This window comes from Cavia porcellus, unplaced genomic scaffold, assembly GCF_034190915.1.
Source record: "Cavia porcellus strain 051 isolate PalLab524CR breed Dunkin Hartley unplaced genomic scaffold, mCavPor4.1 scaffold_17, whole genome shotgun sequence".
In the NCBI taxonomy this organism is placed as follows: Eukaryota; Metazoa; Chordata; class Mammalia; order Rodentia; family Caviidae; genus Cavia; species Cavia porcellus.
The window spans coordinates 32737343-32881521 of NW_026947500.1; the positions used below are offsets into that span (position 1 = coordinate 32737343).

At 43.2% G+C, this 144179-nt stretch overlaps 2 protein-coding genes and 1 long non-coding RNA gene across 5 annotated transcripts; 2 read left to right on the plus strand and 1 right to left on the minus strand.

Moving 5' to 3' along the window:
• Window positions 1–4541: 4541 nt before the first annotated feature.
• On the plus strand, window positions 4542–51699 carry Cat (catalase; the record flags this gene model as incomplete). Its single annotated transcript, NM_001172925.1, is given in 15 exon segments — window positions 4542–4648; window positions 16305–16476; window positions 17531–17641; window positions 18559–18689; window positions 19293–19397; window positions 19951–20076; window positions 20596–20787; window positions 21160–21312; window positions 24976–25114; window positions 28021–28151; window positions 35955–36062; window positions 40737–40820; window positions 41190–41880; window positions 44500–44519; window positions 51676–51699. Coding segments are annotated over 13 exon segments (1584 nt in total). The 5' UTR covers window positions 4542–4582.
• Window positions 44404–82159, minus strand: Elf5 (E74 like ETS transcription factor 5). 3 transcript variants are annotated; one of them, XM_063227761.1, is made up of 7 exons: window positions 81731–82159; window positions 65039–65163; window positions 56158–56391; window positions 53048–53098; window positions 47322–47390; window positions 46225–46420; window positions 44404–45755 (listed from the first exon to the last, which is right to left on the minus strand). In XM_063227761.1, exons 1-7 carry the CDS (start codon window positions 81784–81786, stop codon window positions 45659–45661), a joined length of 828 nt encoding a protein of 275 aa, XP_063083831.1. In that variant the 5' UTR covers window positions 81787–82159; the 3' UTR covers window positions 44404–45658. The 3 variants fall into 3 exon arrangements, with proteins under 3 accessions (XP_063083831.1, XP_013001412.1, XP_013001413.1); XM_013145958.3 differs by lacking the exon at window positions 81731–82159 and adding an exon at window positions 71276–71388; XM_013145959.2 differs by lacking the exon at window positions 81731–82159 and adding an exon at window positions 69114–69352.
• A 34192-nt stretch (window positions 82160–116351) lies between these two features.
• LOC134470933 (uncharacterized) lies at window positions 116352–124733 on the plus strand. Its single transcript, XR_010040199.1, has 3 exons — window positions 116352–116746; window positions 117792–118056; window positions 119454–124733. It is a non-coding gene; the product is annotated as an uncharacterized LOC134470933 (long non-coding RNA).
• Window positions 124734–144179: the final 19446 nt, after the last annotated feature.

Consider the following 144179-nt stretch of genomic DNA (forward strand, 5'->3'; position numbering starts at 1 on the left):
TTACAGCAGCTTAGGTTATAACGCAACAGAAATTGTTGCTATCTCTGTTTTATAAAAGAGAAAGGGAAGCTTAGACTAAGTGACAGAGGGCACAGTTTCTAAAAGCCCCTGGTGGGATTCAACCCAAGGCACTCTGATGCCAGCACTGGGACTTTTAACCTTGAGGTGTGCTGTTTTGTTTCTTAAAGCTCCACTGGTCTGTGATCTGGGTTAATGTGAAAAAGGAGAGGAGAGAGACATTCCTGTCCCACCCCTCCTAGATGACCGTCTTCAGCTGTGACTTGCAAGCATATATATTTTATTGCTATTCACTTCTCCATGGATGCCCAGCTATGGGCCATATGGAATGTGTTGGTTTGCCTAGAAGGTTTTGGTCATCTTGGGGGTTTTCAGGAGTAAAAGAACCTTTCTGCACCCAGGATCAAACACAGGTGCAATACTTACTACCACACACAAGGGAGACATCAAAATCATCCGAAACAGAAATACTGTCAAGCCAGATGCAAGATCTCTCCTTAAACATGACCAGTTTACACTGACCTTGTAAGATGCAAGCCAAGCAGAGAGAAAATTGGTAAACAGCAAGAGTCAAGGCCAAAGTCAAATACAAAGACCAAAGTACCTGGGCAAACTTTCAAATGGTTTCACCCCAGTTGTAAACACTTGTTTGCTATTCCAGTTCAACTTAAGCCACCTTCATTAACAAAGTTGGACTTTCAAGGAAAAATGGAAGAAATCTCTTCAGAGCTCTGTGCTCAAGGGTGGATCATATAATACTTCTTCCTGGCACGGTACCCAATACCTGTCCACTGTTTACAATTCACTTGGCTGGCCTTTTCCTCCAGGAAGTCTGCCGCTGCTCTCAAGTTTAGGCTAGGTGACTTTCAAAGGTGTCATGAGAGCCATTGTACGTCCCTCTCTTAGGACTCTTCATGCAGTGACATTGTTCTACTGCATGCCTGCTTCTGTCTTTCACTTCTGTATGCCAAGAGGGAGGCAGACAGGGAACTAGGACATGGAAGATGATCAGATGAACCCTGTGAGGCTGAGTGAAGGCTGACCCTGAGCGATGGTCTCCATTCTGAAGAATCAAAAGACACACGCAGCTTATCAAATCTAACTACTCACATATCTTTCAAATCCCAGTGACAGTGCAAGAGGCTTCTTGTGCTGCAGGGAACATCTGACAGTGGGTCACAAGAGCCTTAATGAGTTCAAATAATTTGAACCAAAACTGCTCTTGGCAACAGATCTTAAAGAAATACATATGAACACAGAGGAAGCATAACACTATGCACTACTGTTTTGAGTGTTTTCAGTAAAGAAATAAATAATTAAAGAAAGAGACATTGGATTGCAAATTGTACAGCCATGGGGGGGGGATCACATTTTTGGATGAATACTTAATGAACTGGAAAAATTCTATCCTATAGTGTTAAGAGAAAAAAGCAATACACAAGATTATATAATCAATAGGCTCCATTATAAATCTCTTTTCTACCTTCCCACATATATGTAAGACAAAAAATATTGGTAAGAAAGATACCCATTGCCATCTATGAATAACTATGTGATAAATTTCTGTGAAATCTCTATTAAAGTACACATTACTTTTAAAATTAAAAAAAGGAAGTGAGGATTAAAGTACATTGCAGTTCTTGTTTTTGTGTTTCCTTTTTTTAAGCTCTCAAATTAGTAGCGTGGTAAATGGGGTTGTGGGATAAAAGTGCAATGTGTTTAGTTTGTTTGGTTTCTTCCTTCTCTTTAGGATTGTTCCAGCTGTGGCTATAACCAGATACCATGGGACTCTGGGCTGGCTCCTTCTTAGTAATTAAATATTCTAAGGCAGGGATGATATTGTAAAGCAAAACAGGCAGAACAGAGGGCAAAGGTCAGTTTCATGTAGAAAAGGAGCCATTTTTAAATGTAATCCTCACTTTCTTCTCTTGCCTACCCCAGTTGGGTGGACATGGGGTTGCAACACACAGGGTGTCTCCTTCTTCCTTCAAAGTAATGGCTCCTCCTGAGTTGTAATAAATCTCTTTTTACGGCCTTTTTTTTTCCCTCCCTTCTGCTTACCCCTGCATTCACAAGGTCATATTGAAGAGAATTCAACTGAAATATGTAGAAGGTTCTCAGTCTACCAGAGAGCAGGTGAAATAAAAATATAAGTAAATAATATTGAATGCTTGCTATATGCATCATTCACCAAAAGCTGTAGTTAGTTCACTCCTCCATCCTTTCTTCCAGGACTAATGAAAGAAAATTGATCTTTCCAGCATTTTCTCTTGAACATTTCAGTTTGGTTTTAGAGTTGGTGATATCAGGATTGCATCACTATGTTTTTGTGCCAGACATTTTATCTGGTTAAGCTCCAAACAACCAGAAAGTAGTTTTTCTAAGTAATAACTTTATTTAGTAGCAACAACATATTTTTTTGAACAAAATATTAAAACTTGGTACCAAATTTGTTTACAGAACTAATCACTTGGAATTATCTCTAGGAGTCAAATAAATCAGGTTTCAAGCATTTTAAAACTAGGGCTGATTTTTAGCAAGGTTTTAACTTAAAGAATATTTAAATTATAACCATAAAACTAATGAATAGAAGTTCTACCTATGTCACTAGTAAAAGTTCTTAGTCATTGCTTGTAAATACACATTTTATTTTAAAATTCAAGATACAATAAGATCAGAGCCCAATTTTGTTTCTCCATTTTTGTTTCTCTGAGAGTAATTCTTCACGAATCCAATCCAATAGTAACAGAAACAGAAGGAAGAAGGAGAAGGAGGAGGAAAAGGAGAAGGAGAAGGAGAAGGAGAAGGAGAAGGGTGGCAGGGAAGAAGAGGAAAAAGAGTCACTGGAACAAATAAAATAGTACAAGGTTCACACAAAGAATAAAGTTTAGTGTGTGATTTGAGTTTTTTTAAAACGACTTTGTTAATATTTATCCTAGCTGAGGAAGTAATGATTTGTTTGATTCTTGCAGCATTTACTTATTTAACAAGCCCTGAACTCTGGACATGGACATGTACAAATAGGGCTAGAATTTTGGCTTTATCCTTTAAAATTGTGTAAATTTGGGCAAGTCATTTATATAACTTCCCTGTACGTGTTTGCTCAGCTGAAAATGGAAGATAATATTATTATTTAACTTACCATGTTAGATAAGCAAATTTTTTCAAAACAATTTCAAATTGTCCCTGACATGTAAGTGTTCAATAAATTCTAGAGGCAGCAGCCTGCTCTTTATGGATTTTACAGATTAGAGGCCATATGGATGGAGTGAGTAGCAAAAGACATCCATTAAAATTATACAGGTCACAACTTTACAACTGTTCCAAGTGTAACACAGGAAAAATGTAGAATGGTAATAAATAGCATTCTGTGGGCTGGTTTCCCACAGAATTGCACAAGTTAAGCTTTCACTATTGAGATTGTTGTACACTTTTGTAAGATCAAGAACACCTGAAATTTTTATTGTATGTGATTGGACAGAAAAGAAATCAAATGTAAAAGCTCAGAACGCTTAATACGAAGATGATGGTACACTCCTATACATCAAGGCGTTTGGAGATTAAATCCTAGTTCCTCAGTAGGAGAAAACATTCCATTGTTTGATTAAAATGACAAGCAAGTCGGGAACTACCTGAAGATTACATATAGTATCAAATATTTTATTTTGCAACGTGGATTTTTAGAGACACCAGTTTTTCTGAATTTCTACTTGTGTGTGAGAAAAATTGGGGGAAGCACATCCCTGCCTGCTTTAAAGAAGCTGATTTTGGCATAGAAAGTGGACCACATTTTTCCATGCATGTTTCTCCATGTAAGATATTTCTTTCAATAAAAGGGGAAATCCACATGTATCTATAGTAAGATAAAATTTCAAAGTGCTTATGTTAAATAATTGGTAAAGAGCTCGATAAATGATAATCCATGAATTATAAAAAGAGAAAAAAAGGAAAGAAAAAAGAAAGCATCTGTTCATCTTTCAGTAGCAAATACTTGTAAGTTAGATAAAGCACAATTTAATTTTGAAAAGATGTAAAAAGAATTAAGATGTGTTGTGCACATTCACCAACTAACTTCCTATAATGAATGTAATTATTATGTACTGCAACTATGTACTGATAAAAATTTAAAAATAAACTAAAAGGCGTACAAAGTTAGAACGACTAACTGAGCAAGTCAAGCTGAAAGCCTAAAGTGAGTAATGTAATAAAAATCGAGCACAGAGAATTTGCGTCGAGCAATTCACCAGGACCCCTCAAATGCTGAGGGAGTGCAGGGGCAGGCGCCCACTTGTTAGGTGGCCCTTGTCACTCCCCTCCCTATCCTTCTCCCCATTCCTGGGGTCCGCCTTTCCCGCTCCTCGCCCTCCAATCCCATTTCGCCTAGCCCTCGGTCGACCAATCAGAAGGCAGCTTTACCCAGGAGGGCCGGGCGGAGGGCGGTGCTGATTGGCAGAGTTTGAAGTCGCCTACTTCAGGCACTGGGCCCTAGTCGCGGTTGTCCGCGGAGGGTGGAGAAGCGCGAGCCGAGGTCCCCTGTCACGTTCTGAGGCTATTGTCGGACACCATGGCGGACAGCCGAGATCCAGCCAGCGACCAGATGAAGCACTGGAAGGAGGAGCGGGCCGCGCAGGTATAGTGCGTGCCCGCGCAGGAAGTCGGACTGCGGCGAGTAACGGCTCCGGGTCCTGACGCCCCGGGCTCCGGGCGGTACCACCGGTGGCAGGCGCGCGGGGGGGGGGTGGTTTGTGTGGCGTTTTAGGTCGCAGTGGCGATGGACGGTCGCATTCGCGGGGAGGGGGTTCTGGGCGTGGCGCGGCGGGGCTGCAGGATTCGTCGCTGGATGGTGCCCTAGGGAGGCTGGCTCCCTGTTTTGCATTTGTGCCAGCTGGGACAGAGGTCACACCTTGGGCACGAATGAGCTAAGAAGCCCAGAGAGGCGGCTAAAGAGAGGAAGTGAAGGGGGAGAGGAACCAAGTCAGACCTTTAACTTGCCTGTTTTCGTGCTTGTGGGTTCCTGGGGTGTTTAATTAATCTTGACCCAAGCAAAGATCAGCGGTGACACTTGTAGTAGTACAACATTAAACGACTGAATAAAAAGAATTTTTAAATCTGTTGTTCTATTCTATACGTCAGGCCTAGCATGTCAGAGCTTGCAGCGATTGACAGTAGGGATTGATTATTGGACAGATCCGCAGCGTTCTCTGAGTGCCAGCATGTGCCAGGAGCCGCTGGCCCGGTTCATAATTGCAACAAGACGAGAGCCACGCTGTGAGGAGTTCGATTAGCCTGGGACACGAGTTACATAAACAGATGATTATCAGTCCTGCGCGAGGCTCAAAAACAGATAACCTCTGTAGGGTAAAGGGCGCCCCCGAGTTGGCGGCCAGGCTCCCCAAAGCAAGTCGCATCCGAATCTTTAAAGATGTGGGAGTCGCAATCCCAGGTGGCATGGAAGGCATTCCTGGCCGGTGCCCAAGGGGCGAAGTCTCAAAGGGCATCTTTGAGGAGGTGGGGTTAAACGAGCCTGCATCTGATTGGCGTCTCCTTTGGGCAGATTGGACCAGAATGTCGTGCCTGGTTCCTATGCAAAGAGAGGACTAGCCAGGCTTTGCCTGGTCCTACCTAGTTCTGTTTTCTCAAAACTAGGACAGGGTGGGGTGGGGGATCCATGGCAAGTGTTCAAGTCTTGTCTCTATCCTTTGTTTTAGAGCACTTTTTCCTAAGTTCTTACTGTGAACCCAAGACACTTAGAGCCTTAGAGCAGAGTTTAAGATTAGAACTGTGTTACTTGAGGCCGAGACTGGCAGCCTGTCTGGTGCCTGCTAAATCCTGACTCAAACTCAAGTTTTCATATACTTGTTGAATTGGGAAAAATAGGGGCCTCGTAGTGATATTTTTATAAAATAAGAAGTGTATTTGTTTCTAGAACACTCACCTTTATTCTGAGACAAGCTTGCCTCTTGTTTGGGACAGTTGTTAACTGCTGAATCATGACATCCCTGCTGTTGATTTCCCTGAGGTCATTGCCCTTATGAGAAAGAGCTGGCCCAGAAAGCACATCTATAATTGGGGGAAATACTGGCATCCCCTTTGCCCATGATGTCCAGTGCGCTCTGTGTAGTATCCTGATTGGCAGGTACATCGATGTCTTGTTCTTCAACTTTTACTATTCTGAATGAAAATTGCTTTTTTGGGGGGTAGGGGAGATGATCCCTTTACCCTTAAAAAGGAATTTTGCTCATAACACATAGCCTATGTAATTGTCAAATATTTTATTGTGAAAATATTCAAACATTAAGAAAAGTCAAAATATTGTTCAGTGTACACCTATATATACATATCATCTAGATTCTGTCTTTGTGTCTTTAATAACTATTAGCTTTTTAAATTAATAGGATCTCAGGGTAAATTGCACAGATTAGTATACTTTATAAACAGTGAGCATGCAAATTAAGAGATCACCGTGCATTTATGTTTTTAAGATGATATTTCTATATAGTGAAATTTACAAATATTAGGTGCACTACTCCATGGATTTTAATAAATATGTAGACTATTAAGTTATAAACCCTTACCAAGATAAGGAAGATAATTACCCTGGAAAGTTCCTTCATAATGTATTTTAGTCATTCCCTGCAAATTCCTGCAGTCTTTCCCCACAAACTATTGTTTTGAAATTTTAAAACCATTAATATATGCATTTTTTTGCAAAAGAAAATTTATTTATTTATTTATTTATCTATTTATCTATTTATTTATTTATCTATTTATTTCTTTCATTCAGCAAAAATATTTTAAGATTCATTCATGCTGCATGTATCAGGGGTTAGTTCTTTTTATTGCTGAGTAGTATTATATGAATATAATTCCATTTGTTTGTCTTGTTGATGAATAGCAGTGATTTCTAGTTTTTGGCTATTATGAATAAAATTGTTAAGAATATTATTCCAATCTTTTTATGTTTTCCTGCTTTCAATTTGCCTGGCAAATGCTGAGCAGTGGATTTTTTGGGTCACAGGGTAAATGAGAAGCTGCCTAGCTTGTCCCCAAGCAATGATGCCATTTTATGCTGCCATCAACAGTGGATAGGTGTTCTAGTTGCTGCATAGCCTGTCAGCTTTTGGTGTTGTCAGTCTCTTAGCTGTGCCTGTGGTTAGGAGGACATAGCTCCCTGTAGTTGTAATCTGCATTGCTCTGATGACTAAGAATGCTGGGCATCTTTTCACATACTTTATTGATCCTTGGTACATATTCCTCAGAAGCAGCTGTTAGGGTATCTTTTAAAAATCGGATTGTCTTTCTTTTTGCTGTTGATCCATAGCCATGTTTTAAGTTGAAACACTGGTGGAGTAAGTATTGTGATAATGGCGCTCAACATGTAATGATGTGAACAAAATACTTGCGTTGTGGCCCAGAGTGGTCTGAGGTTGAGCCATGGTGGTTGAGTACTTCCCTCCCCACAGTTTTTGAGGGTACCAGACTTCCTTTGGTCAATGGATGGCTTTTAAGATGCTAGAAGCGTTTATCTGCTGCCTCAGAAGGGCTGAGTGCACGAAGGAGATATTCTGGAGGTGTAGGAACCAGGTCACTTCTCACATTCCCTTGGCTAGAACTCCCTTACAGGCCACACCTAATTATAAGGGGACTGGGAGATGCCATCTGCCTGTGTCCAGGAAGCCAGCTCTACCACACTGTCTAAAGCGTACATTTCACATTGATGAAAATCTGTCCAGCCATTTTCTTATGATGTGACAATGGTCTGACAGATGCGATTGCCTTTAAAATAATGTGTCCTTTTTATATTCCATCATTCAGATAGTTTTTATTGTGATCTTTTACAGGATTTGGAGAGATTTAAATTTGGACCCTGTAGGAATACACTCTGTTGACTCCTCTTTGCTGAGCCCAATGCAGGATGCCAACCTGAGTGGATCCTTCTTTAGCACTAGGGTGTCTGAAAGTGAAAACAGTCTGCTTAGTGGGCGTTTGTCCCTGTGGACATACGGTACTTCTGATAAGTGGACTCGGAGCTCTAAACTTCAGTAGTTAGCATTGAATCATATGTTTTCATAGGCATGACCTGGATCCACCTAAAAACCTTCATCTGTCTTCATCTTGGAGGAAGAAAAGAGTCCTGCAGGTGTCCGCAGGCTCTTTGAAGAGAATTTAAATGGAAACTTCGGTGCTTACTGCTTAGAATGCATGGGCTCTTCATCTGGGACAGGTCACTATAACAAGTGGCCCCGATCCTGTCTGATTGCATCTGAGATTTTCACACCTTACCATTTATACAGTTAGTACTTAGAAGAAAAGAGAGTGAGTCTCTGCCAGTCAAAAGACCTTTAAAATACAAAGTCAGTGCATTGTCTGTGTATTCTAGCTCAGGAGGGTCTGCAGTTTATAGGGTAACAATGATAAAGGTGTTGATGTTACCCTGCCAGCATTTGAGACCCAGTAACTTAACTCTGTGTGCTTATGTTTTTATTTCTTATAGGAAATACCCTGGAGCAGAGTGGCTAATTCAAGAGCGTGAGAGCAGGGGAGACATTATAAAAGAGGAATCAAAGTCCTTTCATTTCTGCTTCTTGGCTAATATCTAAACTGTTCCATATATTTTTCCCCCCCTGGCAAAAAAAGGAGAGGCTGATTACAAAATGTAAAATAAGCAAATATTAACTCATGCTATTGTCTCCATTTTACTCTTAATTTTTTTAAGTACTGTGACTTAGAGCTCCTAATGCAAAGAGAAAAGGAGTCTTTTTCGTACATGTGGCAAGTATTCTTCATATTTGGAGTTGATCTCTGTAAATTCTCTCTCTATTCTCTGAAAGATAAGTATTAGGGTTACCACCCTTACTTAAGACAGTTTCAAAATGGAGAAAAAAACTCTCCTGCAATAGCTGTTATACTTTTTAAAGATCTTATTTTCCATAGGATTATTTTAACTTCTGAATTACTGAAAACTAGTAGCAATGTTTTGATTATTGATGGTTAGAGACATTGTAGTAGTAAAGTGACCGACTTGCAATTCACCAAGAAGCAATGAAAACCAATTAGCAACTATTGTAACATGTTTACTTTAGTATGAAATGATAGGACAGGACCTTGCTCAGAAAAGGAACATTTCTGCCTTGGATGAGGGGCAGGAGATATATTTAATTAGTCTATGTTTAAGGGCCTAGCTGTGCGAACTTCGAGTTTGACAGCTGTTCTCTTCCTTGTAAAACTGTTACTTTAATTTTCCTGGAATTAAAATTACTTACTGGTTCTCTTCACAGGAACCCCTGAAGTCACTTTTCATCATCTTCTGTCCCCAGACGGTTTTCTTTCCCTGTCCCCATATGGTTTAACACTTAAGGACAGGCAGTTGTTTGCTCGAGTGTTAGAAATTTTGTTTTTTGGTCTTGCCGTGTATGTCAGTGTTAGGGTGTTAGCCTAGGGCTGGTGAGAGTTGTCAAAACTGAACTGGAGTCTGTTATGGCTGTGCCTAGGTGTCCATACAGAGCCTCATGGAGTCATAGCTGGGACTTTTCAGAGATGGTTGGATCTAGAATGTGTAATGCTGGGATGGATTCATGGTATAATGCTAGGATCAAGGGCAAGAGGATTTAAAGTCTGAGTGCTACCCATCCTAAGTAGCCTGGATAAGATATAAACAAAAAAAAGAGCTGTGGTTGTCCCTTGCTTGCTTTGTCACCTTCCGCTGCCATGAACGGTTTCTCCTCTGTGATACCTGTCTGCCATGTCTTGCTGTCTTGGGGCCAGATGCTTATGGACTGAAACCTCTACAAACTGTGAGCTAAATGAACCTTTTCTCCTTTAACTTTGAGTGTTGAATATTTTGTCTCAGCAACAAGAGCAAAGTAACTAAGACAGAATTGCTTGTGTCAAGTACAACAGCATCACCAGTGACAAGTAATAAAGCTGAAGTTTGCAAACAGGACATCTTGTATGTGAAAACAAAGGTATTCACAAAGACTAACAAGTCATAACCTTGGTACAAAGGCCACTGCGACCTTATGCAAAGATTACTACAAGGACATCTGTCAGTGATCTGTCTTTTTTACCCTTGGACTGAGTGATGAAGTCTTAGCTATGGCCCAGAAAGCATAGCTTTCTATGTTGAAGGCAATCAGAATAATTTTCTAGCATCGTGAATCCATTTATTTACTCTGTGCTTGAGAAACCCCGCAGAGTGGCATGAGGGACTTTCTGATGCTTCAAGACTGAAAAAGGGCACAGAAGATTGAATCCAGCATTTCAGATGAAACAGCCTACATGGAAGGTCGGGTTTCCCTCCTTTTCTAGTGATAGTGACCCCTCTCAGCAAGAGCCAGTGTCAATGCCCACGTCCCTTGCCTAGAGTGTGTTTTATGTACAGCACTGATCTTCCGCTCTTGTCTTGATTCAGCGCATTAACAAAGGAAAAGCAGAACAGCTGGTCAGAGCTAACAATTCATGTTTAAGTATTATTGAAACAGCCCTGTATTTCTTCTCTTCCGTGCTTCACGCTCTCATATATATCTTTCATTAGACATTTCTTTTGATTCTTTACCAAAAGCCCTCAAAGCCCTATATGATGGAAAATTCCAGCCCGTCCTGAAGTAGAGAGGTAAATATGAGGAGGCTCCTGTATCTGTCCTCAGCCTGAGCCGTGATCTCGTTTCACTGCTTTTCCATCTACTTTCCTGCATCATTTCATCTGTCAATATTTCACTTTATGAGACAGCAAGAATCTCATAAAGATAAGGACTCCTTAGTAATATCCTTGTCATACCTAAGAAAATGAACAGCTAACCAGCCAGGGTGTTCAGTCTCCCCAGCTGTCTCTGTGCAGAAGTGGGTGACAGTAGCAGGCCTGAGACTGCTGTCCTGGAGAGGCCTGGTTTGCAATGCTGGCCCTTGGCTAGTGCTTGGAAGTTGATTTCTAGGAAGGTTCCCACTAGCCCGATAGTTGCATTTAAACTGTGCCAACAACGTAATTTCCAGCTTTCCTGCTGGGACTCTGAGTGTGCCTGCATGACCTGCCCGTGGTGAAGTGCCTGGGCACTGAATCGTCAATAAACTTCTGAGTTAGAAATCATCTCACATGAGTGGCCGTAACTCATGGCTGAGGGACTTAGGTCCTGGGACACCTCGCTGGGAGAGGACCCTTGGGAGCTCACACCTGGTTGCCTTCCATCTGCACTTTATGTGCTTTTTCCTCTTTGCTCATTTTGCTTTGTGTTTTCTTTGCTATAATAAATTATCGCTATGACTTTTACTAGAGAGTGGGTCTTGGAGGTCCTAGGGAAGGCTTGAACTCGGGGGGTGGACTTGGGGACCCCTCACACAGACAGTCTCTGTCTCTGTCTCTCTATCTCAGCACTGTGTTCAAATCCAGACTTCATTTGTCGATGTGCCTCTGTCGATGTGTCTGTCTTCCTTGTGGAGGTTATAAGCAAACTGCAAAGTCATTTCATAATCCAGTGAATCAGTGAAGAGTCAGGTTTTAGGATTAGACAAGGTTTAGATCATGGCTTGACCACGTGGTCAAGTTTTTTCCCTACGTTTTGCTTTCCTACGTTGACACTGAAATAATAGCTGTCCTAAACTCAAAGGACTGCTCTGAGGACTCGTATGTGATACTTGTGTGTCAATTACAGTACGTCTTAATTAAAGTGTTACTACAGGAAAAACATGCTATCCAGCACATAAAATGTGTGCAGGAGATATTAGCTGGGTTTTTCAAAGAATGAGTATAGTGTTATGCTTAATAGTTTGGGCTAGATTTCTTGGGTTCAAATTCTGACTGCTTCTTTCTAGGTATTCCACCTTCTGGAGGAAGCTGGATAATCTCTCTGTGCCTCAGTTTCCTTTTCTTGTTTTAAAGTGAAGATAATAATAGCACTTACTTAAGGGATGTGTTGAGTGCATTAAATGTCATTACCTGTGGAAGGGTTTAGAACAGCATCTCCAATTCACATTAGTATTGTTGTTTTTAATGGGTCTAATATGTGACACCCCTCCTCCTAGCCCCCATATTCAAGCTGAGAGAAAAACAGAATCAAAATACTACCTTCATTGCAGGTAGAGGGTTGATTGGAGAATGTGGCTTGACAGTTTCAGCCCAGAGGGCTCTCTGAGATTGCACCCCTGAGTTGAGTTTAACCCCTACATTTAGGCAGCTCTGGGGGTGAGGAGCACCTCCCCCCCAACCCACTTCCAGATGTAGAGAATAGTGCTGTCTGCAGTTGCTGGCTTCCAGAGGGAGCTGGGCCCCTCACATACCTGGGTCCTTTTCCTAGACTGCTGAGTCAGAGAAGGCTATGTCTCTTTCCCTGGGAGCAAGGTGAGCAGGCAGGTGTCCTGGCCCTGTGGGGGACACTCCTCCCAAACCCTTTCTTTCTAGAAAAAATATAAACATGCAAGTAACTTCCTCTGAACCCAACAAATATTCTTTTTCTCATTTGTGTTTTTTTTTCCTCATTATTTTCTTATAGACTTAAGAAATTTGGGGCTCAGGACAGTGGTTTCCTGTGCACATAGCAAGCATCTGAATTGTTATTCAGCCAATGTAGTGTTAGGCCAGAGAGTGTTGGGTACATTCTGTGGTAATCACTGAGACAGAGGGTGATGTGTCATTATAACTCCTTTGGGACTGATAGCGAGGGAAATTTTGCATTATCAATCCTTTAATTAAAGACTGGGAAAGCAGGCATAAAGTCTGGAAACTTCTGTATGCAAAGGGAATTGATTCATGGAGAAACTGTTAATAAAGTATTTCAACAGAGAAAGCCAGCCCTGTTCCTCCTACGAAAATTTCTTCATTGTTGGATAAACTCCAGCTAAAAGAAGATTATAAAATGGAATTTTATTTATAATTTACTTCTGATCATAGTGCCAGCTCTTAGCCAAGCCAACTGCTATAGCAGTTTTCATAACAACTTTGTCTAAACATGATCAGAATTTGAAGTCATAAATTTAGAAAGTGCTCTTCTGGTTTTTGTGGGACAGAGGCTAGGGAGAAACAGGGTGTTGTTGCTTCCACTGCCTCCTTAGAAAGAATCTTTCTTGGCCATTTCCTGATGACCCGTAGTTCACGTTATTCACACATTAAATCCACAAAGCATTTGTTGTACATTTTGTTGATGTTTTTGCGCATTGTGTTAGGTATCAGGGATATAAATGTAAAACAAGTACTCTGTCTAGAGAGGACAAAACAGTGAAATAAGCAGTTGTAATATTTTGTTCTATGGGGCGCAGAAAGACCCTGGAAGATGGGTTAGGGCGGGGCAGGGAGTGGCTGGGGAGAGGGAGGTGGGATGTCATGAGCCGCTAGCAGCCAAGAAGATGTTAGCACGTTCACGCACACCAGTGCTGCTTTTCTTGAGAAAGCTTCTTAAAACTTCCCAGCAATAGAAAAGTTTTTCTATTTTTTTAAAGTTCTAATTGTAAAGTGATCTTTTGGCTGAATTTAAAAAAGAAGCAATCACCACAAGTTGGAGGGCGTCTCTTTGCCCATCCCTTCTGTGTAGTTACCTAAGTTCTCTGAGCTTATAACACGGAGTCATCTATTAGACTGGAACAAAAACATTTGTCTCTTGGGATTATAGAGTCTTGAAGAGAGATAATTTTGTGCGATCCAGTCTTCAGCCTCACCCTCTTCTTTCACTTAGTAAATCTTATTGCATTATTTTCATCTCAAAAAATATACTGCCTCCTGCCCCTCACTTCCTAATGAAAACCCCATCCTTTAGTACAGGTCAGCTGCTCTTATGTAAAGTTTCCCTGAGCATCCCCAGAGCTGGGGGCTCTTTCTCTTTCCAGTCTTTGCCCACTGGCCTCTTTTTGGTGTTGCTGACTGTTACAGCTTTTCCTGTTATACTTGTTTTGAATATAAGTTGCATATATGTGAGCTTGTGTGAAGAAAACTGTCATAAATTAGGATGGTTGATTTATTACAGTAGGGAAGTGGAACAGATTTTGAATGCTCTATTTGTAACTGAAAAGCCCAGGCAGGCTTCATTTCTTGACCGGGTCATTGTTTGGGAAGATGGGAAGAAAGGCCAGTGGTGACATAGTCCCAGGATTTTTATTGCAGGATTCTGTGGTTCAGTGTCATCAGGCAAAACCATCTGTGCTTTAGGATTGCATTCCTTTATTAATTGTCCAGCTTATCCTGCATCTGCCTCCTTTAGACATGACGTTTATGTGATGTGATTTGGTCTTGGTCCCTTTCTTAGTGGCAGCTCCTTCTCTTCATTAGGAACACAAGCATGTAATAACTTGGCCTATTTAGCTTCCTTGCTGTGAGCTCCCAGGTCACTTTTCTCATACTCTTTTTTTTGTAGGAAGTCACCTTTATATTTTTTTAGACTTTTTTTTAGTTCCTTGCTTATATTAAATAGGTTCATTTGCACCCCTCCATAAGCTCCACATCCCAAAGCTCCCCACATCAGTGATTCTCACCCCTGACTTCATTTTGGAATTACTTGAGACCATAAAAATAACCAGAGCCTCCCCAAACTGCTTCATCAGAGATCTCTGGGCAACTGTCTCTATGGCTGAGTGTCAGGCACAGCCAATGCTAAAAACCAAGGTTTTAGGTTTAAACTAAAGGTGGAAATTTGCTCTTAACTGTTTTACATTCATTTTCTACTTAAATTTTATTTTTAAAAAAAAACTGTACCAGGTCATATGTGTTAGCAACGACATGTATATCTTCAAAAGAGAGAGGCATAATTGGGTAGTGACTACTTCTTGGACCTTAAACTTTCTGAGAGTTTGAAAGAGCCTGCTGCTAGCTAGGATCAGGGACAAAGTTGGTAAGGTGGGAATCTGGGTGTGATTTCTAGAAAAATCTAAAACGCTTTGCTGCCTCTGCTTATTAGATCACTTTCTCATAACTAGTAAGGTAACGTGAGGTAGTTATTTTGTCCATTTTGTAGGTGGCAAATTGAGGCTTGGAAGTAAGTAATTGGCCAGGAGCTACCTATCTGGTCATCGGCAGAGCTGGTCATTTGACCTAGGCTCCGATGCACTCTTGGTTTCTCCATGATGCCATATTGGTCTCACCTTGTTTTGATGTGAAAGTAATTGTGGTGGACAAGGGCGATTCCCTAGTGGTTGTGAGAGAATCTTGCTTATTCATTTTGCAAATTCTAGGATTTCATTTTTCCAAGCAGCTCACAGGACTTCTTTAGTTTTTTTTAAGTGTCCTCTCCCCATCACATTGTCTTCTAGAGAAGCAGGGTAAACTTTATTTTAATATTCAGGGTAGGCGTGCATGGGGAATGCATGTTACATATCTACTCTAGGTATGTGGAAATACCAAGAAGAGTCCTTTTTTTAGTGTTGGCTTTCATCAGTAGGCTCTGTTGGGTTGTTATTTCAGGAGAATTAAAAACAAAATAAAACAAAAACCAAAAAAAACGTAAGCCATGGCAACATCTCTCCTGATTTCCCAATGGCTCAAGATAGTACCAAAGAGACAGTTGTCTGTGGTCAGAAAAAAATGTGATCATGGAACAAGATGAAGCAAATTGCTGCCCAGTATCATGTGAAACTTAAAGAATATTGCCCCCGTCTCAGAGGAGGGACAGCTGACAAGCTACTGGTGTAACTGAAATTGGAGAGCAAGGTGGATCAAAACTAGCATATTATTGCAGTAAATTAACACATCCCATTTCAGAAACATTTGATGTCTTTAAATCATTATTACTATAATCTTGCTTACTAGAAACGAGATATTTTCAATGACAATATAAGCCATTGACTTTATTTTTAATTGTAAAAAGTTGTGGCAAGTGGCAGGAATACACTGTGTGAGAAAGATGGATGCACTGTCCAGGATGCTACCCTTTGAATCCATAAGCTAACAGCATTTGCAAATTCCTAGTGGAGCATTAGCCAGCGTGGGTTTTCTGGACAGATCGTCCTCTCACTATTACTTTAGACATTCGGTGTTAAACACGTATGACCCTTTCTGGAACCCTACTTGAGGCTTCTTATGTGGAGCCCAGCTCTCTCTAGAGTGGGAAAGTAGAGCCAATTGATAGGCTATTTAGCCATCTCTCCGCTTGTACAGAAAGTGTCTTAGCAGACACGTGTTGAGATTTGTCAAGCATTTTTGAGAGCTGACTGTGAATTTCAGACAGCAGTATGTATTGCAGGATTTCAGTACCTTGGACACTGGAAATAGAAAAAGGCAGGAAATGCATTCTGTGCAAAGTGATGCACCCTGTGACCATGTAAGTGAAGAGCTCATGCTGACTGTTTGCACTCCTCTTTTTGTGTTTGTGTAGAAGCCGGATGTCTTGACCACGGCAGGTGGTAACCCAGTAGGAGACAAACTTAACATTATGACTGTAGGGCCTCGCGGGCCCCTTCTTGTTCAGGATGTGGTTTTCACCGATGAAATGGCTCACTTCGACCGAGAGCGAATTCCAGAGAGAGTCGTGCATGCTAAAGGAGCAGGTGAGAACATTTTGCTCATCAAAGGATCACTTCACAACATCCTTGTCATATTTATTTCCCAAAATGTAGAAAGACCTTTAATCGAAGTGCCAAATTTCCATTCTTGTTGGGAGAAAGAAAAGAAAGTCACCAATAGGGGCCTTAGTAACGAAATGGTAACCTTTCTTTGGAAGATTGAATATTACATATAAAATAGTCTACTTTAAAAATAGTAACCTTCCATTTCTTCCTTTTTTCAGTTCAGTGAAGAAATAAAGATATAGAAATTCAGATGCAGAAACAGATGCTGTTAACTGCAACTAGATTTAAATGATAACTTTTACTGGATGAAAAACCAAATGAACTGCAAAACTGAGCGTAGTAGGGGCTTTGTGGTGACTTTCTCTCCCTTTTTACCCAAAACTTTGTCTTATTTTTATGATGGAAACAAGAATCGAAGGCAAGAACAGTGTTTAAAGGAAAGTTAAAACCTCAGTGGGAAAAAGAGCTCCTTTGCAAGGAAAGGAAAAAGTTATGGTTTTTCGCTACTTCCCTGAACTTCTAGCTAGGGCTTCCCAGTTTCTTCATGTCTTCTTTTTCCCTGATGAGATTTCTTCCAGACTTTTCTGCATGTACTTTTTTTTTTTTTTTTTTTTTTACCACGACTTGATAAGCTACTCCGTCTATTGTTTGGTTTTCTGTTGTGTCTTTGTTAACTACTGAAACTATTCTTTCCCCCTCTATATTTTCTTTTACTCTACCGCCTGTTCCATTCTTTGTCTTCTAAGCTCTACCTGTACTTCAAGGCCTGCTGGGGTCCTGTGTCCTGGGTCAGCCTTGACCAATGACCATTCCCAGCCTGGCTCATCTCCTCTGCAGTGCCCAGTTGAGCACAAAGCGATTGCTGGGATTTACATTTTACCCTTTTTTGTTTTGTGTCTGGACAGCTTCCCTTCCCCCATCATAGTGGAAATTCTCAGAAGACTGGTTCTAAATTTACCACCAGTTTCTTTTGTTACCTATGGAGGGCCGTGCGATGGTTTCATGGTAAGGATTTCTGTGTCTTTCTAATTAGGGGCCTTTGGCTACTTTGAGGTCACTCACGACATCACCAAGTACTGCAAGGCCAAAGTGTTTGAGCATATTGGAAAGAAGACACCCATTGCAGTTCGATTCTCCACTGTTGGTAAGTTCGTTCATTGTATGACTCAGATGGCTTCATTCAACCTGTCCCTCATTTGGGGCATTTATATCTTAATTTTTAGAAAAACACTAGGAATTAGAAAATAAGCACATTCCCATATTTTAGCAGATTTTACAGTTAAAAACAAAAGTTTTTGGAGACATGTAGCAAGTTCCTTATATTTCTGTTTGTCAAAGTCTTCAGAAATCACCCTTGAGCAGAGGCAATTGCTGCAATGTTATGTGACATTTGGAAAGAGCTTTCCACAAGTGGTTGCTTCAGAGGGAAGTGTGGAATAGAGGTCTTATTCAATAATCATGTAACAGATGTCCTGTATTGAAAATTAAGTTTATTCCAGCCACGGTTAGGTGCCTTACAGACATTGATCTACAGATCACCTTTGCATCTCAGGCTGTAGAGCTAATATTATACCTTGTATACTATAACTCAGCATATCACAGTGCATTCTTAGTTTGGCTTCTGTGTCAGACTTTGTGTGTATTAAAAATATTATGGGACTGTAGCAGATTAAAAATAAACCTATATTTAAACTAATTTTCTTAATGTTAACTTCACAGTTTTGATGTCTGTATCTACAACTGTCATCTTTGTAATTATTCTCTTATTAGTTTGAATGAAATTTTAATTAGCTGCTTAAACATAGTTACATTAAATGGATACTATTTTTAGCTGTTATTATATATGCTCTCATTACCCTCAGTTAATTTTTTTTTGTTGTTGGATGTGTAGGCCAAGTTAGCTGGCAGGTTGTGGAAATGATTAACCAGGCATTTAAATACATACTTTATTTCTAGGAAATGGATTGGAAAAGATGGAGCCCAATGTTTCTTTATGACTTTTGGCTTCTTGGGTATGCAGTACTGTGCCTTATGCTTTGTTTTGCCTTTTGAATCTTCTAGCTGGAGAGTCAGGCTCAGCTGACACAGTTCGTGATCCTCGTGGATTTGCAGTGAAATTTTATACCGAAGAGGGTATCTGGGATCTTGTTGGAAACAATACCCCCATTTTCTTCATCAGGGATGCCCTATTGGTAGGTGATAGAGTATGTGGTGTTCTATAAACATTGTTGGTTTAAATTGATTTGAATCCCTATGAGTTGGCATTTGAAGATAGCCCTTCGGAATAAAAGAAAGAAGAGACTTTGGAGTTGTCAGGATTGCTTTTTTAAATATATTTTTTCTGAACTTAATGTTTCAGAAGATCAAGTAAAATTTCTAGTGGTCTTGAGTATGGCATTTCAAGATTCACTGACTCAAGAGGAATAGTTGAGTTTTCCTTGAGGAACACTGAAGATTAATTAAAAGTCTGCTTTTCCCTAGAAACAAAAGATGCTTTAGCTTATCAAGAAGTATATGTCCATATGTGCATGTCTGTATGCATATGTGTATACACATGTGTGTATTTTTTTCTTCAAAGAGATAATTTAGAGGAGTATATTTTAAAATACTTCAGAATGTCTTACATACTGGTTTTATTTACTGGGTAAATTTCACTTTAAGATTTAGCACTATAAAATTGAAGACTGTATTATTTAGGATTGTAATCCATAAACAAGAGGTAATATATCGTGTAAATTGCCATCATTCTTGTAATCTTAGTTTTTAAATTTCTCTCTCTTTTGTTTCCCGCTTAGTTTCCGTCCTTTATTCATAGCCAAAAGAGAAATCCTCAAACGCACCTGAAGGATCCAGACATGATGTGGGACTTTTGGAGCCTGCGTCCGGAGTCTCTGCATCAGGTGGGGACCCTGTGTCTTCTCACTGAATTGCAGTACATCTGGCTGTTTTATTGGGATTGGCTTCTGATTGTCTTTTAGGGATGCTCCCTCAGATTTCTTGATCATGAAGAGTTTTGTAATGACTGATTTTCTCTTCATTCGTAGGCCTTAAATGGAGATGCTAGATAGCAGTAAACATTATCAGTTGATATTTAGCAATATTGAGAGTTAAAATCTCCAGGCTGAGGTAAAGCTATGTATTAGGGAAACAAGGGAAAAGTAGTATTATTTTCCTATTACAGTAAAATTTGAGTAACACCATAGATTGGTTTTCAGATTTGTTTTGGTTTTCTTCATTGAATTTGGAGTCATGATAATAATGATCTCCATGGCATCCTGCTTTACAATTCTTCTGTTTGTTGTTTTGTATAATGAACTAATAATGCTAACTCTTCTCATAGAGTTGGCTGGTGTGTTCCACATAGTTAAGGGATTTTTTGGAAATGTAGGAATGTCTTTAAAAGCTGAGGTATTAAGGCTGAGATGTTTTAGGTTTTCTGCTTCTGTTTCTTAGGTTTCTTTCTTGTTCAGTGATCGAGGGATTCCAGATGGGCATCGGCACATGAATGGATATGGATCGCATACTTTCAAGCTGGTTAATGGAAGTGGAGAGGCAGTTTATTGCAAGTTCCATTATAAGGTACATGTTGCCTCTGCTCTGGGGCAGAGGGTGCCAGGCTCCTATTTCCCACCTCTTCTTGTTTTTCTTGAAGCACTGAGCAGAGACTAAGCCTTCTCCCACCTTCCCTCTCCCCTGCCTGAGGGTGTACAGTACTGACCTAGTTGACCAGCACTGTGAGTGTTTTGTTGGCCACCACCCCAGTGAAAAAAGCTACTGAATTAGAACTCTGTGTAGTCCTTTTTTGCCCCTTCCTTGGGTGTGGCCAGGAGGTAAGGGTGCATGGCTGCTATCAACAGTTTAATCTTCCTTCAGTTTTAAATATATAATGTTGGAGTTTCCTTGACATTTAAAAGAATCAGGAGAAGCAGGTAAAATTTCTCATTGATAAATTCTTTGTTATCAGATTTGCTCAGCAGAAGTTTTGTAAGAAAGTACAGTCTTTGCTAGCATTGTTCATAATCCTTCAATGAATTGGTGATTATATTTTGATAACTTGGCCACTAAATTTCAGAGTGAGCTTCTTTTTTCATTGTATAGACTGACCAGGGCATCAAAAACCTCTCTGTTGAAGACGCAGCGAGACTTTCCCAGGAAGACCCTGACTATGGCCTTCGAGATCTTTTCAATGCTATCGCCACGGGCAACTACCCCTCCTGGACTTTGTACATCCAAGTCATGACATTTCAACAGGCACAATCCTTCCCATTTAATCCGTTTGATCTCACCAAGGTAAGTCAGCCACAACTACAGAGCTTTCTTTTCTAAGAGTTCACAGTGACAAGTGCTGGTGGCACTTCCAGGTCACTTCTGTGCTTCTGCCCCAGAAGTTCACTGAGCTCTTGTGGGTGTTTCCAGGTAATGCTGTTAGCAGGGAACACAATTCAAAGAACAAATGTTCTTTTGTTCTGGGAAAATGTCAATATTTACCACTTACTGTTGTGCAAGTTTCAAGTAACACATTGACTTGAAGTTCTTAACATGTCTTACTGGGTTCAGTATTATTTTGCTGCTTGATTATATTTGAAAGTTGATATTTCTGTGGGAACCTTTAACACCTTTCACTTGGCTGACTGGTGATTGTGATCATGACACTATTTTCAGATTTGGCCTCACAAGGACTACCCTCTTATCCCGGTTGGCAAATTGGTCTTGAACCGAAATCCAGTTAACTACTTTGCTGAGGTTGAACAGATAGCCTTTGATCCGAGCAACATGCCACCTGGCATTGAGCCCAGTCCTGACAAAATGCTTCAGGTGAGCCCGGGGGATTGAGATGGTCTGTGCACGCATGCGCGCGCACACACACACACACACACACACACACACACACCACACACCAACCAAGGGGACAGTTCGTTGTGATTTTTATATGAAGGATTAACTAAAACTTTTACTTAAATTTTAACCTGGGTGCTTACTTCCTTGTGGGCCATATTGGGCTCTAAGGTCCTTAGGTAGGCATTTCTCGAGATGACCAGTTGTAAGTAAGGTTCCATAAAACAGACCCTACCTATGTGAAGACATGCATATTTAGTCTCTTAACTAAGTAAAAATGATGTAATAGAAATGCTGTCAGTATTTATAGAACAGTGCATGGTTTGTTCAGTTTATAACTCATGGAGAGAATATAATTAATTGGTTTAACATCTTAGTGAGCATAACTCTATCCATTTTCTTTTTGTTGTTGCTGGGTTTTATTTATGTATTTATTTTTGTTTGTTTTTTTGGAGACAAGGTCTCACAGTGTAGTCTAGGCTGGTCTAGAATTCACTTCGTAGCACAGACTGGCCTCAAACTCACAGCAGTCCTCCTGCCTTGGCCTCCTGAGCGCTGAGATTACAGGCATGCACCACCACACTCAGCTTCCTGTATCTGTTTTCTCTTCCATGACGATGCTGGCATTTTTTCCATCTGTGAAAACTAGGGACTTTTTTTTGATACTAGGAACTACACCTAAGGCCTTCCCATTAAGCTATATCCCTAGCCCTTCTTTTATTCTTTGTTTTGAGACAGAGAGTCAATAAGCAGTCCAGACTGAACTTGAACTTTCAGTTCTCCTGCTTCAGCCCCCTGGTGTGCTGGGATTATAGCAGTCACTACTAGACCTACCTGCAAGAACAGTTTTTGTGAATTAAGTTTCTGCTGCCAGTAGTAAAGGTGGTGGATTATTTTAATGATCTTGTCTTGCTAAAATTGCTAGGCATTCACATGTGTTAAGTTACATTCCAGTATACTCTTTCAAGAATACAAAGAGTGAAAATTCTACTTTGCATTAGAAGTCAGTAGGATAATAACTGGCTTAGTAATTATTTGTAAACCGATGTTCTGTGTGTTTGAACTATGAACATAAAACAAAGACTACGATCATACCCGAGATCAGACCACAGTGACTAAAGGTCACTGCTTATATAAGGTCTCCCTGCAGGGCACATATCAGTGACCGTAGAGGACAAGCTAGGATTCCCATGATTTTTTAAAATAACTTTTTTGTGACAGCATTGGAAACATTTGAAGCTTTTACAGAATGCAAGCTTTTCATTTTTCTTTTTGTTTAATTTAACTAATATAGATCAAGCTCCCAGGTGCTGTGACAAAAGATATCAAAGCCTGTTACCCATAATGAAAGGCAGCATGTCATAATGACTCCAGAGTCAAAATTGTGTCTGGGAGGAGGTCTGTGGCAGAGTTGCAGGAACAAGGTAGCATTTGAGATAGGTTTTGAAGAGTTGAGTGATTCTGATTTTTAACCTGTGAGATGAGAGAAGTCCATGGGGACAGGCTTAGTCATTCCCTCCTGATGAGAAGCAGACTGATTGAGTCTCTTCAGGGGAGACCTTAAGTGCCTGGGTGGAAGTTTGTACAGTTCTCCCTTTACTAGGAAAAGAAAATTTTCTTCAGTTTTGAGAAATACGGTCTTGTAGATATCAGAATCATTCTTAGTGATAAATAGAACGGAGCTAGGGGTTGGAAGGAGGCATTCCAACAGATCAGAGTGGGTAAACACAAATGTGTGCTTGGAGACTGGGGAGCAGAAGTAGCTAAGGCGTGGTAACCCTGGCTCCAGATGTCCCCTGATTGATGATAATGAGAAAGCCACACTGTGTGGTTAAAGGGCCAGCAGCGTTCAGCAGATCATGAGATGGTCATAGGCAGATCTGAGGCTGTATAGCCTGGCACTGAGTAAGCAGGAGTGAAAAGTCACCCGAAGCCTTTTCACAAGAATCCAAGTCACCATGGGTCTCAGGGACCACAGTCAGATCGAGGGCAAATGGCAGCACTGAGTCCCACACCTAGCAGAACACTGAAGATTTGAATAGTGAGCCAGGCCCAGGGGCAAGGACCACATACTGGCAAATACTTGGTCTCTACAGCAGAAGCAAGCCAGGGTACCTGTGAGGCATCTCTTGAAACGTGGAGCCCAGAGAAGTGGTGGGTATCTGTAACTCCAGCACTCTGGGAAGCTGATGCAAGAGGATCCTGAGATCAAACTCAGTCTGAGCAACTAAAAATAAGGGCTGGAGACACGTCTCAGTGTGAAGGCCCAGGGTTCAATCCCTAGTATATATAAATATAAAGAATTGTGGGACGAGCCCTAAGGAAGTATGACAAGTAGAAATTAGACATGTGATTCTATTAGTATTAACTTCAGTTTTGAAAATATATATATTATATATCTTAAATTTAGTATAGTAGCTTTATGATTTTTTTGAATGAATTTTTAAAAAGTGGTTGAAAGAACTTTCATAGGTTTCATCAAGTTATTGCTCCTCGCCTACTTTTCCCAAGAACTTTTTAGGGCTTTGAGCTGTGAATTCCATTCCATGGGGCATTTTAGGAGCCACACTGAAGTGGGAAGGACTGTCCCACTCGTGCATCTACTTAGTGACCACCGAGGAGCTGTTTAAGGTATTTAAGTGGGGAGGTACTATAGTCTGAGTGGGGCTTTGGGAGAGTCGGTTGCAGGCAAGTGTAGGTTGTATTGCTGGAGTAGGGGCCGGAAGTGGAAGGCCAGTTAGGAGGGCTCTAAAGCTCTTCCTACTGAGAGCCATTGAGGGCTGTAGCTTGGGTGGTGGCAGTTGTTATGTTAATGAACAGTGTTCTCATTTACCTGTCAACAAGGCCATATTCATCCAAATAGTTACTCAAGCTATCCATATCAACTAGATTTTTATTTTGCCTTGTAGTATTAGGGACATAGGAATATTCTTTAAGATACAAAGCCAATTATAAAGTCAGTGAAAGAAAAATTGCTTACAGAACAGAGCTTTGATAATGAGAATACTTTAACACCTGTATATTCAGATGAATGCAGAGTTAATCATAAAGCTTATAACTAGAAGGAATTTCATGATGTTTTCCATCCTTCCTTGGTTAATAAAGACCATTCAGTAATCTTAGACTTACTACCTTTGGCATCATAGGGCTGTCATTGAGCCAAAGCTTTTTTTGTGTGGCGTTTTGCTCATATCTAGAAACTCCCAGAGCTCAAAGCATATCTGAGAGAATTCAGAAGACTACATGGGAGGCCCTTCTTTGAAGAATTTGCACACCATTGGTTCTGCCCCTCAATGAGACCTTGGAGAGATATGGATTAATTCAAGAGTCTTATTAGATTTTAACAAATTTATGTTACAATTTAATACTCCTTTAGGAATGGGAAATAATAAATATAAGACGGAATATAATCTTGTCATTTAGCAGAATAATAAGCATTGTTATTAGCGTACCTGCGAAGTTTGTGCTTGATCATGGGGCATGGAAGGTTGGTTCCATTCTGAACACAGACTTGGCTCTTTGGAGCGGGGGTAGCCAGGGCTGAGTGACAGTGTACCTTAAATTCTAAAGTGATGGTAACAGCTCATGTCCTGTCTCAGAAGTAACCACCCCAGCCAAATTCTGTTTTGCTTATTACTCCAGGGCCGCCTCTTTGCCTACCCTGATACTCACCGCCACCGCCTGGGCCCCAACTATCTTCAGATACCTGTGAACTGTCCCTACCGTACTCGAGTGGCCAACTACCAGCGCGACGGGCCTATGTGCGTGACTGACAACCAAGGTAGGCCTGAAGACACTGGGCTGTCCTGTGGGGCAGGGGCACAAGAGCAGAGGATGAGGGGCCAGGCCAGAGCTTCCTGGTGGCCCCGCAGTGACAGTGTTTCTGCACAGTGACAGACAGCGGGTTGCAGCTGCTGCCAGCAGGCAGTGCTCTCTGCTCAGCCATCAAGGTTATGACTCCCCGAGGGCTCTCCCTGCTTAGATCTGCTTACAGATTTTATGCAGTGTGCCCACCTCAGATTTTACTTGCTGTCCATCCAGAAGCTTAAGGCAGGGAGAAAGACCTCTTGCAGGCTGCAGTCAAATATAACTGACTCAGGAGCCACAAAGTGGACAATTCCTGAAATCAATCCTAAGTCACCGGAGCTTAGATCTTTGGAAATGCAAAAGCCAGGAGTTCACATCTTCTGCTTCTTTTTGCAATCCTGTTGAGCTTGGAAGAACAGGTCCAACTAATGTTTAGAAGGGATAGGATGAAGATGAGGTGCAAGAGTCCCCTCCCTCTGTTTTTCCTAAGTAAATATAGTTGAATTGATGTAAATCAGCTGGTGAGACAAGACTCTATGACATTTATGATTGTTCTCTTGTAACTACTGATTTTGGTGCCATATGCAAACAAACTATTTTTAATTACTTTAGAAAGCCAAGCAGAGTGCTTGATTAATGTTTTTCTTTTATTATTCCACAGGTTATTATAGATCTAATTTTATTACTTAGCGTATGGTGCTTTAGTAATATAATAGGCTGCTTCCAGAATTTTACTGGTGATTTTTATTTATAGCTATAGATGTCTGTGCTAAAACAAAAGTTATTTTTTCTATGATAAAATAATACATGTGCCTTAGTAGAAATTTGGAACATACAGAAAAGAAGAGGAGAAGAAAAATCCACTCACACGCCCAACATTCAAAAGGCCATGGCTATTACGTTTTATTAAATCTCACCATTTTTTTGTGAATATATATTAGACACTTTAGATTATTTTGTATATATAATTTTGTGTTTTGCTTTTGTGACTGTTACTAAGTCTTCCCATGCATTTAACAAATTTATATGGTTTCTAATCAGTTGTATTTACTGGTTGCAATATTTCTGGTGCCTAAAGTTTATAGAGACATAAACTGTGTTATTGTCTGTCAGTTTATATTCTCTGTCTCTCTTCTCTACTTTCATCCTTTTTTTTATCTTGCCTTTTCTTTCTTTTCTTTTTGGTACTGGGGATCGAACTCACAACCTTGTGCTTGCCAGGCAGGTGCTTAGGCCACTGAGCTAAATCCCTGGCTTTCTTTCTTTTTTTTTTTTTTCATTCACTGAAACTGTCTGTAGCAAAGATGTTCATGTGTATTCTGAACTTTACTGATAAGCAATTGCTTCATTAATAAGTATTCTTGGTTATATTACAGTGGCATGCTGATGAGAAAGCTGCTGAAGGCTGTATTTTAACACATTGTACCAACATTTAGAAATCAAGAGTTTGGGCTGCTCTCTGAAAGCTTGATAAAGAACTTAATTGTTCCCAATAGTTAATGCCTTCCAGATAATTCCCACTTAGAGTAAAGGTCGGGGCATACTTGGAAACAGAATTTAAAAAGTATTCAAATAGGCACATTTTAAAGAGCTTAGTACAGAGAATACTGTGGTGGCTGATTGTGGGAACATTGTGGTTTTCATGTAGACATGGTTGACTTAGAACAAATTTCTCGAGCTGGTATCTTGATCAGTGTGATATGCGCACGTCTCCTAAGTATCCACTGTAGACAGTCTGTTCTGGCAGTGAGCTAGGTGAAATTCCAGTGCTCACCCCAGTTACTACATGTCCAGGCCTCTCCTGCTTAGGCAGTGTGGGCACGGGTGGGTCAGGCTTCTGCTAATGTCAGCCAGGGCAGAGTATAGCTTGGTAAATAAATATTTCACAACGAAACAAAACAAAACAGTGCTTCATTTTATTTTATTCCAGAAGCCATAAAAATATTATGATTATATTTGTTACTGTCTTTCTATAAGTCTAGAAAAATAATTGCTTAATACTACAAATATAAAAGTTTAAAAAAAAAATCCCTTGTCTTTTGTTATCTGTGGAGGAATGTAAAAGTGAAGCTAGAATTGTATGACATTTTCAGGCCCAAAAAAGGAGAGATAGTTTGAAAACTTTAAAAACATGGGAAGAATAGTGAAATAGAATTCTGTAATGGAAATACAGTATGTGCTGGGCTGGAGGAGACGAAATACCCGTAGTTTTCATTCCCCATCTGCCCCTACCTCCTGGCTGAATTTCTTAGAGCTCCACACTTGGTATGTAAATTGAAGAAGTGGTACCAGAACTTCCATGTTGCTCCCAAGCATCTGTGACTCAGGGTTTGAATGGAGCCCAAGGTGCAGAGAATTTAAATTGTGTCTTTGGGTCTGATTTTGAGGGTGGCAAAAACGAATCTTCTAAGATACATCCATGTGCCAGGAAGTATAGCTGGGGGCCTTTGAAGTGTTGAAATGAACTGGGAGATCGCTCTTTTCCAACTCAGACGAGGCGGTCTGTGTGAGTAGCTGAAGATGCAGCATTCTAGCCAGGTATACCGGTGCTACCCAGTGGAGGCTGCGGAGGCTTGCAAGTGTGAGGTCAACCTGGGTGACTTAGCAAGAACTTGTCTCACCCAAACCAAACCAAGTGAGGCTGGAGATACGACTCAATACTCCTTGAGTTTAATCCCCCATATCAGGAAAAAGAGCGCCACATTTTCTAAGACTTGCACCTGACTGTAACTAAATATGAGAATTGAGCAATCACATGCGTGTGGCATGTTTATCTGTGTACATGTGTATTTGCCCTTTGAATTTACTTCTTCCCACCTGGACTGCATGCAGACTGGCTTCTTTTTATACTCCTGAGTGACTGTGGGGTTTCCTTTAAAGGTGGCGCTCCCAACTACTACCCCAACAGCTTCAGCGCCCCGGTGGAGCAGCGCCAGGCCCTGGAGCACACCTCCCGCTGCTCTGGAGATGTGGGGCGCTACAACAGCACTGATGATGACAACGTCACCCAGGTAATGATTCCTTGTTTGCTGTGGCATCACTTGCTAATTCTCCTTGTCTGCATCCATCTTAAAGGCCCTCATGTGTCTTACCTTGAATTTATGAAAGATTTGTTTTTCTCTCTTAATTAATCAGACCCTCTGTGGGATGGCATTGGAGAGTAGTGCTGTTTTTATTTCTGTTCAAAGTGTGGAGACGAATCTCATCTCCCCTAAAATTTATTGAAAGGTATACAATCGAGGCTGATGGGGAAATGTGATTTCGGGAGCTCTAAGAAACGGGGAAACGCAGGTCAGACACCAGCAAAGCTGAATGCGTGGGCAAATCCCAGGGTCTCAGATAAACTGGGGAGCCACAGAAGCTATAGGAGCCCTGGCAGCAGGAGTTTGGGTTTTGCGCTGCAGGATCACCTGCCATGCAGGGGACTCAGCGCTCTGCAGCTGCTGCTTCTGCTTTCCGTCAGCTGATTCGTTATTTCTACCACTGCGTCCAGTGTTTCCCTTCCGTGCCTCAAGGCTTCTCTTGTGCGTTGCAGTGGCTTCATTGTGACCGTGGCTGGACTCTCTTGCAGCTTTTTCTTCTAGGCTTTACCTTTCTACCTCTTTGCTCACCTTCCGCACCTTCTCTCAGTGTTGCTGTGTCAGTTTTAGAGGGAGATTCATTGACCTGGCTGATCTTTCTGCTCAGGTTGAGTCATTGGCTTTTGGTCAGCCTGTCCTTAGCCACCCTGGCCAAGGACTCATCCTGTTTCCAGTTGTCTGTGTCTTCCTTAAGGGCACACTGAGTAGTGACTAGGTTGGTCCTGTGGCCGGGTGACCATCCTCAGTATCATGCCCAGCGCAATTTAAACTGCACACAACAAAACGCTGATAGCTGGGTGTGGTGGTGCGAGCCTGTGATCCCAGCACTTGAGAAGCTGAGGCAGGATGATCATTGCAAGTTCGAGACCAGCTCGAATTACAAAGTGAACTCAAGGCCAGCGTGAACTGCAGAGGAAGACCCTGTCTCAAAAAGGCCAAACAAACAATCAAACCAACCATTGGAGCTTGTATTAGTCAGCTTTCTTATTGCAAATTACATGACACACACAGCTTACAGGAGGAGAGGCTCATTTGGTTCATTTTCAGAGGTTATAGTCCATGGTTGGCCGGCTCCATGGCAGAAAGCAGTGCAGAACAGAGCTCAAGAGCAAGGGGGCAGGGACCCAGTGGAGGTCCCAAAGTCAAGCCTCCGTGGTCTACCCAGGCACACCCAGCAGCACGCTTGATTAATACCCAGTGCCTCCCAGCCCAGCCAAGTTGACAGTTATGCTTAAATATCACAGAGCTATTTCTGGTTTCTCACTGAGAATGTGGATTTCAGGTAAGACATAATTAAATACATGAGTTAATTCACTGTGAGGACCTTTGTTTGAGGGTTTTTGTGTGTATTACTTTATTGTAGGTTATGAGTCACATTTGTGTGAGCTTAACAAGCCTTTGACAGTAACTGCATTGCCTTTAGGGATGCAGGTGACCCCAAGTGTGTGAAGTACACTTTGTTCCCTAAGAATTTTGCCTTCATGAAGTCAGTGAAGACATTAAAGCAGCTCATACAACACCTACAAAAATTAATTAATGAGGCTATTGTGTACATTTTCAAGTTGTAGTATCCTTTTATTTCATTGAGATATTTTCTTATCACTATACAGTACTCACATTTTGAAGCATTGTTATAGATTCGCAGCATAATTGTCCTAGATGGGAACTACAGAACCAAGTTCAGATTTATTTTCCTAAGAATGAGTCCCTTGGGTTTCCTCTCCTGACTGCGGTGGACTTGCTTACATCAGATCTGTGCTCCAATGGCAAACGTTGGAAAGCTAGATAAGGACAAGAATTTAGGGAAGGCTTTGGGGAGCCACTGAAGCAAGCTTTGAGGGTCTCAGATCCTAAGATTTCAGACAGAAAAAAGTAACGGGAAAAAACAAATTCCAAGAGGGAAAGCTGGTGTTTATTGTCCTCTCATGGGCATTTGTTAGCTAGTAAGCCTTGGAGTTGACTGTGGTTTCAGGGGGACAGTGATGGTGAACCTTTTAGAGCTTTCAGTAGTAAATACCTGGCTGTGGCATGCATGCCATAGGTTCACCACCAACTGGTCTTGAGGGGCAGAACTTGGAGCAGGGGGCCTGCCGGGATGGAGAGCCTCTGGTTGTCATCCTGGGCTTCAGCTGGAATCCCTGAGGGCCCACATCGAGGACACAAGGCAAACCTAAAAAATACCTACTCTCACAAGAACTGACACACAACTTTTCATCAGCTCAGAGGCTGGAGAGAGGTGACATGTTGGGAAAAGGACACTATTGTCCTCTGTTCCCATATCCCCAAGTCAGCGTAGGCTTCTGTGACCTCAGAACATGAGAACTTCTCCCCACCAACCAGCGAACAGTCAGCTCTGTGGGGACACCAGCCGGATGTCCTCTAAGCCAATTCGGTTTTAAAATGAGATGGATCGGAGGCTCAGTTCCCAAGACTGCCTCCTACTTGTGATGCCAGCTGCAAGCTTCTGGGTAACTTGTGTTTCAGATTGATGGGTTACAAACCAGAGTCCTCCTACCGCCCTTCTTGGGTCTGGTTTGGTTTGGTTAATTTGCTTGAGTGGCTCCCAGAACTCCAGGATACATGTCTGTTGGTCTATTATTAAGTAAATCACAAAGGATAGGGCACAGGATTGAGGTTGAGGAAAAGCGGCCTGAGCTCCCATGCCCTTTCCAGGAGCATCACCCTCTAGGAACCTGCACACGTTCAGCTATCCGGGAGCACTGTCAGCCCTGTTCTGTGGGGTTTTTATTGAGACATCCTAGTATTACTTAACGCTAACAGATGAAGTGGAAAACCCAGCAAGACCCGTCCGCTCAGATTCTTCTTGGCCTTTCTGTGGGGCATTCCTCCCTCCAGGGTGTAGGGCAGGACCCCTGTGGAATGAGGAGGGTGTCATGACCTGCTTTTGGACAAGAGGGAGTTAGAGAGTGTCTTTGTAGCCAGCTCTAGAACAGAAAGGGAGGCAAAGATGAGTTTCCATGGGGACCTGCCGTGGGGAAGAGAAGCTCTAGCTGGTTGGTGTGCCTGCCTTTGGGAGGCAGTTATAAGACAGGAACCATGGACAGACCCAAAATATAGACCTCGTAATATCACAGGTGATCTCTCTCCACTGTAACCGCTTGCCAGAGGCAAACATAAATTTTGGGGAGAAAATAGAATCTCAGATTCATCTATCTCCAGACCTTTTCATGTGCAAATGTTACGCATTCAGGAGTAAATTATCAGGCACATCTAATCCATAATACCTTATAACTGGAAGTCCCAGATAGGGGAAAAACTCTCTACTAAAACAAACCATAGAAACAAATCTACTAAAAGATGGACATGATGGAATTGTCATACACAAGCTTTAAAGTAAGTGTAATTACTGTTTTCAAGAAAATATATGACAATGTGGACATGTTAATAAACAGATTTTATAAAAGTTGAATGGGCATCCTGAACTAAATAATGCAACAACTGAGATTAAAAATTTATGAATGGGTTTAAGAGGAGATTCTTAACACAGCTGAAGAGAACATTAGTGAATTAGAAGGTAGAGTTCTGAAAGAGAGAAAAAAAGAACTGTTCATTGTGAGACCATTTTAGAGATTGAAAAGGTAAGTCACAGGGTGGCAGAAAATATTTATGAGACATCTAACAAATGATAAACATACAGGATACACGAGGACCTGCTAAGAGCCAAATAAAAAAGTTAACAGAATAGGAAAATGGGACTTGCTTTTATAAACAGACACTTCTCCAAAAGGGATAGATAGAAACCCAAGGGGATGAAAAACATGGAAAGATTAGTCACCAGAGACATGAAAAATAAAACCACAGAAAACACCACTACACATGTACCAGAATGGCTAAGTCTAAAAGGGTTGGTTGGCAGTATCACATGTGAGAATGGGGAAAAGCTCTGATTTGCACATGAAGACAAACTGGTTCAGCTCTTCTAGGAAAGTGTTTGGCAGTGTCTATTAAAGCTGAACATGTGAACATTGACCTCACAAGTCCTCTGTTATGTTGATACCAATAGAAATCTGTGCAAGACTGTCAGGTTCCCCACTTATTAAGGAAAGCATGGATAAACTGTATTCTCACAATGTATACCAACAGAAATCCGTGGGCTACTGTAATAAAGCGATAATACAGATAAATCTTACAAACTTGACATTGTCCAGACAAAAGAATATAGACTGCATGATCTTATTTGTATAAATTAAAAAAGAAAACCCAAAATACAGTTATGTTGCTAGAAGTAAATATATTTGTCTTTGAAGAAGAGAAAGGAGATAGTGAATGGGAGAGGAGGAATCCCCATGGCGAGGGGATTTCTGAGGTGAAGATGTTGTTTCACCTCGGTCTGGGCAGTGGTTTTACAGTTGTGCTTCCTGAAACAATCATTGAACTTAACAGTTGTATCTGATGTCCCTCTCCCAGGCATACTGTGCTTAGATTGAAGATGACATTAGAGAGAACAAGAAAGCCCTCCTACTTTGTACTGACTAGCAAAAGTGTCGCTTTTCTAATGAGGGAGTTGGTCCTGTCATTAAAGATCTGTGGTTAAAGCAGCTAAGAATCCTGACTTGGTTAGTCCAGCAGATCAGCCATCGTGTGTGTGAAGTCCATGCTTTCCTGCAAAAATAGTGAGCTCTAAGGAGATGACATACGTCAGCCAGGCACAAGCATATGCAAGTCCGATCACTGTAGCGCCCTCTAGTGGGACTTCATCAGAGTCCCAGCCTGCCTTTTACCTGATCAGTAGTGACTGCTAATAAGGGTTGATAAAGGTTGCTCTGCGTGCTATTCACGACATACAGTGGTCTCAGGCCACATGCAGAAAGTTATGCTCTTTGTGCGTTTTATTGGTACTTCAAAAAACTGTTGAACTCATACATAACCAAAAACGTGGAAGAACAAGAAATTTATATGGTGTCAGTGGTGTGTTGGCAGATTTTTAACAGCTGGCTCTATCAGTTTTCATGGTGGAACTGTTATTCTGCAGGGCATATTTTAAGCTACCAACATGACAGTCACTGAACCCATGGCATTGGGAAGTGATACTCAGTGTCATTGTTCACGGAATTGCCACCAGAGAGCTACAGCAGACACACCAAAACCTCAAAACCTCAGGTCACCTGCATTAATTAGACGATGATGTGTTTTAAGTATTTTTTTTAGTTTAAAGACAGTAAAATCCAGCAAAACAAAGCCAGTCAAAACAAGGCAGCAGAATTGGTACAGATCTTCAAAGCAGGATACTAGAAAAACAACAATAGCTACCATAGTATATCTTGTTATCTTCACGGTAGTTGTCCATTCCATCAGGTGTAGCAAAATCAAACCAAAACCAAAGCAGAATAAAACCAATCAAAACAGAACATTGAATAAAGCAAAAACAATCTGAATAAAGCAAAAACAGTGAGAATAATATTGGATTTCAAAGATAGGATAGAAGGAAATCCCCTGTATTTGCTCTATTGCATCCTGTCGTCCTCCCAAGAGATGCTCAGACCACTGGCCCTAGGACTTCAAAATCAACCAGACAACACAAGCATTAGCTGCTTTGTGTTCCTTAGTTGCTATCAACTCAGGCTGTGCTCCGAACCAGCGGGTTGCTTATGGGGTGAGGCGACTGATTCCCGTGCATGCAGTAGGCGCTGACTTTTCTCTCCCTGGAAGCCACGTGGCTTGCACTGCTCACCAGAAAAGCTTGCTGGTTGGCTTCTTGTTGGATCCTCTGAGTCCCAGCATCTGTTTTGAGTATTTGTTACTTGTTACTTATTATTTATACTGACATTTAATTGTAAGTCTATATACTTTACTTTGAGGAAGGCCATCTTTAACAACAGGGTCCCTGAAAATGTGACCATGCCTTGTCACAAGAAGCCATTTGCAGCTCCCCAGTGGAGGTGCAGTTAGGAATCACTTTGAGTCCTAGATAGAGTGACTGAGGCGACGTAGAAGGCTTTTCTACTTCTGTTAACCCATAAACATGCTAGATTAATATTGTTTTGTTTTTTAAATAATGTAAATAAGCTAAAAAATACATTGTCTTCAAGTCCTAAAAAATGGAGTTACAGTACTAACTAAGTGTTGAAGGTACATGAATCCCAAGAAGGCAGTCAGAACTGATTTGCCCCTTGTGAATATTTTATGCCCCCAGGGGCTAGGAGTTCCTATGTTGCAGAGAGCTAGAGCTCATTTCCTGTCATAATGATGAGGACCAGAAAAGATGCCCCATGGGGAAAACTACCCACCTTGCTGACGATGCGGCTTGGAAACATTTGTACTCTGGAGCGCAATCCTGAGAAACTGAGAGCCCTTCCTCTCTGCTGTGCTTAAGAGAAGGCTCTGCATTCTTGTCCCACTGAGAACCACACAGGACCCTAGCTGAGAATCAAATGTATCAGTGAATACTCTGAGGCCTTTGTAGAGGTGACACAGAAATCACCAGAGGAAGACATCTCAGATAGGGTGTTTGGCTCTTCTCCAGAGGTGACTCCTGTGGAAGAAGAGTTGCAGTACATACAAGGAGATTACAGCACCTTCAGGGAAATCAGTGCAACAGACATTGCACAGGCAGTACATGGGAGAATCACACACATGGTAATTTGAACGTGGCTTTGAAGTAAGCATGTATCAAGCTTAAGAACGTGCAAAAATGAATGTCACCTGTAAGACAGCAACAGGACATGAGGGGAAAAATGTAGACTTGAAAAAGAACCAAATAGAAATTTCTAGAAACATAAAAATACAATGTTTGAGATAATAGGGCCTTAATGGATGTTTATCTAAGTGTTAGATAAAGCTTAAGAGAGAATTTATAAATTCAAAATAGATGTGAGAAGATCCACAGGGTAAGTGCTTTGATTAGATTATGTTAATATCAAAAATTTGATTTTTCCTTAAAGTTTGGTGTTGGATTTAAACTTTCAGAGTAAAAAGTAACAGTATCCTGATATTGACAATTTAGAAAAATAATTCATATCTCAATATTTTATGAATTTGTTACTTTGGATAACTGGGTATTATTAAGCTTCATAGACAGTAATGGAATATTGCATAAAGCAGAATCTGGCACAATAAATATTTTTGTCAAATGAATGAATGAATGAATGAAATGTTAGAAAAGCCATAACCTAGAAATGATTGGTTACAGAACTGAGCAGAGACTACCTAGAGCTCACATACCTCATACTAAGCTCTTACTTAAAATTTTTATCTCTTGGTATTTATTCTAGGGATAAATCCAGTAATTCAAGCAAAATACCACTATTAGTATCCGTCTTGCCCAAAAAATTTTGACTCCTGAGTAACTACAGAAGTAAATGTATATCAGCGAATTAGTTTTTATTTCCTCCTTGGTTCTGGGTAAATTAAACACAGGCTGTGTTTTGCTGAGTTTATATTCAAAGACATCTTGCACATTCTGGACTTGGCAGTATTGACATTGCAGTGAGGTTTTTATAGGTGCTGTAGTTGCAAAAAGCTCATAAGGGGTGACTAGGAAAGAGGTTACCAACAAGCAGTTTTGTGCTGTTACCAGCAAACGAATTCCTCCTGTTTTGCTTACAATAAAACAAAAAGTAAAGAACCAAACACAAACGCATTTCAGTTTTAATTTTAAATTCTCCTTAAGCTTAAAAACGTTCACGGGCATTTGAAACGTGGCGGCGTATTGGCTGAGCTTCGTTCCTGACGAGCTGATCGTTCTGTGCTTTGCGCGGGCTCTTCCCCGAGCAGGTGCGGGCGTTCTACACGCAAGTGCTCAATGAGGAGCAGCGGAGACGCCTGTGCGAGAACATCGCCGGCCACCTGAAGGACGCTCAGCTCTTCATCCAGAAGAAAGCCGTGAGTCCACCTTTGTCTGCTGAAGGGTGACACCTGCTGGCCGCAGGGCGGTATTGCAGCTGCGTGGAAGAATCCTCACAAGAGTCATTTCTGTTACTTGAGCTAAGAAGGACTTTAGAAAAAAAAAAAATACTCCACTAGACCTTCCACGATTCTCTGTGTTTATGTGGCATGACATGTTCAGGGTCTATTCTCTCCTAAATGCAGCCGAGTTCTGTACCAGATAGTAAATGTCTGATATCAGAATGGTTCCTGCCACAATTTTGCATAAGCTTTAGATGATAAGAAACACAGCTTACATTTTTTGCGGTTTGAAATCTGCCTGTGGGGCTTAATGTGATGACTTCTTGACCCTGCTTCATATGCAGACTAGAAACTAACTTCCTGTTTTCTGCAGGGAGAGCTGCCCTCCCCTAAACACAGGCCAGATTCTGGAGTGAAAGGGATAGGATATTTCTGCTGGCTGCTCACTGAGCCATATGAACTCCTCTGACTTTTGGGGTCCTGGCAGGCCACAGAGTTGTAAAGCCAGGTGTTGGTTGCCCTGTCCCCATAAGAAGCAGTTCTCTAATTCTGACAGTAACCTGGTGTCTTACAAGTCAATTAGTTTTTATAATAAATTCCTGAAGAAAGCATCTGCCTATCAGTTTAGATGTCAGATGAGGTGCCCTGGCTATCCGTGCTTCTGCAGATTCTCACTACACATACCGGGGTCCCCATGAGCCTTCCTCAGGTTTGATGATTTGCTGGAATGATTTAGAATTCAGGAGAGCACTTTTCTCTTTTGTTATAAAGGCTTCAACTCAAGACCAGCCAGACTGAGTAGAGGTGTAAGTATACAAGGCAAGGCCGGTGAGAAGGCTTGGAGCGCCATCCTCCCAGGGTTGCTTCCCTTCCAGGACCTCGATGTGTTTGCTGACCCCAAAGTTCCCCGATCCCTGTCACTTGGGTTTTTAATGGAGGTCTCATGGTATATACGTGGGATCAAATCATTGTGTGACTGAACACAGCTTCTGGCCTTCCTTCCTCCCTGGAGGCTTGGGGTGGAAGAGAGGATTTTTTTTTTTTTTTTTTTTTTTTTTTTTTTTTTTTTTTTTTTAATTTTTATTTAAGGAGAAAAGAAAAGGAAAAAAAAAAACAGTGAAGGGTACAAGTTATACAGATTTACAGAAGAAAAAAATGCGCAGTAGGAAATCACTAGTTAATAGATTACATATTGCCATCTTAGAAATAATTGTTCAAGTCACAGAATTAAAGTTTGTAGAGTGGACATTCCAGCAATGATACTGCAAACAGTTCTGTTCAATGATCCATTAGAACTCTGTGATATCATTTTCTGTCTTATACATTTAAATATACATGCAGTTATATAGTTTAGAGCATTTTCTTTTCCTCTCTTTTGTACAGTGACTATTACACATTTTGGGTTTCATTGCTCCCACTGTTCTTATTGCTTTTTTGGAAGAGAGTAAAACCAAATGTGACATAACAGAACAGAATCGGTCAAGTCAAAAGGGTGGATATAATAGATAATATAAAAACATAATACAAGGTGATCAACAATGGTTACCCTAATGCCTCCCGCTATTTCTAATAGAATTGCCTATATCATTAGTTGTAATACTATTGAACAAAACCATAAAGGATAAAACCGACAAAACCAAAACATTGGAGATATTGTAGGTCTTCAAAAGTAGATAGAAGTCAACGAGAATGGGCGTTATAATGAATCTCATTATCTTCTCAGCTGATGCCTAAACTTTCGAACCTGATACTATTCAGCAAAACAGAATAGAGGAACCTCAGTCAAAAACAAGATGGTGAGAGTAATACAGGGCTTCAAATCGAGAAAATAGAAAGTCAAAGTGGGTTACTATATTATATCCTGCTATATTTTTCCCTTTAATTAAATGGATAACAATAAAAAAGTATATAATGGAGTGGAGATTGAGAAAAAGAAAAAGAGGGCATAACAGCGAAACAGGGCAGATCAAAACATAACCTTTTAAGCAGAATAGTGTTTCACCACCAGATATTTCCGACTTAAAAATAGTTACCATATTGACTCCCTCCCTGAAGTCCTTGAGTACAACTTCATATACTGTAGCATTAAGTATATCAAAACAATGTAAAACCATTTAAGAGAATGACAGCATTATAGAGTATTTGGAATTGACTAACAGAAAATGAACAATGGTCTCTGTATAATCTCCTTGTCTTTAAAAGGTTTTTGCTTATGCTAACGTACATAACAAAATCCAATAAGATACAACCTGGTTAGACCATTGGAGACAGAAGAACAAAAGCTAGATGAGACTTCAAAACAAGATGGTACTGCATCAGCATTACCTATTAAGATGTCATTTTCTCAAAAATAGCTGTTCCTATCATCCAATCTTCTCTGTCTCATTTCTGTTGAGCTCTTTTTCTGTCAGTAGCTGTCAGTTTGTCTTCTTCATTTTGTTGTCTGCTCCATTCGTTGTGGCCTCCCTGCCACTATTTCTGGGTTCTTTGTATTTTTCTTTTTTTAGAATATCCTGCAATACTTTCTGTAGAGTTGAATTGGTGGTTGCAAATTCCCCCAGTTCCTCTTTATCCTGGAAGCACCTCGTTTTTCCATCAATTTCCAGGGACAGTTGTGCAGGATATCTCAATCTTGGCTGGAGATTATTATCTTTCAAAGCTTGAATTATTTCCCCCCATGCTCTTCGTGATTTGATGGTTTGTGAAGAGAAATCTGCTGTAATTCTGATGGGTGTTCCTTTGTAAGTGATCTGTTTCTTGTCTCTTACAGCTTTTAATATTCTGTTCTTGTATTGAATTTCTGGGATTTTTATTATTATATGCCTGGGTGTTTCTCTGTTAGGGTTGTAGGTAGCTGGGGTCCTGTATGCCTCATACAGCTGAGTATCTTTACCTTTTGCTAAATTAGGAAAATTCTCCTGGATTATTTCTGTGAGTAGCTTTTGTAATTCACTTGTTTGTGTCCCTACTTCTTCTTCTATGTTCTTAATCCTTAAGTGGTGGCTCCTCTTATCATCTTCTTGTTTTTGTATTATTGCTGTTTGTTTCTTTATTATTTTTAAGAAGTTTTTCATTTCATTCTCCCATATTTCAAGTCTGCCCTCCAGTTCAGATAGTCTGTCCTTAGTTTCTTTCAAGCTGTTATGCCAGTCTTGTATAGACTTATTAATTTCTTGATAGTCCCTTTGAACCTGCTTCACATACTCAATGCTTTCTCTGTTTTCTCCATCAAGCAATTCTCCCCTCTTTTTCTGTTCTTCCATTCCACCATCTGTTTTTTCCTGGGTGGTGTTTAGCATTTCTCTAACTATTCTGCATACTTCTAGCTTCAGATCATTGATAACTTCATTCCTGAATTGGTCTATGAGGCTCTCAATATGGTGCTTAATGTATACTGGTGCGGCGTCCATTATTGCCTGTTTCTCAGGATTGGGGGCTGAGGAGCTTTTTTTGTTGCTTCCCTTCCCCATATTTTTTGTTCCTTATAAAATGCAATCTTACAAAGGAGGCCCGGCTTCCCTGCCTGTCAGCCACAGCCTGATCAAATTGCGCTGGCTAGTTGTTCCCGCCCACCGCTGCGCACCAGGGAGTCGGAGGAGGCAGCCTACGCGGAAGTCAGTCGCTCCTCCGGGCCATCGTCCGGCTCTGGGATCTGGGTTAGGCTAGTCTAGCCTAGAGAGTCCGCCAGCAGCGTCACTCAGGCCAGGGACTTTTCACCAATCCCGTCCGAGAGGGGAATGGCGCCCAGAGAGATCTCCGCTAGAGTCAAACTGTGGTGGGGGGTCAGATTCTTACTCACCTCGCCACCAGTCAGTTTTCGTGTACACCTCTGTCCGTCCTTTTTTTTTTTTTTTCGACTCCGTTCTCCCGTTCCCAGAGCTCGGCGCTCCCAGAGCTCGGCGCGTCTCTCCTTGCTGAGCCGCTGTGGAGATAGCCGGCCGCCGCACGGCGGGAAATCCAAACCGGTTTCCAAAGGCGCGGAGTCGAGCCTCCACACCGAGATTTTTCTGTTCCTATTTTAGCGCCAAGACTGTATTCCAAGTTGGATTCTCTCAGCCCAGTTCGTTCCTGAGTCAGCAGAGCATATCTCTACTGATTCGTGTCTCCCTAGTCCGCATTATTTCTGGCCTCTGAGCCGAACCTTTCAGAGAGCCTCTGGTAGTTGCTGTTGTCTGTCCGCCATGTTCTCTCCGATCCTTCGAGGATTTTTCTAACCACAACTTGGTCATTCTATTATTACTTCCATTCTGGGGCCCTCTAGGCTGCACTCAGATGACCATGAGTCATCTGAGTAGCACACAGAAGACAGTAGCTAACAAGGGTTTCAGAAGCTCTGTGATGGCGGCATAGGACGGGGACCAAGTATTTCTTTATGATGCTACTTAGGTGTAATTATCTTGCTCATTTAGCAAAAGGGACACTTGAGGTTCAGATAACTCAAGTGACCCTAGCCAAGGTTGCCTAGATGGTGCATGGCAGATCTGCCCTGGACACTCAATTCCTCCTCCAAGGTCTGCGCTGTTAAACAGCGCATGACCCTGCTTCCTGCGGAGCCCTCCTTCCTCTCCTGTTGAATAAACAGGCAGAGACACTGAGGAATGGCTAGTTGGCGGCTAGGTGAAACTTAGGTTCATTTTCATTTGCTTCTAGGTCAAGAACTTCATGGACGTCCACCCTGACTATGGGAACCGTATCCAGACTCTTTTGGACAAATACAACGTTGAGAAGCCTAAGGTGAGCCTGGAGCAGAGGATGTGTATGATGGATTAGACGAGAGTGATTTAGTTTCTTCTTAGCATTTTCTCTTCAGGCACCAGTATCTATAAGTAATACATTTCTGAAGCAGTTATCCAGAAATTCACTTGCAATATAAAGAACTCACTTGCAAAACCCACTCTTCTTTTTTTTTTTTGAAGTTTTACTTTTATTGGTACATACTTGCGGTACATAATGATCATATTTATGATCAACAGGATAAAACAGTTCAATGTGGGTCAACTCTGAATTATTATTTCCATTTGGTTGCGAATGAAAGCAAGACAAATGCCACATTTCCGCTGCCTGTGCATTCATTAAACTGCTGGTCTTGTTCTTTTAAAACAGAACGCGATTCACACCTTTGTGCAGGACGGGTCTCACTTGTCTGCAAAGGAGAAAGCTAACCTGTGAGGCTCCTCGGCTGGGAGGGCTGCGCCTCGAGCTCCCACCTGTAACCTGCTGTGGCCAGATGGAGGCTTCTTCCCTGCCGTGCGCACAATGCAAGCTAATGTCTGAAATGATAATCAAGATACCGCTAGCAAATAACGTAACAATGGCTTTCAGGGCAGTTTCCCTACAGGAAAATAAAAGTTAGCGCTTCCCAATCACTAAACAGAAACACGTTTGCATTTGACAGTTGGTTGGATTATTCACTTAGCATAACTAGAAGTTTCTAGCCAGAAACATGATTTTTTGGAGGGTAAGAAAAATAATCTTGCTGAAATTAGTATGTTTACATATCATCTCATCACCTCCTATGTAAAAATATGGCTATAATTATACAATAAGAAAAGACAGAAATGTTCCACCCAGAGAATTTTATTTTTCTAAGATCCTTCTAGTAAAGGCACACTGAATGCATCAATATCCTCAGGAAATAACTTTAACAGTGTTTCTTCCTGTTGGTAATTGATTGGATTAACTTTTTTTTCCACTTGGAATTACATTTATGCTAATATTACGTTGATTTTATAGCAGGTTGACTTGTAATTGCTTAAATTTTTACAATAAACAATCTGTATGTTAAAATAGAAAAAATGGTGTTTGGTTTCTTTTGACTCCATATATAACTTGGAGAATACCAGTACATAATTTGAACATCATCCTTCTTCAGATGCTTACCCTTAAAAACGGAAGTGCCACGATGCTGAGGGTACTGCGTTGTTTGTTCAAATCAGTAGTCTTGGAGCAAACTTCTGGTCACTGGGAAGATAGCAGGTGTCCTGATTTTGAAACTTACTTAGATCTTTTGTCTGTAAATGTACTCATTTATGAATTTCTAAAATCACAAGACTTTAAGGGTGGATTCTTAGTATGAAAGGAAAGCTTGCTTTGCTTGAAAACTTTTTGTCCTTTTTATCTTAAAAGCCAGTGTGTGCTGATTGTCATGGATTTTCTGAGATGCAGGTTCAGAAAACCACTGTAAATGCTCATTCTTTTTGCTCTCCCTTCTTCACTTGCCTGTCAAACTCTCCTGCCTCAGTTTCCCAAGTAGCTTTGAAACTGTTCTATTCGTAGACATAGACGATAAATCTGTTGGTACCCAAGGGAGACTACTGCCAACAAAGTGACTTGACTTTCGTTGTCTCTTTATGGTAGTCGAGCTCTAAAATCAAACCATAAGAACTAATGTAATTTGAAAACAGGGAGGAAGGTTATTTGATATTGATTATACACATAAAAACCGAATTTTTTGGAAATCAATTTCTGCTTTTTTCTATTGTAGTCTAAGATTAAGTTGGAAGTTAAAACCACACGAATCTAACATGCTCTCCATAAAAGAACTAGCTGACAATTGAGAGGATCCTGGGTTCCGGCTCTGGAGACCTGGTATTGTGATTTTTCAGAAATAAGCACTAATGAGCTTCACTTCCTCAGGTGGACTTTACTTTCTGTCTGTGTTCTCCTTAAGTGACACTGAGTCATGTCTTAAGAGTTTCTGAGCCAGATTTACAGAGAGGGTGAAACGAGTGTGCTATAGTGACTTAGACCCAGACAGAGCTCAGCTTAAGACCAAAGTCTGTCATTTCGTACCCGTGGGGACTGGAGCACATCACTCCCCTGCGCCTTCATCGATCATGGGGCCAAGGATTATTCTTCTCTCCCGACTGTTGTGTGATGCTCATTCTCCATCTGTAACTTTGACCACATCTTTGCTGCTCTGTCCTCCTCGTGCCATGTCCCGGTCAGCTGTTGCTTGATAACGGACTTCTTTACAGCACAGTGGCTTAAAACAGCAGTCACATATCACTTCTGCATCGAAGTTGGGTGGGGCTGACTAGGCTGGGGGCAGCTGGGCAGCTTGGCTGGGACAGCTCCGTGTCACGTGTCTCACTCTCCTGGGGTCCAGGTTGAAGTGTAAAAATGCAGTCTTAGTTGTACAAGTGCTTGTTAAGCCTTGTTCATGTCCTATGCACTAATAATTCACTGGTTAAAACAAGTCTTATGGGTAAGGCAAAAGATAAAGGGGGACAGTATGTATTACCCACGGAGGTAGCGTGTGTGTGTGTGTGTGTGTGTGTGTGTGTGTGTGTGTGTGTGCGTCTGTGGTGTGAAACATGTTAGATCCCCAGTAACTGGAAAACAAAACCAAAAAACAATATAGCAGCAGAGCTTCCCACAGAAGATTTGCAGTTTGTCAATACCAAGGCACCTTGGTTCCTGAATTGAGTTCGTTCCAAGATTCTGGAAGAGATGGCCATGTCCGAGTTCTTGTGGGAAAGATGGCTATGGTTGTGCTTCTCACCTGATGCAGAATTTGCAAATAAAAATAAAGCTTTGCCAAACACTTCTATTGCAAACCAAACTGCTCATAAACAAAAGCATTCCTGAACCGAGGCAGCTGTGTACTTGTTTAAAAATTTCAAAATTATGTAAATCTTTTTACTAACCTTTCACATTTTTCAGAGCTCTGGAAGGGATTTAAAAGCCCACGGTTGTCTTACTGGGCACTTCACTGTGGAATCTGGCTCTTTGCCCTTTGTTCTTACTAAAAAGCAAAGAAGTGGCCCAAGTAGCTTATCTGTGGCTTTTGTCACAGAAGAGTCAGTACTAAGGACTGTCTGTCAGAGAGGAAGAAATAATGTGTTCTTCTGTTACTGTTTTGGGAGTGCTGGGGATTGAACCCAGGGCCTGGAGCATGCTAGGTAAGTGCTGTCCCACTGAGTGACACCTCTAACCTCCTGTTCACCCAACCATGGGTTATCAGGTTAAAATTCTAGTGTGTACTTTATTAGCGGTTGCTCAGTTCATGGTAGCCAGAAAGCAGAGCAGGGAAGAGTTCCAGGAAGGGGCTGAGGACCGTGTAAAGCACATGGTGTCACGCCTCCATGGCCACCCCCAACACGTGCAAAAGTGTGCCAGACACGTCACAATTAACAGTCCCAGTTGCTAAGCTGCCCAGGCTGGGGATGAACTTGCAATCTTCCTGCCTCATCTTCCCATGCCTGGCTTCCAATCCCCAGTCTCAAAAAAATAAAAAAAGGCCATCAAAGACTTTCTAGATTTGCATTGCTTTCCTGAGCTGATCATACTGACCTGAGAAATACAGAGACAGCTAAACGTGTTAAATATTTTATTCACATTGTTTACAAACTCAATCCACCTGGAAAACACATAAGTCCAAAAATAGATTATTTTACAGTAATTCACATTTAAAAAAAAACAAGGTCTGCAGCCTGTGTTGTGGTTCGGTAGCTCAGCCCTTGATGGGCAGCTCCTGTGAAGTCCGAGACCCCGGGCCAGGCCAGCTAGGTGTAGGTTACGACTTACACACCAGTGAACAGTGAGGAAATGTCAGTGCAGACTGTCGCCTGTGACCATTTACTGGTGTAAATTCACTTCTGCTATTTTTGTCAAGGAAATGCGTTCTAGAACCTGAGTTCTAGGTAAGAAGTTCTAGGTAAGAAGACAAAAGAAACTCACAGGTTGTTGGTATATTTCCGGTTCTTTCAAAGTTTAATGCCAACCTCAGACAGAATCAATGAATAATGATTTTATCCTGTTGATGGGTGGAGTCACAGGCAAGCAGTGACTTGAAAAGTTTGCATGTCTGATGCTGTCACCACATACACAACGACTGAGTCCAAATGTAAGCTGAGATGCAGAGAAATTTGATCGGCACGCTTGTAGGTTAAAAAGCCCATCAATGAAGCAGGGAAATGATCTTAGTGGCAATTAATAATATGGTTAATTTCAAGTGTGTAACTCCACAAGAGGCGCTATAGGAATTTTGCTGAGTGGTCAGGAAGATGTCACGGTTAAAAAAACTACTATTACCCTATGCTGACTCCAGTTATGACTCAGCTGAACTTTTTCTTATTAAGAAGCTTTTCTATGGAATTTGACTTTAATGATTTAAAATCTAAGATATATATCTTATATCTCTCTCCTACTATAAACTACATACCAATCACGATTTCTTTTTTCTTTGTGAGTTGCCACAGTTAACCACGGGACAGATTTGGAAGCTTGGGAATAGGAGGATTAGATGTGTCTCTCATGGCAGAATTAGGTCTTTTCTCTGAGCAACACCAATGACACACGTTATTGTGGCTCTGCTGTTTTTGATTAGGGAAATGACATTAGATCAACATACCGTAAAAGACCATCCCTTCCTCTCCTTGGGGAGAGGGAGATTTCTGAAGGGCTCTCACCCCAAGTAGACAACAACTGAGTCCAAATGTAAGCTGAGACGTAGAGAAATTTTATCAGCACATTTGCTGGTTAAAAAAGTAAGGCCTTCAAGTGTCTGGTGCAATCTGATTGTTTTCAAAGACAGTAATCCATAGCACGAATTTGATGCTTGGAACAGATCATAGCTTGTCTTCCTGCCAGCCATGTGCATTTTTTCCAAATTTGTACACTAATCGTCGGTCGACCCGCTCCAAAATTCCTGTTTTATAGTAATATCTGTGAAAGCAAATACAAGAGCAGTTCGGGGAGGGTTTGTATCCCAGGAAAACAACAGAACAGAAACACCCCTCAATCCTCTCAGGTGAGGAGGCTGGGCTTTGGTTACTCTGGTATTTTTCACACCTTGTTATCAGCTTACACTTAAAACCTTTCCCAGACATCTGGAAGACTGACCCGCGCCATAATTGAGAATGCACACGTGTGTGTGTGTGTGTGTGTGTGTGTGTGTGTGTGTGTATGTGATAGCCTGGCTTCAGATGGATTTCTGGGGAATAGTGCCAGGCATGGGAAGTACGGAGTGTTAATTTACAAGCCATAATCCTGCCTGTAACTAAGAGCCCAAGTCCTGTCTCATGATCTTTCCATTATAAAGTTATAAGAAGCAAACCCAGTGTAATGTTCGACAATCGCCCATTTTATGTAAGCCCTCTTTGAAGGCTCCTGGTGTTTCGTGCTGTTCACTCACCTCAGAGCTCTGCTCAGCTTCTCGTAGGTCATCCTGTCATTTTTCTTCCTTTGTCCCCACATCTTTGCCAGGGCTTCGGATTTAACCACCCGAAAAATACCTTGTTCCCTGTCTTCCCATTCCAGAATGCCACAGTTTTCTTCAGGAGATAGAAGCAGGTCTCGAACAAATTCCCATAGATGAGAACTCTGGAGGCCTTTTGAGAAGGGGGAGAAAAGGCGCAACTTACATTTTAGAACTGATTTCTTTGTGGGCCTGTTTCTCATCGGATGGCTGAGTGCGTCTACTAGGAACCTTACCGAGCGATGATTATTGTCTTCCAATAAACAGCAGCAAAACACACATGGAGAGACACCAACTTTATACCAGCCATCAGCACTGTGGCTCACAAACACTCTTTGCTGAGTGGACTATGGGTTACTTCGTATGCAGTGCAGGAGACAACAGTCAAAAGATCTTTTCATTTTCCTTTCTGATAGGCGTTATGGTTATACTGAGATCCTGCAGCCAGACCTGCCCTGCCTTTGTTCCAGTACAGGGCTGGACACTTACTGCCTGACTTTGGGTCCTCAATTCCCTGCTCTGTAATCTCTAGTTACCTTTTCTGTGAAATGGGATAATAAGAGAACCCATGTCACAGGAGAGAGTGGAGGATTTAGTGATTTCGTATGTATCGTGCAGTATATATTGAATAACCCTGCCTAGTATTGAATGATTATTTTCCATACATATATTGGTGAACTGACAGTTTGGCTTCATGCTGGGTAGATCTGAGTGCCAGGAAAGGCCCATAGAATTGCCAACACCTGGCATTTTCTTTGCTATTCTGAGACACATAGAAGACCAGGCAAACTAAAACCCTCTTTGAGAAATACGAAATGCTTGCAATATTTCTTTACTGCCTCACTTTAATTCTTAAAATGTCATATTCAAGTAAAAAGAAATAAACCTGGCTTTGATAGCATTTCTGGAAGTGGCCATGATTTCTCGTTGCCCTTTCTAGGAATAGCCAACCATACACATTTAGTTTCAAAGCAGCCTTGTCTTGGGAGTGACTTTAAGCAGTTAGCAGCAAAACCCAGGGCCTCTGCACTTACTTGTCCGACTGTGACTCTGACAGTCTTGACTTTTGATGCCACTTGCTTTCAAGCAGTTGGAATCAGCATCTGAAAGAGTCATAGCAGTGGAAAGGGTCACAGAGGTCCCACGCGCATCTCAAACTGCACCTGAACGAGCAGACACTCCTCGACTGCCTTCCTGGAAGGAGACCCTGTGCTGGGCACTTTGTGGGTCATTAGTGGATGGATGGGACCAAGAGGCTGAAGACTCCACGCCTTCGGAGAAAGACTATGCTCAGTCCTGGGACTTATCATGGTCTGGATGCCGGCATACAGCGTGATCGCAATAGGTGTGGTCCCTGCTCATCTGGAATCAAAGGAAAAATACAAAACAAAACAAAACAAAGCAGGCAGATTGCCCCTTGCTTTAGGTGTTATGCAGGAGACTGAACCAGCATGGAGAAGGCACCGTGTTCTGCAGAGAAGACGCTGTGCTAAGAGATCAAGATGGAGGTGAGACGAGGGTCCCGAGCAGAAGCAGCATGAGCAAAGCCCGGCATGGACAGAGAACCCGAAAGGCAGGTGCACTGCAGGCCAGGCCAGATAGGAGGTGGCTGTGGCAGATGGCAGCGCGGGGAGGTCCCCACAGGCCATGGGGAAGCCTTGGGATTTTATATCAAAATGTGAAGATCTCTCGGGTTACTTTATGGAGAACAGATTGGAAAGCTCACAAGTAAAAGTAAAGACCAGGCCCTTATAAATGAGAAAAAACAAGTCATTAAGTCAGTGTTGAGTCAAATTATACATAACTCATGTTGTGATGATCTAACACGGCATTGTTCCAAAATAGCATGGGATTTTTAAAAATGGGAGTATTGGGTATGCCCTGTCTGTCCTGCATTGATTCTCTACCTCTTCCCTTATCTTCTAGCTCAGTTTGCCCCAGACACCCTGGCCCCTGGCTCTTTCTCAAGCTTGCAAGCACATTCTACCTCAGGGCCTTTGCACTTGCTCTTTCATTTGCCCAGAATGCACTTTCCTTGTATATCCATGAGTTCAGACCCTCCTCTCACACTTGGCTCAAAATCCCTTTCCTGCAGGGCATTTTTGACTACCCACGTTGTCACCACATGCACATTCAGACACAGTATTCCATATCCACTTCCTTTATCACCTTTGAGCGTGCTCTGATGCCTTTATTTATGTAGCCCACTGTCTGCTGGTGCCCACTGGAGGGCAGGGTTTGTGCTTCCAGATGTGTCCCCCAGCAGCTAGCACAGTGCTAGCCATAGAGTGGTGCCTGTAAGTGTCACTGAATGGTCGCTAACCGTATCTGCTGTGCAGTCCAGGATGTACACTTTGACAAGTGAAGGAATCGATTTAATGTCAAGGGAAGGGCTAGTGTCACACACACCAATCTGTTGCCAGGGTGACTTGTGCAGTGTTGCTGTGTCGTGCCATTCCCTGCTGAATATCCCACAGAGGTTCCAGGATGAAGGCGGTCATGCTAGTTAGGCCTTTCACCAGCTGGACTTCACCCAGATCTCCAATATGACCCCAATGGAGTGTGGACTTCTCCTGCCTCAGGACCTTTGCACAGGCTTCTCAGCCATGACTTCTACACAGGAGCTCTTCCCTGAATGCATCCTCTGGGTCATATTCCTTCAGTTTCTGCATGTCCTTTGTTATCAAAGCATCAGTTCCACTTTTAGAGTCCATAGTGAAGCCTTGGCATTTTATATCAAGAGATAAAGCAAAGATCCACATTTTGACATGATCCCTCTGGCTACTTCATAGAGAACAGATTAGAAGGGACATAAGTAAAAGTAAAAATCCACCTTGTCTCTGTATCTCTTCTATTAACAGCTGAGATTTATGGAGCATTTACTGACTGTCAGGGGCTTGGGAATCGCTACACACATATTATGCCCTGTACTCCTGCACCAGCTCCGTGCGATACTATTGAGATTTCATCTTATTCAGGAATCCGAAGGCAAAAGATTTTAAAAGCTATATCCAGGCAGTGAAGCCAGGACCCAAGAGTTCCCATTCCAAGCCCAGCGCTCACAGCGTCTACTTTGTCCTGTTCTACAGTCCGACAGGTACTTAGTGAGCACTTGTTCACTGGGATTTGCTGAGCACCGCCGCTCGCCCGATCTAAGCCTCCCTGCTGCCTTCATCCCCTCCTATTTCCAGACCTCGCCACTGTTTTGATTTACTATTTCAGGAAGAGGGAAAACAAGAGGAGCCAGCAAGATAAACAGAGCTGAATTATTGATTGTGGATCGACAGCAAGCTTTCTCTGAAATGCTAAAGTGGCGGGAATAAGGGGGAACAAGGTCACTCTCCTGGCCTTGTGTTTTGGATGAGGGACGTCTTCCTGGTGGGGTGAACACAATACAGGTCAGCATGAGGTTGAGTCGGAGGTGGTAGGAGCCTTGGTGATGGTTTTCTGGTCTGGATCATCCCCTTCTGTTCCTGTGGTGACTTTGAAAGTACTTGTGGGATGATTATATTCAAGATCTCGCTTGGCCGGTGATGGCAGCAGTGGTGGGGACAGTGTATGGGCAGAGAGACCAAAGTCATGACTGCCGTGTTAGATGGCTCTAATGTTGGAGCAGGTTCCCAATCAAACCCTTCACCAAGTCAGCTGCACGCTGACCTCAGTGAACTCCTGGGCAAATGTCCGTGGTGATCCTGGGCGTGGTTCTCCCTGTCTTAGTCTTCATTTCAAACATGTCCCTGCAGCTGGCCTGTGCCTGTTGTGGGGTGAGTGGAGGCCTGGCCTGGCCTGTGTGGTCTAGGAGACTCACTGGCTCTGAGTCTGGAAACTTCACTGTTCCCAAAGGATTTATTCTCATTTGGGGATTGAAAGCTTAGACCAGTATCCTCCAGAAGCTGGGATACGGTGCTGAGGGCAGGGTTTCCATGGCAAACTCATGGTCCAGGCACAAGGCCCACACCTTGCCAGGATGGTGTGGGGGTGCTCTGAGGTCAGGAGCACGAGGTACCAGCAGCCAACACAGAACTGCAGGCTTTATCTTGGGGTGCAGTGTATCCTCCCTGGTGTTTCTGTAGCAGATGGTGTGTGGAACAAAGCTGTGGGACAGTACAGTGGAGAAGGGCTGGGCTGCTTCACTTTGCCCAATTCTGAAGGTTTCATAGCTTCCTGGGCCTTGGACCCTTCATTGGGTAGCAGGTTGAAAATCATCCCATTTGGAATGATTGTTAAACTGGGCTGAGCAAGATCCTTGGACCTTGGGTCTTCACTGAGTGGGCAGCAGAGTGAATTGAAGGGCCTGGAGCATGTGTACATGTCATGCATATGTATGTGCATATTGTGCATGTGTATGTGCATATTTTGCATGTGTGCATGCATCTCGTGCATGTGTGTGTGTGTCATGCATGTGTGCATGCATGTCATGCATGTAAGCGTGCGTGTCGTGCATGTCATGCATGTATGCACGCATGTCATGTATATATGTGTGCACGTCGTGCATGTGTGTATGTGTGTGTGGATATGTAGCTCAATGTCCCAGCTCCAGATATGCTCACTAGGTACCACAGCCCTGGTTTCCTGAGATGCAAATTGAGATCACCAGGTGACCTGGTAGGGTTAGGATGAGGAATAAATGTGCTCAAGGACATAGAAAGTTTCTCCGGCTCCTCATCTGGCACATGGTAAGTGCTTAAAAATAGTAATGAAGGCAGGTCTGGAGAGACGTATCTATAATCCCAGCTGTTCAGGAGGCCGAGGCAGCAAGCTTACAAGTTGAGTCTAGCTTGGGCCACTTAGCAAGACTGTCTCAAAATAAAAAAGAGATGAGAACATGGCTCAGTGGTGAACAAAGAAGCAGGCCTGCATGAGGTCCTGGGTTCAATCCCCTGTACTTTGCTATAAGAAATGTAATGTGAGCTGCTAATCTTCACTAGAGGAACATTTCCAGAAGCTCCAGATGCTACTTCCTCTTCCTTGGTCAGGGCTTAGTTTGCTTTGCATGACAGCAATGAAAAGAAACCTCTCATTTCTGAATCGGAGCTATCTAAGACCATGAAACACCATGCAGGCCATAGATTTTGCAACCCTGTAGAAGGTTCAAAGCGTCACCTGTGTACCTGTCCTTGGGCCATCAAACTATGCGGTAGGATTTCTGTTTTGGGAAAGCATGATCAGCAGGACTATGGGTGAGCACGCACAGGGCTGCCTAGGGCCCTGGGGAAGGCCATGGTGTCTTGGCCATGGCAGCTGAGGCTCAAATATGGTGGAGGCTGAGGTGGGTGCTCAGGTGGGCTCACCAGACACCTCACCCATGCGTTCATTCTAGAAGTTGTGCATCTCATGATTGAAACAGACTTGGCAGAGCCAAAAGAGACTGCCATTGGTCGAGGGATTGTCTTCAGCTGTGTGTTTTTAAGAGGTGATGACCGGGAGCTCTGGTTTCATCATTTCCTCCTCCAGATGCTCCTTTCCACCTCTTCTCCATCACTCGCCTGGGCCACCATCTCCCCATCCTTGACAGGAGTCCTCTAGTCATCTCCTTTTATCCACCCACCGCAGGCCTAGAGATCCTAAGATGTGAATGGGGTCTGACCATTTCCATGCTCAGCAGCGTACAGGCTTGCTCATCATAAAACCCAAAGACCTGCCCCTATCCTCTTCCCTGTCGGCTGGTTTCACTGATTCTCTCCCAGCACACTCCCAGATGTCCACAGATTCCCATGATGGTGAAATCTGGGCAGTTGAGTCATGCAGTAATGTAGCCACTAACCACCTGCAGCTTCTGTGCACTTAAAATGTGGTCAGTCCTACCAAAGAGCTTAATTTTAATAGTATTTAATTTTAACTAGCTTAAATGGTCACATGTGGCTTGTGGTAGCTGTATTGGACCTTAATGCTGGACCTTCTGGCCTTCTTGGGTTCTTTTTTAAGGACCAAGATCAAAGCCTCTTCCTTTTTTGTCCATGTGGGCCCTTAGATGCCATGGCATGGATATTTTGGTGCCAAATCTCCAAAAACAAAACCCTACAACTTTTGTTAATCAGGACTTGAATAACTGGAATCCTAAGTTGATTGCTTTGGATTTTAGGGAGAAAAGAAATAAATCATCAGGAATGGTCTCTCTGTGTCTGTCTCACTGGCTGGCACCTCTCCGGGACTTTGGAAATCATCCTGCATCCTTCCCTTTCTTTACAGACAGATTAGCTGAAAGTGAAGTCCATGGTGCGAGCCATTGGGTGAGGGTCTTTGCACGGGACTTACTAGTTAATAATGTTAATAATCCTTACCTTTAAAAACTGGAAGCCCCAAATTCCCTTTCCTAAATCACCAACTACAAAGAGAAATAGGAAGAGCCAATCCTATAAAATGGAGGATCAACAAGGTCACTTGAGATTCTCCGTTGTCTTATAATTAGAAACTTGACCTACTGAGTAATTGTTAGTATTATGGCTAACAGGTATCAGTTCTCGGAGCCCCCACATCTTGTCACCCAGATACTTTGTGGCATTATTTCTTGAACTTGTGATAGCCCAGCAGGGTCTCACCATTCAATAGATGGAGAAGTGGAGTCTTGGGAGCATTTGTACTTTATGACCCAAGACGTGGTCCACTGAACCACACCTACACTCTCTCCACCACACTTCTCCCTACTCTCTTCCTCATGTCTTGGTTTGTTTCAGTTCATTTCCCTTCCAGTGTGGTGGTTAACGCATGCCTAAACCTGTGTGCCTTGGTTTAGGCTCGGCAGCTTGAGTTGATTACTTACAGTCTTTGATGGAGGCCTTCGTCTCTTCAGAATCATTGAAAAACCAGTAACCTGGGAAAGAGAGAGAAATACACTAACCATATCATGCTTGCTGAATGCCACCGGCTGGGCCAGGAAAGGAGGCATGGGGTAAGGCAGGGCAACTGTTCCCTGTGAGTGCTGGTTTTGTTTCAGAAGGAAGCTTGGAGATGATCTGGTCTTTATAGAACCACCTTGAAGCCCCCCTGGGAGGTAACAGTCTCCTTGTTCTTAAAGATCACTTGGAAAGAACAGCTGGAGCCAGGTACCCAGCAGCCTCTGTGGGCACTGGAGAGTGAACCCTGGCTGGGGGTTCAAACGGCTGGGCTCTGAGCTGAGCTGGACTATTGATCGCTGTGTGACCTTTGCCACTTGATCTCTGGGCTCACTGGTTGTCCTTATCAGCAACATGAGGCAAAACACTCACTTGGCTCCCTTTCAGGTTAGAGCCTGTGACCTGCGACATGGGACTATAGTCCTTGGAGATCAGAATCCCTGTTATGTGTTGGTCAAAGAGGAGAATGGGCACAAGACGCTGCAAGCAGTGCAAAACCCTATGTGAATGGCAGACTTACTGAGAGTTATGGCCTTAGTTTCTTACTCTGTAGGGTAGGGTGAGCTAGGCTTGAATTAGGAGTTTCAGATCATGTTTTCAAGTAGCATGACAGGCTAAAAGCCACCTGCTTCCTAACTTGGTGACCAACATGAGAACTAATTTAAATTTATCAAGGAGATGGGGTAGGGCACATTTGTGATGGCTTATTCCTGGTGCCATGGTCTCATTGGCTTTGGTGGGCGATGATAGCTCAGTTGACTCTGCCCAAAAAGCTGAGCAGAACAGGGTGTGGGACAAACAGGGGACTTATTCCTCTCTTGGGCTGTGGAGGCCACCCTCTGCCCCACTCCTTTCCCCTAACCTCACCTCCCAATGATCTGGGCCCTTAGGTCCCATGGCAGTGCCTCCACAGCCAGATGGTCCTCCTGGCCCCAGCATCCCTTCCTCTTTGTCCTGTTCTGCTAGAGCCTTAACGTATGGGGCAACATAAGGCATAAACTAAATGATTGTTTATATTATAATTTATTGTCCAAATGGAGACACTTTTGATAATGAAACATGACACTATTAATAATTATTCCAGATGAAAATGTGTTCTGGACAAATTGGACAGTGTAAACTTTGGTTACAGCACACACACACACACACGCGCGCACACACACACACACACACACACACACACACAGATCTGCTTGGGGAACATGAAGAGAGGAATTTCAGAATGGAATGACTTGGGAACAAATACTTGTTCAGCTCAGCGTGAAGTGTCCCTTGCCTAGAAAATGTCCCAAGTGCCAGCACCAGAGGTGCTACCTGTGACTTGAGGGAATCCTGAGGACAAGAAAAGTCAGCTCTGGCTTATTAGAAAAGTCATTTGTAGCTTATTCATTTTTCAGAGTCTCTGAGTTAGTCTCTGAGACTGGGGACCGCTATTCTCTGATATGACAGTTGCCAGGAAAAGGAGGTGCTCATGCTGGGCTGCCCCGCACAAGGGCTGTTTGGTGCATGGAATTGACGTTTGGCCAAGCTGGCAATGCCAAGCTGCACATCTCCCGGGATGGGATGTGTCCCTCTCCGTGGCCCTGGGATTCTTGCTAGCGTCTTCCCTTATGGAGCCCTGGGCTTCTCTGTCCACAAGTGCTGTGACATATTCAGTCTGGTCCCCTTCTAGGGGACAAGGAAGGGATACTCTAAGCAAAAGCCACTGCCGCTAGCTCCAGCCCAGTCCAAGCAGTGTCCACATAGCCGCCATCGGTAGCCTTCTTACTACCATATCATGAGGCGCTCATGAAAAGAAGCAATACAAGAAAATTAAAAAAATAATAGAGGTGGATGATCCTCTGAGGGTTTTCTGTTCCAGCAGGGATCCCTGCTGTAGCTACCCTTCAAGCAGGGGCTGTTGGTTGCTCGCTTATCTCCACTGGGAGTGAGCTCCCTAACTTTGTGTCTTCTAAAGCAGCCTTTCCAAAAGCAGGTGCCAACATTTAGAGTGATCTTTTTTTTTTTTTTTTTGTCTTTTTCATTTTTATCAGTACCGGGGATCGAACTCACGACCGCCTGCTTATGCCACTGAGCTAAATCCCCAGCCCCTAGAGTGATCTTTCTTAAAAGCAAGCTGAGATGTACACTGCATTTCCTTTTGTTTTAAAAATTTCTGCCTCTTGTTTATATTAGTGATGATGGAAATGGCTACCATTTACTGCATTTACACCTTCAACTGCTGTCCCCACCCATATTTCACGAAACCCCACGGAGGTGTGTACTGCACCACCCTCCCAGGGGGCAGATGAAGCCAGTCTTGGGGCCTGAGAAAGGTGAGGCCTCTTTCCACGTCCCAGGGACTGAAAGGGGGTCCCCCCAGTCACTAAGCCCTTGCTTTGTACCCTGAACATGTGTGCTGTGTAACCTTAGGGAGGTCACTGAAGCACTTGGAACATCAGTTCCTTTCTCTGTGACATCGGGACACACGGACAACATTCTCAAACCACCTTTCTGCTCTGAGGGATGCTCAGGAGCTGAATCAAGCCCCTGGCGCCCCCTCTCGGCCACCTGATCTTTCACCATTGGAACGGGAGAGGAAATGCTAATGACCTGGTCTGCTCTGAACAAGGGAATGGAAATGATCTATATATTTTTTTGTCCTGCTTAATGACAGGATGAAGCATAAAGCTGTTTCTCTCTCTCTCTTCTCTTTCCCCTACTTTTCTCTCTTTTTCTCTCTCTCCTTCTCTCCCTCCTCTCTCTCCTTCTGTCCACCAAAAAGTATTTGTGAACATCTTGCATCATTCTGTTGTGATCAGTCTGGTACTTTCGCTATAGTTGTTTTGCTTGTTTCTTTTTTTTTTTTTTTTATTTGTGCTTCCTTTGCTTTCACATAGTTTACTCCGGTTGCCTAAAATCTCTGCAGTGGTGCGCTGGAGCTTCTCTTTGCTGAGAGGTGTCTGCTACCAGAGAGCGCCAGTGTCCCAGGGACTGGAAGGACCTCTCAGGCCACCTGGGCCCGCGCTCCTCCCCCAGCCCGGCCCGTGCCACTGACCTTGCGTGCGGATGTTTTGGAGGATGAAGTACAGGTACTCTCCGCAGACGCCCGCCGCCTCGATGAACTCCTCCTGGGTCATGCTGCACAGCTGCAGGCCGCTGATGTTGAAGTGGCAGAAGGAGATGCAGTTGGCGTCCAGCTTGTACTGATCGCAGCAGAACTGCAGCCACTCCCAGACGTGGCGCTTCGTCCAGTACTCGGGGTGGACCGATGTCCAGTAGGAGTCACAGGCTGCACCGAGGAGAAAGAAGTGAGCATCCATGGTTCCCCAGGGCACCCCTCAAAGGGACTCTGATCACGTTCCAGCCCCCATGCTCTGTAAGGTGTCCGGGCCACCTTCTGTTTAGCAGAGACTTCGGGGTGAGAAGAGGAAAGAGAGGTGGGAAGAAATAAGCACCACATTCTGGTGCTGAGAAAGAGGGGGCCAGTGCAGAAGAAAAGCAAAATGATCTTCAGTTACTTGGTTTCAGACAACATGGTATCAAGAGCACAAATTTAGGAGCCTAAAGGCGTGGGGATAAATTTTGATCTGACTGCTCTCTGCTTGGGCAAGGTCTGTAGATACATAAACCTCTGTTTCCTCATCTGTAAAATGGGGATAATGTGATCGGCTCACAGAGCTCTTAGGGAATTTGAGATTAATATATGTAGCTTGGTGGAAAGAAATGAGCAAGCAATTTGATAGTCAATGCTCACTGTGCACTGGACAGAATCTGAAGCAGGTTTAATTCTCTGTGCCATAATGGAGAGCTGCCCAGACCGGCTTCCTGTCTGTGCACATCCTCTGGCGATCTTGTGCCAGGGCCTTATGCCACAGATACTAGAGTCTGATGGACCTTGGACTGCTATAGAGGGTGACTCTGGAGAAAGGAGTCATGGGAGAGTTGGTTGTGTTGGGTTCTTGAAGTTTAGAGGATTTTCTGTCTTGATAGGAGAGCTCCTCCTGTGTACACCCTGAGACAGTCATGACTGCCATCCTATCTGATGGCATGGGAAGTAGCCATGCCTAGTCCAGGACAAGGATTTGGAACTCAACATCCCTGTCTCGATGTCCCAACAAGAAGCTAAAATAGGGCAGGCAGGTTATAGTAGGGATGAGGAACCATGTACTTAGGTCAGACTTTTTGGTGTAAATAATCTTTTTTTTTTGGAGTCTAAATAATCTTGTGATTGCCATGCTAATCATTCATCTGTCCATTCATCACTCATCCTTACTCAATAAATGATAATGTCAGTTTCCTCATCTGTGAAACAGGATAATTATAGCACTTATATCACAGGATTATTCTGCAGATTAAATGAGTTAATAAAGTGCTTAGAACAGAGCCTAGAAGATTTTAATGCTATGAACATTATCCTTGTACACTTCTTATATGTGACACAGAAAACTGTACGTCAAAGATCGATGCTGGATAAGACACATTTGCTGCTGTCCCTGGGGAGGATCTTGAGGGTCATAGGAGACTTTCCTAAGACTCCATGGCCAGCGTGAGGCAGAGCTGAGATGTGAAACCCAATCTGGACTCAAACATCGTGTTCTCCCCAGAGGGTCAATGTGGGAAGAGATGAAACATGGGTGAGAGGCAGACAGGGATCGAGAGAGGGACTCGGTGGTCTGAGAAAAGGGGCGGAGAGCAGAGAGTGGAGCGTGGCTCAGGTGACCAGCTCTGGTTGTGCAGATGGCAGGAAGGGTCACTTTCCAGTTAGCTGCCACAACAGAGGGCCATGGTGCCCTTGCCATTCCTCCTGTAAATGCTACAGTTGCCGTCACCATCCCCAGCAGAGCTGTGGCACTCCTGAACCCAGCCAGGAAGTGGGCTGTCTGTCCTGCCAGGGGCCATCACTTGCTACCTGCCTGCTGCACACCACCGACGTGCCTTGTGTCTTTGCTGATGGCCTCTCCAGTTTCTCAAATCCTCTCAATAGTTCTGCCAAATTAAGGCTATGTCAGAAAGTGGAAACTGAGGCCAGAGCCCTTCTGGACATCTCTTTTTCCCTTTGCAGAATGGGTTGAAAGGCAGTCAAATCTACACAATAGGTTTGTTTTACAGCAGACAGGGCTCCTATGGAAATGGAGGCCTTTTCTGAGTCTGCTCCATGTTTTCATCTACTGATCTTTGGCTTGAGTAAACCTAAGGGGCCTTTGGACTTTCCTGGCATTCTGACGAGAGATGTTTATGAGCCTTGAAATTCTTCAGCTGCTGGTCCTGCACTGGGCTCTGACGGAGATGACTATCAGTGTTCTTCCAGGGTAGGGCATGGCACGTTTCTCTTCAGGGAAAGCTTTGGCCCTCTGCTCCCTTGTCCTCTCCATCCCTACCCACTTGTTATTTTCTTTGGCACTGGAAGGGGGCCATATTGTTTCTGGAAGCAAAAAGGGCCTTCAGGATTCAGAGAAACGCGAGTGGGGGTAGTGCTGACACCTGGAAGGTGTCTCTGGCCTGGCTCCCCGCTTCTCTGTGAGGCTAACCACAGAGCAGGCTTTGTGTACACCTTGGTTGGGCCTGAGAAGAACTGGGGCCTGAGCCAAGAGGCCATTGGCTCTATTCATTCCCAAAGCCCTTCCCAAAGCCCCCAGAACTGAGGGAAAATGGCTCTTCACAGTGACTTACAGGGACGGCTATAGGAGCCAACATCCATGGGTTGCTTCTGGTGAGATGTGTTTTGGCGGCCCATCCTGGGGAAGAGGATTCTCAGGCTGACAGAGGCAGGGAGGCTCTCCACCCACCCTCCCCTCCTCAGCTCTCCCTGCTTCCCTCTCTTAGGTTTCCCCACAGCTCAGTCTTTCCACAGTGCTTCTTTTTTCCCTCTATTGTCTCCTGAGTAATTCACCCTCCCCAACTTCTCGGCTCACTTGCCCTCTCAGAGAGTTTTCCCCTCAGGCACCTTCTCAGAAGGTCTGGAAGGAATCACAGTGCCTGTTCCTCAGAGCTTGGGCTCTGCTCACCCTGAGCAAGGAGAGCTGAGGGCCTGGTCTGGCCCACCATCGTGCTCAGTATGTGTAACTGAGTCAAGAGTTGTTATTATGTCCAGTAAAGGAGTTAGGCCCACGCCAACTTCTGCCCTTGGACCTGGGCATTTTGCATCATTACAGAACCTCACCCTTCTAGGTTGAGGGAGACCAGTATTTAGATGCAACACCATCTTTTGGAAGTAAGATGCTTAGATGCTGGGTATAGTCCTGCGAGGGTGTCAAACAGATATAGAGGAAAGAACCTAAGAATTTCTAAGTGAAAACTAGACAAACACAAAGTCATGTGACACTCAGAGCTGAGCCCTGGGGTGGCAGCCGCAGTCTAGGGGATCTCAGTATGGGCCACTTCCGGTTGCTTGAAGACTGACTAAAATGAAATTTGGATGAAGATATATAAAATCAGAAAGAGGATGGGCAGATGTTGCCTTCTTTGCTTCTAATTCCAGAAAATAACATGAAGAAGACCATTCTGCTATTTGGAAGAAATGAACCCAGGAAAATAAAAGGGCTATACACCCAAGAACGTATGGTCTTTAAGAAACTGTGTTGTCTGGAAATGGGTGGCATTTTCCTCTATGTATCTATCATTCATAAAATACTCTTCTAGGGGAAGCTTCTACCTATGTCCCCACTCAAGGCTGTGATTTCCCATGCCAGGAAGGCCTAATCCAAATGTCCACAAGCCACTATTAAGCCTCGGGCTCCTCCTGTTCCTTTGAAGTCTGAAGTGGGTCAGGGACTCTTGTCTTGAGGGCCAGCTGCCTTGGAAGAAGAGCTAAGGAGCTAGAAGGTGTTTTCAGTAATTGGGAGGAATTCTCGAAAGTGATGCTGCCACCGGGGGCATGCAGACATTCCTCAGGTCTCAGCTTTCAGAGCTGGGCTGGTGTGCAGTATCCATGCTCCAAGCGGTCCTGGGTGGGGACATTTAGAACTGGAAAGTTCATGCCAAAGTGGACAGTTGCTACCCAGCTCCAATGTGGAGATATATGTGTTCCTGGGGAAGTGTGGGTTTCTTCAGTCTGACTGAGAAAAAACCAGGCCAGAGAAAGCTCAGGGTTTAGTCAGGGAAGACTGACCATCTGCCTCCGAGAAGGCCCGAGTTAGGCAACTTCGGACCATAATTAGCATGATTTATTAGCATAGGGAGTTGGGAAAGCTTTTGCCTGGGGCGGCACTGAAGAGAGGCCAGGAGTAGATTGGACACCATCAATTGCAGCTTTGTCTTTGAAAGGGAAGAATCCAGAGGGCCAACCTGCAGTGATAAATTGCTTCCAGGTTTCTTCCCAGAGCCACACCGGCCTCATTCAATAGACTTACTGACCTTTCTCTCCTAACCTCTGGAGTGCTCACACCATGGGATGGCACAAAGAGAGAAATTAGAGGAGCACAGAGCTGTGGGGCTGGCTGGGGGTCTGTGAGAGATCACAGAGCTGGGAGTGTGGGGCTCAGACGGGCAGAGAGGGCCAGGCCTTGAGTGGCCTTGTGTCCACAGCTACCTAGGAAGTGCAGATGTGTGCAACCGGAAGTGGCTCATACCGAGATCCCTTAGACCACAGCTGCCACCCCAGGGCTCAGCTCAGAGTGTCACATGACTTTGTGTTTGTCTAGTTTTCACTTAGAAATTCTTAGATTCTTTCCTCTGTATCTGTTTGACACACTCACAGGACTACACCCAGCATCTAAGCATCTTGCTTCCAAAAGATCGTGTTGCATCTAAATATTTCTCTCCCTGATTTTCTGGATATTAATTCCTAAGATAATTGGTTTTTTACTTCTTGAATAGCTCTTTCTTCAATATCCCTTTCCCCTCTCTCTCCTTTTCTCTCTGTTAGACTGGAGGTTGAACCCAGGCTCTCATGTATGCTAGGCAAGTGCTCCACGCTAACCTATATCCCCAGGAATTTTTGCTTTACTTTTAGACAGGGTCTTGCTAAATTGTCTAGTCTAGCCTTGAACTTGCGATCGCTCTTCCCCAGCCTCAGCAGTAGGTGGGATTACAGGTACACATCACTGCATCCAGCCAAATAAAATCTCCCCTTGGGTAATAATAGCTAATGTATATATTGAATATTTGTATCTTTCAGTTGCCACACTAAACTCTCTGGCTCTCATGTCATCCTCAATACATACTATGTCACCCTTCTTAAAAAAGAAAGTATGGTCTGAGAAGTTGACCCTCTTCAAGGTCACATGGTGGGACAGGGGCACAGCTAAAAGGAAGTCATAGGCAAGGACTGGTCAAGGAAATACAGTATGTGTTTAAATAAAAAGAATTGCCACAGTAAAAGACACATTGCTATTAGTTCCCTTCCAAATATTCTTCCTCCCTTCAAATACCCTAATTGTTCTTTCCATTTTCTGAAGCAATTCTGGAAATCCTCTTTCATGAGTATCTTTATGATGTGTGGTAAAAAAATATAGTGAATATCGCTACTGAGTCCCATTGAACAGAAAGGCAAGCTTGTAAAAATGACGGTGTTTCCTCATTCACCTTACTAACTGGATCTGGACCGAGTGACTTCTGGCTCTTCCCCAAAGTCAGAATGACCAGGAAAAGGTGAACATTTCTAATTCATTCAGGTCATGGAGGCAGCTACAACAACATAACCAAAGATGCTCATGGAAGAGGAAGCCCAGAACTGCTTCAGAAAGTAGCCTCAGAATGGAATAAGAGTGTTTGAAATAAGGGGAAGACCTTTAACAGGATGAATGACAATCCTTTTACTGTAGTAAATTAAACATTCACTGTGGTTTTGACCATACCATGTAGCTGTATTCTAGTTCTTGAGGCAAAACCTTAATACTGATTAAGCTGTATTGTCTTCTGAACTAAAGTAGAGCAAATGACTTCAAGGTAAGGGTAAGATGGAGCACCCGATGTGGGTTTCTCAGCTCCCACCAATGGGGACCCTCCAGAGCTGCCCTAATCTAGGAGCCTCTGCTGCAGACAAGCTATAAGCAAGATTCCAACACCCATGTTGGTGTGGCCGCTGGCCATCAAGAGAGGTACTTGGGGAGGTGGAGGCTCAGGCTGGATCTCCAGGAAGCAAGGGTGTGGCCAAATACGCGATGACTCCTCAGAGCCTTGGCAACTAGAACTTGATTGGAGAAAAGCTTTTTAAAAAATGTTCTACACAAGTGAACTACATGAAGTCCTACCACTCTATTTTGAAAAGACCGAGTCAAGGTCAGGGCGAATGAATGAAATCCTAAGACATTTTCCCATCTGTGACTGTCTTCCAGCCTGCAGCAGAGCCACGCAGAAGTCCTGCTTCAAAGAGCAGGTCAGCACCCTTGTGGTTGAGAGTGTACAGCTTCAGTGACACTGCTGCAGACATTTTGAAAATTTGGGAAAAGAGCCAGTTTTCCTCAACACCCTGGACCATTCCTGCCTGCCCTCTCTTAAAGGTCCTTTTTCTAGGGGGTTTCTTATGTTTTCTTTGCCTTTGGTCTCAAAGTATCTACACTGTCAAAAATTGAGAAAGATGTGTTAAGAGGCCCGTGTTACTTGTTCCATATGAAAAATACAAGAGAAGAGAGAAAGCTGTCTTTCCGTCTGCCTGGGAATTGTGGAGTGTTCCTGGGTACATGTGCACTTATAGTATATACAAACACCTTATATACAACATTTCATCCTGGCCTATCCTTTTATTCTAGCAGGTGGATATTGTTTCCACAAAGGAAAATATAGTTCAAACAAACATCTTGTAGATCAATGGCTGGTAGTGGCAGGGTCAGCACTCAGAACTAGACTGGATCAGGCAGGTGCCATGAGGACAATCCCTGAGGCAAGCTCTGAATTCAAGTTGGCAATTCCTGCAAGGTGGATAAAGATGTCTCAGGAATATTTGGCCATCAACAAAGGAAAGTTTGCAGAGAGATGCCCAGGGCAAACATGATTGTCCCTGACATAACCCTGGCAGAGAGGGCTTTTGTGAACTCAACTCAAGGATTCATTTCTGTGGGTGGTGATGGCTTTGTCAGAAAAAGCTGAGAAGGAACTGTCAGTGGGACTCATGGAGTTCACCTCATGCCCAGGCAGCTGTGAGAAAGGCGCTCAGTCAAGACTAAGCTTTCATGCCCAAATTTGACCCGTAGGAGGTCAGAGATAATCCACCTTCTCTGAAATCTAGAGGGCCAGGTGGTAAGTCAAAATCCAAGCTCATCTCTCAGGGAATGTCAGGAACCCATGTTTCTCAGGAAGGATATTTTCATTGGCCTCACACTCCAGTGGAAATTTCTAGGCTCTCAGTAGTGGTGGGAGAAGAAAGCGGTGCTTGTGATATTGCATGGTGCAGTATCCAGAGAAGCTTCTGGAAGGAATCCTCGTATTGACCTGGTCCCACTTCTCATTGTACTGATGAAAATGCAGAGGCTTCAGCTGGGAGAAAGCTATGTCTGAGCATTCAAGACCTGCTCAGATTTGAGTCATACTAATGACAATGCATTGGTGACTGTTGATGTTAATTTTTCATTTTTAAAAATAGTAATAAAATATACTGTAACTTTATAGTTCAGTGACATTAAATACATTCACCTTGACAAACAGCCACTGCCACCAGCCAACTGTATAACTTTTCATCACACTCCACTGGCACTAACCCTCCAGTTTTGTAAACACCTGTGTGTGCTGGCCGTGGGCCAGGCCAGACCATGCCCCAAACACTTCCCATTTATTAGCTCATTTCTGTCTCAACACAATGCTACCAAAGAGGCATTATTATTTTCCCCACTATCCAGATGAGACTACGAGGCTATGAGAGATTAAGACAGTGTAGACAATAAATGTCTAAACCAGGCCTCACATGTAGGACACCCAATTCCAAATCATGAGTCCAACAATAGCAGCTCCCAATGTCTGGGCATCAAGGGGCAGACGATTGAGGCCAGTTTCTCTCCCCCTGCCATCCCAGCTGCCACTCAGGAGACTAGGTGGGAAGAGGACCTTACAGTGGCCTGTCTGGGCTAAGTGAAGGTTGGCCTTATGCATGCGTAGAGAGAGGGATGGGAACTGGGCCTCACCATGGTGAGACACACGGAAGACCAAGGACCCAGGAGCTTCCATTCTACTCTTTCAGATTTAATCTCTCAGCCAAATTCCAGGAGTTTCTTAGGCCCCATGGAACATCGTACTGCATATCCAAATCTGAATGTAGTGAGCCATCTTGAGCGAGTGTGAGAGCTTTTGGGCGTGCATGTGTGGATGGGTGTATGTGTGTGCATGGAATGGGGTGAATGTAGGACTGAATGATGTAGGTAAGTCCTCAATTCTGTGTGTGCAATCCTGGTTTTTGGGCCCGGAGGCAGAGGCTCCTCTGGAGGTGGATGTTGCACAGTGACCCAGAAGCTCAGCTTTTCCCCAAAGCTGCCTGCTCACTGGGTTGGACTGTGCCCAACTGGGGTGTTCAGAGTTAAGGCTCAGTGGGGAACAGATAACCTGATGGATGCTTGCATCACTGCTTTGTAGTGTGCATTTGCCACACCAGCAGCCACCCAGCTCTGCTGGATGTGCAGTCATCCAAACTCTCCGGGGACAGAGGCCCTTAGTGGGTTTCTGGAACAAAATTCAGCCCGCCTGCCTCTGGCATGAGATTTGCATAAGGCCCCAAGCTTCCTTCTCAGGTGCATAAAACCTGCCTACTGAGACCCAGAGGGAGGGAGGGAGAGCAGGGAGGGACAGTGAGGGGACTCCTATTTAATGACTCTTGCTTTGGGCCAGGCTGCATAGTTTACATAGCACTGGGAAGAGGTTAGGATGAGGATTCCAGAGCCTTCCTTCCAGCAAGAGGCTGTTCTTCCTCCACCAGACTCTGAACACTGGTATTTCCAGGCCCCAACATAGCCAGCACCTCCTGCCCCAGCCCTCACCGCTGCCCTAGGAGGGGCTGCTCCAGACGTACACACCTGTTTGATTCTCAAAGGCGGGGTAATACTCTTCACTGCTGAACAGATCCGTCCACGACATCAGGGGGTCACAGAGGGATGGGTTGGGCAGGAAGGTGCTGTGTGTCACTGAGTCCAGCATCACCCTGCAATAGCAGAAAGGCTGTGAAGGAGGTGTGCTGTGGCTTTCTGGAAGCCACACTGTGTGGGGGCCCCCCAGCAACCCTTGGTTTTCAGTAATGGTGGCTTCAGGCGCCCCTGAGAAGGCATTATCGAACCCTCAGCACATCTTGTCTCCCCATTTCACAGATGAGAAAACCGACACAGAGGGGCTGAGTAGTTGCTCAAGCAACAGAACTAGAAAGCTGGGACGCTGGAGTTTGAGCATGGAGGGTCTCCGTCTGCAGCCCTGCCCCTTTATTCACTTTTCCTATTTGCTCCCATCTGATTCTGTGATATCTGACATATGACAGCTAGCAACATCTTTTGAAAATGCCAAGAAAACTGAACATTTGTGTGTTTGATGCACACAAATATTTCCCAGAAGACAGTCTTAAATTGATGCTATATCATTTTGTACAGTTTTATGTGTGTATATGTGTATATAATACACATATAACAACAACACATGTATAACGACACATATGTAACACATATGCTATGTAGATTTTAAAATACAGTTATAGTCTTATTAATTCTACTTAGTGAGTATTCGTATGATACACTGCAGAGATACTGATGTCTTCAGGCTAATCCTAGACCCTGAGGGGTTTTTGGTATTTTGCATTCCTAACTGCTGGGAATTCAGAATTTTGCAGAACAGCGGTGCTGAAGGCTTTGAGAAGGGAGCGTGCCAGCCAGAACGCTGCTCTTCAGGCTCTGTACGAAGCACTGCACTACTCAACTTCATTATTCATGGGATTCTCAGAACAACCCTCGGAGACAGTTACTGGAAGTGGTTCCGTCGTATAGACTAGGGACAGAGGGTCCAGGTAACAGCCAGCAGGTGATGGGGTCTGGGTGGCAGCTCAGGTTTGTCTGTTTACAAGCTTGGGATCTGAGTGCTGGATTCCGCTACCCACCCACACCGTGGCATGGTGGGGTGAGGACTCTGGGAGAGGGCTGGGGGGTGGGGAAGGGAACAGGCTCACGTTTCTACCTGAGTGTATCCCTGCTCCTGCTGACCTCACCTGCTTCCTCTTTTCCTGTTTACTGCCTATTTGCTGCATCCCGTATTCCCATGAAAAAAAAAATTCGTTTTTGGCAGATTGAGACACCGGTTTACCTAAGTTCTCTTTTTTCTATAAATAATACAGATAGGCAGTATATCCTCTTTGGATAATGAGGACACTGCGGTTTAGGGTCACATTGCTGGTAAATATCAGGACAAAGACTAGATTCACATCCTGGGATACTGAGAGGTGGAATTTTAAGATGGTTAGGACTTATCCATTGCCCATCCAATGTTTGTCAAATTTTGCTCATTTGCCTTTATTTACTTAGAACATTTTCAAAATCAACTTCCTTTTTGTTTTAACATTAATATATTTATTTAAAAAGAAAGTCTTTATATCATCAGTATAAAGGGGAACGTAGTACCTCTTTTAAGGTCCATGAAAAAAATACATTAGCATTTAAGTGGAGAATGTTCATTCATGTACCACATAAAACAGGGATTATCAAACTATATCCTCAGGCCAAATCCAGTCTTCTACCTACTTTTGTATGTCTTGCAAGCAAAAATGATCTTACATTTAAAAGGAAGTACCTACACAAATCCTTGATTTTGTTTTTTAGCACAACCTAAAATATTTCCTCTCTGGTCCTTTGGGGAAGAGTTTGCTAACCACTGAACAGAATCAACTCGTACCTCACCAGAAGTGTGAGTCCCATGATGGAAATCTGATTGGTCTCATCTTTCTCAACCTGCTGTTTTCAGGAGACCCTGGGGATTTGTGTAACTTGCTCAATAGACAGCAGAGTTGAATTGGGGGGAGGTCCTACGTCTCTGACTCTTGATCTACCTGACTTCCTTTTGAAAGACACAGTTGCACCTCAGGGACACTATATGACATACAAATACTAAGTGGAGCAGGGATTGCGTGATACTGGAACAAAAGACCAAGTTCTCATCGACAAATCTGCTGTCATTACCACCATGCCATGTGCATTCTGGAGAATTGCATTCTGGACTCTCACCCTTGAACACTCTTTCTGGACCAGTACCCATGATTCCCTGGACCTGCCCTCTTTTTGATGCCAGCACAAGGTTAATGGGCCTAGCAGATTATCAGGGCCCCAGATCTCCCCGGGAGCCTATCCAGCAGAAGTCAAGGCTGCTTGGGTTTGGGCTCTGATTTTCCCAAGGCTCGGCTGCTTTTATATCCAGAGTGGGGTGGGCTGTGAGGGATGACAGAGGGCAGGATGAAGAGGGGTGGGGTGGGAGGCTGGGAGGGAGGCAAATGGCCCTGAAGTCCAAGACCTTTTATAGTTTCTGGACTGGACTTCAGAAAGGTTTATCTAAGTCAGGACTAAGGGTAAAAATATCCTTCCTCTTTCTGGGCTCTCTGACATGACTCTTACTGAGCCAGAGAAAGAAAAGGTGAACCCCAAATGGAAAAAAAAAGCAGAATACAGTTTCTGGGTCCTCAATGTCGATAGGAGGATTCTCAAATACAAAACAAGACTTAGTCACTGATGCTTGACAAATGACTCTCAAAAATCATTTGGCAGTTTTAAAAAGTCATTTAAAAATTGACTTTAATCATATAAAATTAGGAATATTTTTGATCAATAGAGTATTTACATCCTTCAATGATTTTTATATATACCAGCCCACTCATTTGATCTGTAATCCGTCTAGAGCTCCATACAAAGTTGTATCAAATTCCCTTTGGTAATTCCTTCTATGGCAAATTATATCCATTAGACTTTTTCTAAAGTGCTATTATGTTGGGTGTATTATATGTTATTTTGCTTCCATAATTATTTCATGCTTTTTGGAAGAAATGTCTTTATTGAAAGCAGAGGAAGTTTCTCTCTCTCTCTCTCTCTCTCTCCCTCCCTTTTTCTCTTTCTCCTTTTCTTCCTCTTCCCCTTGTTCTGCCTCTTTTTGTTTTGCGATTGGGAGAGGACAGGGTAATATAAACTCTGAGTGTGCCACAAATCACCCTGGCCACTTAGCCAGCAAGCACTAGGTGTGCTGTCAGGAATAATAGCTGTTTTGTGTGAGGCAGCCCCTCTTCTTTAGGACCCCTGAGGCTCTTGCAGTAATTGAACATTGGGGCTCTGAAATTTCTTGCAGGCAGGTGAGCAGGTCGGGCAGGAAGGAGCATGGCGTGAGGTCTTATTTCTCAGTGAGGCCTGGTAAGCGGTGAAGCTAGCCTCAGGATAGACCAGCCATTCCCTCTGGAAGGGGGGGGGATAAGGAAAAGAGCCAAGGCACGGGTGTGGGTGGGGGAGGGAGAGGATTATAAAAGGATTCTGAAGCCTGGGCTACATGGACTAGCATCTGCACAGGATGAGAGCCTCCTTTGGTCTGCTAGCCTAGCCACACTCTTCACTTTTTGAGGGACTGACTAGCTAGTTTCGGAAGATGCACTCAGTGTGGAGTGATGATTCTGCCTATGCACCTCTCCGAACCTCAGTTCCTCGCTTACTAGATAAGGACACTGGCGAGATGGATGACGCAGCTGGCCCTGGCGCCTGATTGGCCAACACAGAGACATCTGTGCACACATGCGTTGATCACATTTGGATACTGTGATCTAGCAGGCTCACCAAATTGAACTAAAATCCAACCAGTCCAACCACGGATTAAACCCATAGCTCTGAAAACATTTCTGATTTTCTCTTCCGCCTGACTTCCCGTGCCCATTATTGTGTACCTCAGTCTGGCTCAGGAACCTCAGGATTGCTGAAGCTGGGTGTTTTAAACATCTTGAACCCATACACTGCCAAAGAGCAGACCCACAGCAGTTTAACTCAGTTTCCCCAAGATTAATAGCCACCCGTTACATAGGATTAGACACAATGAACACAAGGCAGGGATTCAGGTAAGTTCCCTCCTTGTGTAGGAAGAGCTGGCTGCAAGTACCTTTGGGAGTGAGGCAGCGATGACGCGGACACTGCAGCTCCCGGATGTCTCCAGCCCCGCTTTCCAACCCTTCTCAGAGCCAGCGCACACACAGAGGGTCCACCCAGTCAGATGGCCAGGCCTGTGCGCTTCTCACCCATGTACAAACCAGAGGCAGCAGTAACAGGCGCAGCGCCCATAGCTGGGGCAAGCAGACTCCTCTGCTCAGCCTTCCAGAGAGAGGCAAAGGAGAAAATCACCCAGCCTTGGCCAGTTTGCCAGAGGAGGAAAATTCCTCCCTGACCCTGGCGAAGATCATCGATTTCATTCTGGGCGTGTGACCAAAAATCTACCCAATGAAGCATCTACACATTGCCTGTTTCCATGCAAAACATCACTGGGCAGAAGAATACAGCCATATGGATACAAAGTACAGATACAGGGGGTTAAGAAGGCCTCTCTTCAGTCTCACCATTGGGCAGTATCGCAGGGAAGAGAAATGTTTTCCATCCCCATAGCCTCCATGATACCTACATGGTCCTGAGCTCTGGATAAGACAAGATCAGTTCCCCACCCTTTGGCCTCCCCAACAAGGTCCCATGGCGGAGAACGCAATGCAGCAGCTCAACACTTGCTACCAAAGACAGATTGTGGGTTGAGTGTTGGAGCGTTTGCTCTGGGAGAAACCAACACCAGCTGTGAGAACCGATAAGCTGACATCTTGTCAGGTGATTCCTCATTTCTCTTGAGATTGCTTAGGGCGTTTGGCTGATTGCTGTTTTTAGTTGTTTTTCTGAAGGTGCAGCAAAAGCCCTTGCAGTCTTCTGTGGTCTTCAATTTAAAGTTCACAGTTTTGGATTAAATACTTGGAAGGTTAAATCTTTCCTCAGCCATTCACTAGGCAAAGGACATGAGCAAATTTACTACTTAGTCTATTAAAATTCTAAACTTTTTTCATACGAGTGTGCTATATTCACACTCATGACTTTCCTTAAATAAGCTTTTAACACCTAATCTGCAAAATGTATCATATCTTCTATTTCTGCAATGTGTGTGTGTATATATAAATACACACACATATACAAGATATATATATGCATATAAGATATACACAAGATATATGTATCTTATTTCTGCTATATATCTCTCTCTTCTATTCCTGAAATACACACACACACACACACACACACACACATCTTTTATTCCTGTCCCAGAAAGAAAAATCAACTACTGCCAACATATCTACTCTTGCAACTTTTGAGTAGAGAAGACAACCAAACTAAAACCCCCACCAAGCATACCTGGAATCACAGAAAAACCTTCCTGCAAACAACACCAAGAAAAAAAGAATTGAGATTTCAAACCGCTCTTTGGACTACAGAAAAACACAAACCCATCCCCTTAAGTCCCTGAAACGTTTGGAGGGTCAGTTCCCTCATCTGTAAAACAGAATTTTTATCTAATGCCCCGTGACCGCTTTTCCAGTTTCTGAATTCCTGACAGGTCCATGGAGACTTGGACTCCCATTCTGAAGGCAGCATGTGTTACCAATTTCTGCCAGCAGGGGGCAGCCCCACAGATACCCCCTACATATAACTGCAGAGAACACAGTGGAAAAAACCCCCATTTTTCTGGACACGTTCTATTCTAACGGGCGAAAGAGAGAAACAGGGAATTCTTTGAAACTACTTTGTACAGACAAATTCCTGAAATCGCCCCGATCTGAAAGACAGTTGCCTCTATCAAGGGAGACGAGGTGCAGAGTAAGGAGCAGGCCAGGCATTTGAGAGATGAAATCCTGGGAAGGGGTGGAGGTGGGGGGCTTCCCTTTGAGGCTGAATGTGTTTCAGTGTAAAATCCTGCTTCCCTTCCTAAAGTCAGCTCCAGATAAGTTAAGAGGATTTTAGGAAGGGCACAAAGTGGAGAGGCTGTATGGGTCCTAGGTTCAGAGGCAGTGGGGACAGGAGAGGAGGGGGCGCTGGCCACGTGGCCGAGGAGTCCTGGCTCTCAGGCAGTCAGATCTGAGTCCAGTGCTCCCAACGCTGGGATGAGTGGCTGCCTCATGCAGGTGGCAGCCCAGGACCTGGAGCCTGACACACACCTAGACCCTGGGTCCAGCCTCTGAGCTCTGATGCCCCTCACAATTCATCCAGAAGAGGGGAAAGAAAACCCCAGGTGCTTACGTGAGGACAGGGTGGCTGGTCCAGAGAGAAGGCTTGAATGGCAAGAGAAGGCAGGCGCTCCTGGTTCCGGCAGCCGGCAGATGGTGGAAATAAAGGCACCTGTAGCCTTGTGATATAAGTGACACCTACAGACAGGTCCGTTTGGTTTTTCAGGTTTATGCACAGCCCCTTTGATGACGGTGACATACAGTGTGACACGGCTCCTGGGGGGGGATGGCTCTCACATGCAGAAAGTTTACCTTTATCCTGCTTTTGTACCCAGCTCACCGCCCCCTGGCCCAGGGGACTCGATAAACAAGCTGGAGAATTCTTGCCTCTGGGACGTTTGTGGGATGCAGCATTGGCTGTGGAATTCTGCACGGGAAACACAGCTGGAGGGGAAACGCATGCGGCAGTGCACCCTTGGTGTCTGTCTGGGGAGGCGGAAGCGGGGGCAGTGTGGGGTAGTGGTTAAGAACACAGGCTGTGCAGCAAGATGCTTTGGGAATCAAATTCTGGGTCTGTCATTTTTTAGCTGTAGGGCTCTGAATACGTTAATGATCCTGTCAAGGATTTAGCAGCCCAGTGTGAGTGCTGGATCCTATCCTTGGGCTGCAGGGGGATGGCAGGAGGCAGGGAAGCAAAGCACCCCGGGAAGCCCTGCGTTAGCCACTGTGCACACAGCGTCTCCTCCCCAGAGTGCGGCAGCCATTTCTGCCACTTTCCAAGCAGGTGGAGGGACAGGAAGGCTCAGTGCCATGGCTGAGCTGTTCCACTCTAAGCCCCAACAGAGCGCCAGATGCCTGAGCATATGTGACTCCTAACACGCTTGGCTGTAAGGGGTCATGTGTTGGCTCTCTCCCTCTCCCTTCCCCTGTGTGACAGTGGAGAGATGAAGGGGCCGAGTGGCCAGATTGTGTCCAAAGCTAACAGGCCAGGGGACCACCTTGACTGCCTGCTCTCAGGTGTCCTGCTGAGAACCACCCACAGGTTAGGGCTTCCCCGGGACAGCAGGCACTCAGCCCCACTTGGATGGTGAAACAGAGCGTCCAGGGTTATCTGCGGGGCAGGGTTTGTGACCCTTTGCCTTCTATTCCACGCTTCCAGCAGTTGTAGCTGTGTCTGGACTGCATACTCCAAGATTTAAGGTGCAAGCGGAGACTGGTTGGTTAGGTTCTCTTGGAAGAATCGGACATGGAGGACAAACACGAATGTTGGGAAAAATAAAAGGCAGCTCACTTGAGGATTCTGGTGTCATTATGCAGAAACTTGGAGACAGATAAGGTGACTGCCTAACCTGCTGATTTGGCTGTGTGACCTCAGGCAAGTCAGGTAGCTACTCTGGGCTTCATTTCCTCTGTGGTGAAAGGAGGAAGTGGGATTAGGGCAGTGATTTTCAAACTGTGCCCTGAGGAACCTCAGGGGTTCCTGAGAGCCCTCAAAAGAACTGTTGGGAGAGAGCGAATGGGTAAGGACGGGAATCCAGCTCTTCTGTGACTCTGCAAGCATCTCAGCTCTGATACAAATCTTCTTTCTGGGGAAGATTCCATCTGAACAAAAGAATCTGCACTTAGAGTTTGCAAATAGCTGGAGCAGATGTTCTTTGAGATTCTTTCAAGCTTTAAAATTGTCTGACTTTTTCTGTTTGGTCTACGGGGACTTGAGAGTCCCACACACTCTGCTCTGCAGTGTCGGGCACCTTCTGATCTTGTCACTGGCTTCTTGTCCCCGCACATCAGTGGAGAGGTATTCAAGGAAGACGGATTGGCCCAATATTATCTTTTAGAAAAGAGTCTTTTGGAGTAATTATATTTTTTTTCTAAGCTCATTTGGCTCAACTGTTTGGGAGTGCAGATTATCTGGCAGTGGATATGGACAGTAGCAGCTCTGTCCTGAGGTCCGGAATGTATATACATCATCTCTCAGTAACCACAGGAGAATGACAGGCTTCTGGACCAGTGGCTAGAGCGGATGGTGATGATAAAACCTGAATAAAGGAGGACTTTGACTCTAATTAAGTTTAACCATCACATTTAATTTAAGTGTAATGGGAATGGAGATCTTGGATGACATCACACACTAAGCTTCTAAAAATTGCACAATAAATGTTGGATGAAGATAAGAGACGGGCGCTGGCGAGGAGGAGGGGAGGGCAAAGGGTTCCGGGTGGGGTCAGGGCAGCAGGGAAGGAAGGACGGGAGGGAGGTCAGCTTCCTGCCCATTCCCTGGTGTTCCGGCCAGAGTGGAAAAACCAGGTAACTCTCACAAAGTAGCTAAAGGACCGGGCTCTGTTAGGATACGCTATAGGTTTGGAGCTCTCTCTGCCACTTGCTGGCTGGGTGAGGCTGGAAAGCCAGTGGAACTCCTCCGCATGTCCTCTGCCTCATCTGCAAAATGGGGAGAACATACAGCTCTTGTAGGGTGATCATGTGAATTATTGAGGAAAAAGGTGGTGAGCTGAAGAGCACTCAAGGGTGGGTTATCTTGTATTGTGCTGAAAACTTCTTGCATTAAATTCTTATAAATCTTTGACAAGGGGGTTATTGTCTGCATTCTACAGATAAAGAAATTGAGAAACAGAGAAGCTAGGTAACTTGCCTAGAGTGGCACAGTTACAAGTGGTAGAACAGGTATTTTAATCGGTCATGTTTGCCTCCTACTACTGTGCTAAACATTTTTGGGGATAGTCTTCCTTGGGGACATGGGGAGGGAACCCCACATGTTTGGGGCATGTACAGTGGGCCAAGCATTGTGCGAGAGACCTCGCCTGTCTTACATTGGTTGTTTTTGACAGCGACCCTGGGAGATAACTATCATTGCTTTCGTTAAAAGATGCAGAAACAGAGGAGCCTTTCTTGCCGGGGCCACCATCTGGTCTGTGGCTTCCCTGGCTTAGAGAGCCTGCTCAATGCTAAAGTCACATGGTGGATGCAGGAGCTCAGGTTGACCTTGCTGCTTTTGGTCTGGCAGTGGCACTGGCCTCTCTGGATCCCTCCCTCTCTGCTGGCTTAAATCCTTGTGTCTGTGCTCACTGCTGGCACAGTCCACCTTTTATCACATGGTGGAAATCTTGTTACCTTGTTGGATCTGGGCCCTGGTATGATTCTTGTGATAAAGAAGACAACACATACATGCCATGGAATCATCTGGCTTAGAAAACACATCATCTCACCGAATGTGGTGGTGCATGCCTGTAATCTCAGCACTCTGGAGGCTGAGGCAGGTGGACCACTGTGAGCTTGAGGCCAGCCTGGATTACAGAGTGAACTCAAGACTAGCCCAAACTACACAGCGAGATCCTGTCTCAAAAACAAACAAACAAGCAAGCAAAACAACCCAAACAGGCAAGCAAACAAAAGAAAACACATCATCTTATACAAGACTGGTGGGTCTCTCCCAGCCTTGTCCTGGACAGACAAGTTCATGTTGCTATTGCTTTTCCTAGTATGCACTCTCTAGACCAGCAAATCTCCTTCCTCCAACCTGCCACCTCTACCACAATGCCAAGAGCAGCACAAACTGAATACCATAGTGAACTAAAAGAATTAAGTTTTAGAAAATTTCTAGAAGATTCCATAGGCAGAGATTTGCAGCATGATGGTGAAATGGACAAGCTTTGGATTCAGTCTCCTGCATCTGTTATTCTGATCATCATTTTTAGAAAATAGTGTATTGGAGAAATTGCTTTTGGCTCAAATAGTTGGAAATGAAAATCTTTTGTTGGAGGATGTGTCTATCAACAAACTCCTGGTGCCTGCCACCTGAGAGACTCCAGTGACTGTGAGCTTCTGACTTATCTGGGCCTTGGGCCTCAGTTTTCTGCTTGGTGAATTACCTACTGTGATACTTGGTACTTGGGACACCTGACTAAGTGGCAGCTATTACAATGAATTGTGGAGAGAAACGCAGATGTTGATTAAGATCCCTGACCTTTGAGTTTTACCGTACCAAGTTGGATAACACTGTCCTTCTGAAATGAATATTTGCCTTCAGCTCTGGCTAATGAGCTCATGATCTCTGGAAGCCTCATTGTGGAAGGTTTTCCATGGATAATCAACTATACAATCTTTAACAGCTGCCACTGGCTGGGCATTACTAGGTGTCAGGAACTTTCTAGGCATTCACAGTGGGTCAAGTCATTTAATTCTTACGCCAGTCCTAAAAGGTGTCGTCATCACCTACCTAAAATTTACTGGTGAAGAAACACAAGCCTAGAGAGTTCGAGTAACTTTTCCAGCCTCACACAGCGGATGGGGCACAACAGAATGCTGGCTGAGGGAGGACGAGACCAGAGTCCACCAGCTTCACCATTATCGATCCTCTGGCAATTCTGGGGGAGGCAGAATCTAGGTTGGAGAGACAGCAATTTCCATAGGTGTCCAGAAGCAAGGAAGAGAGTCGTACATCTACTGTCCCCTAAAATTTTCAGCATGGACTTGACATTAAAAAAAAGGAAATCAAGCAATTCTTGTTGGTTGATTTTATGTCTTTGGCTTTCTTTTTTTTTGCTTTATTTCCTCTTTGGTCATCTTCCACCATCCTCCTGCATTCCACTTGGCCCCTCGCTGTCCATGCTTTCCACCCTCCTGAGCAACAGCTTCCCTTCAGTGGAGAGTAACAGCGAGGTGGCTCCCTGAGTCAGTCACCCAGCCCTGGCTATGGGCCTTGTGGGAGTAAGGAGCTGTGTGATTCTTTCAGCCTTGAAGGCAGCGTGGAGGTCCGTGGTTGGCAAAATCAATGGTTGGAAGCAACACAGTGAAAATAAGCTGTTGTAATGAAAAATTAAGGTTCGATTTCATAGTTACAAGACTAATTTATGATAATGTCCATGAAAATCTGATACGAGAGCTGACTATATTTCTAGTCTTTCTTTCAATAAGAGTACCTGGAGTCAGCACATTACAGTTTCTGTTCTGAGTCCCATGGATGAATCCGAAGAATCATGGCTGTGTAAAGGCATAGATCCAAGAGGCTCAGTCAAGGGAGCCCACCTTGAAGACCATTTGGTTTAGTTGTTTTCATATTGCTTTCCTGGCAGGCATGGGGCTTGCTTTTCTGTTGCTAGAGGCGGCAGCTTGAGAAATGGGTGGCCTTGACTTCTGTGGACAGTCAGCTCTCTTGGTTAGAAGGTGAACTTCTGGTTCTGATGGCGATGCCATCAATATCTCTGCTGTTTGCCTCCATCCCTGGCTAATGAGCTCATGATCTCTGGAAGCCGCATTAAGGAAGGTTTTCAATAGATCAACAATCATGCAATCTTTAAAGACTTTATCTTCCTAGAGCCAAGCTGACACACGACTTTCTGGAAGAACTTACTCTTCTAATCCTGTTTTCTTATCTGTTGAATGGGCACAATACCACTTCTAGTCTTATAATGTGCGTGACTGTGCTGGGTTTCATGTCCCCAAACTGAATTCTTCATTCCTACCCATTGTCTTCCAAATATATTCCCTCGGTGGAGAGATGGGGGTGAGAGAGCTCAGAAACTGAGGGAGGGGAGTGAGGCGGCATGCTGGGAGAAACTTGTCAATTGGGCCCATGCAAATCAAGCCTCCTCAGTTGACCAAATATCTCTAAGAATCTGCTTATTGCGATCTTTACCATGTCCATTGATTTAAATAATAATTTCAGGGCAAGGAAAATATTATGATAAATTTAAAGACAGGTTATAGAGGTCGTCTTGATTTTAGAAATGTCAGTATCTGAATTTGCTAAATATAGTAATCAAAAATCCCAATAAACATAACAAGACAATATTATATTTAATATAAAGAAGAGTATAAGAAACAGTAAGACCTTGTTACGGTCTTGTAAAAATCAGGGAACTCAAGAGGGAAGATTTAGAGCAGTATATATTCCAAGTCAAATTTTGAGTTAGGAGTTTGTAAAACTGCAGAGAAGGAGTCAGTAAAGGCAGGGTGAGTTATAAGAAATTTCTGGGATTTGGTATCTGAACTAGGTGATGAGGGGTTGGGATGACCTGCTAAAAATGGATGCTTATTATGTGTTATGCTCAGCAACTGTAGGAGTAGGGTCTGTTATTATCCCCATTTTACAGATGAGGAAACTGAGGCCCAGGGAACTTCAGTAATTTGTTCAAGGTCATACACCAAAGTAGCAGAACCAGGCTTTCATTTTAGGATTGCTTGACACAAAGCCGAGGCCACTGACCTCTGTGCTGTCTGGCATCTGGGGTAACTGGAGGGTGACATTTTCCTTCAAGGGGTACCTCATGATGTGGTGGCAAGGGAATTGTATGTCCAATCTAGTCACTTCTTCTGCTAAGGGGTTGGCTGTCATCACATGGCAGCCTTGGGCAGGTTTTGATTCATGGAGTCTTTCTGAACAAGGGGCATCTGAAGAGAGACCTCAATGTTGAAAGAGCTTCAGATTTTGTCATTCTCCCGGAACAAGCATGTTCGGGTAGACTGGGTCCCAAGATTTGCCTCTGTTCTTCTTTTTGGTCTATGTTTTTCCCCAACCCTGATACTAGTATAGAGGTTGCTGCTTGGTTTTCTTGTTAGGTCAACTCTGAAATTAAAGTTTTTCTTTACCATGTCTTTACAAATCTTCTAGTGGCTTCCAGGGTTCTATCTGCCATTAAAAAGTCCAAAGGCCTGCATTACACTCTGAAGATTCCTGGGCTTGGTCCATTCAGGAGCTAATTTGGAAAACTAGTGTTTGCTGCAAAAACAGGGTTGGTAGAAGAATATAGGCGTTGTGCTTTTTATAAACCAATAATGAAGTTTTCTGATTTATCATGTTACTAAAGAGTTTGTTGTTATATCCCAAGACAAATCCAGTCCAGTGATTCCTGGAGCTTACAAGGCCCAGGGAAGAGTCCTTACATTTGGGAAGCTGCCTGATTCCACCAACACACACTCATTTGTGTTGTGATCTTGCACTTGATGGGGCCCAGCCCCAAAAGCTGTTTCCCGAGGTCTGCAGGTCTCACTTGTACCAGTTAAAGAATCAGCCCTAGGGCGGGTCTTCTTAGGAACTGGATGGTGGCCAAGGTGGCCATGAAGATCCATATTTTTGGATGTTCTCACTGGGAAGTTGGAATTTAAATGAAGACAGGAATCTCCAAAAGCCAGACTTCACCCTCACTTGCATGTCTTTTTATGAAACTACAAATGTTTTTGGCAGTGCTGAGGATGGAATCCAGCACTCTACCACTGAGCTGTATCCCCCTGTTTTAATTTCTTTTCAGTATGTGAAGGCAGATGGGCAGGATCCAGTGTGTCATTTCAAGTCAATGGCTCACCGTTTGGTTCCAAGGAACCAGTAAGATGTAGGACTGAAGTGAACACTGTCAGGGCATGCAGTAATTAAACTTTCAACCATAGCATTACTAAGAGCAAAAACTAGATGAAAAGGCAGTTCAGGGAAAGTCAGTACTAAACAGAACACTGGGTTTTTGGGTCTGAGAGATGTGGGTTCGGATCCCTCTGCCACTTGGTAAACAGTTCTTTATCTCCTTGTGTATTGGTTTCCTCATCTGAAAATAAATGACCATCTCACAGAGCTTTCATGGCAATTAAATGAGATAATAGTGTCTAACACATATTAAGTATTTAATGAATTATTGTAATATTAAAATTATTACTAAATGTACCTAGGTCATAGTTCCTTAATCAGCAACATGAGAATAACATCAGCTCTTCCTTAGATCAATTGATAATATAAGTGTATAAACAAGGCAATTAATAGATGCGCATCTTTCCATTTGTTTGCTGTCAGTTTCTTATGGGTTGTCAGTTTCTTATGTGGAACTCATCAAAAACTCATAAATCTGAGTGTTCAGAGAAAATCGCTGCATTTGGCCAATTGTCCTTAATTAGCTTAAACAGATCATTTTAATAAAAATACTTAGTCTCTCACCCAAACTTTCCTTACAAGCTCCAGTGGGAGCAAAAAAGATCCAGGAATAGCCCCCAGAGGTTGCTGGAGGATTGTCAATAGCCCTACTGCATTTTGCATCTCTCTGCGGGAGCCCTCTGGATGGGACTTTGGTGGGTTCACCTTCTGCAGAGTCTGTGCAGATTGGGTATCCCCTCCCTCTAAGGGAAGGAAACACCTACTTGAATTTTCAGATTTTAAGTTCGTCCCTTTCAGCAAAGTTCAAGGGACAAGGCTGATTTTGCACAAGGCCTTCTGATGAGGTAGGGGTGGGGCCAATTCAGGTCAAGTGTTCCCGTCCATGTGAGAGGGGAGTTGCACAAGGGCCATGCGTTGACAGGGATGGAGACACCTAAGGCACATTGTAGACTGGGAAGGAAGGGCAGGGGTGACCAGGCTGGCTCTGTGCCTGTTCCACAGCCTCTGGGCAGTGGCTCACTCCTCAGCCTCCCTTTAGAAAGTGAGGAGTGTTTCCTGAACCTTAGCCCATGGCTGATTCTCACCCAGCTGTGTGTCAGACCTGCAGACCTACGGAGACAGCTTTTAGAACTGGGCCCTGCCAAGTTCCCTTCTCGTACCCAGAAGCAAGTGGAGCTGGTCAGGCTGGATGAGATTCGGGGTAACCCTGCCTTTTCAGGGTCTTTTGGAGCTAGCAAACTGGTAGAAGGTGATAGAGACAGAAGACAAGCCAAGACAGTGCTGGAGCAACAATCTGAAAATGTGGCTGACGCTTAGTGGCTAAAGCAGGCATCTGCAGGTAAAATCTGTGACTCTAGACGCTGGCTGAGCACGGAGGACGTGGAAAAGTCCTTTACGGGGGGTGGCAGTGAGGGAAGGGTGATGGCCAAACCAGGAAGCAGCGAAACAGGCATGATCTCTAGTCCAGCTGCATAAATTTGGGCAAACACGTACACGTAGATGCTACCATGGACACTCCCTCACAGAGCCTGCCTAGTACAGGGACTCACAGCCACACTCCCCCCGGACCTGTCACACTCTCTCCATAGACATCCTGTCCCCCTGCCACGTCGACCAACCACACACAGCACGGATTTCTCCCCACTCCCCCGTGTACACATGATACACACAGCCATCAGATAAACACAGTTCCCTTAGGAAGCTGATTAATAAAACTATTTTATCTATAATTATACTTGACTGATAATAATGTCCTCAGAGCCTGCATGCTTAGATTGGTTCAGATTGTCACATCCAGATTAGGGTTGAACTCGCTTTGAACTCTGGCCACACTGCTGGTCTCTCCAGCTCAGAGACTGTTAAGCAGCTCGAGGTGGATTCGCCCCATGGAACCGAGAGGGTCAGAAGAATTCCAGCTTGCCTAGTTCTGCTTTTCTCCAGGGCTGCACAGATGATGAGGTCTCTGAAAATTATGTGGCAGACCCCAATCAAATCCCTACCTCCAGTCCTGTCATGCAGACCTCGGTGGGCTTACTTCCAAACCCGGGCCAATCTTAGATTTCACAGGGGAAGCTATCTTGGATGCTGTCTTGAAGACTGACACTTGAAAAATAAACACTTTAATTCCTGGGTCTTGGGCTCTTGGGGACAGACTCCAGCGAGCCATAATTAACTCTTTCAAGTCTTCATGGTATCCTGCGAACTGTAAAATGTCTGATTCTTTATGATGTAACGCGGAATGGAGGTAGCAAGGAGGCCTTTTGGGCTAATTACATGTTGGAACCAGGTTAACGACATGCCGGAGATTCTTTGCATGGCTTCCCTGACATTCACAGGTTACCTGGTAACACGCTAGGGCTCCAGACAGTGATTGCTTTTAAACAAGGCAGGAGCTGAAAACTGAGTTTGAGAGACCTTTGACATGGATTTCAAATCTAGTCCCTCCCTGGTGCTCCCCAGTTTGCAGGAAGTAAGAGATCTTGATTTTAAATTGGCAGGAAGTACCAAAGGCCTGTGGCTAAAGAGCAACAACTTTATTGATCCCAGTCCTGTCTTATGCATTTCACGATAGTTGAATCCAGCCGATGAATGAAAACAAAGCCCTCCATCTAAAGCGGGTGCTTTGGGGCCAAGCAGATGGCCTGACTGCACCAATCAGCAAGGGAAATCCCAATAAAATGCCACACAAACACAGGAATGACTTCTGACACCAGCCCACGAGAGAGTTCAACATTATGATCCCATTTTACAGATGTGCACACAGTCACACAGTCACCCAACAGCTGCTCCTTTTCCTTCCTTCCTCCCAGGACCAGGCATTACCTGAACTGTCCCAAGAGGATCCCAGTCCAAGTTCTAGTGTACCAGGTACAACTGTGTTCACGCCCCAATATTCCCTATCTGTTTGAGAATCTCAGTGTCAGGCTGGAGGAGGAAAAGAGGCCACAAAGGACCATTACATTCCCCGAGGGTGGTCCTGTCCTTTCGGAGAGGCCCTGGGCTCTAGGCAGCAAACTAAGTGATAAATGGAGCCGCATCGGTCCCTGACACCAGTGAAAAGACTGAGACAAGCACAGCTCTCCTGCAGGGCACCAGTGTCCTCTCTGCCCCAGACGCCCACCCTTGTCCCAGTGCTCAGACACGCGCAGCACCCACCTCAGCTCATTCGTGCCTCCAGGCTGGGCTGGACCGGGGTCCTCCAATGTGGTCATCAGCCTGCCCTGTGATGGCCCTGGCTGGATGGGCCCCTCCTCCTCAGCCGGATGGACACCGCATGGCTGCCTCCAGGCTGGCGGCGATACCTCCTCCAGGTGTCCCAGACCTGAGCAGCCTTCCAGGTGCAGCAGGGTCCTGGAGCGGCAGTCGGCAGCTGGCTCTTCCCCCTCCACAGTGCTTCGATGTCAGCAGAGGGGTAGGTGAGAATCTTGCTTTGACAGGAGCTTCATGGGAGAGAGAAGACACAGAGAGCCGGAGACCGAGAACCTGAGCGTGCAGCAGACTGGCCTGTGTTCTCCCTGGAGGTGAGACTCAGCGTTTGCAGAGCCAAGGAGAAATGTGTCAGACAGAGCTTGTCAGCACCCTGCCAAATAGTAATTATCAAAGCCTCGTGCCACCCAGGAGAGGGGAGGGAAATATTTTTATCCCCATTTTATAGAAGGGTAAGTGGAGGCCTGGGGAGGTCAGACAACCACTTTAGCCAGACAGTCAGCGGCTAAACTTGGCCCCGAGGGAGACTGACTCAGAGGTTACCACTGGAGCTTGGGTGAAGCCAGTCCTTTGGGGACAACCACAGGCAGGTCTGCTCTGTGGCAGCCAGGGTGTCTGACTGTTGGGGAACCCCTACTCTCCTAAAGGCTTCCTTATCTCTGTCAGGACCCCTGCTTGCCACCCTTATCTGCTTCTGTTCTCCATTCTGGCCCATTTGATACGTGTGCGGAGCCCAGTTCCTCTGGAGGGAGCAGTAGCTGAGATATCATACAAAAACAAAAACTAAGACTAAACAAAACAACCCTCTGCAAGCCCCAAACAACAGCAACAACAACAAAGCAAAGCAAACGGGAACAAACTTTCCTGAGGCACTGGGTTAGGAGAAGCTACATCCGTGCTCCCTGCTTGGGATTCACAGAGCATCTTTGCTTGCGAAGAGCTTCAAGATGTCTTCCAGCGCAGAACCCTGGTTGGCCTTGCTTATCCTGGCACTTCTCACCCTTCTTTGGGCAGCTTTTTCTAGTAACATCTATTTGCATATCACTCAGTGAGACAGACCCAGGTTCAGAAATCCTGATTCGGTGGCTCCCCTAAGACACAACTCTGGGCCTGTTTTTGTCAGTGAGCTCCCTGCACCACCCATTCACTGCAGGCTCAGTGTTGGGCAGAACTGAGTGAAGCCCTCGTCTCCCTGGTTTTGCAGTGTGAACCTTGAGGTCATCTTCCGTGCTCTTTAGCCAAAGCCCTTGCAATGAGCCAGCTATCGAATCGTGGCGACCCCCCAGCCTCACTGTGATGTTTCTCTCATATTTATCTCTCTTTTCTTAGTCAGTATCAAATTATCCATGGAGGGTTCATTCCTTATCATCCCTCTAAAACAGCTCTTCTGGTCAGAGCAGCCACATTGCTCAAGGTGGACGTCATTTCTGTAGATCACCAGGCAAACGGTGCATTTTGGGGTACACTGTGGTGGTCTCTGTTACTCTCCATCCCCTTATTTCATTGCAGTGGTCTTTATAGCACTTTCCACTGCTTGACATTGTATTTATTTGCTTTCTAATCAGTAGAAACCAGGTAATTGATTTATAGGCTGTCCACCGCACAAAGTGGCTGGGGCAAACTTAGGGTTGTGTGGTTTGCTGCAAACCCCTGCCCACAGAAAGGAAGTGGAGGCAGAGACCTAACCTGAGCTCTGCCTTTCAAGCTGAGTGACCTAGAAGGGCTGGCATTGTCTTGCAAAAATGCCTTTATTCAGGGTGCAAGAGACATCTCCTTGTTAATCTGTGTACCTGTTGGCTATTTTTACCCGGAAGAGGACCCTTTGTTTACTTTATGTAAAGGTACCATGTTGTCAGCCTCTCATCTCTTCCACAGAAAGTAATCTCCATGAATTGGGTGACTATTTGTTATCTAAATCAAGATAATTTTGAAAATGAATGTGGCACAAGTATTGAGTGACTATCATTCAAACCAAGATGATTTTGAAAATAAAAATGGAAATTTTTCATAGTGATTTTGGGAAAATGGTATTGCCCTGGGCAAAGTGGAATATATCACTGTCCTGTTGATATGGGGTGGACTTGGTTTTGTTTATTGCTCCATCCTCTTTTTCTACAAGAATGTCTGACACATTGTATTTATGATTCAATGATTGAGAGAATGACTCTAGCTCTTTTGGCCAAACTGGACTCCGTATTTCAAATCTCTTCCTTCTACCCACTATCCATCCATTCATCCCTCCATCCCTCCATCTTTCATATAGCCACAAACATTCCACTCTAACATTTAAATGGTTTTTCTTTCTTCAGTACTGTGAGTATTGAACTCAGAGGCTCACTAATGCTAAGCAAGTGTTTTACTTCCCTGTCCCTCTGACATCTTAAAGAAATTTCCATTTTCTTTGGCTCTATACCTAAAGTGTCTTCAGCGAGGCACTAAACCTGAGATGCATTTAAAAACAGAAAAGAAAAAGAAAAGAATGCTATGATCAATACTTGGCAACACTTGGAGATCTACAATCATATGATAAAAGTGGAAGAATGAACACCTAAGAAAACAAGTTCCCATATTTTACATAACCTACCATTCCAAAGAATGCAACTGAACATAGCATTCCTGTTGGTGACCTCAGATGTCCCATGAAGTAGGACGGGAAGCACTTTGGGAGTACTTCTCAACAGGCCAAGTCCTTAGTTTGACATTCAAAGCCAACAGTTGAGCCCACAGAGTTCTTCATACTGAGGTCTTACAAATTACCTTGCTAAATAATCCTGGGTGCTTCCATTCATTCATAAACATTTTCTTAGTAGGTTGCATCCCAGAAACTGGGAACACTACCGAGGGACAATGTTGACAAGTTCCTCCTTGTAGAGTTCACATTCTGAATGACCAGAATGAAAATCAGTCTGTTTTAGCTGGACTGGTCAGCGAAGATCTCGCTGAAGAGGAGACATTTGAGCAGGGACCTGAGCGATTAGGTGAATTGATTTGATCTCTGTTATAGTTTATAGCTTGATGGTCCCCAAGTCCTTTTGCACTTATAGGTGGGTCATTTTGGAGGTAATGGATTATGGGGGTGTGCTAATCCACAGATGAATTTATAGGTAATGTGACGTGGGGAGGTGAAGCTTGTTCAGAGGAGAACTGGGGTGTCCTTGGAGGTATGGCCCGGAAGGGTCCATCTCCCACTCTATTCTCTCTCTCTCTCTCTCTCTCTGTCTCTGTCTCTCTCTGTCTCTCTCTGTCTCTCTCTCTCTCTTCTCTCTCTCTCTCTCTCTCTCTCTCTCTCTCTCTCTCTCTCTCTCTCTCTCTCTCTCTCTGCATCCAGCCACCTTGTTATCCATGCCATCCTGCCTTGGAGCCAGATGACTATGGACTGAAACCTCTACACACTGCAAGCCAAAACAACCCTTTCCTTCTTTAATTTGTGGGTGTTAGGCAGTGTGTCTTGGTGATGAGAAAGTAACTGAGACATTCTCTGTTCTCAGAAGATGTCGCACGCACACATGTGTGTCTCTGAGCTCCCTGAATTCTGATTTTTCTCTCTGGGGATCCCCTTTAGTCTAACTTCCTCCAGCAGTTTTCCAGAGGCCATCCTGGGTCTCCACTGGATAACTCCTCATCTCACTGACTGTGTCACATTGTAGCCCTTTCTCAGGTTGCCTGGCGTGGCCATGTGTCTCCTTTTCATACCTTTCTTGAACCCACACCTGGACTACAAACCACCGTGCACATCGGGAGTTCAATCCATTTGTGTTCATTGGTGATGAGTATATATTCTTCACTACGGGTTAGATAAGGACTAACAAAGGGCTTCCCATCTGCCAGATCAGACTGCAGGCCTGACTTCCTGAGGAGCTGTGTGGAGGAGAAGATTCTGATGCTGTGTGCACAGAATGCTGCAATCAGTACCAGTCCCCTCCTCCGTCTTTCTGTGACTTTGTCTCTGTGTCTCTGTCTCTCTCATGTCTAGGTCTCTCTCCCCCATCTCTCTGGCAGACAGAGCTTAGGCACATCTATTTGCCTTTCCTAAGCTAGACTCTAGAGATTCAATGTCACTGTTTTACATTGGATTAATGGTATTCAGAGTGGAAGGAGTTTCAGGCAGGAGACTAGGCAATGTATCTCACTTGGGTGCCCAGAAGGAAGAGCTGCTAGGTGACAGAGAGCCAAATGAGGAGGCAGATCCTTCCTTAAAACCTCCAGTTTTGTGCTGCTTTGGTAGAGGTTAGCTGCAGGAAAGCTCTGGCCCAGGAAGGCGTGAAGAATAGAAGCTCTTCTCCCAGCCCCTTAAGATAGAGACCAAGCTAGGGAACCTTGAATTGATTCTGCACTATAGTAGGAACCCATAGGGAGGTTTTAGCTTGCTAGCTTTTTAGAGGGATAAGCATTTGAGCATAGGTTTTCAAAAAAGAAAGAAATACATTTTCATGACATCTGAAATCAATAGTAACCAAAAATAACCTGGAAAAAATACAAAGGGAAGAAGGAACCATAATTTCCCACCATGAACATGGTTCTTTCTCTGGGCAATTCATTCATCCCTTTAGTAAATACTTACATGGGGTCTTTTATGAGCCAGGGATGGAGATTGGAGATAAAACAATGTACAAAATTGTGAGTACCGAAGAGGAAAACATAAGATTTATTTTTGCTGATGATAGATCATTGAGGGCTGAAAGACAGAGGGCCTTCAAAATAGGTCCAAATTTTAATTCTCCAGAGCTTATAAATACCACATTATAAAGTCATAAGTGAATGGTGTATTAAAGGCAGAATCTTGACAGACCAGAGTAAGTGTGTCTTGGGTTATCAGGGCAACCCCTGGAAATAATTACACATGTCCTTGTAAGAGAGACAAAGGGAGCCTACACAGACACAAGGAGGGAAGGCGAGGAGAAGCTTGTCATGTGGAGGGTGAGGGAAGCTGTGTGGGCACAAGCCACGGGAGGCTGGCAGCTGCCCACCCGAGGTCAGGACCAGAATCTCCTCTAAGGTCTGCAGGGTGCATGGAGGTGCTGGTGTCTCAGTCCAGAACTTTCGTCCTCCAGAATTGTGAGAGAGAAGTTGCTGTTGTTGTAAGTCATTGGATTCATGGTAATTTGTTATGGTGGCACTAAGAACCTAATACACAACCAGATACATATTCTGTACAAAACAGAGATGAGTCTGAAGAAGAAAAATAATATTTCCACCTCACATTGTTAATGCAGACACAGGCATGCGTTACTCCAAATACCTTTCCATGCTTTTTGCTGTGATTTGAATTACTTCCATTGATCCTGTCTATGCTTGTGCTGTCATTGATGTAACAACTTTCCTTGTGTTAGGAGTTGCTGCATGGTTGCTGCACACATTACTACACACACCACATTGATGGTTACTCCTGGGGCTGGGCAGGGCTGGGGTGGGCACCTTTGTACTGCGCCAGGCCAGCGTGAGCCTCCTGAAGCCAGCAAGGCCAGTGTGGTGGGCAAGGGTCTTTGGGGAGGCAGGAGTTGGAGGGACCAGGCAGGGAAGGGATGCATGCAAAACTCATAGCCTTTTCTTTTTTTAAGAATGGGGTTAAGGATCTGGGAAGATTCCAGAACAGTAAGCAGCACACTAAAAAGCCTCTCTGCGAGAAACAGCCCAGATGCTGGAATATAAGAAGCAGGGGTACAAATAAAGGAACTACAAAGGTTATTCACAGAAATGATCAAGGAAAACTTCCCAAACATAGGAAAAGGAAATGATATTCAGATACATGAGGCACACAGAACTCTAGCCACCTACAACCAAAACAGAGCCAGACCGGCATATAATAATCAAGATCCAGAAATTTAATATAAGAACGGAATATTAAAAGCTGTTAGAGATAAGAAACAGATAACTATAAAGGAGGGCCCATCAGAATAATGGCAGACTTCTTGACACAAACCATCAAGTCAAGAAAAGTCTGGAGCGAAATATTCCAAGCCCTGAAAGAAAATAACTTCCAGCCCAGATTGATATATCCTGAAAAACTGCCTCTAGAAATTAATGGAGAAACAAGATCCTTCCAAGACAAAGAGGAACTGGGGAAATTTGTGACCACCAATCCAACTCTACAGAGAATACTGCAGAGCATTCTAGAGAGAGAGAAAAGTATTAGGATTCCAGGAACAGTGGCAGAGAGGCCTCAATGAATGGAGCAGAAAACAGAATGAAGAAGATAAGCAGACAACTGATGGCAAACAAAGAGCATAACAGAAATGAGGCAGAGAAGGTTGGTTACAAACTCTAATACAGATGGCCTTGATACACTAAATTTTAAAAAAAGAGAGAATCATAGGTAGAGTAGATCAGGAGGTAGGGTGCACTGAGATGCTCTTTATAGGAAATATAATTAACCTGAAAAAGGGTATATGGACTGAAAATCAAATATGGGAAAACAATGCTCTATGGGACAGGAAGCCAGAGAGTAATAGGGGCAGCTAGACCAGTATTTGTGGATAGGTTGGAAAGACAGGCTTTAATAGGTAAAGGAATACAATTAGAGATCAAGTCCAGGAGAGAGAAAGTTTGGAACCACTTAGGTAAATAGCAGCCCCCCCCCCCCCCGCCAATTTAAAACCAAGGGTCTAGGTGAGACCCAAAAATACGCAGTGCACCCTGGGGAAGTGAAAGGGGAGGAATGGTCTTTAAAAGATGGCAGAAGATACTGTCAATAGAGTATCAAGAATTAAAACCCATATTACTCACACCATTTTTCTTGGATAGATTTTATTCTGTCTCAGTTTGTCTACTTGCATTAGATTTGAGGGCACAGGCAGCTATCCCCAAAACACCAGGATATAGCACAGTAATCATCTTTAATTTCCTATTCACTTACTTTGGAGCCCTGTATGACTTTATACTGGTTTATCATGACTGATCTTAGTTAAATATGGTTTGTTTGATTGGTGTTTGGTATTGACAGATTTTATTTAAAACTTATATGATTGATAGCATCAAGTTTGAGAGTTTAGGCAACTACACTGAAGATGACAAGACTCACCATGATACCCATTCTGGCTTGATTACTACCTGTTTTTGAAGTTTTATACTACATACAAAATTGTGTTTTTGTTGATAGTGTTATGTACTGATATATTCAATTATACTCTGTCTGATGCTATAGCCAATTCTATTGAAGATAACAAGAGACAACACAGTAACCATGGTAGAACCCCTTGTACAGTGGTCTTATATGTCTTTTTCATTTCATGTGTTTTTAGGAATATGTTTTGTTTTGTCTCGCTTGTTTTGTTCCTCCCTCTAATATAGGAAGGATAGAAATACATGTTAAGACTCATGCATGCATAGAACAAATAAACAGTTATGAGAATTGATCTTATGACACATGATGAAATGAACAAATACTTTGAAGAAAAAGAGACAGTACAGTACCCAGTGCTGATCCAGAAGTATCATAATGTGAAACCCAGCAATGCTATTATTCTTTGCTCACAGTGATTTTTTGTTGAACAGAACTGGGTGTAATCTCGCTGTTTGAAACCCCACTTTATATGCTCCACTTTTGTATTTGAATAACTATTTTTAAGAGTACAATATGTAAACACCAACTAGAGATTTCTTACTGTTTTTTCTTTCTTTGAAAGTATGTATTATTTCTACCCATTTTCTGTTTTGTTCAGTCTTTCTTTAAATAAAATTTAAAAAAAAAGAGCAAAGGGAGAGAAAGGTGGAAATTATTGTCAATTTCTTATTGTCTTATCACTCTTGCATTGTGTACACAATTTTATTAGGTTTGGCTTTGTTCTGTTTTTTGTTAGATTTTGTGCTTTCAGATGATAAGGGCAGCTATTTTGAATATAATGGGAAACATTATGGTAATCATGGTTTCCTATTATATTGTTTTGAAATCTTATAATGCTTTCATTCATTGGTTTGATTTTATTTTGTTTTGTTTGATTTTATTATGTGAGATCGCGTGAATGCTATTTTGAAGAAAACAAGAGATTATGGTAGCTATTGCTGATTTACTATCATATTGTTTTGAAGTCCTACCATGCTTTTGTTCTTCTGTTTTGAATGGTTCCATCCTGTTGTGTTTTATTTGATTTTATTATATGTAATGTTATAGACAAATTTTTTGAGGAAAATGAGGTATTATAGCAGCCATTGTTCATTTCCTGTTGTTTGGTTTTGAAGTCCTGTAATGCTTTCATTCTCTTGAATTTTTTTTTACTGTATTGTTATGTTTGATGTTGTGTGTGAAGGTATGTTCAACTATTTCAAAGAAGAGACATTATGTTAGTTACTGTTGATGTCCAGTTCTTTTGTTGTGAAATGCTGTGTGGCTTGCATTTTCCTGTTCTGATTTGCTTTGTTTCATTCTGTTTTCTTTTGTTCTCTTTAAAATAGAAAAAAAAACTAAAAAAAAAAAAAAGAACGGGATTAAGGAGATGTTTATGTCCAACTGAGAAGAAAGTAGATTGTTTTATACTTTGGACCTGGAGAAAGACAGAGGACAATGGTAAATTTAGATGTGTGGATATGCGATGGCATTGCGTGGGGTAAACATGGGTAGGAGCTGCCTGTGGTTTCAGCCTTGCCCCACCTATGGTCTGAAACACAACGTGACTTGCTGCAAGAGGCACATCCTTCCTTCAGGGAGCCCAGGAGGACCAAGTGGCCTTCAGAGGAATTTTACACTGTCACCAAAAGAGTATGTGTGACTTTTGCAATTAAGAACAAGAGTGTTTCTTTTGTATGCTGTCGCTGTCTCATGTGTTTTTATGTCTTTATATTTCCATTTGGTGGTGGTGGGGTGATCTGAATTGGTGGAGAGAATAAGAATTGGACTTCAGTTTAGAAAGAAGTAAATGAAGTCAAAGAATGAAATTCTGACATATGGAACCACTGGGACAATCCTTGAACATATTGCACTGTGAGAGATAGCTTATGATGAGTGAAGATAAAATGTTAGTGAAATAAACCAGTCACAACAGGACAAGTACTGTATAACTACACTTTCATAAGCTACCTACCTAGGGGATCAAATTCATAGGAACAGGAAGCAGGGGGCACTGCAGGCAAACTGGGAGTGGTAATTGTTTGATGGATACTGAGTTTCAGTTCGGAAAGATGAGAAAGTTCTAGAGGCAGAGGGTAGCGATGTCACAACACTGTGAATATATTTAATGTCACTGAGCTGTGTACCCAAAATTGGCTGAAATGGTAAGTTTTATGTTAGTGTACCTTACCACAATAAAAAGACAAAGAAATGGCCAAAGCTTATCTAAGGAGTCTAGACAAGACGGAGAGAGAACAGACAGCTATAGGGAGAACCAGAGGGCTGCACAGACAGGAATAACAGAATATATATTTATGTATCAGGGACTGTGTTAACTGCTTTGGTAACTGTCCTGTGACTGAGGATCAATGAGGTCCTACCTGTGTATTAAGGTGGCTTTAAAGCTGGAATTGTGACCTAGGTTCTATAGGTCTAGAATCTGCTTTATATTACCAGGGCCTGTGCTACTCCAGGCTGGACTTTGTATATTTATTCCACTTACTCTATGTAACAGCTGGTTCAGCTGGTCATCATCCCATTTCAGAGATGAGGAAACTAAGACTTGGAGAGTGAGAGATTTGCCTAACTGTACACAGTTCATGATCAGAAGAGTCTGCATTTAAACCCAGGTATGCTTGGATTGGAAACTCATGTGAGGTCTTCCTAGGGCTTAGTCCAAAGCCCAGCAGAGTGTTTCAAGTAGTCTGGTTTCCATCTGACTCTCTGCTGCACCAGGATGGGGAGGCTGTTTGCTTGGGTTGCATTACATTATAGTTTGTTGTTTTACGATGGTCCTAGCTCACAAGGTCTGTTCTCCACCTTCTTAGAGGAGGTGTCATTCTTAGAGTGCCTGCCCTCATTGTCTGTGGATTCCTGACACCGTCTTTCTTTGATAAATAAGTGCTCCTGTGGTATTGTATAACAGTGAGGTATTGACTCGTCTGTCTTATTCATGGGCTCATGAACTGCAAGAGATGGTGGGTTCTTTCTGATTTATCTCTATACCCTTCGTGCCTAGCATTGTGCTCAGCTCTTAGGATCATTAAATATCTGTTGAAAGAATGTATGATTAAATCAGAGAGGCAAAGGAAATGTTATTAACTCTTCAAGATAAGCCTTCTCTGGCTCATAAATAAAATTATCTAAGAACACTAGCGTGTTATTGCTTGACCTTGGTGTTGACCTCTGTTCACTTGAGATCTATGGGTTGGTTGAGTTCTTTCTGGGTGGGTTGAGGAAGCCAAAATAAATATGACAAATCTCTGGTTTTAAGGATCTCATGGTCTTGAAGGATGCTGCAGAATTATAGCTGGATCTTGTAACTAGCACCTTATTGAGTAACCTGAAGAGAGATATTTCTGGAGAAGGCTAGGAAGAAAGAGTCAAGTTGTTAAGACTCGAGTCTGTTTAATGATCATGTGACCCTGGTAGATTACATAAATTCTGCAAGACTCAGTTTCTTCATGTGAAAAGTAAAAGGAGGGGCATCATAGATTGAATCGTGTCCACCTAAAAGATGTTGAAGTTCTAACCTCTCATACCCCTCATGTGATCTCATTGGGGAATATGGTCTCTGAAGATCACATTAGGATGAAGTCATTATTGTGATTGAGTTAAATACTAATCCTGTATGACTGGTGTCCTCATAAAAAGGGAAAATTTAGAAACAAAGATAGATACATACGGAGGACAGATGGTGGGAAGACATGGAAAAAGATGGATATTCTCAGACCAAGGATGCCTAGAGCTACCAAAAGCTCTGGCATGGAATATTCTCTATTGATCTGAGAAGGAATCACTCAAGCTTGGTTTTGAACTTCTAGACTCCAGAACTGTGAGAAAACAAATCAGTATTTTTTAGAACACCTGGTGGATGGCTCTTTGTTATGGCAACCCTGGCAAACTAACCTAGAGGGCAACGTTAGTACTTGTTTTGTGAAGACATGGGGATGAGATGAGACAGCACAAATGTGTGCTTGGTACTGTCCTTGGCACATTGGCATTGCCTAGTAATGGTGAGCAAGATGGGGACTTTTGATCTGGAGGGGCCAGGAGGGTGCTTCATAGAATGGAAAATTTTGGACTGCAGCATGAATGTTGGGTAGGGTGTGGGTAATGGGAGGAGGCAGAAGATGAGGGATTCATAGAACTTTCACCTACAGAGACGTCTTGGTACCAGAGAGGACATAAGCCCAGCCCCTAGGTTCTTGTCCTTTGGCTCATGAGCAAGTAACCATGGCAACGTGGGGATCTTTAATCCTTCTTGCTCCAGTCACTTTGCTGGCCTTTCCTTGGCTGGTCAGTTAGAGTTCTCCAGCATCCTGGACATCAAGATGGGTCCAGGAGGGACATATGGAGGTCCGATCAGAGTTCTTCCTGGGCATCAACATGTAGGCTGAGAAAGGTCAAATACTTCTTCTTATAGGATAAAGAACAATCAGCACAACAATATTAGTAATTTTTTGTCGATGTCGCTCCCGGCCGGCAGGAAGGACACACGACAAAGTCTGGCAGTGGACAACCTTTTCTTTTATTTTCTCTCCGTACAGCCTGCCCTGGGATCGCTCCCAGCCGAAGCCTCCTCTGGTCCGCTCCCCGCGGCTCCTTCCGTGCTTCGCTCTGAAGCCTCTACCGGTCCGCTCCCCGCGGCTCCTTCCGGGCTTCGCTCCGAAGCCTCTACCGGTCCGCTCTCCGCGGCTCCTTCCGGGCTTCTACTTCCCCCCAGGGGTGGCACCAGTATATATACGGATACAGTGTCCAATCATGTTAAAGTAAGCAAGGCAAGCTGATTGGCTAACATATTATTGAGCGGGTTGTTTACGCGGTAAGCAGGAAACTAACGTGCTCGATGGGAGGGGTAATCTAACTCAGGCTTTACTCTTTACCACAGGCCGCATGATCGCTATATGCGGCGGCTCGGCAATGTGGTGGCTCCCAACAATTTTTGAGGACATTTAGTGATTACATGGAGGAAGCCAACTATATGGGATGAGAGAAGGAGGCAAATATGCAAAAGGAAGGAGATCTGAGAGTAGGAAGATGATGGAGATGGGTGGATGGATGGAGACCAGAAGCAGCTACGGAGAATGCTCTCTCGTCTCTCCTTCAAGGACACCAATTCCATCGGGGAGTCCCAGTCTCTCCCCTCATCTAAACCTAATTAGCTCAAGTTCCATTTCCAAATACCATCACACTGGGGATTAGAGATTCAACAAATGATCTACGGAACACGATTCTGTCCACAGCAGGTACATAGTGAACAAGTGTAATTTTATAGAAATAACTTGGGATGGTATCTTTACAGATTGATTTTGACTATATGTTCATACAAAACCTAGTTACTTTTTGAAGGTGATTGGTGCTTTTTGCTCTTTTATTGATTTCTCAGAATAGATGTCACTTATGTTTAGAACAGTGCCTGGCACGTCAGGGCCCCTGAAGTAGCTGATGCAAAATGATATGAGAGAGATTCTAATTCTCTTCTCCTTCAGTATTCCTGTTCATAGGACTTTCCCTTTTATTTCCCGAAATTCCTCACATTCTTTCTTTCCTCAGGGCCTTTGTACATGCTCATTCTCCTGCCTGGAATACACTGTATCCATCTAACAAATATTGATTGAGTACTAATGGTGTATCAGCCACTTGCATACATGCTGGGTCACATAGTGAACAAGGCAGACATAATGTCCTCGGGGATCTCCCTCTGGTAAGAAATAAAGAAAAAGGAAATAATAAAGATGAGTGTGTAAAATATATGTTCTGTGATAGGAAGAGAGGAGGTATAGAGAGAAATAAAGTCCAGAAAGGGGGTGGGGAGTGTGTGTGTGTGTGTGTGTGTGTGTGTGTGTGTGTGATTGGCCCTGCAGATTAGGCAGCTTCTATTCTCCTTCAGGCTCTCCCTGAGCCCCTGGTCAGGGACAGTGCTTTCTGTTCCATGACTCCTTTACCTCCTTTGTCATTATACTCATTCTAGCTGTAATTACTCTGCAAGACCCATCTTCCACGGCAGAACAAAGCTTTTCATATTGAGGGACCATGTCTTCCTGTTTAACACTCCAGTTCTAGCACTGGAGACTACACCTAGTCCATTCATTTGACACCCTTGAGATGTTTCCTGGGTGACCATATGAGTGAAAAAAGAGCATTACTCCGAAAATACAAGGTGCTTTTTATTTGCTATTTGCACTCAGAGGTTGCCTATGCAATATACATGCTGTACACTGTATTAGTCTTTGCTTGTTGTGTATGCAGTATTAGGAACTTTTTGGAAACCAAAGAAACAAATAAGCAGCGATGTGGATCAGGTCTTCCCAAACTTGAATGTGCATGTCTGTCACTCACAGATTATATTTTCCAAACGTGACCACAACAAGTCAGCCTCACGTAATACAACGTCGACACAACTCCCATGGAGTGCTGGCATCTATTTTTCCTCCCATTGAGTCTAGGTAGGATCGTGACTATAATAGAAATGACATTATGTGACATTATGAGGTGTTTTGTTTTACAGGTTAGTCACTAGGCTCAATCTTGCTTCAGACTTAATCTTGGAATCTTTCTGGGAGAACTGAAAAGAACTTCTCTTTGTCCTGGATTGGAAACTGGGAAGGTATAAAGCTGTTGAGTATACATGATATCTTGGAAGAAGCAGAGGTGACACAGAGAAAGATCAAGTTCTGGTGATTAAGACCCTTGATCTAACCACTCCTGAATTCCTTTTAGAGTTTTCAGTTAGATGAGTCACTAAATCCTCATTCCCTTCTTAAAAGCTACTTTGAGTTGACTCCCTGTCTTCTGTATTGGAAGAGTCATAACTAAGATAATGGTTAGTAATCTTGGTAGCACAAACCTAGTTTTTGAAACTCTTCTGTGCTATTTGGAAACAAGGATATCGCTAATTTTACTTCCCTAAGGTACCTCCCCCACCAAATACTATTAATGAGCACATCCAAAACACCAGCTTTCATGCTCCAGACACCCTAAGTAGATGTTCCACCTCTTCTCTCCTAATTTCTCAGTTGCTCTGGGAGGAGGAAATCACCCCTCACCTGCTGCCCACATCCCTGGATGAGGATGGGGATGGCCCAACTCTGAAGGGGAACCCTTCGGAGTTTCTGAGTGACTCATCTAGAGCAGAGCCCCAGGTTTGCCTGGAGACTTCATAGGATCTGAGTGTGAGAAACTCTAGAATTCTCCTGAATAAATAAGTTGGAATGCAGTGCCAATTTGGAGTGATTAAAGGATTCCGTGAAAGCTGAACCCCTAGAGAGACGTCTAGGCTTCTACTGAATAATCCCTGAAACTAAAGGGCAGAGGAGCAGCCTCTTTTGATCTGAGCACCTGTGCACACCCACTCTGCCCCCTTGGGTTCCTGGCAGGGGCTAAGCTCCTTATAACATGGTGGCCGCTCCGAGGCTCTTTCCTCCCATGCTGGGGGTGCCTTCCTACAAATTCCGCCCCCCTCCCCGATATCTGATTTGGGGCTTGGGCTCTCAGTGTGTTGAAACATGGCCCCCGAGTCTTAGCAGCTGATATGAGAAGACAGGGGAATGAAATTCTTCTTTCAAGGTAATTCACTTTCTTCTTTATTTTAAAAGGAAGTGGTGGTGTTGGAGGCTATGCTTTGGAACTTGTTGTTCCCTCTGTCTGGAACGTTCTTCCCTATGTCTTCTCTAAAACCTATTCTCCTTTTAGGGCTGTCAAAGGCCAGGGAACCTCTCCCAGTCTCACTTTCTTCCTCAGGCCTGCTTGGTTCCTATGGTCTTGGACCTTCCAAACTTTGTGTGTGTTTTACTTAGTGAATTTTGATCTCAATATTTGGCACAGTGCTCCTCAAGTCTTTGCTGGTGATACTTCAGGACTCAGAAGCAACTATATCCACTCCTATTTCTTGGGGACAGCCTCTAAAAACTGCAAAGAGAGACATTGAAATTCTATGGATTCCAACTATTGGGATGTCAAGAAATCACCTTTTTCCTTACCAGAGAGCAGAGTGGCCAAAAGATTAGGATTGGAAATGTAGTCTTCCCTTAGCAGTGTGATCTTGGGCGTGTAGCTTAATTTCTCTCTAGTTCACTTTCCTAATGATATAATAGGGATAATATTGGAACCCTACTGCTTAGTGTTCCTGTAAAGTTTAAATGATCCATGAACCTTTGCATAAGAAAATCATAGTCATGTTTAGCTGTGGTTGCTATTATAAATCAGTGAAAGGCTATTGAACTCTTAGCAAGAGGCACTGTAGGGTGTTAGGTTTCCTGCCCAGAGCTTTATGTAATATTGACCTCCTGGTGACTTGGAGCCACCTCCAGACTTTGTTCTCACCCACTGTATGTTTTTTCATTATTTTATTTTTTTACTCAACAGATACTCAGTGCCTGGCTACTCTCTGTCTACAACATTTAAGCTGCGACAGCTCCCCTAGTCATGTTGTGGGAATCCAGATTAATGCTGGGAAAGTATTTTGTAGTTTTCATTGAATGATGGATTAGCATTCTGGAAGGTTTATTTCTTCACTAGAATTTACTTTTTCAGCTCCCAGCTCTGTGGTCGGGGACAAGAGATCATTTGGTTCTCTTTTGGGGAATGCTAAGGGCGAAAATAATACTCCTGTTTCTGCTATTTTTGAATTAGAGGGACTGTAAAGACAGCTTAAGCGAGGAGTGTTTGGGTTCAGACAATACATTCTGGCAGGTAAGGAATGAAACCACAAGGATTAGGAGGTACATTGCACACTTAAAAAAATAACAAAACACAGGAGCAAGCAAAGGGTTTAACTCTCTATGTACTGTGATGAAGTTCATTATTCATGATCTGGTTTTTGGCTACCATGAATACAGTGTACAGCAGACACATTTGGCGTGTTGGAGGTCTTGCAGGTACTATACTAAGAACATAGACTCTGACTCCACCTGACTGCAGGTGGAGGAGAATTGGTTAAATGCAGAGCCTTGATTGTAAAATGGAATGCTTAAATAGAACTCCCTCCCCCTTAATTCCTCTTTGTCTCTTAAATTCTTAGAGTCTCCCCTGCCCATGGATTCTGCCCAAAGGATGGATGGCAAGCATCATGTAAGTCTTAGGCAGGAGGTGTTTCAACATTGCAGAATGCTTATTCTGATAAGAGTCTAAGGTCCAGTGCTTATATTCTCTATTAAATCTGGGTTCAATCACCACCTTGGGGAAGATGATCCTCCTTTTTGTGAGGCTGGCTATTGCAGTCTTGCTAAGAGCTAGTAGCTCTTGCACTCTTTTTGTCTGGAACTTTTTGGTCTCATTTCCTGTTGTGGGTGGTGGAGGTAGAAAACACACTCCTGCTTTGGTCCCACACCTACCCTTAATCAGCTCCAGTTATCACAATAGAAAATACCACTAATTATCTAGAAGCCCCATGGAAGGATTGCACCATGCCTTCCTGAGAACCCCTTGCAAACACAGCAATCTCAAGTAGGGCTTCTTATTTGATGATGCTATGGAGCTGAGCATAGAGCTTCCTGCACAGGCCTAGAAGGTAGGAATCTTGCACAGATCCCTCCCAGATTTTATTCTCCATTATTCTTCCTGTGCTTGGAACAAGGCTTGGCCCTTATCACTTCCTAATAGATATATTCACTGGATTGATGGAAAATCTACATAGTAATTATAGCATTGATTTCATAGCACATGGTCAAACTGAGTGTTTTGTAACCAAGCATGATATTCGATAGTTAAAAATAGTATTTGGACAACTACTGACCAATCAGAACTTACGATGGAGATTCCAAATGCTTCCCCCACGGTCCAGGTGGAACAGAAAGCTTTAGTTGTTGGCTCATGGGGTAGAACAGGGACTGCAGGGACAAGCATTGAGACCTGGAATGGCAAGAAACAGTAATTATCCATCAGCAAAAGTTTAAGAGCAAGGAAAGCAGCACTAGAGCATACTTCTGAGCATGAGAGTGACTCTTCTGAAGAATGCAGAACATAGAACCTCTTCAGGAGGCCCCGGAGATCTTTCTTTACAGAACACTGTCTTTTGGTTTCCAGCCTTTTCCTACTTATCTTTCCAGAAGTCTCTCCTTTGCTCAGTCAAGGGCAGTCAGATTATTCATAAATGTATGAGAAAGTATTGAGCTTTACCTTGTATGTCGTGAGAGTAACCTGCACATGCCTGTCTTCAAGACCTCAACCAACAGATTTACTACCTTGCCAAAGCCTTCTAAATCTCTTTCTTCCTGCCCTTGAATTCCTATCCATTGAATAATTAATTCTCCTGCTGAGTGTCCCAGACTTCTAGTCTCCAGATGTTGGCTGAGTAGCTGATCCTATAGGAAAGAACCAGATAGGGTCCCACGTTTGGATGATAGGTGATCAAGAGCCCTGAATTTTAGTCCTGCATCTTTCCTTACCAGATGATCAATTTCAGGCAAAGTAGGAAAAACTCACACAGATGTTGGGTACTTGTGGATAAATCATGTGGCCTCTCAGAGCTGCGTGAGCTGTAAAACCACTGCCTCTGCTGCTCTTGAGAAAGCTTCCGATCTGGAGCTCTTTGGTCCCATTTCCTGTTGTGGGTTGTGCAAGTGGACAGCACACTCCTGTTTTGGTCCCATGCCTACTGCTTAATCAGTTCCTCCATCCCTTACATGGCTGGCACCTTTGGGCTCCACACATGGCAATCGTGGAGTTGGCCCACTTTCTTCTGGCCTTTGCTTTGGTGGGGGAGCTGCCATCCTAGACCTCCTCTCTGGAGGGTCTCCCACTTGGAATAATGGCAATGTCTCTTTCTTTCCTCTTGACTTTCACCCTTGAACTTCTCTCTCCTTGACTTCCACTCATTCTCTTGCTCTTCCTGTCTTCTTCTCATTTCATTTTCTTCTTCACACCATCAGCACTGGATCTCACCAGCTCACCAATTTCAGCTCTCAGGACACCAATGTTGCTGAGGCTCCCATCTCTACAGTTAGACTGCAGCTCTCTTAATGTGCATTCTCAGGGAACTTACTTATCTTTGCCTCGATTTCCTCATGTGCTGCTGTAAATCTCTAGGACTGTTGCTTCAATTAAATGAAAGGCTACACTGAAGGACTTAGAGTGGTTTTTGGTGGATTGGAATTGCACAATGCTAGTTTTATTTCTCTTGGCCCTTCTAGCAAGTTGACTTGACTCATTGACTTCATATGAGTGTGATAAAATTAATTATTAATCTGCACTTGATAATTTACTTATCTTTTCTTGAGCATTTTGAGAAATTTCTTTGCTTAGGTTTCTTTTAGTTTCAGTAACTATTTATATCTTTCCATGAACTTCAGCATTATTGAACTATTGAGAGTGATCGGCCTCATTGAAATCTCTTATATTTTCTTGCTTGTTTTACTCTAGCTACTTATTTGTCTTTGGTAGTGGTGTGGCAGGGAGGCGCTTACTAAGAAATGCTTCATGAATTAGCTCATATGCTGCCTCCTCCAAGAAGTCTTCCCTGGCCACTGCCACTCTTCAATATAGAACTCAATCTCTCTCTCTCTCTCTCTCTCTCTCTCTCTCTCTCTCTCTCTCTCTTCTCTCTCTGTCTGTCTGTCTTTGTCCCTGTCTCTCTCGCCCCTAGGCCTATGACGAGGCAGAACATTATGGTGAACAGTTTGTGGTACAGCAAAGCTTCTCACCTCATGATGGGTGGAATCAAAGAGAGAGAGAAGGAGGAACCAGGGCAAAATATTCCCTTTCAGGACTTGGGGACATGCCTTTAATGACCCACTTCTTCCCATTAAACTCCATCTCCCAATGTTTCCATGCCTCCCCAGAATCCATTAAGTGGATTAATCCACTCTTAGGTCAGAGGTCTCGTGATCCAATCAGCTCCCCCTGCTGAGTTTTTGGGATACTTAAGATCCAAACCACAGCAGTATTCTTTGTAGATATCATTGTCACAGGAATTATGTTATAGTGGCATCATTGCTCTGATTACTTATCTTGCTAAATGCAATTTCTTGAGGGCAGGAGCTATGCTTTATACACCTTTTTTTTTACCCCCTCCACACCCTGCCCAGTTTTTCAATCCATAACAAGTGCTTAGTAAATATTAAATGAAGATGGAAAAACACTTATACATTCAACAGAGAAGTCACGGAGTTGTGGTCCTAAAAACATTTATTTTGCTAAGAAGAAAGTGCCTATTCTAATTTATTTTTACTTTAGGTTCAATTTGATCAAGTTTAATTTTTTAAATGAATGATCCATGGCTGATAATAAAGAATAGGTTAGCAGAAGTTGGGAGAGAAGCTGTTGGAGGTAAGAACAGGGACAGCAGAATTAACACCCAACCCTTTTAGAGCAAGAGGAACAGAAACATTACAGAATATACAACTAAGTGTGCAAGTATGGGATTACATGGAGTATCAGAAATTTCCAGGCTGCACCGAGCATTCCCACACGCCCAGCAATTGACAGGCAAAGGAAATGCCTTGTTTCTGAGAAAGTCAATTGCATTTTGCATCTCTGTTTAAGAATGCAAACTATTGAAACATTGGAGTTTTCTTCAGCTATCTGCCAATGACATGGGGCTCTTGATTCAATAAGCTGCAACTTGCATTTTAGTAAGAAAAATGCATCTCTGATCTGGCTTTGGTTCTCCAAGACCATAACTACATTTGGGTAGGAAGACCAACTTGCCACTAAACATCAGAAAGATACATAGAAGATGACTTAGGATGTTGCTGTTCAGGCTCTTCTTTGGAGCCCTGGGGTTCCCTACTTTCTCTTACAGATTGGTGCTTGGATGTGAGTTGCATAGAAGCTGAGTTCCATCTATATACTGTGCTCAGCCTCCTATTTTTGATGCAAGAAGTTTGGTGTCGAGTAATGTTTGAAGGACTGTCCTCAGAGAAAGTGTGCAGTCACAGTGATCCTATGGCAGTGATATGAGCATCCAGGGGAGGCCGAGAGAAGTGCTTCATTTGAAGGAGTTGGAGTCCCAGATTCTAGGCTTTACCTCTCTGTAACTCTGGCTCCCTATTTGTAAGACGGAGATAGCAATAGTCTGTCTTAGTGTGTTTTTGTGAGCATTAGACTAGCTATTTATTATTTAAGAAGCTTCTTGATCAAGAATTCCCTGCAAGGAATAAGACCAAGCTTTGGAAACTGGAGTTGTCTGGGCTTTGGAGAAGAGGTAGATGTTCACCATGTAGAGAGGGGCAGGACTTTTTAGTTGAAAGACAAGGGACATAAGGAAAAGATCTATGTCCAGACACCTGGCCTAAAGCCACACAGAGAAACTGCACAGTACCTGGTGGATATGTCCCATGTAACCATTGTGGTCAGAATTTAAGGGCAGAGGGAGGTGACGTGGAACGACTCAAGAGGAAGTGACTGGTGCTCTGTATGTACTGCCTGTCTTATCTGCCTTTGTCAGGAACCTGGACTATTCCTGGTGATATGTTTGGATGGTTTTAGAAGGATGCTCTGGCAGTGCTGTGGAGGATGAAGAAATAAGCAGGGAAAGCAAAGGATGAAGTGTTTGGCTGCTTCAGAGATGAACTCAGAGGGCAGGGCATGAGGCGAAGGACAGGGAGAGGTTGAGACCAAATCTGGAGTTAGCTGGCTTGGGCAACTGGGTGGATGTGATGCTGTTCATCAAGATAGAAAAGGCAGAGGAGGAGCAGGTTTGGGTGGAGGAAGGTGACGAGTTCATTTCTGGGACAGACTGAATTTGAGGTGCCTAAGGGAAACAGAGATGGAGATACCCAGCAGGCAGCTGGATGGCTGAGAATGGAGCTCAGAAGAAAAGGCAGAGCTAGAAATATCAGTTTGGAAGCCACCGATTTATAAATAAGAATGAAAACTTTGGTTGTGGTTGAGTTCACTCAAGGAACAAGTGAAAAATGATAGGAGAGGAACAAGAATAGAACATGGTGGGGGAAACTCGAGAGTGGAGAGGCAGGAAGGGGATGGTGTGGGGGACAAAGAGGGGTAACCATGTGAGAAAAGCCTTTGGCCTGAGCAAATGAGGCACACAACACCATTTCCAGGTCTGGCCCGCCCTGATAATTTATCTAGAAAACATTACTGCTCTCAAAGGGCAAGCAGGGATTTATGGTCTTGGAATCAGTGCGCTTGAGAGTTGGAAAGAATCACAGAGATTTTATGGTTCACCAGGTTTGGAAAGAAGTATTTAAAGGAGTCAACTCTTTTTTGAAAAATGAATTCTTGTGCCCAGTTCTGACAAGTTTTAAACGTAAAACTATCATCAGGGAACCTGGGCTGATGGCTTCTCTCAAAATGTCTTAGAACAGCTCACGTACCCCTCTTTTAGTGAGTATTTATTGGCACCAAACATATGCAAGCCTTGTGCTCAGCTCAGGGTGTACTCAAGGACAGAACACACCTCTGGCCCCTGGCTCAGTGGTTCTCTATCTTGGCAGCATCTTACCATCACCTGAGAAGCTTCAAAGCATACACAGTGCCCGGGCTGTGGCCATCTCCGTGGAATCGGAATCCCTGGCAGTGAGATCCCAAGGGTCAGGGGTTTCCATCTCTCCACGGCAAGCCGGTGTGCAGCCACATTGGAGACAGATAAGGTGGTGGGTAAAAATACTGCCATGCCACCCAAATGGCAGAGCCTTGAACCTTATCCACGAGGGATTAGGAGTTAGATTGGACCATCTGGCACTTGTGCCTCTGGATCTTTGTCCAGTGTGTTTTTTTCGGCACCTATATGTGGTCCTCTGCCCACACAAGGTTGTGTGGTCCTTAACCGGGTTGGTCACTGGGCTTTAATGTTAAGTGAAAATCCTGTGAATGATCTGCATTGTTCTCTCTTGCTAGGGCTCTCTTCTCTTCTGTGAGAAACCAGGTGAATTCTTGCTCTAAATGGGGTATTCTTCATTCAGAGGCCACACAATAAGCCTCTTTCACTCGCCTTTCAGTCTCTAGAAACAGAGCCCCTGAGGCCTGCCAACAATCTCCTTGTGAAACCCGCAGGCTCCAGGCTCTGAAAGTGAGCCATGGGCTCTGACACCTGGAACTACAGGGGCTCACATGGTGTGGGGGACTCCAGCCCTTCCTGGGGCTCCCTGGAATAATCTCCACAAAGGCACTCAAAACTTCTTCCCTGACCAAAAACCTGACTCTGGTGACCCTTGTTCAAGCAGAGAAAGGTGCCAGGGAGAGCTGTAAAATCCTGAACCAATGAGTAACCTCTCTGAGCCTTAGTTTCATGCTGAAATACTGGGCAGGTAGGATTATCGTGAGGCCAAATGACATAATGACACAATGTATGCAAAGTATAGTGCACTCATTGCATGCTGGTATGTTCAGGCCTTTTAGCATGCAATCTGAAATTTAATCCATGGAACTGGAAAACTAGACATTGTGGATTGTTAGTTGTCAGTGAGGGTGCTGAAGATCAGAGCAGGGAATCCTGTGTCCAATGTCACCCAGTGATTGGAGAAGCTGGCTTGGAGATCAAGCTTCCCACAGGGAGAGGTCAATACTGTGTCAGGTATTGTTTTCCAGGATGTTGGTTATAATTCAGATGAGAGAAGACTTCAAGAGTGGGGAAGATGTTTCTTATTACTTTGGAGATTGCACACAAAACTGTGATATTTAAGCCAGAAATTGAGTTTCATAATGGGAACAAAGGAAAGGAGCCAACTCCAAAAGTTGCTGGGGCTATGTGAAACCTTATTTGAATGAATTCTTTATTCCACATGAACATATCAGCCAGGGAGGTTTCGTTCCCCTGTGTTGGGAATGAGGACACAAAGCTCAGGGAGGAATCACAGAATGGTAATATTGAACTGAGCTCTGAACCGAGGTCCATCTGCTCTGAGAAGAAACCTGCTTTGGTCCATGCCTTATTGTCCTTGTCCTGTTGGCTCTGAAGAATAAAATCACCTATGCGTTTCAATTCCTGTTTTACTTCCTGATGGATTTTGTCTCTATTCTGTGGGTCCCACAAAATTCAGGAAAGACCATTTCCTAGACAGCCAGGTTAGCAGAAGTGTGGTGCTAGTGTTAGTGCTAGGGGCACAAACTATAGCCAATGCTTATTGAACACTGTGTTCTGAGTGCTTGGTATGTTCTAGACACTGTGTGTGAGAACTTGGCAGATATTAACTAATTTAATTTACACAAATTCCTATTCAGTTGGGATCATCGTTCTTTCCATTTTTTGCTAATAGAAAACTGTGGCACAGATCAGTGTAGTAACTTTCCTAAAGTCACCAGTGAGTCACGGTGGAGCTGGGATTTGAACCATATAGTTGCTTGGTAGAACCTGAAAGAAGAGGACGCTGTGACCTTTTGTTCTCCTGATCTGACATCACTCTATCTGCAGTTAATGTAGGAGGTATTCTATGGGAGAGTCTTTACTAGGGAAAGACTTTCCTTCCCCTTTATTTCAAGGAAATATTTCTGGTGTGTGGAGCTGCAGAATGAATTTGAGGGTGCTTTTACTTCTTGTTCTTAAATTTCCGTGGATTTGGTTTCTGCTTGACTTGTCTCTGACCTAATTGTTCAGCTGAGCTCTCGGGCCTTACGATGCCCTTTCTGATCCTGTAGAACCAGGGCCGAGCTCCTGTTGTACTATAATGAGGGGGCTCCCTTCCCAGAGTGTGGGTCCCCTGTTTTCTTGCATTCTATCATGCCACACCTTGCTCTCCAGGCTACCTCTGTGTCCCTGGACTATGAATCTTAGAGTTGAATTCCATCCCTGGCATGGAGAGCTCTCTCAAATCTCTGGATTTGTTATTCCACTTTTATGGTTGAACAACCCGCGTGTGGAGAGAGCAATTTGTTCAAAGACTCAGTCAGAAGCAGCCAGCCTAGGATTTGAGCCAGGTCAGTCTGACACCACTTTCCCCTTCTTTCTTTGACTTTTTCCCCTTTGTCCTGAAGCCCAAACTGTCTTCACAGGTGGGAGTGAACTTGGGGCCTGTGGAGAGGGGCACTCATTCTTGTCACAATTTTCTTCCCGCTTACACTGTGTCCTGTTATCTCTCATGTCTGAGACCAAGGGGGTTCTACAGAGTTAGCGAATCAGAGTATATGTAAATCATTTGTCTCCCTCTCTTAGCTTGACAGGAAGAGCTGTGTGTGTGTGTGTGTGTGTGTGTGTGTGTGTGTGTGTTCCCACCTGCCCTTACTTGCTTCTCCTGAGAGATAGCTGGTCTCTTGCCCAAGTTTGATTCATTTCTAGTGAAAAACAACCCAACCTCAAGATAAGAATTCACTCCAGCAAGATTGGAATAGAGATAATTTGGCACTTGCAATAAATTCATGTTAACTGGTGACTTATTCCACCCAAGAGTTCTCAAGTTTGAGAAGAGAGGCTGGGGATGAGGTAATGTGGAGGAAAAGCTGAAGGACGAGCTAAGTTCTTTAGGCAGAGCTCAGATCTTCCCTTTGCCAACGTTAGGAGTCCAGGTTCTGGGCTCTGAACAGAGGGTGGGGTGGGGCTGCTGGTGAGTCCGTTCCTTCTATAGTTGGCATTTCTAGTACTTGTGCCAACTTGCTGTTTTAGGAGCCCTTTTGAGGGTTGTTTCTGCATTCTGAGTTTAGATTCTCTAATAGAGGAGACAGACTTACTTTCTCTTATGGATGAGAGAGGTAATGGGACTTAGGTTCCTTCAGGGAGACACCTTCGAAGCAGACTTTGATTTGGATGGGGAAATAAGAGGAAGCTGTAACCAGGAGGGATCCATTTCCAGGTGTAGGAATGGTTGGGATCCTGGCAGTATTGGAGTGGCAAAGACAAACTGGTGGTCGTGGCAGTGGCATCTATGGAAAGGCAGGTGGGGAACTGGGTGTTATTCTTGGTGGCTGGGTGAGACAATTTTCTATTGCTATAATGAATTCCAGAGCTGGTTTCATTACAAAGAGAAGAGGGTTATTTAGCTCATAGTTGTGGTGGTGGAAAGTCCAAGCAACATGGTGCTGATGCTTGCGAGGCCCCTCCAGCTGCATCACATTGTGGTGGAGGGAATCATTACAGGAATTCACGTGATAGGAACCACATGGTGAGGCAGGAAGCCAGCAACTGCAGAGGAACCAGTCCTGCTCTTTTGCAAAAACCCTCTCAAAAGAATTAACCAGTGTCTTAGAAGACTTAACATATGTTCCCAGGGCGGCACCCTCAATGACTTGATAACTTTCCCTAGGTCCCACCTTTTAAAGGACCAAGCTTCCAGCACCTGAACTCTTAGGGGACAAATGACATCCAAACAATAATAATGGGAATATTGTCATGTCTTTACTTTCTGACCCTTCTGGAGAGCTGTGAGTCTCCTAATACTCTTCAAATTTGTAGAGGTGTGTAAAGTCATCAATCTTTGCATCGTCCCACAGCTGTTTAAAAAGAATATTTATTATGCTATGGCTGGGTAGGATCGTCTATGAATTTTGATGGGATTCCCTTGGTGGATGGTATTGTCAAGTTCTCCCGTATTCTCGCTGATATTCTGTCTAGTTATTCTGTGAAAGAGGAGTGTTGAAATCTCCAACTTGTGGATTTGTCTATTTCTCCTTTCAAGTCCTATTGGTTTTTGTGTCACATATTTTGCAGCTCTGCTCTTTGGTGTGTTTTGAGTCAGGATTGTTATGTGTTCCTGGTGAACTGAGTCTTTTTAAACATTTTTTTTAAATACCCTTCCTGGCTTTGGTACTTATCTTTGCTCTGAAATTTACTTTATCAAATATTCATTTTTTGTTAAAGTTTATGACACAATTTTTCTAATCCTTTTTTATTTTCAACTTGTATCACTATATTTGAGATGAGATAGGATGTACTAGAGTTATATCTTAAAATCCACTCCAACAATCTCTGTGTTTAACTTCTGTATCTAAAACATTTGCATTTAATGTAATTAATGTCAGGTTAGACCTTTATTTATTTATTTATGTTGTTTTCTGTTTGTGTTTTCTATTTATTTGCAATCTTGTAGGTTAATTTTTACAATTACATTAATTTATCCATTTTTGCCTGTGTCACTTTGATAGCTTTTTAAAGATTGCTCTAGAAATTACATTGTTTGAACATAATTTATCATGGTCTACTGATGCTGTCATTTACCAGTTTAGATAAAATAAGAAACTTACTTTCTTTTACATAAATATATTTCCTCAATTTGTAATCTAATTAATCTTAAAAAAATTCCTCCAAATATAGTTAGGATCACATCAGATAGTGTCATAATTTTTGCTTCAAATATAAAATTTTTGTTTCAAATATGAAATCCAAACATAATTTAGAGAACCCAAGATAAAAAGCCTTGATTTTTCCAAAGCTTTTCTTACAAGATTCTTCAATATTTCTAATGTTTTAAGATTATTTTGTCATTGTCTCTTTGTTTATAGAGAATCCCTTTACCTATTCTTTTATGCTGCTGACAAATTCTTTTGGTTTTCTTCATGTGCTAGTCTTGATTTCTCATTCATTCCTGTAGGATATTTTGTGGATATTGCATCCTGAATTCACAGGTCTTTGGTCAGCATTTGAAAAAAATTTGTCACCTCATAATTTGACCTTCCTAGTGTCTGATGAGAAATCTACTGTCATTCAAATTGAGAAGTGAGGTGTTACTTCTCCATAGCTGCTTTTAAGACTTCTATCTTTACTTTACAAAAGTTTGACTATGATACGTCTTGGAATTTTTTCTGGGTATATCTTGTTTGGGGTTTGCAACTCAACTTCCTGAATCTGTAGGTGTATGTCAGTTGCAAAGTTGGGAAGTTTCAGTCAATATTTCTTCAAATACTTTTTCAGTCCTCTTTCTCCTCCTGTCCTCCAGAATCATTAGAGTTAGGTGTTTTGTTGTTGTTCTTCACGTCCTTGAGGCTCTGTTGATTTTTTTCAATGCAATCTGTTATCTCTCTGTTATTCAGATTGAGTTATTTCTATACTTCTGTCTGAAATTCACAGATTCTTTCCTCTGCCTATTCATTAAGCTTTAATCATTTTTTTGGTAATCATTCTTTCAGTTGTAAAATTTCCTTTGGTTCATCTTTGTATCTCCTGCTTGTTTACTGAGTCATCCTATTTCTCTTCAATCTAACACTCTTCCAAATGAGCTACTTTGGCCTTGCAGTAATGCTATTTCTCCAACAAAACTTTCCATCTTTTCACTTGTTTCAAGTGTGTTCATAAATGTACATTGAGGCACTCATATGACATCTGCTTAAAAATCTTCACAGATAATTCTAATTTTTCCTACATTTTAGAGTTGGCATCTGTTATCTTTCACTGTCACGTTAAAATTTCCTTGATTCTTAGTATGAGAGGTTTTTATTGAAATTGAACATTTCGGCTATTATGTTACACTCTGGATCTTATCTACACCTTCTGTGTTAGCCAGGTGTTTTAAACTTGGGCTTGACAGAGAAAGGAAGATACTACTTCATTACTGGCAGATGCGGGTAGAACCCAAGTTGCCCATTTGGTACCTGCTCACATCTGAGTGCATCTTCTGGACAGAAGTGGAAGTTCTAGCTCCCATGAGGCCTTCTCCTGGTCAGTGGGAAGGGGTGCCCTCCACTGACCTCACGGTACAGGGAGGTGGCCTCATTACCTCTGGGTGCTGGTGAAGCCCTGACTTTCCACAGGGCACCCTGCCCTGACACGGGGAGGAAGGACACCTCCACACTGCTGGGCAGGGGCGGAAGTCCATCCTCCTCACGAAGCTCCCCCAACCCTGATCAGGTGGGTGCTTATAGCCACTTGGTGTAGATAAAGCTTGCAGCTCTCTACTTGGTCTTTTCTGCCGGCACAATAACAGGGTACTGGGGACTCTTTTACAGCCTGGCTACTCCCCAGATTGCAGCTGCTCCCATTTTTTTCCTTTTCTGGCCTGTGTGATGATGGACCTACTTTTCCTGTGGTCCTTGGCTGCAGTAGTGCACTGATTGTTTAAACTTTTATTTTTTCCTACCAAACCCCTTTTCCAGTCTTTTGCTAAAGACAGTTGGCTTTTGGTGGGCCTTTTTTGTTTGCATGTGGTACTGGAGATTGAACAAAGTGTCTTTGCACTGAGCTACATATACAACCTTTTAAAATATTTTCTTTAATTTTTCAGACAGGCTAGGCTTGAACTTGTGATCCTTCTGTCTCACCCTTGCAGAGGGCTGGGATTACAGGTTCAGAACATTGGGGCTTTTGTAGTCTCCACTCATTTTGCAGAATGCAAGCTTCATCCAAGTTTGGAAAATAAGTGCTAGAAACGGGAGCCCGGAAACCTCCCCCTTGTGTCATCATTCTTGGGTTCACACGTGCCCAGCTGATCTGCTGTCCTCTCTCTGCTTTTCAGAGTCTCCTTGTGATTGCTTTATGCACAATATCTATGGTTTTTAGATGTACATAATGGGAGAAAGGATAAGAAAAATACCTACTTCATCTCCCCAGGAGCAATAGCACCAATATCTTTTAATAAATTTTGTTTCTGTAGAAACTTGTCATCTTAAGCTCTGTTTCTTTGCAGTTAGGAACCGTGACTTGCGACCTTTCTGAAGGGTAGGGAAGAGAGGAGCAGTTTCCAGAAGCTGGCACATTGGTCTTCTCAGTGTGTTTCTCGGAACAGTAACTCTGCTTTGCCTGTGAATCTTTGTGAGTGGCTTTCCTGTATTTTCTCTACATCACACAACTTATCTTCTGAACATAATCAAAACTTTTTTTCTTATTTTGTATCACAAAATCAGCACTAGTTCTTCTCAGAAAGTTTGGAAATATAGATAAAACAGAAAGCAATCCGTGTTAGAATAGTTACTACCAATATTTGTGTGTCATATTTAGGTGCTGTACATATGTATGTAAATATAGTATCTTATCCAGCTAGTTCTCCATACCTGTAGATTATTGAACCAATCTGTGGGTTCAGCCAATCATGGATGAACAAACATTGTCTGTACTGAATATAAACAAACTTTTTTCCTAGTCATGATTCTCTAACCAATACAATATACCAATATATAACCAATATAGTATTTACTTAACATTTATATTGTACTGGATATTACAAATCATTTAGACATGAGTTAAAGATGGGAAAATACTATTTTTTTTATATAAGGCACTTAAGCATCCAGAGATTTTGGTATGAGGTGAGGGTCCTGGAATCAGTTCACTGCAGATACTGGAGGATGTTTGTATATACATACACAACATATAAACTATCCAGTCTCTATGCAATAAAAAGTATGCTTATGCTGTTCTTTTGGCTTAGTAACTTGCTCCTGTCACTTACCCAGACATCTTGCTGTCTTTCTCCTCCATTCACTATAGCTTTAGAATAACTACTTTTTAATTATGTAAAATTCTATTGCAAAAGCATATTTATATATCTGTTCCCTACTAGGAGTATGAAGTTTATTAGCACTGTAAACAATGTTGTGTAGAACATTTTTTTTTGTAGAACATTTTTTTTCCTTTTTATTGGTACCGGGGATTGAACTCACGACTGCCTGCTTATAAGGCAGGTGCTTATGCCGCTGAGCTAAATCCCCAACCCCGTGTAGAACATTTTTGTAGATCGCCATTCTGTACTAGTCTGATATCTGAAAATAACCCCCAGAAATAGAATTGCTAGGCTAAAGTGGTCACACATTTTGGGGGAAACAAACTTTTGATGCACATTTTTATAGAATCTTTCCATTTTGCTTTGGTCTTAGCGCCACTGCTTGGCATTCATTTTCCTGAGTCCCATTCACAACACTGATAATGCCCCACTTCCACCCTCCTCTCTGCCTGTCTCTATTGCAAGTGTGACTTGAGAGCAAAGTTGGGACATCTCCATATTGCACATACTTGCACCCTGAGACCCTTTCTCCACTCTTGACATGGTGTAACTTCCAAACGGAGATGACAAGTGTTTATCTTTGAGTTCACATGTTTGATGATCCAACTACAAGACTGAAAAGTTCAGGAGGTGGAGAGGGCCAGTCAGTTTTTTCCTTTACCACTGACACTGGCTCTCAGAACAAGAGACAGAGATGAAGGGAAAGGGCTAAAAAAGAATGTGGGCGACCTTCCTCTGTACCTCCCTTTACAATCTGAGACTGCCATGGTCAGGGAGGCATGGTGGGATCTACTTTCAGTACAGAGGACCCCTATCAGTCTTCCCAGGGTACAGGCTTGGGGGGATCACTAATCTTCAGGTAAGTCCTCTGCTTAGCAGAGAAAGGCTGCCAGAGAGTAAAAGTGGTGTGATGTGATGTGGGGAAAAGGAGACATCAGGACAGCTGTCCAGTTTTCCCAGAGGCTCAGAATGTCAAACCCAGCATCAAGCTGATGCACATGATGGAAACGTGGGGTAATATTTAAATTTTTAAAAAGAAATTATTACAGTGAAAGAAATCTTGCTATTAATCCCCATGAAGGAATCTCTCATGCCTTGAACAGTTATTTCCTTGTTCTTGCCACTTTTAGGAGCAGTTATGGAGTCCTTTTCCATTAATGTTTTTAGTCGTGCCACTGTGGCTGCCTTGATGTCCTGAATCAACTCAAAAATGTTTACCTTTCAAGGTCATTTTGACTTTGGGGAAGAATCAGAATTTGAACTTTCCAGAACCAGTGAATAAGGGCAAATAAAGGTACACTGAAATGTGTTTATGAGCCTGCTTTTAGGTTACATTGACTTTGGTGACAACATTCACTATATAATTGTAAAGATACTCACAACTTGTAAAGACACTCACAAAAGAGGACTTCCAGAACTGCTTCAGAAAGTTTCAAGGATGATGAGAAAAATGCATTCAAAGTGAGGGGGATTAATGGCAATGTGCCTCCTACGGTAATACATCCTTTGAAATTTTAAACATCCACCATATATTTTGATCATACCTCATACAGAAGAGAAAGGATGAGAGAGTCAGACGAAGAGAGAGAAGGGGAGCTGAGGGAAGAGAGAAAACAAAACCCAGAGCTGGGAGACCCATCAAGGACTCCACAATGGGATGAGAATGAATCCGATGGGAGAGGCCCAAGAGTGTCTGGATGATGCTTCCAGGCAGCTGACAATGATGTGGCAGCATCTCAACCTCTCCAGCATGGGACTTTCCAGGTGAGGTGATTTACACTTGGAGTCAGAGGCCAGTATATGATCAAGACAGAGGAGGTAAATTTCTTTTTTCATTGTATACATAATGAAACTCCCATTACACACACACACACATACACACACTGAGGTGAAATGGTTATTTATGTATTTATGTATTTATTTATTTATTTATTTTTGGTTACTGGAAATCGAACTCAGGACCTTGCACTTACCAGGCAGATGCTGTGCTGCTGAGTTATGTCCCTAGCCCCTGAAATGGTGATTTAAAACGTGGGTGCACACTTATTTCACTCAAAAGTAAACTAAACCAATTATTCTACATCGATCAGAATAAGGGTCCTGGGTAGAAAATACATCCAATATGAGAGAGGGAAAAAATTTTTTTGTAGTCCTGAGCTCACATAAATGAAAAATTCTTACACTTATTCCTTTAAGCTACCATAGCCTAAGAAAATATGTTTTCTACATTTGAGATTTCACATCTGTCCAAATGATCATTTTGTTTATTTCTATTATATATGTGTATATATACTAAATATTTAAACGTCACTAAATATATAAACATCCCATTTTATTCAAATAAAAAACTTCAAGGGTGGCCAGTATCATGCAAAGCAATAAAAGCCAGTTGATGGGGATGGGGATTAAGTTTCCGAGCAACCCTTTAAGTTCTTCAGAGGGCTCCAGAGAACTCCTAGGGGAGTAGGCTAAGGGCCTCTTAGGTGTTAGAGTCCAGCTCGTGGTCTACGTATCAGACTTGGGCTCTGTCAGGGAACTGCCCCACTTGCACAACATAAAATCTGCCAACAAGTCAGGTGTCCACAGGAAAGCAAGCACCCCGAAGAGGTTTCTTTTCAAATTCGCCCCCCTAGATGGGTGACTTTTTGTATGTTGGTGACATGAAGATCAATGATGGTCCCACATGAGAGCCACAAAAAGCATTTACCAGTACACAGAGTTTGGGTTTCTATTTTAAATTCTCAGTTTCCTGATAAATTGCAACACAAGTTCAGTACCTTTCCTTGTTCCAAACTTAGACTATTACTGCTTGCTTGTGGTGCAGAGCCAGCAGACTGCTGGAAGAATAGTGCTAGGGGCTGTCATTAAACTCTGGAGAAATGTGCTAAGCAAGACATTGTCTGGGATGAATCCCCTTGTTGTGACTTTTAGGGTCAATGTAAGTATCAAGGCTAGGAGACCAAGGGATCGCTTTAGTGATCATTGTTTTACCATTGCTAAAATAACATCCTAATTATAATCAGGAAATGATGACCCTCAGAAATTATGGCTCATGCACAAGGTCATAAGGTGATGGAGTTGGGACTCCAATCTAATGTTTCCTGGCTACGAGCCCAGGGCTCATTAACTAGCTGTTTGATGAGAGTAACCTTATCGCCAAGTAAGTAATGGCGTCTTTCTCATTGGCCTGCTTCTTGCAAAGACAGATATTCACATCTTGAAGGTGCTGGAGGCATGGCCCAATCTATAAGGAGGATGATGCCTCTTGCAACAAAGGACGTCTAGGGAAGTATAGCAAAAGGGGGCGGTTTCAGCAGCAATGGATTCTGTAGCGCAAGAAAGGCCTCTCCAGTTGTTTCTGGTGCTGAGTCAGCCTAGGGAGTCATGTCTTCTTCCTGGGCTGCAACGTGGTCACTCCAAACAACAACAATAATAACAATAACAACACTAATGACGGTAAGCACCATCATCATCTCGCTTGGCCCTGGCGAGCGAGCACCTTTGATCTGGGGACCTTTAAGCATGTTGCCAACATGATCCGGTGGCTAGTGTCATTATGTCCCTTTTACAGACAGAGAAAATGAGGCACAAGAAGTTTAAGCCAGGGGCTCGGGGTCATGTGGGGCATCATTAGTGGGGACATGTGAGGAACTCAGATTGTTGGCTGTGAAATAAAAGCTCCAGGCCCTTAACAGGCTTTTGGTTGGTCACGGTGGCTCTTTATGAGACTTGTATTTTTATGAACCATGTCGTAAAAGTGAATACTGGTCATCAGATTTCATTTCAAGCCTATCTTTCACAATCTTAAGTGCCGTGAGCATACAGCAGACACTCTCTTGTTCCCAGTTGCACAGAGTCCTCTTTAATATTCAGCTGGGCTTCCAAAAGGCTCCCATGGTAAGCTTTGCTTTCTCTATTAAGGCTCACAGGTGACATTATAATAACAAAGGAAACACTGGTGAGTCTAAGAGGACTTCAGTTTGAACCAAGACTCTGACTTTATTGGCTGTGCTACCTTGGAAAAGAGACTTCTGCTCTTTGATTAGAATGTGGATGATTTGCATGAAATCATTGATGTTATAATTTTAAACATGAATTCATGGTTTTATGACAACTTACAATGCTACATTTTTTTTTTCCTCCAAGCTTCTGATGTCTCAGAGAATGTGAATCAGGCATTATAAGTGCTTGTGCCTCTTGGTAAGTAAAGCACACATTAGTGATTACCAGTAATAGAATTTCAACCAGCCTCTGTATGTGTGTGTGTGCGTGTGTGTGTGTGTGTGTATGTGCGCCTATGAAGCCATACAATATTGTTATTAACTGGATGTGTAAGTTTTCTTAATTATTAGAGTCTTACAGATGTCATTTCATTTTAATGTTATAACAAAATATTAAAAATAAAGGAAGTGTTATTACTTATATACATTAACTATATTATATTCTTTATATGTGACCCAAGACAATTTTTCTTCATTTAGTGTAGCCCAGGTAAGTTAAAAGGTTGGACACCTATAGGCTAAGCAATAAATACTCTTGTATGATACTAGCATAATTTCAGGGAGCAAGGAACAATGTGGCAGGGGGTACATGAGCCAAGCTATGTGCTGGGGCTCAGAAAGGAAAAGATGTATAATTGGACTGGCAAAAGGGTGCTGAGGATGTTTGGCAGGTGGCTGGAAGGTATCAGACAGGGACCCTCAAGGAAGGGAGGAAGGAGACTTTGGGTGGATCACCCACATCCTTATCAAGGACCTAACTTACTGGAAACCCCAGCAAGACACATCTTCACCCAATGACACACAATGGATCACAGATTCTCTTTGGATCGAGCCTCTTTGGAAGATATGCTCTGAAAGACCCACTCAACTAAACAGTAGTGAAGAGAAATACACTGAAATACAGTGTCCCAGTCCCTGGAAATACTGTCTTCCCACTAGCATGGTGATCCCCCCAAAAGAGCAAAGTTTAGCAAAATGCCTTAAATATGTCAACCCATTATGCAAGTGTAAAACTGTATTATTATCATTATGATTTTAACATTGGGATTCTAGCTTGAATTCTGAACAGGACAGACTGCAGTGCCATCTTTCACATCCCTTCCTGATAGCTTCTCAGCTACTGAAAGCACATTAAAATCATGTCATACAAGATAAAGTTTGAAGCTCCTTACAGTTGTTTCCAACTCAGGTCAATTCATTTATTATTACAATGTCTAATTAGTCATAAGGTGTTCTTACTCTGTCTCTTTCTTTTTTCCTAGAAAGAAAAGATGATCAGGATGCATTATTTCAGCCAGGCATGGTGGTGCACTTGTGATCTCAGCTATTCAGGAGGCTGAAGGAGGATGATTGCTTGAGTCTATGAGTTCTAGAACCGCAGAGGTTACATAGTGAGACCTTGTCTCCAAAAAGACAAACGAAGACATGCTATTTCCGAAGATTTCATGCAAGTCTTACCATTTGTATAAAATTTCATACCATGCAATACATACCCAATCTTATTAATGAATACCTGAACATATGATAAAAGCATAACATGAATATGCAAATAATGAATCCCCAATTCTGGAAAATGAGAAGAGCAGGTTAGCATCTGAGAGCCACCCCTGGCTTGGAGCAAATGCTCCAGCAACATCGTAAAGCAAATGTGTATTCTCTGGGGAAGGTAAGGAGGTACATGATTCGGGAGGTTAAAATTACAGAGACTTCAAGCTTAACATTTTTCTCTAAGGCTGAGTGTTACCTGAGTATCTGTAATGTTACATACTTTTGCATGTTTGGAATATTTCATAATTAATAAAATCTCAGTCCAAGTCCTGTATCTGCTTTCAAGGTGCTCATAGGTGGGAACCAGAATTGTTACTACTAGCTGACATTTATCCTCCAAGAGCAGTACTCTTTGGCTGAGTTCCCTGGGGGGTGTTACAGTCTCTGAGCCGATGTCATCAGTCTACTGTAGTGATGATGTAAGAGTTCTACCTCCCAGGTCACTCAAGATTAAAGCAACTAAGCAATACACAGCAGTGAGTACTATACCTGGAATATAGCAAGAACTTAAAACTATGTGTTCAGTAATTCAGCTCTGCCCAGCAGCCCTGTGAAGAGGAGGAAATCAACTCAGATATATGCAGGCTGAGTGTAATAGGAGTTATAAAATAGAATTTAACCATTACCTCTCCATGTGTCTTTGGTTTCATTGTCATGGCTGCCTTGATATCCTAAACCCATTTTGACTTTAGGGAAGAGCCAGAAGTTACATTGTGCAGCTCTGAGGTCCACACTGTGGACTAGCCTGCTTTTCTTTCTTTCTTTTTTTTTTTTTTTTTTGGTCTTTTTCCTTTTTATCGGTACCAGGGATCGAACTCACGACTCCCTGCTTGCAAGGTAGGCGCTTATGCCGCTGAGCTAAATCTCCAGCCCCAACTAGCCTGCTTTTCTACTGGATGGCACTCAGCAGTAGCATTCACCATATTTTTTTACCATACCTCTTAAAGACATTCACAAAAGGCAACTTCCAGAATGGCTTCAGAAAGTGATGAGAACATCGGATAAGTGTGCTGGAAGTGTGTGTGTGTGTGTGTGTGTGTGTGTATTCTGAGAAGGATTAATAATTGCATCTGTTAGTGTAACATAAGTTTTTAAAAATTAAATATTCCCTGTACATCTTTATTGACCCCATTCTCTCTTTTTCTTCCTCTGTGTCATTCCAGACATCTAGCACCCCAGTGGCTTTACAGTATTGGCCTCAACACTGTTGAGTGCTGTGTGTATGCTCCTTGAATTAGGACAGAGTTGTCCCAGCTCTGCACTGTGGCCAATCCTTACCATTTTCTATTGCCAGAAGAACCCTCCGATCACCCTCTCTCCAGCCAACAAAAGCTGCTGCACTCCCAGAATGCCCGTGGGTAGTCAGAGGTGAAGAGCCCCATGTGTGTGCTCAGCTTGGCTGCCATTTTGCCTATTGTTGACTAAGAGGTATTAAATCATCCCAGAATGCTCTGTGGTACAGGTTGAAGCTGCGATTTGGAGAAGTCTGCTTCAATACCAAGACTGATTTATCTTTCTCCAGCCCACATCCTTACCTTTTCTTCTCAAGGCTCAGTTCAAGGGAAGCTTTGAATTTGAATCTGTCTCTTCCACTTACTAGCTGTGTGACCAAGTAAGAGAAGTGATTTTTCCTTCTTGAGTTGTTTATCTTGCCTCCATGAGGATGGCTGAGTAGTCTAAATTACATAATGAACTTTGGGCTTTTTGTGTATTCAGTTATTGTGAGTTCAGATAGTATCTAACAGACAGGCGGTTTCAAACTTGAGAAGGAGATTCCAAGAGCTGGACTCATGCCATTCCTTGCAAACTGCCATTCCTGATCCCCATCTCTTCTGTTGGCCCAGAGCCATGACTCAGAGCAAACTTTATCTAGAACCCTGCACACGGTAACGTCGTCTCCTCTTTACAGTGCCACCTCTGAACAGGACTGGTGTGGGTAAGGGGCCAGGCTGGAGCAGGTGACAATCACAAGTTTTAAGAAAACTTGTGGCATCCTGGAAAAGGTATCCAGGTGAGGTGGAATGGACATAGACGTGGAAGTGTGAATGTGAGTGAGCTGCTTGACCTCCCTGAGCTCAGTCCCCTCACCTGTCAGTCAGGAGACATAACTACCAGGGAGGTGATGCACGTGAAGCTGTAACGTGAGACTGGCAGGTAGCGCTTAGTAATAACTGAGGCAGTGATCTCTGAAGGGCAGTGGCCTGCCTCCCAGGAAAGAAGACCTATCGTGCCACTCCTGGGAGCCTTCTCTGTCCATTTTTTCTCTTTGAGCCTTTCCTGGGTGTTCATTTGACCCAAATTGCTTCTGCATACGAAGCTCAGGGGTCAGGGCACCTATAGTGGGCTTGACAAAGCAACAGCCTTGGAGCTATTTTTAAGGACTTGTGATTTTAAAGTCTCTTCATTGATGCTAATAAATGAAGCTGATAGAACTGGGTATGCCTTAAATGACTGATGTCTGAAAATACAGAGACGTGTATATAGAATATATATTTCTTCTAGAAAGAATTAGTGTTCCAAGCACAGAAGCAGGGCTGGGGCTTGCTTTCTCCGAGTAGAAGGAAGCCTTCTGGCAACAGGAAATCTATGTTTTCAGTCCGGGTTCTGCCCTTCCAACTCCTGAACCTCTTTCCCCTTCCAAAAATGGGAGTCGGCGTGTTGCTATACTCAGCGCTGTGCTGTAAGAGTTGTTTCACAGGCTCTAGGATTGCGGGGAACGACTTAAAATATAAATTGGCTTAAAATATAAATGGGACAAGTTCCTGCTCAAAGTAAAGAAAGGTGCCAAAGAGAAAAGTTTTGCTTCTGTTTCTTCTTTCTTTCAGAAAGTATGACATCTTTGATCAAATACTCCATGGCTTGGCCAACAGTGGGACTTCCAAGGGGAAAATCCTCCCTGCCTGAGAAATCCCCGGGAATGACTATCAGAAACCAAAAGGAGACAAGATCCTAGAATCCCTTGCTTACAGGTAGAAGAAGCATGACTTAGAGAGCAGCTGGGGATACCCAGGTGACCTTGAGAATGGACTGAATGAGCACAGACAGGTGACACCTCAGGTTGGTGCTGATTTAACATGTTTCCTCCTAAGGTAAGATTTTCTTATGGGGGTTTTATTTTTTTCAGTGGATGTTGGTGAAGCAACTGCTTCTGTAATCTCATTTAATCATTACAAGTCCCCTTGTGGGTGGGAGTTGGAGGGTGGTGATCAGTAAGAGCTGCAGGCACTCAGAAGTCAGCAAGAGCTTGGTGAGGACTCTATTCCTTGGTACCAGAATGATTGGCATCATGGCAAGGAGCTGCCCTCTACGACCTCTGGCCAGTGCTAGGGAGATCTAGCTGCTTCCAACCTTGCCAAATAGGAAGGGTTTAGGGAAGATAGAGCTCACACCTGTCTCTCCTTCTTCCAACCTCCTGGTGGGGGGGGGATCCCCATTGGTTCACTCTAACTAGGGGCCGGAAAGCAAAGGAGGCTGGTGATCCTGTCCCCAGAGACCACCCTGACACAGAACAGGACCTGGTCTTCTGCAGGAGGATTGGCAGAGCCAGAAAGCAGAAGCCAGAAATCCATGCCAAGCAAGAGGCTCTTTAACCTCTCACAGCCTTAGGAACTAGGAAACCAAGTTTCTGGTCCCCAATGAGTAGTCGTTCAAGCTATGTATCTAGATCTCTCTCAGTTCTCTCCTTCAGCAGTCACAAAGAAGATATAGGCCAAAGGAGCTGGCTGGGCAGAGGAGTACTCACACTCAATGAGGATGGGGAGAGGGTAGAGGGCAAACCTGAGTTCTTCCACCCTGAAGACAAGGGACCAGCCCTTTCCTCCAAGACAGATCTATCCTATGTCCCGAGGCAGGTGTGAGAGACTAGCATTCGCTGAGTATCTATTACACGTGAGTACAGAGGTCGGCTCTTGGTGTATGCTGCCTCTGTGAATCCTTTGGTGATTAACTCACGAAAATAAACTGCTTCAGAGCCAGCTGTGTTTGGAGGACTGTGGCAGACCTGGCTTTTGGGAACCCGCAACACTAACAAAATTTAACTTCAAAGCCTTCTTTCCTCTTGGATTCCTGCAAGGCCCATCTCAAGCCCTTGGACCAGGCATCCAGATATTCCTATCAGGAGGAAATACAACACCTGATACATTCATTCACTAAGGCGTTACTTAGTGTGTGACTCCTCCCAGGAGACTGCGTTTCCAAGAGGGTCAGACAGTGGGTGGTGCTGAGCCCAAAGGGGTGAATCAGTAATGGTGGAATCCCAGGCATTCAGAGAGGTCATGTTTCTAGGGTGGGTTCCTTTCTGACACTGTTCATATTGTACAAAGGCGGCAGCTACCTATTGTCCCCTGGAAGCAGGTGTGGCGCTGGTGGGGAAGCAGAGGCACCTCCACACTGAGGCCAAGGGTGTCTGATTTTCCAAGAGACAGATGTGAAGGAGAAGCAGCTTAGAAATCTGCACAGCTTTTGCAGATGTAGGGAAAAATTTCTACCCTGCTCTCTGAAATTGGGTTCTCCCCCCACCCTGCAAAAAAGGTGCTGTCATTATGCAATGTCCTCGTTGGCAGAGGTGTCAGAGCCCTTGTGCTGTTTCTAAGAAAGATCTGTGGCCTTGGAGTGGAAACAGGGCTACTGAATAGATGCCTGGGTGCCAAAGCAGGGAGCCAAAAGAAGGTGGAGAAGAGGAAAGTCCTGAGTTTTTCAGGGCAGCCAGATGGCAGCCCCGAGATTCTGCTGCAGCCTTGGGGTCAGATTGGGGTCAGAGCTGGGCTGAGGCAGGAACGAGCCAGGCCTGGCTAAGCAGGTGATGTGGTGGGAGGCTATGAGGAAAACCACCCTCCGTGGGAGCTGGACGCTTGATCAAGTCCACAACCTATGGACTTATAAAAGCCAGGCTGGGGGGAAGTGCTTTACCAATTAACTTAATGATATAATCAGCAATGCTAATCACCACTACCTTTTATTGAGCATTGCCTCCAAAGCCATGCCCCTTTCCTAAACAATTTAGTTGTATCCTATGAAAGTCTTGTTCATTTACCCAATCATAATTTATTGAGCTCTACTGTGAGTCAGGCACTATTGTGGAAACAGACAAAATCCCTCTTCCAGATGACATGCAATTAACAAAACACAACTCTAGGGGGTACTGTATACACAAAGCTACACTTTGTGAATGATGCATCCAGCTTTCCAATAACCTGGCAGCCCCTGTCTCTGGAGCTCATATTCTAATGGCAGTGTCATGATACTAAAGAGGCGGGTGCTATTATCTATCCCCCATTACTGGGTGGGAAATGGAGGCACAGGAGGGTGTCACTTGCTAAGGTTTTCAGCCCCCAATGACTACACTGTGACTTAATCGCATTTGGCCTGATCTTGCGATTCACCTGTGCCAGGTGCTTGCTGTTCTCTCCCTGATGGGAAAAGGAAGGAGGGAGTAACCTGGCTGGCAAGGTAAAAGTTGGGTTGGTTGACCTAGTGGAGGCACCGTGTTCTGAGTGGGTGGAGTAGAACAGAGTCAGCCCATGGTAACAGGGTCCCTCCCCGAGGCTACCTTAGCTCTGGGAAGACTTGATGAAAGCAGCTCCCTCCATGGGAACATTGGGAAAATGGATCTTTTTCTTTGCTAGTTGAGGGAGTATTCAAAGAAGCCCATCTCTGGGTTGATCTTATGGCCTCGAGGCTAGAGTCATCGATTGGTCCACGCATTTATTTATTACTTGTTCATCATTTATTAAATGTCTTCATTATGTTTTGAGGCAGAGAGGTAATTTGAGGGGCTTAGAGGTTTGCATACATAGCTTCCAAGTCCCTTTGGTTCAGGACAAAGTAGAAAGGGTTGTGAGGCATCTCGGGTCAGTTTCCTGGCCAGAGGGACTGATCTTGTGCAGTGAGAACCTGAGGCTGTACTCTCCTCTAGGGGCCTCGCCTTGCTGGAGATGGACCTAGTTTTCACAGTAGTGAGTCTTCCCTTTGGGTCTGGCATGGTGCTATCCTGGATATGAAAGGAGATCCTTGTCTATACTCTTTTGCCTTTGCTCAAGCATCTACCTTAAGGAGGAGAAAAGATGGCTTCTGGTTTCTTGCCCACTTCTTTTCTGCTATGTCTCCCTTCTCTCATCCAGGATGCTCCTGCATGTGCACTTGTGGCTTCTGAGAGCTGGACAGGGCCATTGAGACAGAATACCCACCCCTTAGGACTTAGGACATTTTAAAGAGCATCTCTGTGTGGGCAAAACCAAATGGAACACATGCAAGGCCTGGGAAGGCTGACATCTAAATTTTCCCCTGTGGTGCCCATCTTTTATTTACTGTTTGGATCTCTCCTCTCTGTTCTCCGTTCTTCGGTCACTTGGAGCCCAGGTCTCAGGTAAGAGAAAGGATTATTATGGTGAACTAGTAGGTGACACTTGGAAGAAGGCAATAAAGCCAGAAAAAAAAGATCATGTGGTTTCTTCCTTGGGCTCCATATGGTTTACGGGAAATATGGGACTCTGCCTCTGGTTCCTCCAGATTTTATCAGTCTTTGTCCTTGTGCTTATACCAGAGAAGGAATTCAGGACGAGAGTTGGGAGAAGGAGATCTGAGAGATTACTGACAGAATATTGGATATTGAGGACGTGGGCTAGGGAGCAGAGGATGTTCATGAGAAACTGGGTTTGTTCAGAGCCATTTTCATCTTCCTCTCCATTTTGCCTAAAACTGGTATTGCCCAAAGAGCCTATTTTTTGAGAAAGACATTTTTGTGGTTATTCAGGCCAGAGATGGCAAATAAATGCCTACCACAGACGCTGCCATCTGTGTCCCCACTCCTAAGCAAAGGCAGACACTAGTTTTCCTTCCTACTGTGGTCATAGACTCAGATCCTTGTTCAACACAGCCCCCTATTGTCCAGCTCTATCTTCCAGAGGTGATATTTGTAGTGAACCCATTTCCTAAGCCTATTCAGGCCCCTTTGCTATGAATTCTCTGCAGCTGATTTTTTTAAGGAGTCCCATCTTATTGCTGTGACTTCTGCAGAAGTTGGAAGCTCAAAAGACAGTTCTGTGTTGATTCACAGAAAGCCCTGTAGATTGGATGGCTTGCAGTATACACTATGACTGACTCATGGTATCTATTTGTCTCCTCCACCGACCAAGCTGGTTCTCGGGGCTTGGCAGGAGTTCTGGCTGAGCCCTTGCATTGCTCCACATTCCCTCTATTACTAAGGAGGCGTTGTTTCTTAATTACGAGGTACTAGATACCAGAAGTGCTTTCTTTTGTTTTAGTGGGTTTAGCAAAGGACTTATGAATATTTCTTGACGTTGACATTCACTGTCTGGTTCTTTTAGGAGCACAAAGATCACTGAGCTGGCAATAGGGGCAAATTAAAGTCACATGTGAATTGGGGTGGAGAGGGACTGTGCACAGGGTTGCTTACAACACCTACGCTTATGGAATTCCACCTCAGCATCATTCCATTCGGACTCTGTGACCGAAGTCCTCCAAGTCTGCTGGTCCATTGGAAGTCAAAAACAACCAGGATGTGGGAGAAATACAGTAAATAGCTTAAGCAAAATTGTGGTAATTGATGACGAAAATGAATGAAATTATAATAATCACTAATAGGGACCTTTCTCTTATTTGACATTGCAAAATAGATGAAGACCTCCCATCTGAGGTTAAACGGGCGTTAATACTTCAGAGTGTCTAAGGAGCAGAAAATTTGTTTACTGGTTAGGGAGTCACCACGAAATTGCATTCTTTTGCATTAAATCCAAGAGCGCTTTTACAAAATAATCAGTAGTTTCTCGTATATGCTACAATAATTAATGGGAATTAGAGGCTGGTTGGAATTGTAGTTAGTGGACAGGCAGTTTCTGTACACTTTGGAGAAACTTGTGTCTGAGGGCAAAGTGAATGTCTAATTCTGGTGGTCTGTGCCAACTGTTCCTCAAAAACAGCACGGGGCTTTAGTGGTCCTTTACCTTAGCACCGTCACTGCTACGAAGCCTGATCCTGAAAGGTCAGCTGATCTTTATGAGCTTCAATTTCCTTCTCTGTACAGTGATGGGGTAATTCAGGCCATCAAGGTATTTAAGTAAGGAAAATGTATGCTTGCAGCAAACAGAAAGACACAGACGCATTTTAATACAATATCATACTGAAATCTGTTAAATTTATTTTTATAAGTGCATGTGAATTTTATAAAATACTGAGTCTCACTGTGATATTTTCATACATGTACATAATATATTTTTATTATATCTAGTCCCTGATTTATCTCCCTCCCATACTACTTACTCCTTCCTCTTTTCCCTTCTTCTTTCTAACGATAATCGTTTTTAATTTTTAATTTTGGAAAAGTGTACTTTAACTTTTGATTTTAGATTTCACAGGGAAAGCTTGAGATACTTGTCTTTCGGAGTCTGGCTAACCTCATTTGACACCATGATTTCCAGTTTTATCAATTTTTTTGCAAGTAATATAATTTTTTCTCTCTTTTATGGCTAAGGAATCCCCCTTTGTATATCTACACCACATTGTAATTCATTTTGAAAAATGTTTATTGGATTTTCCACAATCAACTGAATATATTTTTATGCATTTAAAAGAATACAGAAAATTAGGAATAAAAATCACGAAGTCCTCCCAAATGCAAGTACTCTTATCTTTTGGCTTATTTCCTTCTTGGCATTTTCATGGGTGCATTTTTTTTATTGTGGTAAATTATACATAATGTAAAATTTGCAGTTTTAATTGCTTTTAAGTGTACAGGTCAGTGGTGTTACTACATTAACATCGTTGTGCAAACATCACATCGTCCAATTTCAGATTTTTCATCAACCCAGATTGAAATTGCCCACACTCATTCCCACCCACCCATTCCTGGTGACCAGTACTTTCCTTTTTCTTTTGAATTTGACTTTCTAGATCCATCATATAAGTGGGACCCCATCTCGGCATTTTTATGAGTAGGTTTTCTTATGAAATATGCATTGAGCCCATGACTACTAAATTTAGTGTTCTTATTTGTTAACATTTTGTCATCATGATTATCTTTTGATGTTGCTATATTCTCTATATGAGCATTGTTTTTAATGACTGAGCCTTATCCAATTAAGTCACACCATTTATATTATTATTTGTCCATTATTTCCAAATTTTTGTATCATGAAACATATTTTTGTGCAGCACCTTTATCATGTAAGTAAGCCCCTTCTTTGTACAGAATCTTGAAATTATTTATTAGTTGAAAAGGAAAGTGAACTTTTCAGGCTCACATTTCCTACTGAATGGCTCAGAAAAAAATTTCAGATGGATCCATCTGCAGACGGGGTGGGGCTACCATGTCCTAATCTCTGACCACTTGTAGGGTTGATAAAGCTTTGGATGTCTATGGACATCCGAATGCCCACGTGAGAGAGACCCAGGCATGCTGGTCTTTCAAGGAAGGGTACAGTGTCTTTGAAGAAAAGCACCTGCAGGTCAAAGATTATTTTCTCCTTTAATTGCATTTATTGGGGCAACTTGGAGGTTTACTGGTGGGCATAACGGAAACCACGATGCCTTCCTTCAAGTCACCCTTTGGTTCCTCCATCTAGGGAACAGATGACACTTGTCAACCTCTCCCACGTCTGAGAATCTGATTCCAGGACTGTGACACAGTACAGACCCCCTCCCAGACTCCAGGGCTGTCATGTCAGCATGGCTCATCTATACCTTCTGTCTCATCTTAGACGTCATGGAGAGGTGGCCCCATCCTGTCTCTTCCAAGGAAAGTCCATGTCATGATGAGCAGTCCAAGCTTTTCCCCGCTGCTTTCTTGGTAACCCAGTCTGGTGAGTGGCGCTCCCAGTTGCCCTCAGCTGCTCTGCAAGAAGATGTCACAGCTGTGAGAGATCCAAATCAGCCCCTTTTGTCCCCTGTGGCACTGTGTGCTTTGGCTGCCTGGGCAGAAAGCTGGGTCTATATTTACCTATCATTTCGATCCTATCTCAGGGTGTAATTGGAATTGAGTTCTTGGTGTGGAAATTGTTAGTCAGAATACAAAGGACTGAGGAGAACTGGAACCTGAACTACGGAAGGATTCTTCCCCGGGGCCTCTTGGCAGGGTGGTTCTTGTTTCTTGGACGGATGATATGGCCAACGTGTTGGTGTTTCCTTCAGGAGAGAGTTTCTGCTTTTTTTCATTAGCTATGGGCCATTGTCACCCTGTGGGTCCTGCCTTCCCTGTGTTGTTTGATGACTCCATGGGTGAACTGTTCCATGGTTTAATCCTGAAGGCAGAAAAGTCAAATTTGTTGGCTCACCTTTTCTCTATGGGAGCTCTGGTCTGCATCTCACATATGGCTTCCAAGGTTTCTGAGTCACATAGACTCAATCTCAGCTTGTAGGCTGTACAGAAGGAGGAAGAGATAAAGGCATGCGTACAAAATCTATTCATTTCTACCCATACCAACACCATTAGTTGAAAAATATTTTCAAAAGTCTGTTCATTTCTGTGACATGGGAGATCTGTTTCTTTCCTGAATTTTTCCCTGAAAAATTCTGTCCTGAATTTTTCATAGCTAATGCTATGAATCAGATCTTTTTTCTCTCTTAATTGTTTCTATAGGTTGAGGGTAATTCTAGTAGGACAGCAAACAGCATGTGTACATTTACTATATGTGCACACTTACTACTTCATGAATGCATAAAAGGGTTATGATAATTTCTGTGAAGCTTACATCAGATCATTCTCCTTTCTCAGCTGAAATATGCGTTTTGACAGAGCTCAATGGAAAAGAACGTTCATTTGCATTTTTTAAGCCTTTGACTGTTTTAAAATAGTATCCACCTAATGACATAGATAGAATTTGGTGGAATAGTATCACACACCCTAAATATCCATCAACCAGCTTGGGAAAGTCCTGCTTCTTTGGATAGCAGCCTTTCCCTGACTGCTGGTTATTTTGAAGCATATTTTAGACCATGTCGTTTTCTCTAGGTACAATGTATCTTTAACAGATAAGTATTCATTTAAAAGTAATCTGCTCTTTGAACAAAGAAAAATTAGAAGCATTTTCAGAGGGGTCTTAGAAAAAGATGAAGCTTTACTCATTAATTTAAAAAGTAAGGCAAGTAGCTCATGTTTATTGTTTTTAATATGGATCATCCTGTGATATGCAGTGAAAGAATCATCCTATTAGACACAGGCTGATGAACTCAGTTTATTTGATGACCTTAAAGAGAGGCTCTATAGGAAGCTAAGCCATAATTTTTAGTTACCACAGTCAAGACTTTAATTCTGTTGAGCACAAACTCATGATTCAGAACCATCCATGTGGAATGTATTTGCCCAGTGTATGCTTGGACCCAGGTATAGATTTTTACTTGCCTAACTATGGGATCAGTCATGTCAGGTTTGTCAAGACAAGTGATCTACCTACCGTTTTTGACAACACAACTCTTAATAGGTGATTAAGCATATATCTGTGACTTCTAAATTGTATATGTTCTCTGTTATATGAACATTATATCACATGCCTAAAATAGACACTAGAGAGAATGAAATGAAAAGTTCTGATATGAACAACTCAAATATCTTTTTCGTTGTGCTCTCTGGGTCCTCCAGTACCTGCCCCAATTTGAAGACCCTTGGGAAAGGTTGCGGGAAACAGCTTTACATCATGGTGAGGTGTGCGGGTCATGAAGCCAGACAGCTGAGGGTCACATCAGCCCCACACTCCCCAGATGAGTGACCCTGTAGACATCACTTAACTTCTCAAAATCTGCCTCTCATTTGTAACATGAAGACATTACTACCATACAGGGGGTCCTTAGGTTCAGTCCTTACACAGTGCTTGGTTCATGGTAAGCATTTATGACACTGATGAAGATTATAACAGATTCTGAAGAATATCACAGATTTTATATTTTTAAATAAACTCAAGAATGAGATACTTCATACTCTTCCATTCTAAGCACTGCTTTGAGAATTAATCCTTTTAGCAATTCTGACATAGTAGATTATTGCAATCTTTTGAAACTTTTTTGTATATGTCATTGTGTCTACCTAGACATTCTGAAAATGAGTGAATCTCGGAATTTATATTTATCTCTTCATGACATTTTTCCAATTGGTATGTCACTCATGTCTCATAGTTATTTGGCTCCAATTCCAGGCTATGAAGTATGAGGAGTAAGGGCGGGTAGGGTTTTTATCTCCTCCCTACCCTTTTTGGAGACAGAGTCTCTCTTTGCAGTTCAGGCTGGCATTGAACTCGCTATGTAGTCCCAGCTGCCTCAAATTCAGAGATCCTCCTGCCTCAACCTCCCACAGGCTGTTTATCCTTCTCCTTTTTTTTCCTTACAGCATAATGCACACATTGGTACTTATTCAAGCATTGCTAGTGTTCTTTGTGGTTCTGATAGTGAGGTTGGGGTGATAGTTACAGGGATAGTCATGCCGCATGTGATGAGCAGCATGATATACATATAATCACACATTCAACTTATTTGAATTAAAGATGATGGTAATATACAATGGCTGTTACCGGGATGGTCATGCTGGGTGTGATGACTATGATGAGACGCGGATACCTTTTATAGTCCCTTCCTGAAAGACGTCATCAACACTTCACCTGTTTTTCTTAGAGCCCTTCCTGAGCCACCTGACAGATAGGCTGACTAACTTGCTGCTTCCTGTCTCTCTTCCTGGTCTCCCTGTCTTGTTGATCTGTTTTGCTACTGGGCTCGCCTTTGTGGTCCTGGTTCTCTGACTCTCTACATCCTGGTGCTGTGCCTGTCTGTATCCTAGATCTGGTAGACAGGCTAAGAGCTCTGTTGACTGTAGGACCATTTGTCCACCAGTAGCATTTGATGTTTACATGAAAACAACTCACCTCTGAGGACAATGGGCGGGGTGCTAGATGCTTTAGTGTGGTCCTTTGTGGCTTTATTAATCACATGCTCCATGTCTTTGTGCCATGAGAAAGAGCAAATGTTTCAGGGAGCAAACTCAGATGCTCGAGAAATTCTGGGGTCAATGCCCAAACCAAGTCAGCAGGGGCACCTGGGACAGGCACAAAGGATCCTGGGAAGGGCTGACTTTCAACTGCCTTGGGTGTCCCAGGCAAGCTGCAGAGAAAAGACTTTCTCTTCTTTGGGATCAAGACCAAGGGAGGCTAGCTGGTGCCCAGTAATGCCCATTAAAATATACATCCAAGTTCAGCTCTTTCTCTGGGGTTTTCATGTTTCCATTAATCTTGTTGACTGGACTTTTGGGAAGTATGCACACTCTTCAGGAGTGGTTCGGATTTTATATTTTTAATAAACTCAAGAGCTGGAATTTTGTGGTGACCTTACACTTCCATTCTAAGCATTGCCTTGAGAATTAATCTTTTTAGCAATTCTGACACAGTAAGCATCTCACAACCTTTAAAATTTTTTTCTTTATATCATTGTGTCTACCAGAGACATTCTGAAAATGAGAGCACCTTAGAATTTATATTTATCTCTTCCTGACGTTTTGCCACTTGGGATGTCACTCATTTTTCATAGCTATTTGGCTGTAATTATAGGCTATGAAGTATGAAATTTTGTAGAGTGAGATTATATGCTCTTAAAATACTATAATAATAATACTAAATTATTCCTAACCGAAAACTATTATTCTATGGGTTTTAAATGCTTTATAAGTTCTATGCTTAGTTATAAATATTCTTGAGGTTAAAACATATTTCTCTAGTAGGCAAAAGGTCATTCTAGTCCAAACTGCAGGGATGCCTTGGAGTGCAAATGTTTCTGTTCATGACCAATTCCATCCCAGAACAGAAGTGTTTGGAAAATTTAGCTTCTGTTTGCAGCCTACACTGGGTGATGAACGAGGCTGTGGCCATCTTTCCTGACCTAACAACTGGTTGTGACTTCCTCTAGTAGAGATCACAGTCGCAGACAGACCTGTGCACGCTTGCCCTGAAGCTTTTGTGTGTGCCTTGTAGTACATAGGGCACCATACAGCTGTATTCAAAGTAGGCAGGGTGGTAAAAACAAAGAGGTGCACAGTAACAAAGGTGACAAGAAAGTAAAGGGTAAGAATGGCAAGAAGAAGATTCCGAAGACAATAATTGAATTGAGGAAGGAAATGGTAGAAAAGCAAGCCGTTATGGTTGTCTGATTGGCAAAGTCAACAATCTTGACTAAGAAGATGCTCTCAGAGGAGCTGACCTGGTACAAAAAGGATTGATGCTAATCAAGCAGAGGACATCAGTGCTGGAAGAGGTGGGCTAAACCTTTGTTAGCGTGGTTGGATGAGAAATAGCTGGCAGGTGACAGCATTAGTAAAGCTATGATCTGTGAAAAAGCCAGGAAACTAGACAGTGATTTACTGGGAGAGAATCGCCCTGTGAGTGTGAGTAATGAATGTAAACCCAGTAGAAGGTGGTTTTTGATAAATTCTGCAAGATAAGTGGCATCCACAGTGTGATAAGGCACAGTGAGGCTTCCAGTTCTGACAAGGATGCTGTAGAAGCCCAGAAGGAAGAATTATCAGCATTCACAAAGATAGAAGGATATACCACTCAGCAAGTGTTCAGCTGTGACAAAATGGGGCTTTTCAGGAAGAAGATGACAAATGGAACCTGTATCAGACAAGGAGCAGCAGAACAGCTGGGGCACAAGCCCTTGAAGGACACACTGACCCTTTTGCTGTATGCAAATGCAAGTGCTGCTCTGATGATTAAGATGCTATGGGTGCACCTAACCCAGACCCCTGGTTCAGTCAAGGATTAGAATGTGCACAAGGCCAGACTGCGTGTGATGTGCAGGGCCAATCTGAAAACTTGGGTCACCCGACAACCATTCATGGAACGACTGCACAAGGTGTTCCCACTCACTTTGAAGAAATATCTTTCTGAAGACGAACTTCCAGAAAGGTGCCTTCCTTTGGTGGACAGTGCCCCAGTGCATTGTCCAGCCTTGGTGGACCATATGGATGCTGAGTGTGACCTTGTAAAGGCCAAGTTTCTCCCCCCCAACACGACACTTCTTTTGTAGCCCATGGACCGGCAAGTGTTCTGCAACTTCAAGAAGATGTACACAGAAGCACTTTTCATCAGGTGTTTTAATGTCACTAAAGAGATGTCCTTGCCTCCAAAAGATTCTGGAAGAAACATTTCAATGTCCTCTACAGCACCAACCTCATCAACAAAACCTGGGAAGATGACACAAACCCAAACTCAGCTTGGAGGAAACTGTGACTAGAATGTGTCCCTGAATGTGGCTTTGAAGGGTTTGATGCACAGTCGAGGAGGAGACTGTGTCCATGGGCAGGAGTATGGGTCTGGACATCAGTGGTGCAGGCATAGAGGAGCTTGCTGAGGACCATCAGGAGAAGCTGATAATGAAAGAACTTGCTGAACTCCAGAGTAAGCAGCAGAAGGCGTTTGTTAAGGAAAATTCCACTAAGGATCAAGAAGGTGGAGAGGAGATTATCAGCAATGTAATAAAACCCTTTATGGAAAAATAGAATAAGCACCAGGATTTCTTTTAGAAGCACTACCCCAACAAAACTGTAAGGAGCAGAGTGTTGAATCTGATGAATGATAATATGGTTTTTGATTTCCAGAGAGCTGTTGCAGTGCAGAAAAATCAAGTGTCATTAGATAGATTGTTTGTTTTGGTCAAAACCATCCTTGTAACTGAGACAAAGAAGAGAGGAAACTCCTGAAGGAGATCTGATGTCCTTACAGAGGGTCTTTCCCTCCAAAATCATCCACCTCCTACCCTCCCACCCTCCTGGCCTCCACACCAGAAGTTCTTTGAAGAACAGTTGTTCTCCATTTCATGTTTTTGTGGTTTAAAAACACATACAGTTCTGAATGGGATAAGGTTATTTATCTTGAACCTCATGGAGAAATCTGATTCGGTTTGTGACCAATTTGGTTCATGACCAAAATCATGGAACAAATTAAATTCATGAACCGAGGTGTTGCAGTATTTCCAAACTCCCTTTTGGAAGTTTCTTTAATTAATTAGAGATCCCAGACTTGAAAAAAGCAAATGATTTTTATTTGTGACATAGAAAAGATAGCTCAGGTCTGATGATGACTCTAGTGAGCCTTGGGAATTGAGCTTATTTTCCAAACAAAGGCGAAAAGGAAAGTCAGGTTTCTGGCTGGTTGGCAAAATGGAACTATTGCTAATACATGGTGACACTGTTTGGCTAAACACATCAATCATGTTGACCACTGAACTCTATTACTCCCCCTTCCCAGCTTTAATCTCTCATGATACGAAATGGATAAAGAAATAGAAAAATGTCCATTGACCGATGAATGGCTAATCAAAATATGAAGTTTACATATAATGAATTGTTATTTAACTATGATAAAGAATCAAGTATTAATAAATACTACAACGTGGATGATCTTCAAGAGCATCACACTAAATAAAAGGCTAGGCTTAAATTGTCTTATTGGATGAATTTTACTTGGAAAATTCAAAATAAGCAAATCCATAGAGAGAAAGAATACAGGCTGCTTCTCCCGAGGAGCTAGAGGGATAAGTGGGATGGAGAGTGGCTACTTACAGATACAGGGTTTCCTTTCCTGAAAATACTTTGGAGCTAGGTAGAGAGGGTGGGTGTACCACGCTGCAGGCAAGCGAATCATCACAGAGTCAAATACTTTAAAATGATTACAATGCTGAATTTTATGCTACGTGAATTTTACTTTAGTTAAAACAGACTAAGGGAAGACTAAGACTAAGGGAAAAGGGGGTGGAGACATTTGGGAAGAAATTTCAACAAGTTTTGCAGTGCGGGAAATATCTGGAGCAGAGGAAATAGATTTACCAGCATGGAGGAGGCAACAATTTACATGACAGGGGGGCAGAGGGTACAGTGAGGAGCAAGCCATTTTCCTAGGGAGAGCTACAGAGCTGAGCTGTGGAGGCAGCAGGTGTGGTTAGCAGTAGATAGGGATGTGAAACTCAGCATATGGGGAATTTGGATGGTAGGAACTTTTTTCCTGTTCTAAGTATCCAGGAGACTTTGTTGTCTCCAGGGTGAAAGAGACATAGAGAAAGCAGGGTACAGAGCAGCGACCATCTAGAAAATAAATACAATAAGTTGCAGATGACACGCCAGCTCTTCTCCTTGAGTGCCAGCAGCCCCTGTATCCTACCTCACATGGAAGACTGGAAGATCCCTTTCTGGAGAAGCCCATGTGTCTAGGAGAAAACAGTTCCGTGCCTTATTTTTGGGAGCTCCCCGGTGAAAACGATTTGCTTCCAGGGATGGGCATTGATCAGGCCTTCAGCATGAGCGCACAGCTTCTAACCAATCGAGTGGTACCTTGGTCTTAACTATAAAAAGTAAGAGCACTTTCGATGAAACTTCCAACATGAAAGAATAAATAAAGAAAATTTGGTAGTGTAAAAAGCAGAGAAATGGAAGGGAAATGAAAATTAAGTTAAAACATAGGTTCAACTAATTACAAACCTTTAGAGATAGATTAAAATATTATACCCCTAAAACAACAGGCTGCCATAGAAACAGATTCATTAGTGAAGAGAAAGATCGCTTGAAAGTTAAAAATATGAAAGGCAAAGTAAAAATCAAATAATTAAACAGATTAGAAAATTATATTGGAACAATAAAATATTAGGTCTGAAAATGACAGAGAATTAACTTATGAGGCCATATATGATCAGATGTTTCAGAAAAACAGAGGAAAGGAGGGAGGCACATGAGAAAAATTTCTGGAATAAAAGTCCACAAGTTTCTAGGTTGAAAGATTCATCTTATATTCAGCAGACTGGATCAAACACCCCCCCCACACACACACACCCTTAGAACAAGAAAGTCCTAAAATGTCCTAAAGGAAAAATGGTCCACATACAGGGATATCAAATTCAGAATGACATTTGAGTTCTCCATAGCAACATTGGATACTAGTAGAAAACAACAAAAACAATAGCCTGGAATCCCTAGAAAAAAGGACAGAATTCTATATCCAGCTTCATCAGAAACCTAGTGAAAAGGATGAATTAAAATATTACCAGGAACATAAAGGCTCTAAAATTTATTTCTGGTTTCACCCAACTTCAGGAATTATTGGAAAGATGTACTTCACCAGAACAAGGTCATAAATCAAGAAAGTAGAAGAAATGAGACTTGACAGTTAGGATCATTATATAATGTAGGAACACAACCAGAGAGATCTCAGAGAGAATGTATTCGAGGAACAAAGATACAAACAACTCCAGAAGGGGCAGCATCAGTGGAAAAGAAATATCTCTTTGGATTAAATGCTTGGAAAGTGATAATAAAATTGTGTGTAATATACGCAATGTAAAAAAAGTACAAAGCACAAAGAATAACAAATGTATGAAACACAAGGCAATCAATAACTCCTGTCAAAACAAAAAGCAGCTTTCAAGAAGGGAAGGACAAGCGTAATGTATAACTTGATCAATGAATGAAAAACGAAGATGTACATAGTTACTAAAATGCAAACATTAATTATTGATTTGACCCAAAGTTGTGACATTGGAGAAAGATAGAGGCAGTGGAGTGTTCAGAGAGCTAAATCTTCATTTGCCATAATGCCTAAAATTGACATTCCAGTCCATAGCAGCATAGACCCCTTAAAACATAGATACACATATTAAAAAATTAAAATAGATGAAAGTGCTTGATCTCTACAAATAGAGATCTGGGATGTGATAGTGTGGTGGTGTCAGTTTGCTGTTTCTATTGGAGAGGGGGTAAGGAGGGGGTGCTTTTGATAAGTCTTTCCATATCATTAACTATGTTTTCAACCATGTTGAAAATAAAAATAACTATTAGTTAAAATATTTGCCAAGTTCATCTGTGTTAACTGCATGCCTGCCAAGACTGATTGATAGTGATGACTTTCTTATATTCATACCCCCAGTTGCTGTCATTTAGCACTTAAAATGTGCCATTCTGCTTTATCTCAGCTAATCAAGAGCAGCTCTGTGATCGAAGTGCCTTTAGAAGCCTCATTTTATAGACTTGGAAACTCAGAAGAGTGGGTAACTTGCCCAGGGTCCTGTTACAAGCAGCCTGTAGATGTGAAACTAGAAGTCAAACAAACTCAAGTGCTTGTTTGAGAACCCAAGCTCATGCACTGAGCTGTGTAGTTGATTACCTTCCCTTTATTCAGTTCCTAATTGTCTGTGCTCCATGCAGGGTGTCATAAAGGAGGATGACACAGGTGCACCGTGCACCATGACTCTTGTTGACAGCAGCATGTCAAAAATAAAGGCTAATAAAAGCAGGAAGTGATATTCAATGCCATTAATAGGAACTGAGAACCATGGAATTAGTTCCATATGGAATATGTTCCATGTGGAACAATTAGGAAAATGCAAATCAAAACTACCTCAAATCCATTGGGATGATAACTATTAAAATGCCAGAGAATACGCAGTGTTGGTGAGGACATGTGGTCATTATTCTTAGTAGGAATGGACAAAGGAGTGGCCATTTGGATGGTGTTGTGGTTCCTCACAATACTTAAGTGGGAAGCAGGATCTCGAAGAGCTATTTGTACACACAGAATTATTCATGAAAGCTAAAACATAGAAGCAAGCCACATGTCCATGGAAGAATGAATAAACAAGCAAAATGTGGGATATACACCAGTGAGCCATTTGCTTGAAAAGGGCAGGAAATTTTGCCACATAATACAATATAGATGAAACTTGAAGACCTTCTGAGTGCCAAGAGACCAGAGCAAAAGCACAAATGTTGCATGATTCCATTTATATGAGGTTCTTAGGGTAGTTGAAGATCAGAGATGGAATTACCATAGTGATTGCTAGGGGCCGAGAGGAGGGAGATTGGGGAGCTGTTGTTAATCACTAGGGTTAATCACTGGTTAATAACTAGGGCCCAACTTGTCACCAAGACAGCTTCCTTTCCACTCTACAAAATCTCTCCAGGCTGTGTTGTCAAAGTCTCCTCTGTTTACAGCTGATAATCCTCTCTAATAATTTTACTTTGGATGTTTCCTTCAAGGAATTTAAAAATATTTTTCTGCCGTATAAAACTAAAGGTGAGTATTTTTTTTTTTAAATTCAGAGCCACAGAAAAATCAAAAGTGGTTCAAACATTTTCATGCCTTCCCTTTGGTATTTTAAAAATGCATGACTTAAATCACAGTTCAAAATATTCAGCCCATCATATTGGCCCATCATAAACAATGGTCATAAATAACTCTTAGCTCTCAGCTCCAATTTTATTCAGTTGTTACTTTTGTCTTTTTTTTTTTTGCATAGTTCTCAATAACTTGCTTAGATTGCCTTTCCAGGTTGTTATATTACTTATTTATTATTTATTGAGTTTGTTGCCATTAAAAATAAGAATCAGTTCTCTTGTGAAGCCTTCTTCACACGGACCCACTTACACATATAATTCCCACCTCCTGTCCTCCAGGCAGCGATATTACCATTTTGATTCAGACTGAATCAATATTTATAGCCATATCAATATCACACATCATGTGTCAGGAATATATTTTCTTTCTTGTGCTAATCAGCACCTTCCTCCACCTCCTATCCTGGCCCCAAACCTCTCTGTGCAGTTTGCTCACAGTAACACCCACCAATCTTCCATAACTCTTTCTCCAGGTCCACTCTCAATAAGAGAGCTCACTGGCTCTGCTCTTCCCTTCCCAGCATCTCTCCCTGAGCCTTCCCACCTGCCCAGGTGGACATCCTGGTCAGCGGCTTAACTATCTTCCTGGGTTTTCCAGTCTTCATCCTCCTGGAAATTCAGCCTCCCACTTCCTGGGCTGGATCAACTATCCCTGGGCTCCGTGTCTTTCTGTATCTTTGTATACCACCTTGCTTTGATCGTTAACACTGAGAGACTTTTTTTTTTTTTGAGTCCTGGGCTTCATGTTGAAGTCACTAACCTGGACACATGATTGTGTCTTTATTTGCCCACCGGGATCTGGTTGCACTTTCCAGGCATAGACAGCTCCAGTCTGTCTGTTTCCCAGCTCAAGTTGAACCCATACCCCAGGACAACACTTCTCTGTCTGTGCACTGGCCTGCCAGGAGGCACCTTCCGTACCCAGCAAGTGCCAATCAACACGCTAATAATACCTTAGCCTCAACACTCAAGTTGCATTAATCACCTAATTAAAAAAAAACCTTCACAGGTGCTAATTACTAACCTAGTCCTCGTTTTAGACCCATTTAAAAAGGTGGCATCTCAGACGCTATAGAGCTTATAGTCATTCAGCAAGCATTTATTATCTACCGTATACAAGACAACATGCAAAGGTTTTCAGATTGTTCAACTGTTTTAATCCACACAGAAATTCTGGGAAGTGGCATGGTTGCCATTTGTAAATGAAGAAACATTTCCAGTGAGATAAAGCTTCCTTGGGACAGTAATTCAATACAGTTGGGAATATGGTAGGTGAAAAACACATATGTCTCTTCATCTCTTATAGCCTCCAGTCTAGCCAAGCGTGACAGACATCAAACAATCCCATAAGTAATTTATTAAATGCACTTGAGACAAGTGTCATGAAAAAGAAGTATAAAATGTTGTGAGAGCCAGGAATATAGCTCAGTGCCAAGGATTCAGCTCAGTGGCACAGCGCTTGACTGGCAAGTGCAAGGTCTTGAGTTCGAGTCCCGACCAAAAAAAGAAGTGATGAAAATATCTAGAGGAGACTTTCCCTAGTGTGGGAGTCAGAAATAGGTTTGATTCCCAGTGTATTAAATCTATAAATGAGAGCACTTTGCCAGATGGACTAGGATACAAGAAGGAAAGAGAGTAAGACTCAGAGGCTGGTCAGAGCACTGTGTAGGGTGGCACGGAAAGACCACTGTGGCCAGAAAAAAGTGGACAGGTTGCTTTTCAAGAGCAGATGTAGGGGTTCCTGTGCTCTGTTTAAGAACCCACATATGCAAAACTTGGCTAGAAACTTTTACACACTGGAGGGAAACGAAGATTGATTTTGTAAGAGCTCACCATTGCGCTGGGTCTGCTCTGGAAGGGGCGTGAGTGGACCTGGGCGATGGTCACAGGTGAGGACTGCTGAAGAGGGGCTCAGAAGAGATGTGGGAGGGGAGGGATTGAGGGGATGTGGCAAGATGCCTGTTGGGGCTCACACAAAGCAGCTCTTGCAGCAGCAAGACCACCGGTTTTTCTAGTTGGTGAAATCTACTCTCTCTGAGCCAGGATGAGCCACTGGCAGAGCTCTCTCCTAGAGCAGTGCTGGGGGACGCTTAGGTACAGGCAGACAGCTGTAGCAACTGGATCTGTTCTGTGCTGAGACACAGCCCTTGCATTATGCTGTACAATTCATCAGTCACTGGGGTTATGGGGACAAAACCCAGATGCTGCCTTTCGTAACTCATAATCTATTAAAGGCGATGGGATGTAAATAGATTTCCAACCCCAAGTTATGTATAAGGATCTCATAGAAGTTTCAGAATCGTATACAAATCTTGCACAAATCTTACAAGCTCTTGGAATTTTAACCACATTACATGCAGCAATATCTCCAATGGTCTTTATACTGGGTTGTACATTTCTAAGTAGACCACTGATGTTTTTGACCTGCCCTGATTCTCTGTCCTGGTCAATAATTGTATTCTTTAGGGACATTTGTAACACATATGAAATTGTCTGTGTTTTTAAAGTTCAATATTCTGCTAAATAATTGGTCTGCATGGACTTATTGGTCAATATTTTAAAATTTTCTTATGAATGAATTTCTTGGTCATGAGGCCGGAAATTACGCAGCTTAAGAATATAGCCATACAGCCTAAATTTCCGACAGTATTCCAAATTTCCAGGTGTAATATCCTTGGCAGAGCACAGACTCAAGGTTGGTTTCAACACCAGAGTTTCCTTGTAGGGACAGTACTAGGGACTTAAGTGTGTGTGTGTCCGTAGAAATGGTGGGGTTCAGTATGGGAAAAGAGTGCAGAATCCAGTAGGTCTCATGACTTCCAGACTAGGGAGTCCCATGCTTGTGTGTGTGTGTTCTTGGTGACTTTTTAGATGGGGTCATATGGATATAGCAGACTGGGGTGGAGTAGGGCATGAAAGGTGGGAAAAAACAAACAAATAAACCAACAAAAAAACCAGAAGTTGTTTATAGTAGGTGATTGGTTCTTGATGGTTGTAAAAACTTGTATTACCTGACCCAGGCCTAACCAAAGTGGTTTCAAGTACGTAAAAAAGTGATGTGGGGCTGGGAATATAACTCAGTAGCATAGCACCTGCCTGGTAAGTAAAAGGTCCTGAGTTCGATTCCTGATATAAAAAAAGTGAGTGTTAGAGAAAGTTTTGATTGAGAGAATGTATAAAAGGAATTTACAAATAACACTATAACATATAATTCTCTTTATTTTAAGTTCATTATAGTCAATTGATCCCCAATAGAACACATTTGATGATGTTCTGGGATCTTATATCCATAGTGTAGCCAAGTTATTTTAATTGATGAACAAGTAGAGTTCCCCATGAGTGAGGGATGATGGTATTTCCCTTTATGTTAACCAGTAAGAAGAAAGTGAGCCGATAGTTATGCACTGGCCTTAAATCATTTGTCAGTGATGTGCGCAGCTTTGCTGAATTGGAAGATAATTTTCAGAAACTAGAAGAGGATTTCCTCAACTTTCTTGTGCTATTTACTATACTTACAGTAGCTATAGACACATTTTGGAACATAATCTGCATTATTAACATTTTTCCATTTTTTTCCCCCAATTTTAGACCACAGATCAATAAACTGTGGCCTAGGGCCAGATCTTTTCTCTCAAATGTTTTTGTAAATAAAGTTGCCTAGATTAAAACCATGTCCATTTTTATGTGTTGTTTAAGACTGCTTTGCTATTAACAGATGATGAGATTGGATATAGATTGTATGGATACAAACCTGAAAATATTTCGGATCTGGTCCTTTACAGAATAAGGTTTGCCAGTCTCCGATCTGGACAGTCAAGAGAGTGTTTGCAGTGTATGAAAGGATGCTGTCAGTCCCAGGGTCATAGGGCTTGAAGTCTGTTAACATCGTTGGTTTGAAAGATATGTAGGGCCTCTTAGAAAAGTTCGGCCCCACCGGAAGTCACTGTCTTCCCCAAAGTTACCACCCCAGCCTAAAAGCCTGCACCTTGGTGTTCACATGAGGTTCTCCTGAGAACCTCACCGCTCTCTGTTTTTACCTTTCCTTCTTTCCCTTCCCTCTGTTCTCCCCCTTAAACCTCACAGAAATGCTTGAAGCCGGGCTGCTGTTGTGTGGACTCGGGAGAAAGGAGACCTGGGAACGAACCATTCTGTGTGGTCCTGGCCAACACCTGAGCATGTCTGGTACATCATCAGAACCTCTACCCTCTGACACCACCCAAAGTGGAGAAGGGCAGAACTGCCTGCGGGAAGCTACCCGGATACTGAGAACAGCACCTTAAAGATGAGGCCAGGAGAGTGGGGGCCATGCCCATGTCAGGTGGGAAGAGGCGGTGCAGGGCTCCTGGGCCTGGACACAGTGTAAGAAGATCGGGCTGGGAATCAGGCTCTCAACTAGGAGTGTCAACGAATGAATGAATGAGGGCCAGCAAAAGGCATTTGAGTTTCCATTAAGATTTACTGATCAATTTCTACGTCCCAGAATTTGTCTCAATGTTGGAGTAAAATGAAACTCATGTTTTTTTCCTTTCCTTTCTTATACTCTCCTCCCTCCCCTCCCCTCCCCTCTCCTCTCCTCTCCCCCCCTCCTTCCCTCCTCTCCTCTCCCCTCTCCTCTCCTCCCCTTCCCTCTCCTCTCCTCTCCTCTCCTCTCCTCTCCTCTCCTCTCCTCTCCTCTCCTCTCCTCTCCTCTCCTCTTCTCTCCTCTCCTTTCCTTTCCTTTTCTGTATCAGGAATCAAACTTAAGACCTTGTGTTTGCCAAATAGGTACTTAAGTGGCTGAGCGATATCCCCAGGGAAACTCCCTGTGGTGACATTGCTCGTATTTCTAGTGGGGAGCAGACAGGAGCCAAGGGTGGGAATTGTGAAGGGAGAATGGCAGGAGGTCAGGGGAACCGAGTTGGATCCTGGAGCAGCCACAGGGTGGGGCCCAGACAGCATCTAGAGCAGTCTATACAAGGGGACCTTGTACTCTGACTTACATCCCAAGAGGACCACTCTGGCTGCTGTGCAGAGATGTCTCTCAGATGCCACTGCAGAAGTTCAAGTGGCGGTGTCTGGGTGGTGGAGGTGATAAACAGTAGGAACGTCTAGAGCTACTCGAAGGCAGAGCTGGTGGGATTTATAGGTGGGTTGGCTGACGGTGGTAAGAGAAAGAGACAGATCCAGAGATGACTGAAATTTGGGATCTGACCAAGTGGAAGAATAGAATTTTCATTTCTTAAGATGGGAAAGATGTAACATGAGGTGTTGGAGGTGGGGGGTAACCGGGAGTCTGGAGGTAACCGCGCACATGGTAGCAGCATTAGTGCACTTGGTGAACAGGAGCCGCATATGAGTCTGACGTCCAGGGGAAGAGGTTAGAGCAGGAGTGGGGATCTGAGGACTGGGCTTCGGGCTCTGATGGTTAGAAGGGAGGATCTGGCAGAGGAGAGCCAGCACTGATGCAGCAAAGAATGCACAGAGGATTCTCTGCATCGAGGTATTTAAGAAGAGTTGTCTGGAAGGGGTCAGCTGGTCATTGCACAGAGTTCTCCTCGCAGCCCTGTGGACCCAGGCTGGGGCCTCTGAACGCTAAGTGGTCCTGCTGGGTCATTGTCTCAGAGCCCAGACTGTGCTGTTTGGCAGTGTTTTTCCAGGTAACGTGTCAGTCATTTGGCTTTCCGGTATGTGCCGCAGTGAAGATCGGAACAGGACGTGGTAGCTGAAGGGAGGTGGGGGTGGCCTCTGCAGATGTCAGGCTGGATGAACAAGGAGTGACTGATTGATTACTACTCCCTGGGGGAGAAACCACAGAGTTTCTTCAGAGCACTTAGTACCCCACCTCGACCACAATGGTTTAGATATTAAGTTTCCACCCTTCTTTCAAGTCTTGGTGCTGCCATCCATAGTTGTGTGACTTCAGGACAATTGCCTAACTTCTCTGAGCCTCTATTTCCTCATCGGTCATGACTAATAATTCCTACCATGTGGCATTTGAAAAGATTAAATAATTTTAAGGACATGAAAACGTGTCGTGAGCTGCAAAGCGATATGCAAATATTAAGAGGCAGAAAATGACTGTGAACTTAATTATACGGTTCAAATTACGAGTTGATTTTCACCTTTTGTATAACCATGTATCATTGAGATCCAAAATCTCCAAATGAGAAGTATTCTACACTATGTGGTCAAATATTTCTGGCCGGTCCAGAGAATAAAGCAAGTTCCACCATGATAGGGCTGGAAATCTGAATCAGAACTTTCAGTTCCTGATCGATGGATCCATGCTGTCTCCCTCTGGGTTCTGATCTGCCTCCTTATCTCTGTGAACCCTTTAACCGGTTGCCAGGTGGAAAGGCCTCTGATCTTTCTCTTCTGCCTCCCGTGAAGTTGATTAAAAAAAAAAAAAGTACAAGGGAGTGTGCTGGGTGAAATCAATCCTGATCCTGCCAGCCTCAAGTATGGAAGCATTGTTAGGCTGGAGGTTGCAGTGGGCCTATTTTGGATTTGAGGGGGAGCTGTGGGGTAGGAGAGAGCTGAATTATTCAAGTAAAAAGTCAGTAGGTCTGGGTTCTAGGCTTGACATTCACCAACCGTTGGTGTACATTTCCACTAATCGGTATGGTCTGGGGATCGATTTATGGATCTAGATTTCCTTGATTTTTCAGTGAGGACTAGAAGCACGTGGCTCTCAGTCTAGTTATTGTTACATTTTATCACTAGATGGCGATGTTGGCAAGTTTTCACTGTGGGGGAGAAAAGTGGTTTCTTTGCCTACATTTTCTTCCTGAATGCACAAAAGAATAATTCTCCAAAATTGTAAATTGAGTGGTTAGTGCAGAGCCATCGGAGTGCAGCCTGTCCAGCAGGAGAGAAAAGTCATTTAAAGTGATTGCTTATTAATGTGCAAAGCAAATCCCATAGTAGGGTTTAAGAAATTAATAACATATATTTGGCATTTTGTGTGGATCATACTCTGTTAATCACTTAACGTCACTGTATTATGTCATCCTCCTGAGAAAGCTGGGAGATGGTATTATTACCTCTGCTTTCCAGATGCAGTTGAAATTCAGAGAAGTTAAATCACTTGCTTAAGGTCACACAGCTGGGAGGAGCAGAGCCAAGGTTTACACCCAAAGGTAGAGATTTGCGCAACTCTACCTTTGATCTTGCAGCATCCAGGAGGTGCTGGCTGTTCCTGACACTTTCTCCTATTTATAGTGTCTGATGTAGAAATTATCAGAGTTTCTTACCGGAGTCCTCGTCACTGTCGTATCAGTTTCCTGTTGTGAAATGATGGTTCCGTGCTGGTGAGCGGGCTTGGGGCTTGGAGACCTGGTGACATCAGTCTCACACCTACAGCACACTCACAAGCTCAACATGTGAGATGATGCGGGATGCTCTTGCCAACGGCTTCTGTACCAGCATC

Bases quoted from the DNA above. Each gene is read 5' to 3' on its own strand.
- Elf5 (XM_063227761.1), bottom strand. From the start codon at position 81,786: ATGACCACATTGGAGGACCCCGGTCCAGCCCAGCCTGGAGGCACGAAT. The intron at 53,099-56,157 runs GTCAGTGGCACG...TCTCTTTCCCAG, and splicing joins CCAAAACATCCGCACGCAAG to GTTACTGGTTTTTCAATGAT. The intron at 45,756-46,224 runs GTGAGTGAACAG...TTGCTTTCACAG, and splicing joins AAGCTGAGCAGAGCTCTGAG to ATATTACTATAAAACAGGAA.